Here is a 144,179-nt window from a genome sequence, read left to right as displayed (position 1 = left end):
GATCTATTCCCCATATCCTAATGTCAGTTCAGTTCAGTTAGTGTGAAAAGGTACATGAATAAATAGGTGAATAACCCGACCACAACGTACAATAATTAGGAAAAATACAATTTTGTCCAAAGCTGGGAATTAGAGTAGAAAATAAGGTGCAAAATATTATGTTTAAATTACAATAGCTTCGGAACAAAAAAGGGGTTATGTCAATGAATCATACATCAAACGAAAGCTTATATTCTGTAGAATAGAATAGGGACAAAAATAAATGTTAGTGTTTTACAAGCTTTGCATAAAATGAAATAACGTCCCGAAAAATAGCTTTCGTAATTTGTCAAGGCTTCTTGTTTCCCTGTTCACAACACCTGTAATATACAAAAATAGAATTTAACACTCCATACTTTCAGTACTATCGATTTCACTGGATGATGACTGTTATAATCTAGTAAAGATTAAGTTATAGGTAACCTCTGAGACCTAATAATGGACTAATATTATCTATATATCCTTATGGTATAACTATTCAGTAATTACCTTATGCATATCTATATTCCTCTCATTATAAGCTTCATTTTGACCTATAGATTATTGTTGTAATCTTCACAACCTACATATTGATAATCCCCATTTACAAATTTATAACATAGATTAATCCAATGTTGGAAGATAATAACAGGTAGTGTCCATTGGTTAGATTGTATTAGGTTCCTATGTGATCAGATTGTATGCACAGGTAAACAGTCGTATAATTTCTTACTCTTTCTAGTCTGATTATCAATTAAGATAACTTATATGGTTAGTAGGAGCAGTGACCACGTATATATCAATCGATGCCCTGGTACGGCCGAGAGTGAGGAGAGTCCGCTCTCCCTCTCGAAATGCTCCCACACGGCCACGCGTATTCAGACTCTGTCAGGGAAGTCCTACTCACTGCCTCCTCGTGACATTAGTGTTGTTTACGAAATTGAGAGGACGAAAAGCGAATGTTCGGCGCTTTAACCGGGTTGGTGAACACAGAGAGTCCACGTAGCGGAGTTGGAAAACCCTCATTCCAAACCAATTGTGCACATGGGCTCCAGTATCCCGAAGGAAAAGATGGCGTATGAACCAATCGTTGGTCACTGGCCATCGTGGGACCGCATCTGTTTACGATGCTCCACTGCCTTGTGGGTCAGACCTTTAGGTCAAAGTCTCCGGGTTTGGCACCCTAAGAAAACCACCTGCTTCGGTTTGGGCACCCGGGCAGTATCACAGTCCTCGCACAAATCAAATAAGATCTGTGTGGCGCATATGTATTTGGTGCCCCCTTGTATCAATATCTATGTGCTAAAATAAATAAAATAAAAATAACAAACGAAACGTTAACACTGATTGATTGTCAATCTTTTTCTAAACTAGTGATTAGTTAGAAGATCAAAGCAAATGGCAGATTAGTTCTCTATTGAACTCAATTCAATCATAACTCAAAACTCATGCAAAAATATACTCTTATAGCAACTATCCTACAATTCATTTTGATTATGGTTAGTATTGGTTAAACTATTTTATTTAACTTACTTAATAGACAATTCGCATATCTCTTTTTACCGTTATGAACAGTAGAGAACATGACAAACTCTAGCTAAAATGTTGATCCTTGAAATACTGCTCGTTGATTCATTCTCTTCTCCATGTATATATTTACGCGAACTCTATTATTAACCTTTCGTTTGCCTTGCTGTACCCTTATGTGATTTGAATATAAATTTGCCTATGTAATTGCTGGTATGTACTTGTTCGTCACTCCGCTTCAAATTCGCTTGATGTGCTTATAGCTTCGTAATCTGCGCTATCCGCTAATAAAACTGTAGTTGTCCATTCTCATTGCCTTCTGATTTTAAACACTGTTGAGGTAAAAAGAAGATCGAACAGAATGACAACAGAGAATGATTGGTGTGTAAACAAAAGAACAATGAAGTCTTAGACGATTGATTGACATTTTGCAAATAGTCCTCAGATTTTACTAAGTGGTTATGTAATGTTGCATTCAAATACATTCGATTGTCTCCACTTGTGTGCTCACATTCACTACAGTTTAAGTTAATTTCTCTGAATTTAATGATTTACTTGTATGACTGTAAACTGTAAGATGATCAATGTATATCCATTATGAATACTGTCTGTATACTACCAATTATATTGTATTAAGATATTTATGACGCGGTATATGCCCCTTCACGAGGAGTAACAGGCGTAAGTAAGTAAGTAAGATATTTAGGACAATGTTTCAAACTGAAGTGTCGGTTACTATATTAAGCTCATATAACTTATTCTAGGTTCTGAACAGACCTTGTTAATTATTCACTTATCAATCTTGATTGAGGATACATTTTGTTCGCGAGTGCTATTCAGCATGAACCTAGGACTTCCTAGTGAATAACTTCAGCCGCAAGAATCAAGGGGAAACTATATCAAAATCGTCAGTGAATTCTATTCCGGTGATATAGATAGCAATGATGTGGAAAAGTTCATACTTTAAAATGTGGAGTGGAGAATGGAAAGCAGAATTGATAGTAAATTCTAGTAATGTAGACGTTCTGCTATAGGGTCACATTACATAAGTATACATATTATTTGTCTGTTAAGTAACTAATTACTATATCTATAAATCTATATGAAGTATAAACATTGATGTAATCAGTTGGCTAGCTAACTTTTGTCGATATAAACGCGAAAATGATAGGAACACAAAACCCACCCGGATTGTGTATATTCTTGCATAACAGCAGCTATTCCGATAGCCAATTGTTCCGGAGATATAGGTTCACCATACGCCAGCTGATATGCCTGGGACGACTTTCTGGCCTGTCTAACCAATACACGATAATCTGGCGATAGACCACTGTAAACCATCCCTATCCCATCTGTCACTTGTTCAATTTTTGTCACTGTTGACTCGTCCATAAGTTTTGAAGTGAACTTTTTTACTGCAGCAAGCACAAAAGAAACGCGTTCTATTTAAAAGGACAGTGGTATTCTTTCTCGTTGAGTTAATTAACTGTTTTGATCGTAAATTACGCATCAAAACTACTGTTTACACTTTAATTGCATCTACCCCAGTTAAAGTAATATTGTATTGAGTTTTTCGATTTTGCTTCTGTGTATTTATTGCATCGAAGCATACTTGGTCGACTTTACTTGATTTATTTAGTTAAGGTTTGAAAATCCTTCTACATATCCTGTTTTTGTCACCGTTTTAGTTGATTTTCAAGATGGCTAGGTCTACTCATCCTTCATCCCGTGGATGAAGGGATGCAATGTGATGAGTGTAATAAGTGGTTCCATAAGATGTGCACCCGATTAAGCCCCACTGCATATAGAAGGTGTTCAAAGCCCAACTCTCATTGGCTTTGTAGTTTTTGTTGCTCGAGCTAAACATTGCTTATCCAGGAAGCAATTAGTCTCCTGGTGTTGGCTAATAAGAAGGTTGATGAGGGCTGTACTGATAACATTGGTACTGATGGCGAAGATTGCGTTAGTGTCGTAAGTGCTATCACGGCGCAAGCCAGAGATCTACCTGTGCAACCCGCTATTAAACCGTCTGCCCCGAAACAATCAATGAGTGACACCTCATTAGATATTGGTGGCCATGTTGCTACAGCAGCAACCGGTGACCCAGATAAAACAATTACTGCCCCGAGTGGTTCTAATGTGGATGCTACGACTGATGGAATATGGATGACAGGGAAACGCAGAAGATTAGGAAAGATAGCTAAAACTAATGACCGTTTACTTGATAAGTCCTTGGTGGACTCTTAGACCACTCCGCCAAAGTCCCATAGTAAAGCTTCGTCTAACATTGTTGTGAGTCACTCGCCCGACTCCCAGGACTCTGTTAAAATAAAAACTAATCTTAAGATACCAGTAGTTAAAATACAGGATCTGACGTCACGGTCGAAAGCTGTGAACACAGTTTCAAAAGAAGCTAAACCCCTCTCTAGTTTAATTATTTGGAATCTAGAGGAGTCGAAAGACAACGACCCTGCTAGAAGACATGCACATGACCTGCAGTTAGTGGAGTCTGTGGTAAGGAATGTACTACCTGAAGAGGTTTCAGGGGTACATATTACAAAAGTAATACGACTTGGTAAATGGGTTGGAGGCGAGACCCAACCAAGAAGAATCCTGAAGCTGGTTCTCGGGAGTTTTGAAGAAAGAGACATATTATTGAAAAGCGCACTAAAAACTCGTGCCTCAAATATCCGTATTCGACCAGATTGGCCGCTTGAGGATCGAATCAAGTGGAAGAATGCTCTTACGGAGTTGAGGACTCGCAAATTAAATGGCGAAAATAACCTTATCATTAAGGGTTTTCGGGTAGTCAGGTCTTGGAAGCCAATGCTTCCGAGGCCTGTATGGGTAGAACGATTGATTTCCAAAACACCTTAAGTGTGTGCTACACGAACGCTCGTAGTCTTATAAATAAAACGTCCGAGCTAAGTCTGATGGTGCAAGAATTATGTCCCGATATAATCGTTGTTACAGAAACTTGGTTCACCGTTGATACAGACTGTCCTAATTTCATTGCTGGTTATATCTGTATCAGAAGTGATAGAGTTTCAAGTCGCAAAGGGGGAGGTATAATATTATACGTTAGGAATTTTATATCCCATATATGTTAGACCACATTCAGAGTACTGTATACAAGCAGCTAGCCCGTGTCTGGTAAAGGATACTAACTCCCTTGAGCGTGTCCAGCGTGTGGGAACGAAATTAGTGAAGGGTCTTTCTAGACTCCCTTACGATGAGCGTTTAAAACGCCTAAATCTTTTCCCCTTGTCGTAACGTAGGACACCAGGTGACCTTATACTGGCATTTCGTATCTCTAATTATGGTTTGGGTGTTAATATGTCTTATCTTTTTGCTCCCTCCAGCACTAATAATCTCCGAGGTCATAGCAAGAAGGTTCATAAACCACGATCTAATAAACTTAAAGTGGGATCCCGTTTTTCTCATCGAGTAGTCAATCATTGGAACGCCTTACCCGAAAAAGTGGTATCATCCCCATCAGTGAATACTTTCAGGGAAAAGCTGGACCTTCACTGGAAAGCAATGTGTCAGGATTAACACAGGTTCATCAACCTACTATCCTTATTACTGAAGACTGATTCGCAGCACATATACCAACAGACGGAGCTCCAGTTTCAACTGCTTTCAATGCATATTCAATCTCAACAAGCTTTCCGGATGGACTAAAGTTATTGATAAAGTCTAAAAATATGGGCTCACCTGAATGTAGTTAAGGAGAAGCTGTATCTTTCGCTCATGATGAAGCAAACTGAAGGTCACGGAATTTCAAATTGTTCTAAGGTCGTTCCATATTTCCAATAACTTTAAAACGGGTGTATATAGAAAGATTTGTTTCATTGCTCTTGCTTGTTGTTGGAACGATACGGTTATGAGTATTCTTGCCACTACAACGGTTTATGGCCATCGAGGTTAGGGGTGGTTGTGCACGCGTAATACTTCATAAAATATACTAAAGCAACGGAATACAGAGATAGTATAAAACAATTATCTTTTAGTAGAAGTTGAGTATATGCACACATGAACGCGAGCAGCTTCACGGACTCGTAGAGGACTGAGGCATTGTTATTCTTTATGAATCAAGCTTAAACGAATCACATGTGTTCATTGAACATATCAATGCGTATTTACCTGATAACTGGAAGAATGGTCTTGTGTATTCTAACGTGGGAAGCAAAAGCAATATGTATCATATTTTTTTTATGTAGGTCGAAGTCACATGATGACGTGAAATCGTTCATGACATTGCTGCATAAGTACCCTACGTTATTTCGTGGGGAGGATAGTGTTGGAAAATCTCTTATTCAAATATAGTTATCGTTGATTTCAGCACGCAGTTGACATAGCAATTGCATAAAATTCAAAGACTTAAGTGAGTCCGTTCTTGTTTCAGTTGTTGACTCTAATACTAATGAGTATATTCTATATAACAGATTCTACACCGAATACACAGTCGAACAGACACATTAAACACATGGAGAAGTGGTAGGATTGATTGCAGGAATTCGGAATCTCGTTTAAGTTATGGCGTGTTTGGTGCTCGTATGAACTAATGATTCTTTCACAATCGATGTCCGCCTGATTTCGAATTCCAGGTACACTGCATTCATTTGTGCTAACCTACTTCTCTCTGCACAGATTTCACTACTTCGGGAATTCCTAGATTGCACAACAATTCGGATACTTCTAATAATCACGATGAGTTACATCTTCAACCAACTTATACAGTCCATTTATTTAATGACTGAAGTTACATAGATCTAGGTCTCAATCTGTATGTTAACCAATAAGTGAGTAAACTGAGAAGCAATCTGTTTCAAATCACTAAACGTCCTTCAAAATGGAAAACATCCGTGAGTTGTAAGTATTCAATCACAGGCATCTTCCAACAACTGCTAGTGCATATTATACAACAATTGACCAGTAGTGTTAAGGTTAGATGGACAATACCATGTAGAATTGTCAAGTCGGTTGACGAGAGCACAAACCTTTCAGAGAGATGTTAAGCACACTGATTGTATCTAGCCTGGCAAAAGATGCTGACTGGCATGCAAGTTGAAAATGAACTAGGGGTGGTAGGTCTGTAGCGTGGTGTCGAGTCGAGACTAACTATGAACACCGCTACCAAGAAACACGTGCCAAATAAATCAGAAGGCGAAGGTTGAACGTAACCAAATAAATCCATAAAATTCCCGAGAAGCCAAATATCAGAAGACAGTTAATGGACTAAGTCGAGATATATTTGCTGGCGATCTCGTGGTATCAAAAGGATACCGAGATCGTGCCAGGATACAAGGTTGGTTACAGAACGTAACCGAATTCGCGGGCACGGTTTAAACGTTAGGTCCTTTCGAAATGTGCCCGCTTTTTCGTTTCAACGACCTTGAACGGCTTGACTAGAGGCGGTCATTCCGTATTTCAATTGCCGTGGGTTGGTTGGATTGCATGAGTATCAAGTCTTTTCATATATAAGTCATCTTATGCTACATAAAAAAGCACGAAATAAATACCAAAACCATTAATTTAGCGTTTTCTGTTTTGTAGTGTACACTTTGGCTCTGTTGGTGCTTTGTAATTTGATCTTTGATCCCCAAAACTGTAGTAAAGCTCAACGAAATGTCAAGTCACAGGTAAATCCTAAGTATTTGTAGTATTTCCTTGGGTTATTATTGTTGCAAGGAATAACTTTTTAATAATTAGTCATGTCTGTTTTTAGTGCTTCATGCTCAAGTGACATTTCAGTCGACCTAACCGATGCCTTTCGAAGTATGATACTGAACAAGCGTTTCTTGTTGTGGGACGATTTTGAAAGCGCCCTAAAAGATTTCCAAAAAGTATGGAATTATAATTTTATCGCTTCTCAGACTACTTATACTCGTTACATCCACACAGAAAGCAGATTGCCGAAGGATGTCAGGTTCAAATACCTGTTTGTAACGTTTAATTGTACGTTTGGTCATAAACGGAAATCGGAAGGTTTGGAAGTGAGGCAAAAATCGTAAGATCTTTAACTAATATCTTATGTTTAAGGTCTAAATTCCGTGTAAGACTAGAGGAGCAAGGATATGTCATCAAATCCTACAACATGCTCCACAATCATCCATGTAGTAGTTCATGGATGGTATGTGATCCATGGACAAGGAGATTATCGTCAGAAGAAAAAGAGAACTTGAAGCCCGTAATACTTCACTGTGAGTCAGCAGATGAAGTTATCGAAAGTATTAAGGAGAGAACTGGTAAGCAAGTAACTGCTGCCGATGTCAAAGGTATGAAAGCTACACTCTGCACTGGTAAGTGTATATAAATATATTTCAGGTTGTTTTACTCGGAAGCAGGTATTGGATATGCTGAGACAGAAAGGCGAAGTGAGGGAACATTTAGAAAATGGATATGCCACGAGAAGTTGAGAAAAAAGTGGACAATTACTACTTAAGAATTCTTAATACCAACTTGTAAACTTGATTTTCTGCTTTAGCAGCAATGATTATTCAATAAACTTTCATAATTTTAATTTTCATCTTATTCCTACTTTCATGGGAATGAATAGCAATGATGTTCATGTGTAACTGTCTGTAATAATTAAGAATGATTAAGAAACCCTACATCCACGTACAGTCTTGCAGATTAGGCACCCACATATCATATTCACCTTCGTCGGATTACGTCTATCATCAAAATCGTATCAGTAGCTAAGTAGATTTTAATTTCATGTGATTAGTTCCGCTTATGAATTAAAATGAAACCAGGAGAAATGTTGATTAACAGTGGTATGCATTCATTATAACTAAATGTGCATTAGGATTTAACAGTGATGTGGGAAACAGTTGACATACCTGAATATGAATAATTGAAATGACGTAGGTTATCAATAATGAATATATATATATGTGCAGTTTAAGGTCAAAGGTCATTTGTTTTTGCAGTCAATAACACATTAAGAATGGGTGGTGTAATAGTGGACTGGAGTTCACAGACAGATAAGTGGTGTGAAAATCTTATAGCTTATAAATGATCCGTGGATTTAAGAACTGAAAACTTGGGTTACGTAATAATTGATTACAATTTGAAGAGGTCACATAATTACAGGATTAAGTGAGCAGATATAAGTGACAGGGTGCTGGAATAAATGGGTAACTAAATTTTAAACGTGAAATGAATTATTACATAATCCATCTTATTACTTGTTCATTCCATGGATTATAAGGAGTTCATATTATTCTCTATCTATATTTGTTCTAGCGTCATATCGACTATTAATAAATACGGACACGGTTTATAAAGTAAGACACTGAGTGTAGTTGCTATATTTATATTTTACTAATTCATTAGTTGAATAAAAATGTTACTAGGCAATACGGAACACAGTTAACGTGAACTTGTAAACCGGATTTTAACATGGTCTTCCATTATCACAAATTCCATAAGTTGTAGACCGGCGTAAACATCATCACAAAGCTTTGAAGACTTTAATGGACTCATGCAATTCTGAAAAACAGTAAATCAGTCGTGAAATAAAGAATTAGACTTAGTTATCAGTATCACATTCAATAAGTCCATCAAATAGCAGGTTACAGAATGTACCTATAAGTCTCTTATTTGCAGACAGCGCTAATCATTAGAGATTTCTATTTCCTTTAATAAAAATTAATAGGTAATCTTTACAACACACATATCAGTGTTATTTACAAATTGCTGAAGTTAGTTTCGTCACAACATACAAGCGTAGTCTGACTTATGAAGAAAATGTAATTAATTAATGTGGCATAGAGGAGATACGAATACAAGGAACTTGTGATTCTGCTTCCATCGCTCATTCACTTTTCGTCACGTTATCTGCATGAATTACTTCGGAGGAGTCAGTCTGTAATGCAGTAGGAATTCATGAATTAACTCAATAATAGTTGTTTTTCATTCAAGTCCGTGTCGTAACAAGCACTGGGAATTTATTCAGTGTCTAACTCTTGTAGTATTTCGTCTATACATCTGGTATTAGCAAGAGAAATTGGTAAGCACCATTTAGATATTACTCGACAATATGCATCATAACTTTGTTCACATTTTCGTCTGCGATTGTGCATTTCGTTTACAGAAAATTATTCGTCAACCCTATAACAGACACATCATAAATCAGTATTAAGTACGACATGGTTTTGTCACCATGCTCAGAAGAGACACCCATCGTTTTACTTATGAAGATTTTGTGTCCTATTTAATGTGGTGTTATACACTGTTCCTGTATACGTTCAGAAAGCCGGTAAAAAAGACTGTCAACGTCAATTGTTACTCACATAATTTTTCTCTGATACGTTACACAATAATATGTCACTTCAGTACAAAACAATGCTACCTATAGTCCAAATAACCTTTTATGGCTAAATACAAACAATTTATATAACATTCATAGTTAGTTTAACGCTTACTTCTTTCTGATTACATTTTATAAACGACTACGAACATCTATGTTTGCCGTCACCATAATCAAGGAGGTGAACCATATATAATGCTTTTTACGGCTTATTTTCATGAAAACTCAATCCGTAATCTATTTTTGACTAGAAAAATGGTGATTTGACTTGTTTGACTTTGTATTGTTAAAAATAACCATATTACGACAACTACATATTTACTTAGGTGGTGAGCACGAAATACGTCAAACTGCTTATAAATTGAAATAAAAACTATCTTCCAATCACAAAGATTACGAGAAGTCAGGTATGATGGAAAAAAGGCTGTTAATAGCTGATAAATAACGACACATAAAATCCACGATAATATGTTACATGTGCGCGAAAACCCGTAAACTAACACGCATAGTGTGCCAATTCGCGCGAAGTCACAGTCAAAGTGTAAGTATATGAATGGAAGCACAATATAGCTGTCATTAGCACAGTCAAACAAAAGCACATTAAAACAAACACTGGTACAGTTGGTTATAATAATAATTGTTTTTATTAAACCAGTCGTGTTCTCGTGATAAATGTGAGTCATTACAGGTCTATACTGTAAGATCCTATTTGAATGTTTTGTGCGTTTGTGAAAATCCCTCCATGTATATACTTATACTTTATTCCTATTGATCCCCTTAATTGTACATTGTTGTCTTTTGATTACATTTGAATTGTCAATATTTGTATTTTTATTATAGTTTTTGTTTTTCTTACGCATTCACTCAGTTTGTGTTTCCTCCCGAACTGCATCTTTGTTGTTTTACTTGACACTTGATTTGCCCCACTTTTGTGTGTGTTCTGTCCAGTCAGGATAGAATAACGTTAATTTGTTGTGACTGATAATTTTCACTCATCTTTTATCAACTTTATTATTGTAATTTAGATTTGATTGATTGAAAAATTATTGGTTGAATAGCCGGGTGGTAATAGTTGTTTAGGTAACGATTTACATATAAATTTATGATGAATTATAGAACCGTTATTTGCCCGATTACTTGTTTTGATTTCGACGGGCATAGGCGCGTGTCTTATCCAATCGGCAGGCTATTCTCCAACATCCAAACCGTACCTTAGATTTTACATGTACATCTCGATTGTATATGTTGACGCACACTGATAATCTCAGACTCCGTAATATGAATAATAACAATAACAATAGATTTAGTGATTGTAATAAGATGATTAAAATGATTCAAATGTTTTTGTCATAATAATTAAAGGTCATAGAGGTGTACAAAAATAAACTGATATGATGAGCGTTCATGAATAAAACGATGAGAATATAAGACATAAGTAAAGGGGGAATGCAGTAATAATAATAATAATAATAACATTAACAGTAGGATAATCAAACTGATTAAGGCCAAGGTAACGATAACGATAAGACGTACTTCTTTTGTACGCATAGTTCTGGTTTAAGCTCCTGGATGGCAAGAGCTTCGACTATTTTTAAAAAAGTTGGATACCAAGAAATCTGGGTAGATTTGAACGAATCATATAAACAACCTTAAAGTCAATTTGTGGATCTGTTGAATGGTTATAGTCGATTAGGTGTTCAAGTATAGAACTCCTAACTGCTTTCCTTTCACCCTTATAGAACCAGGCTGGGATATGTTCTCGTATCTGAGTTGAAAGCGAGCGCTGGCTACGGCCAATGTACCTTGCTCTACAAAAGCAGGTGAACTGGTAGATGCACATGGAGGCGACCAGACGCGGAAGCTTATCTTTTATGGATACAGAAAATAAGTTTCTACTAGTGAAGGATATTCGAAAATACATAAGCCGGGTTTACCGTTACGACCTATTTTGGACATGTCAAGTTCTCCATACCACAGAATCGCCAAATGGTTAGCGGAAAAATTGGAACCGTTTAGAAGGCAAGTATGTAAACATTCTATTCATGATACTTTTCAATTTATTGATCGTATTAAGGACGTTAATACCTCCGAAAAACACATGTTTTCGCTTGACGTTGATTCTTTGTTCACTAGCGTACCTTTAACCGAAACAATATGTTATATATGTGAGTATATTGATTCTAATAATATAGATCTAGGTTTGCCAACCGAACACTTGAAAGACTTATTGTTACGCTGTACTTTTAATGTCCAGTTCAGTTTCAATAATGAAATATATAGACAAAGGGATGGGATCGCAATGGGTCTCAACTGGGTTCAATTTTAGCAGACTGTTTCATGGCAAAAGTAGAAAACAACCAACTCCGTTCAATGATCAATCGATTCCACCTATACGTGAGATACATTGACGACACGTTTGTTGTTTGTGACAATAATATTGATTTAGATGGTATTCTACACACCTTTAACTCGTGCCACCCTTCCATAGACTTCACGTTAGAAAGGGAACAAGACCAATCAATTCGTTTTCTCGATGTACGTCTAATGAGAAAGAGTAATGGTTCTTTAAAAAGATCCGTCTTTAGAAAACAAACATGTAATGGCCAGCTAACCAACTTTTATAGCTGGGTTCCGTTAAGTAGGAAGAGAAACCTTATCCATTCTTTATGCCATCGCATACATCACATATGCAGTACGGAATGCATCAACGAAAAACTCGCATTCCTGAAGAAGACTTTGACGGAAAATGGTCACCCAGAACGGTTCATAGAAAAGAATATGAATAAAAGTAGTCGCGAGAAGAATTCGGGTTGTTCCGTTCCAAAGAAAAACCTTTATATAAGTCTGGAATTTAAAAGTGATCGAACATCGGACGTAATAAAAACCGTCTAACAACAACTATTAGAAGAACATTTAACGCGGCAAAACTGCGAATATCCTTCACTAGTAGAAACTTATTTTCTGTATCCATAAAAGATAAGCTTCCGCGTCTGGTCGCCTCCATGTGCATCTACCAGTTCACCTGCTTTTGTAGAGCAAGGTACATTGGCCGTAGCCAGCGCTCGCTTTCAACTCAGATACGAGAACATATCCCAGCCTGGTTCTATAAGGGTGAAAGGAAAGCAGTTAGGAGTTCTATACTTGAACACCTAATCGACTATAACCATTCAACAGATCCACAAATTGACTTTAAGGTTGTTTATATGATTCGTTCAAATCTACCCAGATTTCTTGGTATCCAACTTTTTTAAAAATAGTCGAAGCTCTTGCCATCCAGGAGCTTAAACCAGAACTATGCGTACAAAAGAAGTACGTCTTATCGTTATCGTTACCTTGGCCTTAATCAGTTTGATTATCCTACTGTTAATGTTATTATTATTATTATTATTACTGCATTCCCCCTTTACTTATGTCTTATATTCTCATCGTTTTATTCATGAACGCTCATCATATCAGTTTATTTTTGTACACCTCTATGACCTTTAATTATTATGACAAAAACATTTGAATCATTTTAATCATCTTATTACAATCACTAAATCTATTGTTATTGTTATTATTCATATTACGTAATCTAGTATTATAACCTTTATATTAACTGTGTTCACATTTCGTCACGGAATTAGTAGTTTTACAAAATCAAAATTTTCATATATATACGATTGTACAGCTTGATAATAAATTCGTTGAAAAGAGATCTCTTCGCTGAAATTCGTGTTTTAATTTTAATGTTTAAATGGGGATTATCTGTCAATCTCAGACTCGTCATGACATGTGAAATTTCTGGTTGGTGGTTGAGCAACAGTCTTGATCTGAAGTTGGAAACGGTGTGGTGAAGAGCAGGTTCGTCGTGATACCCCAGTCACACTCATTATGTTCTCTGATGAAACCACAGATCACCATCACTCTTGACTTTCAGTCTCGTAACGTAACTTGTATTTTGACTGTATTTTCATGTGCACATTCCCATTGCAGCAGTTAATGATCTCCTTCCCACCTCAACCCTATCGCGTTCTCCTCCCTTAAAGTGACGTCAATTCTAGAACCTGAGCACTTAAGAAACCACCTGAACTATTCGGTATACCTTCTTGCTTGAAGAACAGTCTAGAACGTTGGTAATGCTTACACGTGAAATTTTCTAATCATTAAGATTAAGACAAAATAAATTTATTATTTTTCGGTTTTTCCCATCTAAACTGGAACACTGATGTGCGATCACATATAAACAACGACTTATATTATTTGAAAGATAATGTCGAGGCTGTAGGGCATTTTATTATTATTTGGTGTCAGTTAGTACTGAAAAAGACAGTGCCAGAAGCATCAAATTCCAGAAATTATCTCATCACGCTGTAAAATTACATTAGTTACATGCAAACACAGATGACTGTGAAACAGAAAATATGGAGGGTAGTTTGTGAAAAGTACAAACCTCGATGTGATCCCACTTGCTGTAGTTGAGACGCGACATCCTCAGAAACAAAATGCAAGGAAAAGCTTGGAAGCCTGCGACAATTACAGTTAATGACTGAGGGAAGCCAAGGTTTCAATAATAGCCTCAACGTACAAGAGTTCTCTAGTTGATCCGACCTCAATTTTGGATGTACAGCTATTATTTGGTGAGGCTATGTCAATCCAATATCTTTATCACGAGCTTGTATTAACAGACTGATTTCTTTGTTCTCGCCTCTCGTTGTTTCGGTACGGTTCGAGGTATTCGTTAAGGTACTATGGATGCTAGTCTATCCACTCGACTGCATCAATTCTGGTCATTTTGGTGGTTATTTGTGGATATGTCTATCGTGTGATTTGAGTGAGTGAGGCATGGCTCGGTGTTGCAGGCGTGGTCCCTGTTGAATGTTATCGTATATCTTTTATTCATATTAAATATATTATTCTATCTCTAGCCCAAGCTTGTTCTCCATCATGTGTTGGTAGTTGTTACGATGGTGTGACTTCCACGTAAGAGGTTATGGATTAGGGAGTTATATAATGAAAAATCTACCATTTCAGGATTAGGTCTATTACTAGAACAGTATTAATATCATGGTAGACTATAAATCCAACAATACTACCAATACTATTGCTCACGTTACTAGTACCAATAAATAACTATTAATAATACTACTGCTGCTCACACCATTTCCCACAATAGTCCTACAATTTGTAATAATACAGCATTAAATATTTCCAATCACACTGGATCTACGACCCGTATCAGTCAAAATGCCGCACGCATTACAACCACTACGACTGATACTGCTCAATTTATTCCTATTAAAACTATTATTAATGTTCACAGTTCAGCTACTACTACTACGACTGATACAATTACTACTCGCATTATTACTACTACAAATGATAAAAATACTACTCACATTAATGATACCATTACTAATTCTCACAACACTACCCATTCTATTACTATTGCTTCTGTTACCACTCAAACGACTTCTGCAACTAATATACTACTAATCGACTACTACTAATACTGTTTTTACTCCCACTATTACTATAACTAATGACATTTTCATAATTCTACTCACACTACTGCTACTACAACAATACTACTACACACACTAATATTACCATACTGCTATTACAGCTGATACTATTACCAATGCATCTAATAATACCCACACTGCCACTACTACTACACTAAACTACACTAATTTTCACACTACCACCACCAGTGCCTATATTACTAGTACTGACTGCATAACCCACACTACTGCTGATACTGATTACACTGCTTCTCGTAGAACTTTCACTACTACTAATAATAATGCCACTAGCGTTACTACTGGCACTCACACTACTCCACACACAACTACCAATACTGCTACAACGACCACTATTCAAATCACTACTCACTCCATCAACACTACTACTCATATTAACAGTATTACCACCAGTCACACTACCACATGCACTGTGAAGGCTACTACTATTGCCACTCACACTACCAACGTTTCAGTTATTATATTATTTGTGTGAATAGTAGTAGCAGTGTTGTGAGCGAGAACACCAGTGAAGACAACCTAATGTATTTGAATACAAAGTTACAGAATTGAGAACTATCCAGTAAATGATTCATTTGCAAAATGTCAATCAATTGACTCAAACGTGATTGTTCCTTTGCTTCGGCGTCAATCGTTATCTGTCTTCATTCGATTTTCTTCAAGCATCTCACCATTCTGCCAGAAGATATCTCCCTTTTGATTAATGATAAATACTACTTATAATTGTCGATGTCAGTAGCACACATCATAGCAGTAGTAATACACTGTAGCTTAAATATTATACAACTGTTTGAAACATCAACATACATTTATGATCTGGTCTTATAATCATCTACTGAAAACGTTCCGTTTCAACATTACACTTTATGAGAAAATCAGATTGTGAAAGGAATTTCATAGTTCTCATTTTTGAAATGTCACGCACTGAAATCGTGCTTCATTTTGATGTTTATATGACCTAATATTTACACTTCACTATTCACAACAATAATAACGACAACAAAAATAAAAATAAAATTCAGACTAATTAAACTTCAAACAGACCAAGATTCATAACCGAAAATAGGCCACATTTAAAACATTCTACAATACGTTAGGTGAATATAATGAGCTATCTTGTTTTTCAGTTGATTTATGAAATACTCTTGTGCGATACTTTTTTCAATGAAAAAAAACAGACGGGAATGGCTGTTACATTGTTGACAAAATTCTATGATGATCGACATCGAATATGAACTGGTAATTATACAAATCAACATATATAACGGATATAACCACAGTTGAGTTATCAATATCCACAATCAATACTGAGTTTTTATGGAAAGAAAAGAGAACATCTGTCTTGGTTAAAGTCAAACAAAAGTGTCAAGTTAAAAAATAGTTGATAATAGTAAAATTCCGCCTTCAGGAAGTGAATTTATTGTGCAAATGATTAAAAGTAAGGCTGCAGAAGCAAATGAGCAGAAACCAGTCGTCTTACACAGATCAAATGAGGGAAAAACATCTCACATTCATTTGGTTTGCAATGTTCTCGTCTCGGATTTGTTAGGTCCGTCACATAGGAATGCCTAGACTCATGCCACAACCGAATTAGATATTAGATACCTTACCTCTTCTCACCAAAATAGATAGAGATATCTTGGACTAAATAGAGACAAGCAACAAGTTAGAAGATAGGACCTAAGAGACATGACGAGAACACACACATTCATTTCTTACTCTATATTGCTCGAAACACGTTCTTCCTTATCACTGATAGTCCACAAATGAAACTGTCAGTTTTAATCTGTTTTCGTACCTAATCCTTATACCATGTGGCTTATCCAGACGCACGTGGATTCTAGTTGATAGCTGGTGTCTGTTGGCACCAAGTGCCTCGTGACAGCCTCCATCATTAATGTAGGGTAGAAGGATAACTTCGGTAGTTGGGGTCTAGAATCCCGGAACGTTTTGGCTAGTTGAACCACTTGCTGGACCAATATGTCCGTAGAATTCAAGGACTGCTTTAGGAACGTCATCTTTTCGGATATTGTAGGCTGCATAATCAGGGTTCAGAAAAAGTCGTGCCAGATTTTCTTGGAGTGTTCCTGATGAGTGTGAGATTCGGATATAGTTTTTACATCGTCTTTCCTTTGCTCATCAATGTCCCAATTTCGTAGTTTTTCATTTTCCGACAAACTAATCTGCTCTTCACTTATATGATAACTGTTGCTTCCAGCAGCTCGACTACCCAGGAATAAAAACATTAGTGTTCAAAAAATATTAATCCGGAATATACCATCAAACTGAATAGACTTAATACAGCTAGATGGCTAGGATAATAACAGTGGAAAGTACCGAAGACCGGGAGTGATACCGTGATGTCAAGAATCCAGCCTGAAAAACCATTCCTTTCATACTAGCTTGTCATAAGGATATAAAATATTCTCAGGGAGCTGGTGAACACGCATTAGACAGCAGTTTTGCCTAAATCCTAGAAGACAGGGGCTGCTGTAGAGGAACACCCGGTGATGAAACAAATCATCAGATACTTTTGTAGCAACGTTAGATGACTAAACGGTGAACTATGGAAATTTAGAAACGTGTGCTTTCAGCTGGATCGGGAAATCATATTCCTCACAAGAACATGGCTATCGCCCGACATTATGTATGAAGAAGAGAGCTTTCAAAGTACGATAAAGCACACAAAAAGAGGCAGAGTGGCAATATACATTAACAGCCATTTCAAAGCCGCAACATCACACTCTACCGCATTAACCGAAATGTTAGAATCATTGAAATAATATGCTTAGCCCTTGAAGATTGTAACACATAGTAAAGTATGAAATAAAACAAATGATACTCAAGTTAACGTTTGACCGAAAATTATTAGCTGTAAATTTTAACATTTCATCCCTGAATCTTAGTAAACTGGATTCAAAACTTACAAGATAATTTCATCATCCACAATAGTAATAGATGTAGCACACATTACCAATCATTCTTTTGTCGTCAAGGTCTATTCAAATCATCTAAATTCAAACATCTTGAACTATTATTTCATGTATAACTTTCAGTGCTGATCATTATAGAATTTTGTCAACAATGTAACATTCATTGTTTGTTTGTCCTTCATTGACAAAAGTATCGCTCAAGCGTATTTCATAAATTTGCATTGACAAATCAACTGAAAAACAGACTACTTCATTATATTTACTTAATCTATTGTAGATTGTGTTAAATGTGCCCCAATTTCATTAATGAGTCTAGGTCTGTTTGAAGTTTGATTATTCTGAATTCTCTTTTATGTTGTTGTTATCATTGTGAATAATGAAGTGTGAATATTAGGTCATATAAATTATGTGATGTGTAAACATCGAAATGAAGCATAATTTCAGTGCATGACATTTCAAAAATGAAAAATGTTAAAATTCTTTTCGCAATACAATTTTATCATAAAGTATGATGTTGAAACAAGTAGTTTATACTGTACGATTAGAAAACTACTATTGCTTCCACGATCACTGCTATTACTACATCTACGACTGATACTACTACTACTACCACTCACACGACTACTACTTCTACTACTGCTGCAAAAAAGATACATAGTCAACGAATACGTCACCCATAACCACAACAACAAAATAAACAGCAACTGCTGCTACACCTACGACTGCTAATACTGTTACTTCCACACATACTACCACTACTACTGCTATTAAAACAACAACAGCTATTACTATTACTACTAAATCAACACCAAAAGCGGCGTCTACTACTACTACTACTTCACCTCAGACGACTGCAACTACCACTAGTATTTGCATGGTTTCAGTGCGGGACATTCCAAAAATGAAAAAAATATCAAATTCCTCTCATAATCCTATTTCATTATAATTTCCACTGTTGAAACATATATATCCTAGTGAATGGTTATAACAACAGATCACAAATTCATTTTGATGTTTAAATTAGTTGTATGTTATATATTTTACAATGTAAGATTAATGAACTTTATGACAGGTTATAGTTTCTCTAATACGTATAGTTACAAGTGGTGAGATTTTAATGAATCATTATTCCTGTTTAGCATATCAACTGACCATATGTTGGGGAGGGGGAAACGTTTTAAGTTGTGATGATGTGGATGTAAGAAAATCAAAGATATTGATGAAATGGAAGCATAGTAGACCATGAAAACAATAATGCTAAACGTCGATGATGTTATAGGTCAAATAACATGTATTACATTCTAATTGTATGTAACAACATGTAATCTACATTAATCTCTTGCATAATTAACGTGCATATAACTTCAAACAGATATCATACTCTAGTATTTGAATTCATGAGTCAAATAGAGCTGCACTACTATGACGCAACTCCGTGAATTAGTTGAAGTCAGATATTAACACCAATGGATGACAGTTTCTTGGTCTAGAGGTGAAGCGTTCGTGCGCAATATCGATAGGTCCTGGATTCGAATCCCATGGGGTGGGATCGTTGTCATTCAAATCAATACTTCAGTGATATCCTTCATTTAAGTACTCCTAAATTGGAGTAATTTTTGGTTATTTTTTGGGTGTCCTCTTGATCTGTTTTTAACGCTTCAGAAAACGTTGAATGAACGATTAATGAGTTTCACAGGACTTTACATAGTTTACCATTGACTATGTCCAGCTATGTTGAGCTGAAGGTCTTTTATGAGACTGGAGGTTTGCCAGTGGCATTGTGGATGGTTGGACAATAATTTGGCAAGCTTTGCTCAAATTTGGTTTGCTGGTTAACCGATTTCATTCATACTGGCAGTTGCTTTTCAGTGTTCTCAAGTGACTTTGTAAGACATGTCGCCATTACTAACATTAATGAGTTTTACTGTCATGTAAGCAGAATAGGTCAACTCCCGGTTGTTCATGCTGTGCATAATTGATTCACGTGATATGAATGTGTATATGAATGATGCGAATGGTCCACCAGGGTGCTTGGTACATGTATGGTTGCGTCACAGGATTGAGCTGTACTATTCAGATTGTAGCGTTAAAACCTATACGGTGTCTGGGTCTCCGGTCAAGCGGGATTAAGCTGTATTTCTCGGATTATGAAGTTTAAGACTGAACAGTGTCTGGTTCTCCTGGAAACTGGGTTGAACCGTACTGTTTGGGCTACCATTTTTAAGCGTGAGTGGTTTATGGCTCTCCGGCGAAATATTATTGGCCTGCACTGCTCGGGTTAAGTCTGGGCGGTGTCTGGCTCTCATGTTGAACGGGATTGAGCTATACTGTTTGGGTTGTCATGTGAAAGTCTGGATGGTTTCCGGTTCTCCCGAAAACCAATGTATATTACATAACTATAACTATGTCAATAATGGAAGTTGTCTTCTATGAAACCACTAGTAGATTGTCCATTCCTACAAATTCCGTCATGTTATTTTCATGTTATTTAATAATAATATTTCATTCTCAAATACCAGTTTGTTACATGAGGCATAGATGATTTACGAAGGCATTCATCATCGATATCTAACATCATCTCTTGATTGGTTTGCTATAACAGTCATTAGTTTGATTCCTCAGTCATTTTTACAACTACTGCTAACAATTACTTGACGTTTTTAAATGACCGAATCTTATATATAATTTGAAATATAACGGCGATTCGGTCCAAAGTGTTTAAATAACACTTAAGTATTAGGGCAACCCGTACAGGATGTAGATATGTCAACAAGGGACTGATCAATTGCAGTCCTAAACATCAATCGGAAGATTGAAGTAAACAATACCAAGTGAATTTAAACTTCACCCCATTGCACAAAAAATTGGCTATCAGGACTCATTAACTAAGTGGATAACGCGATGGATTTTGAAGCAGCCGGTATTGGGTTCGAGTCCCTGGGTGTAAATCAACTGTGAGGTGCAAGTGCAACCAGCTGATGAGTTCCAAAAAGGATGTAACATGGGTCTTCTATTCCATCATCATCCATTTTTGCTTACAAAACTTTTGACTTAAAGCAACACAAAGGCAATCCACAGATGATACACATATGTTAATCAGAGGCCGATCAATTGCAGTCCTAAACAACAATGGGAAGATATAGGCAAACAACACCAAGTAAAATAAACATTTTACTAATTTGTGTTTTTAAGTTCATTTATTTCTGGGAGATCATTTCATTTCCACGTTTTCTGTAAATCTCAGCTTTAGTGAAGAACAAAATCTTGGTAATGTTGTGGACTAGAAAACCTATGACGGTGTAATGTTTGTATGAATTAATGATTACTCTATACTTGAAGACTGCTTGATTTGGAATTACAGATACAATACGTTCTTCCGTGCTCATCTAACATTTCCTGGTTAAATTGCGTTATTTCTAGAATTCTTAGTTTCTACTAGAATTCAAATACTCCTAATTATAAGACAGAGGGACAACCGAATATATTTTGATACAAAATTACATATGACTTTCTAAAATCTGAGAACGATATAGTAAACACTTCATTTGCAAAATATCCATCAATCGTCTCGTACTTGATTGTTCCTTCGATTTTATACCAATTTATCTCTCTTCTCGTTCTTTTTTCTTCAACTTTCTCAACCTCTGCCACTAAGAAATTCACTTTCGGTTGGTGATACATACTACGTAAATCTGTCGACATCAGTAGTACACACTACAGTATGAATAGGGATCTGCACAGATATGGGCACATAACTATAATAAAAGCATAAATACAAATATTCCTATTCATATTCCTTCTACTCCTCATTCTACTACTACTACTACCACCACCACCACTACTACTACTACTACTACTACTACTAATACCACTACTGCTACTACTACTACTACTACCGATACGCTTAATAAATATGGTAAAGAATAGAATAGATTCATATGGATCCAATTTCTGGATGATTTATGTAGTTTGTAAATGATATACAATACATTCCGAATAATCCAAAAATATATTGTCTAGATTCATATAATCACACCATGTATACAGTAGTGTACTAGTGAGGTCACTTTTGAAACTTGCCGACATATTCGTAATTTAGATTAATTAGTTTGTTTAATTATTTATTTATAATGAGACTTAGTCCAATTAGAAATAGGATATATTGATAGTAAGTATTTATGTTTACTAACCATCATTCTGAAATGATATAAAAGGAGAAGAAGACGAAGAATAAACGAAGTTACAATATTGAATATGATCCATTCATTTGTACTACTTCTTAATGTACTTCTATTATTTCTATATGAGTCTACAGGAAATGGTAAATATTGTTTATTTGAATCTTTTCATTGATGTTAACGAGTGCAATTGATCAATCTCTTGTTGGTATATATGTATATCCTACGCGAAATACCTTGATAGTGCATTCAGTCACAAGTATTATAAGTAGAGATGAATGACAGCCAGCAGTGAAATATGGAATGAATGCTTCGTTGTACTTGAGACTTGTCAATTATATATATATATCACAGAGTTGATATTAACTTTGAAACTTCAACCTAGTACCATTCCCTTTACACGCTACCATGTTATTCACCTAGTATCAAGCCCTGAAATGAACACTAATACCAGAATAAAGGTATATGTAGCTGATAAGTCCAAAAAAGAACGAAATTCTCATTCTCAATTCCATTGTTAGCTATCAATCATCTTTACGTCTACTATCTATTTATGTTGATTGATTACTAATGTCAATTGTTTATAAAAACAAATATCTGTAAGACATTATCCTTTGTTTTTGATTGAAATAATGAGTCAGTTGAAGCTAGACCACCATGGAAAATCTGGAAGAACTGGACACCCGTTTCGTCCTAGTGTGGGACTCCCCCGCGGCAGTGCGCATCCATGATCCCGCCTCCGGCGAGATTCGAACGCAGGACCTATCGGTTTCGCGCCAGGCACCTAACCAACTAGACCACTGAGCCTGCACTCAATGATGTTAATATCTAATCTCTAGCTTCAAGTGACTCATGATTTCAATCAAAAACGTAACAATCACCACAACCCATAAACGGATTATTATCCTTTGTAGTTTATACATTGATATAAGATTTAATGCGTTCTGATAAATACATATTCTTATTACCATGAAGAACTTGAATCATTTCAATGTCGTTTGTTTTTTATAGACTTACATATGAGGTAGTATTAGTAATAGTAGTAGTAGTAGTCGTAGGTGTAGTGTAGTAGTAGGTGTAGCAGTATTTGTCGTAGTATTGGTAGTAGTAGTATTATTAGTAATAGTGTTAGTAGTGGAATTGGTTGTGGTTGTTTTTATAGTAGTTATATTAGTTATAATGACATTAGTAGTAGTAATGTTGTAGTGAACGATCGCGCAGATGCTGACAATCTAATATTCTGCATTAAGGTACTACAGAATATCTTGGTCAACTGTGAGGACTGATTCTCCTCTTGTTATTCTGAACGATCTCATCAGTACAAACTTCAAACAGAAATGAAGTTTTTATTGATGATTTTGTTCAGAATTTATCCTTATACAAAAATAATATAAACATTCATCAATATCGATATGAATGACAAATAATCGAATATCAACATATTGATAACTACTCTATTTTTAATAGTTCAGATCATGAATTAATTGAAGCTTGATCGTTATGACAAACCTGATTACATTGAATTTTACTCACTGTTAAAGAGTCCTCTAAGTAGGACAATACAACCGCCCAGTACTTCCAGGTCTTTCACATTGATCTAACTTCAAGTGACTCATGATTTCAACTATTGAAAATTACCCTCATATCTACAAAACCCCTTCTCTGTTAATTAAATACTCTTAATGACTAATTTACAGAATCTATTCAACAACGTATAGAATTATTAAGACATTGTAGACGCCGTATTCAATCAATATTTGGTAAGTTAATGTTTAGTTCATGAAATGTTTTTTTCATTTTATCATACATAAAAGTAAATCAATATTTATCAGAAGGGGTTTGTGGAGATTTTAGAAATTTCACTGGTTGAAATCATGAGTCAATTGAACCTAGCCGTTCAGTGCTTCCAGATTTTCCATAGTGGTTTAGCTCCAATTGACTCATGATTTCAACCAGTGAAATTTCTAAATATCTCCACAAAACCCCTTCTGATAATAATCATCTGCTCACTAGTGACTGACTTCAAGAGATATATGTTGGAGTTCTAGTGAGAAGCCGATACCTGTGGAGTTCAACCAGGTCTGTTGTGAGATATCGACTCACTAAAGACAATGGTGTACGGTGGCGCGACTTGGTGGATTGGTTGAAGTTAGACATTAACGCCTTTGGATGCCGGCTCAGTGGTCTAGTGGTTAAGTGCTCGCGTGCGAAACTGTTAGGTCTTGATTTAGAATCTCGTGGGAGGTGAGGTCGTGGATGCGCATTGCCACTGAGGAGTCCCATACTAGGACGAAACGGTCGTCCAGTGCATCCAGGTTTTCCATGGTGGTCTAGCTACAATTGACTTATGATCTCAACCAGTGAAATCAATATTTGGTCAAATTAATCTTTATGGATTATGTGACACGGCAACACTAATAATTTATGAACGAATTAATCAGATTTACGATGATAAGTCTTAGATTTTGGTATGAAATTCATTCTTCTATTTGGTTAAATAGAGTTTTTGGTATGATAATTGGTGTCAGTTCGTGATGTAAACTCTAAATCTAATTCTTAATCCTAATCATCAACTACAAATCATAATTTTAATTCTTCATACATGTTCATAACGCTCATTTATTCCCGGGTATTAAGGGAACACTCTCAAAGTCACTTTACTGTTAGGGATGTTAGATCCCCAGTACTCACTTGGAAAAGGACCTAATTTTGCCATTTCATTTAGAAAATTTGAATTTCTTTATTTTCGCACCAAAAGCGCTCTTGTCACCTTCATGTCGTGTTTCACACTTGGGAAATATCTTAAGTGTTATTAGTCCGTTTCATCTTTTAGTATGCTATTTGGTAACTCTTCCCAAGGACGGACTTGTACTGTATGTATTCGTTTTGAATTGTGTTTGTTGTTATCACTCGTTTCTGGCTGTTTGCACAATATACTTTCCCATTACAAGCTTGAACTTCTTCCTCTGGTTAGCCTGGCTGGGAGGCATCGATAGCCGGCTTTCTGGTCTTGGTCACAGAGTCTTTGTTTTCGTTCGCACATCAAGTGAACTCGTGTTACCTTCAAACCTAAATTTACTATCGCTCAAAGATCGTCCATCAATTATAGTCTCATCTGTTATATCATATAAACATAGTAATGTAGCGTACACTGAATCCTAATTTCCTGATGATTGTATAACAAATTCCTGATCAAAACTCTTTTCAATCATTCATAAACTCAGTAATATGCCTTAAATTGCTATGAACAATATGAACTAATTTATGGAGTGTCTATCATTGAAAATTTGGAAGTATTGGATGGTCGTTTTTTTCTAGTATAGGACTCCTCAGCACGACCTATCTATGATCCGGCACATAAGATTGGAACCCAATACCTATCGGTCTTACGCGCAAACACTTATCTTCTAGACCATTGAGCCGGTTGGCATCCAACGGTGTTCATGTGTAACTTTTTTCAATCCTCAGTATTTCACGATTGTCTTCAGTGAGTAACTATCTCACAACTAGGATGAAACGGCCTTCTAGTTCTTACATGTTTTCAATGATGGTCTAGCTTAAATCAATTCATCAATTTAACTACTAATGTAGTGAACAAGAACACGGGTGGGGACAATCGAATGTATTCAACACAAGATTACAGAACTTGTTAATAAAATCTAACAATCAAATAGTAAATATGTAATTTGCAAAGTGTCCATCGATTGACTCAAAATGACTAGGACTTCATTGTTCTTGCATTTTCATACAAATTGAATCCTGTTTCGATTGTTTGCTATTCGATCATCTTGTCTCTTTGCTGCCCGACCTTTTGTTCACGACCAACGTCATCTATTAATTATGTCAATATAAGTAGCACACACTACCCTCATCCTGATAATGAAAACTTGTTGAATAAGTTTTTGATAAATTCTAAAATAATTCACAGTTTTCTAAGTTCATTTTATTAGTCTCTAAATTTTACAAGAGAATAGTTCAGATCAGATCAGACTGGATCAGATCAGATCACTTAATTTATCAAATAGATCAACATATAAAAAGATTTTCCTGAATGAATACTTGATAAACTGGAATCAGTAAATATGATCATATAAAAATTCATGGATGAGCATTGCTGAGGAGTCCCTCAACAGGATGAAACTGCTCTCCAGTGCTTCCAAATTTTCCATGGTGGTCTAACTTCAATTGACTCATGATCTCAACTGTAATATCTATAAAATAAGCCCTTCTGAAATTCATTTCTATTACATATTAAATTTTAAATGATTTGTATGTTTTTTTAGATGAGAACATCCAATCACGTCGTGATAACCCAAATTCATTGGATCAATGTACGTCTAATTAAACACAAATATTGATGGGCTTTTCTTCAAATAATATTGTTTATTATAGATATACACTGTATAAGCAAACGTTTAGGGATTAAATATCGTGCTGATATTATGACAGGTTTGTACTACAAAGAAAAAAACAGTATCATTTTGTTTTTGGCATGAGATTGCATTATATAATAACCAATCTGATTGTTTTTTCCCATTATTGATTAGATTGTATATTCGATGGTGTGTTCCTTAATCTTTTCCTGTTCTCTTTTCTTTTTGGGATTCCAAGTTTAGAATCACCTTATAATGAATGCAGTTTGATTATTTCCATCATGTATGTCCTAACCACCTCCAGCGTTTTTATATAGTTTTCTCTTTAGCTAGAAGCCAGGAGATTCTCTACCATAATAAATTATTACAAATAATATCCGGTCAACCGACACTGAGTAACATCGTAGATACTATTTTGATGGCTATTGTGGTAATTCTTCAGGTTTCCTCTTTCAACAATTACATCTACTACACACATTTTCAATCATTTGTTATGATGGAGAAGATTTGTAGCTCAAGTGGATGATTTTGATGACGTTTTGTTCTTTGAGCTGAATGGTTTGGTCGTGGAGTTTTCATTGTTCTTCTGAACAACATCATCACTACAAACTTCAAGTAGAAGTGAAGTGTTCGAATTTCTTCACATGTGATACACAGCTTGTCCTGTAGATCTTGATGTTGATTGGTTCTTGTTGATCTCAAACTTGTCGTTGTTTTCTTCTTTATTTTGGTTGTATCTCTCATTGGTTTGATGTTTGCTCTTGTGATTGTCCATAATTTTCTTGATTGGTTGATTAATTGGATCGATTTCAATGTGCTTGATGATTGCTGATTGACTTCAGTGCCAAGTTTCTGAAAATTCTCTGGTGTTTTTGGAATCGCCTCCAACTAAAATCTCCAAATTTTTCCAGTCGAATGTGTGTCGGCAGTTGTCCATGTGCATTGATATATGTGGGGGCATTTCATGGCATTTGACCACTAATTGATGCTCGTGAAGGTGAAGATGATGAAGGGGGAGTCAGCTTTGTACGATGTAGTGTTTATCGCAGTCGGCACAGTTTATTTTATTGTTGATGTTTGGCTTTTCTTCGTTTGTTGTTTCGTCTTGTGGTTTGCATAGGATTGATTGCAGCTCAGAGAGCAAAACTCTATCTAAATCAATGGTTGAGATCATGAGTCGATTGAAGCTAGACCACCGTGGAAGACCTGGAAGCACTGGACGGCCGTTTCGTCCTGGTGTGTGACTCTTCAGTGAAGAAACAAACAAACAAACAAGGAAGCAAACCGTCTAATGATGCTTCTATGAATTGAAGTCCTCATATTGTTTTATTAAGATGTAGTATATCACAGAATCCAATACATTTTAATTTAATTGATGTATGTTATCTATTTCATTTGTAAATATCTTAGACTTTGAAAACGTCGTGAATTCTATAGAAAAAAAGTATGGTAAGTGCTTGTAATGAATGAATATTTCATATTAGAATGAGGAGGAAGGGGTTTGTGGAGATTTTTAGTAATTTATTAGTTGAATTCATGAGTCAATTGAAGCTAGACCATCATGGAGAACCTGAAAGCATTGGATGGTGTCCGTTTCGTCCTAGTATGGGACTTATAAGTAATGTGCATCCAGGATTGCGCTGACAAGATTCGAACCCAGGAACTCCAGCCTCTCGAATAGCCTATAGATCACTGAGCCGGTAAGCCCACAACTGCTCAGGTACGGCCCAGATTGCGGAGGGTCAGCCCTCCCTCTTGAAATACTCTCACAAGGCCATGTGCCCACAAGCACTTCCAGAGAAGTCCTACACACTGCATTCTCGTGGCATTATTGTTGTTTACAAGTCTGAGAGAACGAAATGCGAATGTCCGGCGCTTTAACCGGGTTGATGGATACGGAGGATTCACTTAGGAATGTTGGGAATTCCTGATTCCAAGCCAATGGTGCACATGATCTCCAGCATCGTGGAGGAACAGATGGCATGTGGACCAATCGTCGGTCACCGGCTACCATGGGACTGCATCTCCTGAAGTCAAGGTCTCCGGGTGTGGCTCCCTGAGAAAACCACCTATTCGATTTGAGCACCCGCGCAGTATCCTAGCCCTCACACAAATCGAATGATTTATGTGGCACATATCTATTTGGTGCCTGCTTGTACCAATGTTTATGTGTTTAAATAATAATAATAATAATAATAATACTTAGTCGACATCCAACTGTATCTAAATTCAACCAATTCATGAAATTGTGCCATCGTTCACCATTGTCGTCAGTGAGTCGCCATTTCACAACTGACCCGGTTGAACTCCACTAGTCATTGATTCTCACTAGAACTCCATGAAATAGCTCTCGGAGACAGTCATTAGTAAGCAATGGTGGACGGTGGTTGAAGTTAAACAGTAACACTATTGAATATCAACTCAATGGTCAATAGGTTAAGTATTCGCGTACATGACTCACAGGTCCTTGGTTCTGTTTCAGTTCTACATGTTGACTGCTAAGGAATTCCATAGTCTAGGATGAACACAACTATCCAATGCTTTCAGGTTTTCAATGACGATCTAGCTTCAATTAACACATTATGAAATGAAGCTTATCTTCATATTATGTAAATGTAATGCTTTAATTTTATTCAAATAGTTGTTGATTATTTCTATTTATAAACTATGTAGATATAAATCATCCGAAATCCCTTCAAATAAAAGAATGTTTTGACAATGAAAGAAAAATTTATGAAAGTTAGTTTAAACATTCTGTTGTGTTTTATAGAAAATATTCAATTATCATGATGCTTTGATGTTAGTTGAAATGAAAGTGAACTGAGAGAGAGAGAGAGAGAGCATTTTGAGAGGGAGAGCGGACACTCCTAACTCTCCGCCGTACCAGGGCATTTTGAACAGAAATATTATTCATAAAACATCTATGTGTATATTAACAAAAGTAAGGTGTTCATTTTTGTAGTCGAAAATGGTCAGCGATGTGTACTTCTTTGAAGGATTCAAATTTATGGCATCTAGTTTCATGGTGTAAGAAGTTGTCATACTCTAAATATGTCACTGGTATTATTTCAAACCATGAGTTTGAGTCACACAATTTCAAATCTCAAAGGGAATATTGGTTCCTTCAATGCCTTACAAATGCATTGTTTCCCCTAAAGAATAGGTCCATAGTTTACTGATGATAACTTCAGTGAAACACTTAACATATCAATAAATAGAAAACTCATTCTTAACAATTAAAATTATGTACCAGGTCCATAGGGAATTAATAAAAGATATGAGATCGATTATTTTGTTGATTGAGATCATGAACCGATTGATGTTAGACCACCATTGAAAACCTGGAAGCACTGGTCGGCCGTTTTGTCCTATTGTGGAACTCTTCAAAGTATGTGTCGGATTTGGGATTCGAACTCACACCCACATCATGGAACAGAGCACTCTTGAGTCTGGAGTTTTAGACTGCTTGTCCATTCTGGAGTCTCACAATATGACAAAGCGGCCGTCCAGTGCTACGAGGTTTTCAATAGTGGTCTAACATCAATCGGTTCATGATCTCAACCAAAAACTTAATCATCTCCACAATTCAATACTGATCTATTATTTTCGTCATTATTTCTGTTATAATATACAGTTAGGTTTCAGGATAGAAACTCGTAAAACTTACCATTCATTTTTGTATTTAAACAGATGTGAGAACTGAATACAACCAAGAAATATGTGGTGAACTTAAACAACTCAATCAACGAGGTATATATTTTGCTGCTAAGCTGCGTTCACTTTTTTTGAAATCATCATCCCATCTGATACTCGTCAACCGGATGTAACGGCATGCCATGTTGATCTTTATTCCGGGACTCGAACATAGTACTATTTGCTGCAAAGACCATCATGATATCCACTTAGCTATTGAGTCTTGATAGTCACTTGTTTGTGTATTGGGCTGAAGTTTAAATTCACTTAGTGTTGTTTTACTTACATCTGCCCATTGATGTTAGGGACTGTAGTTGATCAGTTTCTTGTTGGCAAATTCTCTGGTGTTTTTGAAATTTCCTCTGTCCAAGATTTCCACATTTTTTCAATCAAATCAGTGTCCGTAGTTGTCCACGTGTATTGATATAAGTGAGGAAATATTATGGCGTTTGACCGCTAATTGATGTCCGTGTAGGCGAAGATGAAGTGGACGTCCGCTTTGTCCGATGTAGTGTTTTTTGCAGTTGGCACAATTTATTTATTTATTCATCTACAAAAAGCTGTGAAACACATAGGGAAAAATTCGAACACTTCACTTCTATCTGAAGTTTGTGCTGCTGCTGATGTCGTTCAGAAGAAAGATGAAAGCTCCACGACCAAACCATCCAGCTCAGAGAACAAAACTCCATCAAAATCATCCACCTGAGCTACAAATCTTCTCCACCATCTGAATTGCCTTAAGTCACAAGCATTATAAACAAAGATGGATAGTGGCTAGTAGTGAAAATGTTTTATGATAACAATTGTTATCATATTTTATGACAGAATTAAGATAACTAGACACTAATCATGTTTAATTTTCATGAATACAGTACAGAAATGGATGGTTTGGTCATGAAGCTTTCATCGTTCTTTTGAACGATAAGAACTATTCAACATTGAGGTCTACAGGACAAGCTATGAATCATATGTGAAGAAGTCCGAACATATCACTTCTATTTGAAGTTTGTGCTGATGATGGCATTCAGAAGATTGATGGAAGCTCCACGACTAAACCATCCTGTTCATGAGTATCATTTGATGTAATGTTGTAGGAGTGATTAAGGAGTTTCACTGGTATTTGCCCATTTTCTAACATGAACTACATGTTTACTTATTCAGATACTGATGAACTATTGAGCTGGTTGACTATTCTAAATCTACACATCAGTTATTTAAATCTTGATTTATGTAAGTTAATCTAGTTTTATATTCAATAAGTTTGGTAACCATCTCCAACACCGGTCATCATTGCACGTTGTGGTAATCGGTGTTCAAGCATACGTGACACGTGGCCCAACCATATCAGTCAACGAAGATTCACAACCTCATCAACTGATTTGCTATCATTCTCTAATACCCTGCGTCTAACCTCACTATTACTTACCCGGTGATCCCAGTTGTTGTGTTAATGAGGTATGGCAACTTGGACCAATGCATATATGTGCCTGGTCCTACGTTGTAGCTGACTGACTGACTGAAGTTTGTTAAGACTATAATTTATGAGCAAACCAAACAGATTTATTATGAAAGGTCTTGGATATTGGCGCGAAATTCACTCATCCATTTGGTTAAATAGAGTTTTGGCATTTTAACTAATATCAGTTCGTGATGAAAAACCCTTAAATCTAATTCCTAACCTCTAAGCATCAATTGTAAATTATAATTCTATTCCCTCATACAGGTTTATCAATCTCATTTAGCTCTGGTCAGTAGGTGGATATTCTTGAGACCACTTCAGCGTTGCCCAAAGGTCGTCCATAAATTATAGTCTTACCATCAGTTCTATTCTACAAGTAATTAATCATTGAGTATTGACTATTGTTATTTGCATGAAGTTCATCTCAAACTTGGTCAAGTTCTATCGAACAAGTAACAATTTGAGTACTAGTTTAATGACTCGATAGCATGCTCACTATATTCATATATGAGGTGGTTAGCTGTAGTCAATTGGAAACTCTGATCCAAGACCGTGTTAGCTGTTACTCTCCACACTGGTTTATAACCGTCATTTAGTACTAGTTAGTAGGCGGATATTCAGAAAGTCACTTTAACGTTGCTCAAAGGTTGTTCATAAATTATAGTCTCGTCGCAATCGTAGATCTTCATGTAACACGTAAACATGAGATTTTCAGTTGATTTGATGTTATATTTTAAAATAACAAAACATTCACTTTAGTGTTTGTATTTTCATAGTGTCAGTCACGAACTGATCATTACCTAGACCCTTATTGAAAGTCTGAAAGTGACAAATAGCGATTTCATTCCAGTATAGGACGCTTTACGAAATCGTATCCACTATCATGTCAGAAGGAGTCGAACATAAGAAGTTCGATCTTTTCGTCCGAACACTTCACATGTACACCATTGAACCGTCAGCCATTGGTATTGATAGTTTTTCAACTTTATCACAATTTATATAGTCAGATTTTGTTTAATATTTTAGTTATATATCGGTTCCGATCAGAACTTGCTAGTGTCGGAACCAGTTAGAATGAAATATGTAAGTGGAAGCTTGAATAGATTTGGCTGATTGTGAACAATTCATGTTATATTCATTTCATAAGATAAAATTTTATAGAAAACATGGAGTGAGCTGAGGAAGAAATAATCAGACTCTATCTAACAATCTATCTATCTATCTATCTATCTATCTATCTATCTATCTATCTATCTATCTATCTATCTATCTATCTATCGCACATGCAACAACATGTGTAGAACATTATCAGAGTAGCAGCAACCTCTGTAATATTAGATATCATCATACATCTCCCGGTGATCGGCTGGATCATCGAGTTGTCAACATCTGTGGAGAAGCACGGGATACAGTGGACATCTAGGATGCAGTTGGACGATCTCGACTTCGCAGATGATCTGGCCCTTCTATAGCAAACGCAGCAACAAATACAGACGATTACCTGTGTAGCAGCAGCCTCTGTAATATTATATATCATCATACACAAAATGAAAAGCAAGATTCTCCGATACAACACAACAGGCACCAATCGAATCAAACTTGACAGAGAAGCTTTGGAGGATGCAAAAACCTTTAAATATCTGGCCAGCATCAATAATGATTACAGAGGATCTGATGCAAGAGCAGCATATCTACAATTGAAGAACATCTGGAACTCAAAGCAAATGTCTGTCAACCAACACCAAATATAGAACTCTCAATACAAATGTCAAGACAATTCTACTGTATGAGGTGGAAACTTGGAGAACTACGAAAGCAATCATTCAGAAAATACAGGTGTTTATTAACAGTTGTCTACACAAAATACTTCGGTTCCGTTGACCAGACACAATTAGCAACAACCTACTGTGGGAGAGAACAAACCAGATTACAGTGGAGGAAGAAATCAGTAAGAAGCGCTGGAAGTGGATAGGACACACATTGAGGAAAGCACTCAAATGCGTCATAAGCCAAGCCGTCACTAGGAGTCCTTCATGTCAAAGGAGAAGTGGAAGACCAAAGAACACACGACGCTGAAACAGATATGCGACGAATGAACAACAATTTGATACGACTAGAAAGGAGGGTTCAGGACAGTGTGGGTTGGAGAATGCTTGTCGGTGGCCTATGCTCCATTAGGAGGAAGAGGTTCTTCATAATACATAATAAACCATAATTGTTGAAACTTGACATTTTAGCTGATATCGATTTCTGATGGGAATTCAAAATGTTGTCCCAACCCCAAATCCTCAATTGTAAACGATAATCCACATCCTTCATACAAATTTCAAACTCTTATGTAACCCTAGTCAGTAGGTGAACATTCTGAAGGTCACTTTCACGTCACTCAAAGGTCGTTTATAAATTATAATCTCACCGAGTTTTGTAAATGTATACTGTAATACAATGATAATAATGATGAAATGAATGAGAACACAAATGGAGACTATTCGAACGTAGATGAACATAAATATTTATAGATGTTAGTCAAATCTGTGAATCATTCACTGAATACTTCATTTGCAAAATCACACTCAATTGTCTCAAACTCCATTATTCTTTCATTTTCATACCAATTGATTCCTGTTCCCATTCTTTTCTCCTTGATCTTCTTCTGATGCCAGACATTCTATTCCTAACCAAAGTTATATATACTACTTATATCGATATAAGTAGCACATATCACAATACTAACATCCCTGAATAAAAACAATTATTTATTTTCACAGATTGAAATCATGAGTCAGTTGAAGCTAGACCACCATTGAGAACCTGGAAGCACTGGACGGCCGTTTCGTCCTAGTATGGGACACATCAGCAGTGCGCATCCGCTATCCCGCACCACGCGGGGCTCGAACCCAGGACCTGCTGGCTTCGCGCGCGAGCACTTAACCATTAGACCACTGAGCCGGCATCTAACGGTGTTAATGTCTAACTTCAACCAATCCACGAAGTTGCGCCACCATATACCATTGTCTTCAGTGAGCTGATATCTCACAACAGACCTGGTTGTACTCCACTCGTGGATGCGCACTGCTGATGTGTCCCATACTAGGACGAAACGGCCGTCCAGTGCTTCCAGGTTTTCAATGGTGGTCTAGCTTCAACTGACTCATGATTTCAATCTGTGAAAATTTCTAAAAATCTCCACAAACCCCTTCTGATAATTATTTATTTACTTATTTATTTTAACACATAGATGTTGGTACAAGGAGGCACCAGATACATATGCGCCACAAAAATCTCATTTGATTTGTGCGAGGGCTGTGATATTGCCCGGGTGCCCAAACCGAAGCAAGTGATTTTCTTAGAGGGCCAAACCCGGATCGTTCGACCTAAAGGTCTGATCCACAAGGCAGTGGAGCATCGTAATTACATGCATTCCAATGGTAGCCGGTGACCAACATACATTTAAATTGACTAATTTATCTTTGAAACCGTATCATTCTATGATTCAATATGCACATATATCAGAAGGGGTTTTGTGGAGATTGTAGTAATTTCAACAGTTGAGATCATGAGACAATTGAAGCTAGACAACCACGGAAAATCTGGAAGTACTGGATGACCGTTTTGTCCTATTGTGGGACTTGCTTCAAGAGATATATCCTGGAGTTCTAGTGAGAAGCAGTGACCAGTGGAGTTCAACCGGGTCAGTTGTGAGATAGTAACTCACTGATGATAATGGTGGGTGTGTCACTCCATTTCGTGGATTGCTTGATGTTAGACATTAACACCATTGGATGCCGGACAGCTCAGTGGTCTAGTTGGTTTAGTGCCTGGCGCCAGTCCCGCGGGGCGCGTTTGGGGGGTCGCACTGCCGCTGAGGAGTCCCATAGTGGGACGAAACGGCTATCCAGTTCTTCCAAGTCCTCCATGATGGTCTAGCTTCAATTGACTTATGATCTTAACTGTTGTTCATATGATATATATGTTAATTATCCTACATTTACCCATTACAATTGTAGATTGAAGTTATGATGATGATGAGGATGATGGTGATAATGATGAACGAGTATTGTTTATATAATTATGATTAACTTGTAATGAATGATTTCTAATGTATTAACAAATAACCACTTGTAATTTGTTCTGGTTTCTTATGTAACCAATCAATTCAATCAATAATGATTATTCTGTTCTTTTGCTTTTCAATTTTAATAAACCATGAAATCTCAATGGGAGTGAATAGGTGGATGGTTGAGTGAGGAGTGTGTATGTGTGTGTGTGTGGGGGGGGAAATCAATATTTTACAATAGAATAAATAAGATTATTAGATAGAGATAATTTAGGACTTCCATCGATACTTTATAAACAAGGATGGATGATGACTAGTAGTGGAATTCAGGAAGAGTGTTCCACCCTACTTGCATCGCACAGTTAACGTTCCCTTCAGGATTCGAACCCAGTACCATTCGCTTCAGATGCAATCATTTTATCCACTCAGTTACTAAGTCATAATAGCCACCTGCTTGTATAATGGAGCGAAGTTATATTCAATTGATATTGTTTACTTGTATCTTCCCAGTGTTGTTTAGGACCGTAATCTGTTGTTGGTAAATGTGTATCCTGTTCAGATTGTCTCGATATTGTCTTCAGTTATAAGCTTTATCTCATTTAGACTGTTTCAGTATAAATTAATTGTATCTGTAATAATTTCAATGGTTAAGATCATGAGTCAGTTGAAGCTAGACTATCACGAGAAACCTGGAAGCAGTGGACGGCCGTTTCGTCCTATTGTGGGACTCCCCAGCAGTGCGCGAAACGTCGGAAGATATGAATATATAAAGGTTGGTATTCCTTAATGATGTATAATGTGACTGATCTATATTTTATAAATGTCATTCGAAATAGAAAGACCAAAACAACTACAGGACAAGGAATATTAGAAGTTCACGTCTTATTCGCGGAAAATATGATAAATCTATAATACTGATATATATATATATATATATATATATATATATATACAAGTAGTAGTAGCAGTAGTCGTAGTAGTCCATCGTCTTAGATTTCATTGTTCCTGCATTTTCATATCAATACATTCCGCGCCGGATCATCGTTGTATATTACTTATGTGGATATAAGTAGCTCACACCACAATTGCAGTATTTCCCGTTGTTTTCGCATTTTCAAATGTTATCTGGAAATGTTTCATTATAATGTATGAAAATAATACAAAAACTGGATCTCTGCGTCAGTTATTCATTTGAATATTCCAAACCTCGTAATAGACAATCGACCGAAAACTTATTGCTATTATCATATTATCAAAATCAAACTTATGTCTGATAAATTCGAAGTACGTTTGTACAAACTACTGATGATCCTATGGTGGTTAGAGATAGTCGACAGGAAACCCTGGACACAAGTTTCGTGCTACTTGGCATTCGTCAGCAAGGTGTACCTGTAATCTTAAGGGAACTGGTTCTCCCTGTCGGATTCGATCCGGTGTCACACAACTTCACAGTCAGAGACGTTACCACTGAGCTATCCGGTCACCTAGACTGGTGGCCACATTGCAACATGGTCGATAGCATTCGATCTGCACCAAATAAGGACTTGACACCTATGACATTTGATCACTACTCAGTGATCAGTCAATTGTGACTACTGATGATCCACTATTGTTTTTTTTATAATTTCTGAAGATCAAGATAAGGTTGCGAATTCTTGAGAGATCATACATCAAACTTGTTTTCTTAAATGGTAAAGGAAAGTAGAAAAAAGGTAAAAGAAGATATCCTCTGATTCAACTAGGGCAAATAATACCAATTTTGAACAAAGCATATCTTTTTTGAAACAAACTGTGAACTGTGCAATATGATCAATAACTTATGTTATAGTCAATCATATAGGAATAGATAGTTTAGGGAATCTTTTGTTGTTGTATGTCATCGTTATATCTGGAGCTTAGATTCTTTGATATATCAAGTACAACTTGACCACTCAAACGCTAGAATCTTCCAAGTCACAAATGAGAAGACGGAAGTGAAAAGAATGCTATACCAAAACAGTGTCAAATATCATACAAACTGTCAAGTATTTATAGTGTTTTTAGTATCAACGAAATCATCATCATTATAGTTATCCAATCTACACACAGGAGGTTCTTATCATTTGCCTAATAGAGAGGTTACACATATGGATTCTGGAATATTCTTCCAAAAGATGATTGGATGGAATATCTTTAATTCTTTTGGATCTTCTTAGAGATTTCTCAAGTTCACTCGTAATCTATCTTGACAATGATGTTTCATAGTGTACATATAAACATCTAACAATCATTCTATCCATTATTATAATTTTATTCTCTCATTATATTCAATAGTTCATCTTCATTATTTGTTTTATCAACTGAATATTTAATATTTCCATCAATTCTCATATTGAGTGTACATATTTCTTATCGACGGAGATATTGATTGTGTCTTTGTTTGTTCTATACCTAATACTATTGATTCTTTTAGAACTATTTCAACTGACCATTGTTCTTTGTTGCTACTTTGTTACATACAGATATTCTTAGCACTCATAGAACTAACATTCTGTGTTTGAGTTTTGTGTGAAGGATTGTCAATGTGCACTATCTCGGAACATATTCCTTCATGAAGAAATCTTTGTATAATCAATACAGAAAATGATTCAATAATCATCTACTTTTGAATATGTTAAAATAAGTTTCTAGACATCTGATAGCAAGAATTTCAGCAGGATGTTTTAAACAAAAATTCGAATCTCTTTCTGATGGATTGATTCATGAAATCTAATGCCAATAAATTAAAGTTTACTTCTAGTTCAAGGGACCTGAGTTATAATTTAGGGATAATGTCAATTTGTTAATGTTCATTACCCTATTGTTTTGTCCTTTGGTCTGTCTACCCAATTTTGCTGCTGAGGATACTTATCTAATCCAGATTAAGACCTTGGCGCGATGGGCTAACCGGCCTGACTTTGAGGCCAGTACGCGTGAGTTCGAAGTGGGGTAGGAAGAAGAAAACTATTCTATCACCTGATTGGCTGACAAGCACGCAAATGAGAGAAGACAAGACAACTGGAACACTACTCGATCTATTCCCCATATCCTAATGTCAGTTTAGTTCAGTTAGTGTGAAAAAAGTACATGAATAAATAGGTGAATAACCCGACCACAACGTACAATAATTAGGAAAAATACAATTATGTCTAAAGCTGGGAATTACAGTAGAAAATAAGGTGCAAAATATGATGCTTAAATTACAATAGCTACGGAACAAAAAAAGGGTTATGGCAATGAATCATACATCGAACGAAAGCTTACATTCAGTAGAATACATTAGGGACAAGAATAAATGTCAGTGTTTTACAAGCTTTGAATAAAATGAAAGAACGTCCCGAAAAATAGCTTTCGTAATTTGTCAAGGCTTCTTGTTTCCCTGTTCACAACATCTGTAATATACAAAAATAGAATTTAACACTTCATACTTTCAGTACTATCGATTTCACTGTATGATGACTGTTATAATCTAGTAAAGATTAAGTTACAGGTAACCTCTGAGACCTATCAATGGACTAATATTATCTATATATCCTTATGGTATAACTATTCAATAATTACATTATGCATATCTATATTTCTCTTATTATAAGCTTCATTTTGACCTATAGATTATTGTTGTAACCTTTGTTACATGCAGATATTCTTAGCATACATAGAACTAACTGTTGTAATTTGTGACTGCAGATTAGAGGACAGTGACTTATTCGTCGGACCAAAAACGCGTAAACACGTAAGAACGGCCTAGAGTTCTGATTGGCCCTGCTTCCTGTCTAACCCAGCCAGTTGAGTCCAGAATGCAAGTCTCAGCCTCTGAAATATGAATCGTTATATTTCAAGCATACTCTGTTTATATACCAATCAAGCAGACCACATCGCACCATCAAATAGAAAATAACATTTGACACGTGAAATAAGTATTGACCAACAGGGAAAATGATACCATCTCAAGTCCAATAATAGCATTAGACTTAATAGAATAATTTTCGGGATATTTTCCTGAATATCCCAACACCAACATTCTGTGTTTGAGTTTTGTGTGAAGGATTGTCAATGTGCACTATCTCGGAACATATTCATTCATGAAGAAATTTTTGTATAACCAATACAGAAAACGATTCAATAATCATCTACTTTTGAACACATTAATATAAGTTTTAAACGTCTGATAGTAAGAATCTCAGCAGGATGTTTTAAACAAACATTCGAATCTCTTTCGGATTAATTGATTCATGAAATCTAGTGACACTAAATTAAAGTTTATTTCTGGTTTTGATGGAGGTTTGTTCTCTGAGCTGGATGGCTTGATCGTGCAGATTTCATCGTTCTTCTGAACGACATCATTAGCAGCACAAACTTCAGATAGAAGTGAAGTGTTCGAATTTCTCCATACGCTTTTCACAGCTTGTTCTGTACAACTCGACGTTGATTGATTCTTATTGACCTTAAATTTGTCATTGTTTACTCCTTTGTTTTGGTTGTGTCTCCCATTGGTTTACTTCTGGTTTAAGAGATCTGAATTATAATTTAGGGATAGTGTCAATTTTGTAAATCTTCATTACCCTGTAATATGCAAAAAATAGAATTAAACACTTTATACTCTCAGTACTATCGGTTTTATTGTATGGTGACTGTTATATTCTAGTAAAGATTAAGTTACGGGTAACTTCTGACACCTATTAATGGACCAATATATTCCTCTTATTATAAGCTTCGTTTTGAGTTTTAGATTATGATTATACGATATACTGTTCCTACGTTATACTCAGTTTATTAATTACAGTCTCTCACGTTCACAGTCACTTTTTGGCTTAATCTTCTGTATATGTCATTTTCTACTTCATGGTGTGATAAGGTCTGTTTAGGCTAGTATATAAACCGAGTATGTTTGAAATAAATAATCTACATAACGGAAGCTGTTATTAGTATTCTGGACTCAACTGGACGGACAAGGCAAACAAAGGACTGTGGACACTAGGCTACTCAAACAAGTCGAACATCCATTGGCGAATAAATCACATAATAACTAGTCGGGATTAAAGTCACAACAGCGACAAAGACTGATCATTCTTATTCATTGCACATATTTTGACCAGTATAGAAAGATATTTTCATTATTCATTAAACAAGATCAATGAATTTCATTCAAAAGACTAGAAGTTAATTTCCCGATTCTGAAGATTCATTTCTACCGGTGGAGTTCAACCAGGTCGGTTGTGAGATATCACTTAAGACAATGGTGTACGATGGCGCAACTTCGTGGATTGGTTGAAGTTAGACATTAACACCGTTGGACGCCGGCCGGCTCAGTGGTCTAGTTGGTTAAGCGTCTGACGCGAGACTGATAGGCCCTGGGTTCGAATCTAGTGGGGCGCGGGAGTGCACTGCTGAGGAGTCCCTTACTAGGACGAGAAGGCCGTCCACTGCTTCCGGGTTTTACATGGTGGTCTAGCTTCAATTGACTTATGATTTCAACCTGTGAAATTTCTAAAATCTCCACAAAACCCATTCCGATCATTTCTATATATTCACATGAATTACTGAATATTAGTAAATAATATAGTATAATACACGGTTTGTCTTAAACTGATATTTTACATAAAACCATCAGTTAAACATTAAATTATGCATACTGACTTTATTATTATTATTATTATTATTATTATTATCAAGAATACAAGATGACAGTTCTTATTCTATTTACATCATAAATCAACCCAACCAGATGGATTGGCTCCAGAGGTCTTTAAGGATGATGGTCCAATTTTAGCGATTAGGTTGACTAATATTTTAGCTAAGATCTGGGAATTAGACGTTATCCCATCTAACTGGTCACAACCACTTATCGTCCCAATATATAAGAGAGGGTTAAAATCATCCTGTGACAACCACAGAGGGGTTAGTTTAACTAATATAGTATCTAAAATACTAGCCTCGATAATTATCAGACGCCTAACTAAGACTCGTGAACTGCAAACACGAGAGACTCAAGCTGGCTTCAGACCTGGTCGTGGCTGCATCGACCACATATTCACCATTCGTCAGATTCTAGAACACAGGCATACTTATCGGCGTCCGACAATGGTGGTCTTTCTCGACTTAAAAGCAGCATTTGACTCGGTAGACCGCGAGATTCTGTGAGTGTCTGTCATTGAAAGGCGTACCCCAGAAGTACATGAACCTTGTAAAGGCTCTTTACTCGAACACTACTAGTCGAGTCAGAGCTTATGGCGAACTGTCATCTACCTTTGCAACCTCAAGTGGTGTCCGTCAAGGCTGTCCACTTTCCCCATTTTTGTTTAACTTCATCATAGATCTACTGATGGAAATAACTTTCTCGTCGACTGAGTTCTCAGGTATTGATCTCCATCCAGGAGGTCCACTTATCGACTTAGAATACGCAGATGACATAGTCCTGTTTGGTGAAGACGCTGATAAAATGCAGTCTTTTGGTAGCACTAAGCAACAATGCCAGGATGTTTGGAATGAGCTTCTCTCCCTTGAAATGCAAGTTGTTGCTTCAGGACTGGTCTGCGTCAACACCTGAACTAAGGATAGGGAGTGAAGTGGTCGAACACATCGACAACTTCACTTATCTTGGAAGTCTGATCAGCCCTAATGGGTTGGTGTCTGACGAAATCTCAGCATGGATTCGAAAAGCTCGCTTGGCTTTTGCCAACTTACGTCACCTTTGGCGGAGGCGAGATATCCGTCTATCAATAAAAGGACGAGTATACTGCGCGGCAGTCCGTTCTGTTTTACTTTACGGCAGCGAAAGATGGCCATTAAGAGTAGAAGACACTCGTAAGCTACTAGTATTTGACCACAGACGCCTTAGAAATATTGCTCGCATCTGCTAGGATCACCGGGTAAGTAATAGTGAGGTTCGACGCAGGGTATTAGAGAATGATGGTAAATCAGTTGATGAGATTGTGAATCTTCATCGACTGAGATGGTTGGGCCACGTGTTACGTATGCCTGAACACCGATTACCACGACATGCAATGCTAACCGGTGTAGGGGATGGTTGGAAGAAAGTTAGGGGCAGCCAAACCAGAACGTGGTATCAGTGCTTGAAGTCACTAACTTCTAGTCTGAGCCATGTTGGTAAATGCGGACTACTTGGTTGGGGTCCGCATGACTATCGTAACCAATGGTTGGAGACTTTTGGTGAAATGGCTCAGAATCGATCACAATGGCGTCGGTGTATACACATTCTCTCTCTTCCCTTAAACTAAGAGATTAAAATCGCTTCATATCTTTCTTCCTACGAACTAATTCTTTCTTCTTGTACTATATCCTTATTGCAATCTTTCTTTTATATATTACCACCTCTAAATTAACTACTTTTATAAATCCGGTGTCCATCTTGTTGTGTTAATGACGTATGACAACTTGGACCGATGGATATATATGCCTGGTCCAACGCTGTAGCTAACTGACTGATAATGAATACTGTCTGTATACTACCAATTATATTTATTTAGAACGCGGCCGATGCTCCTTCACGAGGAGTAACAGTCGTAAGTAAGTAAGTAAGTAAGTGTTGAAGCAAGTAAGTGTTGAAGCAAGTAAGTGTTGAAGTAAGTAAGCGTTGAAGTAAGTAAGTGTTGAAGTAAGTAAGTGTTGAAGTAAGTAAGTGTTGAAGTAAGTAAGTGTTGAAGTAAGTAAGTGTTGAAGTAAGTAAGTGTTGAAGTAAGTAAGTGTTGAAGTAAGTAAGTGTTGAAGTAAGTAAGTGTTGAAGTAAGTAAGTGTTGAAGTAAGTAAGTGTTGAAGTAAGTAAGTGTTGAAGTAAGTAAGTGTTGAAGTAAGTAAGTGTTGAAGTAAGTAAGTGTTGAAAGTAAGTGTTGAAGTAAGTGTTGAAGTAAGTGTTGAAGTAAGTAAGTGTTGAAGTAAGTAAGTGTTGAAGTAAGTGTTGAAGTGTTGAAGTAAGTGTGTTGAAGTAAGTAAGTGTTGAAGTAAGTAGTAAGTAGAAGAAGTAAGTAGTGAAGCAAGTAGTAAGTGTAAGTGGTAAGTAAGTTAGTGAGGGTGAGGGAGTGAGTGCAAGTGAGGAGTGTAGTGCAAGTGCAAGTGCAAGGCAAGTGGCGTGCAAGGCAGGCAAGTGAGCGCGCGAGGCAGAGGGGGCAAGCAAGTGGGAAGTAGGGAAGTAAGTAAGAGTAAGTAAGTAAGTAAGTAAGTAAGTAAGATATTTAGGACAATGTTTCAAACTGAAGTGTCGGTTACTATATTAAGCTCATATAACTTATTCTAGGTTCTGAACAGACCTTGTTAATTATTCACTTATCAATCTTCATTACTTTCATGTGAGCGTATGTATGTGTGTGTACACTTCTTATCCTATTCATTACATGTCAGTAACTTATTTTTATCTAATTACAAATATTGATTAAAGGAAGTTGGCTCACCCGCCATCTTCACTGCGTATCTTTTCGTCCCACTTTGCTTTCTCTTCTCCATTTTATCTCTCTCATTTCCTGTCCATATCGATGAGTGTAATCAAAGATTCACTTAATTAAATTGATTTGACTCACTCGCAATCTCCACTGCGCATCTTTTCGTTCTGCTACGCTCTCTCTTCTCCGCTTCATCTCTCTCATTTCCTGTCCATATCGATGAGTGTAATCAAAGATTCACTTAATTAATTCCTTTGTTAACATAGCCCCAGCGATTTTTAAACCTGATTTACTGTTGGTTTTACGGCGAGGAACTTCAAGTCTGTAAAATTAAGAAAGACAATCACTAACACGACAAACTGTTGAGAATGATTGGTTTGCCTAGGCGCTATGACTAGTCTGAACTAAATGAACCAATAGTAAGCTATTTACTACCTTGACTACACCTCTTCTGAGACAGGGTTGGATAGTATTCACGGACACGGGAATGCAAGTCACTAAAACCTCAACTAATGTAACCTGCTCCACAGAGGCAGTTGAAATTTTTGACCAAACATTTACCCCGATCTATGACTACATTGTTTCTTTTGATCTATGTTATCTATTTTCACTCGACGTATGAATTTATTCGAGTTAGCATCAACATATTAGTCATTTCACGTGATTTATTTGCCTTGGACTATGAAATTATTTCGGACATATGACTAAAGAAAAGACAGGAGTTAATTAAATTGTGTTTAGTTACAAAAACCATTAATATGGACAGCGTGGAATATAGTAGTAGCCCAAACAGATCACTGGCAATTATGGATTTATATACTAGGTTGGCTTTACGATCTTAAGTTACTTTAAGATTGAAGGTACATTTTGTTCGCGAGTGCTATTCAGCATGGAGCATGAACCTAGGACTTCATAGTGAATAACTTCAGCCGCAAGAGTCAAGGGGAAACTAGATCAAAATCGTCAGTGAATTCTATTCCGGTGATATAGATAGCAATGATGTGGGAAATTTATAGATGTTCTGCTATAGGGTCACATTACATAAGTATACATAATATTTGTCTGTTGAGTGTAACTAATTACTATATCTATAATTCGATATGAAGCATAAACATTGATGTAACCAGTTGGTTCGCTAACTTTTGTCGATATAAATGCAAAACTGATAGGAACACAAAACCCACCTGGATTGTCTATATTCTTGCATAACAGCATCTGTTCGGATAACCAATTGTTCTGGAGATATAGGTTCACCATACAGTTTCAGTTTGGGAAGGACGGGAGGCTCGATGGCCTATGTTAGTCCTGACAATGGTGGTCTCTCAGTTGATCCAGCTTTCTTTTGAAAGAGTCGACGTATGGAGCCTCAACCACGTGCTGAGGTAGTGAATTCCACTTGTTGACGATTCGATGGGAAAGTCGATAGTCAGCTGACAAGTAATTTGTTCTCGGCTTATGAACTTTTTTGGAGTGTCCTCGTAAGTTTTCTGTTTTGGAAGACAAGGAAAGTGAGGGTATATCAGGTGCAAATTTATCACTACGCAGTTTGTAGACTGTAATCAATTCGCCTCTAGTTCTGCGATATGACAACGGGAAAAGGTTCAGTTTGGCCAGTCGAACTTCATACGGAAGCTTCGCTATTCCGGGAATCAGCTTAGTCGCCATTCTCTGAACGTTTTCCAGAAGCTCACTGTCTTTTTTTAAGCAGGGACTAGCCGCTTGTATGCAGCACTCAAGTTTAGGACGAACGAACACTGTATACAAAGTCAAAAACGTCTTAGCGTCGACATGACTAAAAGCTCTACGTATTGACCATAAGGTTCTAAAACCTTTGACGGCTATTGCACGGCAGTGTGCAGTAGTCTTTAAGTCTTGACTAACGATAACTCCTAAGTCATTATATGTCTGAACGACAGGTAGCTCAGTGTTATTCATCTTGTATGTATCTGTACTTTGATGACCGATATGCATCACAACACACTTGGAAGTATTTATCGGCAACTGCCAGGTTTGAGATCACTCAGATATTTTCTTCAGGTCATTTTGAAGTTCTAAGCTATCACTCTTACATCGTATCGTTCTCCATATCTTGACATCGTCAGCATATAGCAAGACCGATGATGATAGGAGACGAGGAAGGTCATTTACATACAAGAGGAATAGCACTGCCCCCAAAACTGTACCCTGGGGCACTCCACTAAGCACAGTTTCCCAGCTAGATAACTTTGAGTTCACCCTTACTCTTTGTTGACGCCCAATTAAGAAGTCTTTTATCCACATCAATAAATTGCCTCCAATCCCGACATTTCTTAACTTCTATATCAGCCGGTTGCGCGGAACTTTGTCAAAAGCTTTACTGAAATCAATGAAGGCGACGTCTACAGGTAGCTTTTGGTCCTTAAGAGCGCACCAGCTTTCACGAGCCACTAATAAATTAGTGAGACAAGAATAACCTATTCTGAAGCCGTGCTGCTTCTCCGAGAGGATCCGGTTTTTATCGAGATACTTAAACAGCTCCTTCCGAATAATCTTTTCTAAGATTTTAACAACCACACTAGTTAGGCTAACGGGGCGGTAATTCTCAGGTTTGTGTTTCGTACCTGTTTTGAAAACAGGACTTACTATGGCGTTTTTCCAGTCTTTTGGTAAACGACCCTGCGTAACGGATAGATTAAAGCATGTACTTAAAGGGCTTGCAACGAAGTTAGATAATTCGGCGAGACTCTAATTTAGCGACGAGCCAATCAGAAGCGTTTGAGCCATTTCAAGGTCACGGAGCCAAGTTCAACACGCAATGCTAACATACGGTCGGTTCACAGCGGATTTTAAAGAGGAGGTGCTTAGTGAGAGGTTAAAACAGATGGGACGGCGGAACTCTAATTTAGGGACGAGACAATGAGAAGCGTTTGAGCAATTTCAATTATTAGCCAATCAGAAGACAGTACAAAGTAAAAATATATTCTAGCAGAATAGCATGAATTCATTTTTTTTATTTCGTTGGTTCTCGTCAGCTGCTTACAACCTGTGATATTTAAAATCATAATTAATGGGTTTAAATTACTTACATAAAAGAGTTTGATTGGAAGTTATATTAAAGACATATTCATATAGTATAGCAAGGGTGTAAATAAATTCAATAGACTGAATATTGTAAATATATACCTTATGTGATGAAAGAACATTGTGACAACAGTTCAAACGGTTAGAAACAAATAAACCTTGATAGGAATAAAATGAGTAGAGTTCAGTTGATAAAATAAAATAAGATAGTTGGAATAAAACTCAATGGTGTAATAAATGCAATAAAGAGTTTAAGGGAAAAAAAAGAAAAAGAAAAAAAAATTAATAAGATATAACGAGGGAATATTAATCACCAAGGCAAGGAAAGATTAATAACCATCTCCTTTTGAACACATAAATCAGGCTTTTGGCGCCTGATAGCAACTGCTTCAGCAAACTTCAGAAGACTGGAGTTTGGCTGCTTACTAATCACCTTGAATGATTGTAGGGTATCGACCTGATGTCCTGTATCAAGAAGATGTTTAGTGATTGCACTATTTAGAGTCTTTCTTTCTCTTGTTCTGAGACTTTTTGGGACATGTTCAAAAAATCTGAGATATGCCCTCCTTTCTGTTCGGCCAATGTAGCTGCTTTGGCAGGTACACGTAAATTTATAAATACAATTGGCGGTAACATGAAAAGGATGCTTATCAACTTTTGATTGAGTTATTGAGCATGTTGTTTTATACAGAATTTGAAGTTTGGCCACCGGATAAGTTCTGGCTAGCGCAGTATTCAGTCTCCTGTTGATTGTGTTTGTAACCTCGTCACCTTTGAAATTAAGACTTATAGTTATTGGTTTTTATTGACAGTAATTACTTCAGTATTGTTTTGTTTACGCTTCTTATACTTGTCAATAAACTTTTGTGGGTAAAAGTTGTCTCGCAGGCATTTTTCCACTTTCATCAATTCTTCTTCGAGTTTGTCAGTGGTACATATCTTTTCTGCCCTATAAAATAGTGTTTTAACTAATGCCTTCTTGTAACTGAGTGGACAAAAGCTATTGAAATTCAGGTAAATGCCATTCCAAGTACTTTTCGATAAATCGAACGTTGAACTGTCCCGTCTCTCCTACGTTTTATAGCAACATCAAGAAAGTGGAACATGTCATTCTGTTCGTGTTCCATAGTAAATTGTATGTTAGGATGAGCGTTATTGAAGTGTTTTAGCATGTGGATTGCATGCTGTTTATTGTTACAGACAATAAACGTGTCATCAACATATCTGGAATATTCCGTCGTTTCGCTGATCGTCTGTTTAAGCACCATGTTTTCAAGATACCCCATAAAAATATCTGCCAGAATTGGACCTAGTGGGCTTCCCATTGCTACGCCGTCGATCTGACGGGTATCTTGAAAACATGGTGCTTAAACAGACGATCAGCGAAACGACGGAATATTCCAGATATGTTGATGACACGTTTATTGTCTGTAACAATAAACAGCATGCAATCCACATGCTAAAACACTTCAATAACGCTCATCCTAACATACAATTTACTATGGAACACGAACAGAATGACATGTTCCACTTTCTTGATGTTGCTATAAAACGTAGGAGAGACGGGACAGTTCAACGTTCGATTTATCGAAAAAGTACTTGGAATGGCATTTACCTGAATTTCAATAGCTTTTGTCCACTCAGTTACAAGAAGGCATTAGTTAAAACACTATTTTATAGGGCAGAAAAGATATGTACCACTGACAAACTCGAAGAAGAATTGATGAAAGTGGAAAAATGCCTGCGAGACAACTTTTACCCACAAAAGTTTATTGACAAGTATAAGAAGCGTAAACAAAACAATACTGAAGTAATTACTGTCAATAAAAACCAATAACTATAAGTCTTAATTTCAAAGGTGACGAGGTTACAAACACAATCAACAGGAGACTGAATACTGCGCTAGCCAGAACTTATCCGGTGGCCAAACTTCAAATTCTGTATAAAACAACATGCTCAATAACTCAATCAAAAGTTGATAAGCATCCTTTCATGTTACCGCCAATTGTATTTATAAATTTACGTGTACCTGCCAAAGCAGCTACATTGGCCGAACAGAAAGGAGGGCATATCTCAGATTTTTTGAACATGTCCCAAAAAGTCTCAGAACAAGAGAAAGAAAGACTCTAAATAGTGCAATCACTAAACATCTTCTTGATACAGGACATCAGGTCGATACCCTACAATCATTCAAGGTGATTAGTAAGCAGCCAAACTCCAGTCTTCTGAAGTTTGCTGAAGCAGTTGCTATCAGGCGCCAAAAGCCTGATTTATGTGTTCAAAAGGAGATGGTTATTAATCTTTCCTTGCCTTGGTGATTAATATTCCCTCGTTATATCTTATTAATTTTTTTTTCTTTTTCTTTTTTTTCCCTTAAACTCTTTATTGCATTTATTACACCATTGAGTTTTATTCCAACTATCTTATTTTATTTTATCAACTGAACTCTACTCATTTTATTCCTATCAAGGTTTATTTGTTTCTAACCGTTTGAACTGTTGTCACAATGTTCTTTCATCACATAAGGTATATATTTACAATATTCAGTCTATTGAATTTATTTACACCCTTGCTATACTATATGAATATGTCTTTAATATAACTTCCAATCAAACTCTTTTATGTAAGTAATTTAAACCCATTAATTATGATTTTAAATATCACAGGTTGTAAGCAGCTGACGAGAACCAACGAAATAAAAAAATGAATTCATGCTATTCTGCTAGAATGTTTGTTCTTGCTCTTTTCAAAATGATAAAGGGAACTATGTGTATGTAAAAATATATTACAAGAAAGTAATGAATTACAGTGGATATTCTTCTTTTACATGATTTAAAAACTTGTTGAGGTTTGATAAATGCTCAGAAGTTCTGAATTCATAATGCATATTGTATAGAAACTCGTCCATAGGGTTAGGGTTTGGGGTTAAGGTTAGGGTTAATGTTAGGGTTAGACTAGGGTTCAGGGTTAGGTTAAGGTTAGGGTTTAGGGTTAGATTAGGGTTTGGGGTTAGGTTAAGGTTAGGGTTAGATTAGGGTTAAGGGTTAGGTTAGAGTTAGGGTGCTAACATGCGACCGGTTTACATCGCATTTTAGAGAAGAGGTGTTTTTTGACAGGCCTCAATCCCACCGTGACCCTAACCATAACCCCTAACCCTAACCTCTAAAATCCGTTGTAAACTGATCGGATGTTAGCACCCTAACCCTAGGCTACAGCCCCAACCACTAAACCTATGAACGAGTTTCTATACAATATGCAATATCAATTCAGTGCCTCTGAACCTTTATCAAACCTTAACAAGTTTTTAAATCATGTAAAAGAAGAATATCCACTGTAATTCATTACTTACTTACAATATATTCTCACTTTATTCTAGCTGTCTTCTGATTGACTAATAATTGTCAAGGTCATTTAAGATTCGTTCAAAGGTCGTCGCTAAATTAGAGTCTCGCCGATAATTCCTTCAGTAGCCTAGGATGTAATTCATCGGGCCCCGTGGATTTACCTATGTCAAGCTTATTTAGCAGACCAAAGACATCGAGTTCTTTAATGGTCACGCTATCCAGTGTATGTATGGGGGGATCTGTATACGCTGACGGGAAGGGCGCTTCTATGGTATATACGTTGCTAAAGTAGTTCGAGAACACTTGAGCCTTACCAAAGTCGTCCTCCACTAATGATGAAGCAGTACTGTCTCCCCATAGAGCAGGAATATTTCCTTTTCTCCTTGTCCTTTGGTTTATATAGGAATACAAGCGTTTAGGACATTCTATGGATTCCTTAACAAGTTTTTCTTCGTACAATTTTCTAGACGTCTGGTATGTTTGCTTTCCGGACGTTGGGTCTGGACTGGACTGATGCGTGCCCGTGACTGGCAGTTATATGGAAGTCGAAAGTTAAAACTGCGTGATCACTTTTACCTAGGGGTGGCATATGATGGAGGTTCGCAACATCATCCTCATAGTGAGTCAGTATAAGATCTAATAAGGATGATTCAGTGTCCGGATCGTACCTTGTCGCTTCTTTCACATGTGCTCTAGTGCAACATGTGATAACCCCATCAACTAGTTCCTGCTCGAAAGAATTCTCCGACGATTTAGTTCGCAGATTTTCCCAGTCTACCATAGGTGCATTAAAGTCCCCTAGGATTAGACATCGACCACTTTGGGACCAAGTATTGAGACTGCTTAACAGGATCTCATTTGCCTCACAGCTTGGACTGCGATAGACCAAACCAATCAGCAGCTCTTGTCCCTTGCATTTCAAGCGGCAACTAACTAATTCACACGTCCCACTCTCATGGGATACACTATCGATAATGGCAAATGGGATAGCATTCCTAATGAATAGAGCTACTCCCCCTCCTTTGCGCTTTTGTGTTCTGTCGGCCCTTACTACCGTAAAACCCTCGAAATCAAGTTCCATACTATATATAGCCTGTGTCAGCCAGGTTTCTGTGACTGCGATTATGTCTGGCTTTGTAGAGTCAATCTGTACACCTAGTTCCGATCGCTTATTAAGTAAGCTTCGTGCATTGGTGTAACAGATCCGAAGCCTGTTTAGGTGCCTTCGTGCTTCACCCAGAGTGGCTTCGGCATCATTCTCTGTCGAAGTCTTACAACCCGAAAATTTACAATTTTCAAGTCCTTTTCGCCAGCGTCTAACCTAAGTTGTAGTTCTTTATCGGCTTCCGTCTTTTAACACGGTCTGCCAACGGTAGGTCCCTTCGGATAAACACTCCTGAGCCCTTTAATTTGTGTCCATTTTGTAAAATTAGGTCACGTTCGTTCGAGGAGTTGAATACTACTTTAAACAGTCTGGAATGATTTGGTTTCAAGTCCGCTAGACTCTCTAGTCTGTACACCTTTAGCAAGGTGACCCCGGTCATATTTTGAGGCATGAGTTGATTAAGCAGCTGCTTAATCAGTACAATGTCATGCTCAAAACGAGCCTTAGGTTCAGAGCTCTCGCTCTCCTTGATTCTATGAAAAATAGCTGATCTGTCGCTATGATCAGCTTTCGATTTTTCAACTACTTTTACGGGGGCAGGGTTCTTTTTTATATCCCTACTTTTCTTCCTTACAACCTGTACCCATTCGTCAACGGTGCTGGTAGAAGCAATAACAGTTGCATCAAACCTAGTGTTGGATTTTGGGGGGTTGTCAACGACCTGAGAGGTCGGGTTATGTTTACCGCTTGAGACCGATCGAGCCTTGCGAGTGCGGCTTCTAGGTGTTTCCTGTTGGATCCCATCCGGGAGACGGGGAACAGAAGACCCTACTTTTCTTGAGCTTTTGTTTAAGACAGGCCCCTTTGAAGACTGCTTTTCCTTCTTTGACGGGCGTGTCATCTATCATAGAACTAACCTTAGTTTCCTTCACGTTGATTTGCGTGTCGACAGATCGAGTGCTGTTTGACGCGTTCCGACTACGCTTGCTGAAACACTTTTTTGCAGCATCAACCGGTGAGATGGCTTCGGTTAACAAGCTGTTTGCATCCGAGCAGCACTGTTAACAAAGCCATACACAACCCTTCTTACTGAACCGTTTGAAAGCAGCAGGCGTTAAGTTCGTGCAAACTTCGTGGTACCAGCCTTTGCACTCGTCGCACTGCATGCCGCTTTCAACAGGATAACGACAACCCGGACGTTGGCAACTGCTTTTTTACACTGTCCGGTCATTTAGAAGGGGTTCTTTTTCAAGATGCGATGATACTCAGAAACAAAAAAAAATAATCAATGACCAAAAATTGAAGAGCTGTAGATTGCTAGGACCAAAAGTACTAACAGATACAGTTGAAAAAGAGGTACTCAACAGTACCAACGACAAAACTAATTGAGAGAACAGTAAAAACGATACTCTAGTCGAATGCTTTAACTGAAATTCAATTAAAGTGAAAACAGTAGTCTTGATACGTAATAAACGATCAAAACGAAGAAATTTACTCAGCGAGGAAAAATACCAGTGTTTTTTAAATAGGTTACGAGGTAATGATTTCAATATTTCCTTACACCGATTTATCACTCATAATACTAATGAGTAATAAAACTTACACATTTCTAAGGTGCAGAGAAATTCGTGGCGAGACTCTAATTTAAGGACGACCTTCGAACGAATCCTAAGTGACCTTGACAATCATTAGCCAATCAGAAGAAAGCTAGTATAAAGTGAAAATATATGAAAGTAATGAATTACAGTGGATATTCTCCTCTTACATGATTTAAAAACTTGTTAAGGTTTGATTAAAGTTCAGAGGTTCTGAATTCACAATGCATATGGAGTAGAAACCCGTCTATTGGGTTAGAGTTTAGGGTTAGTTGAGTGTTAAGGTTTAGGGTTAGGTGAGGGTTTAGGGTTAAGGTTTAAAGTTACGTGAGGGTTTAGTGTTAGGGTTTGGGGTTAAGGTTAGGGCTTAGGGTTGAGGTTAGGGTTAGGATGCTAACATACGAGTTTTTAAATCATGTAAAAGAAGAATATCCACTGTAATTTATTACTTTCTTTTAATATATTTTTACTTTATGTTGTCTTCTGATTGACTAATAATTGAAATTGCTCAAACGCTTCTGATTGGCTCGTCCCTAAATTAGAGTCTCGCCAAATTCGTTACTTGGATGAATTGACGAAATATTGATTCGATATATCATGCATACCTAAATCAAACCAGAAAAGAGTATTTGACGCAACTGTACTTGATCCTCATACTCTACACATTTCTTCCCTCCTTAACCGTATATTCTTGTCCAATTTGTGGAGTACTCTTATGTACCCTTGGTTACGTACCTGGTTATAAAAGGCGGTAAAAACGATACTCTAGTCGAATGCTTTAACTGAAATTCAATTAAAGTGAAAACAGTAGTCTTGATACGTAATAAACGGTCAAAACGAAGAAATTTACTCAGCGAGAAAAAACACCACTGTCCTTTTTAAATAGCGCGCCAGCCGATATGCCTGGGACGACTTTCTGGCCTGTTTAATCAATACACGATAATCTGGTGACAGACCACTGTAAACCATCCCTATCCCATCTGTTACTTATTCAATTTTTGTCACTGTCGACTCGTCCATAAGTTTTGAAGTGAACTTTTTTACTGCAGCAAGTACAACCCCATTCGCGGCACGTATACCAACAGACGGAGCTCCAGCTTCAACTGCTTTCAATGCATATTCGATCTGAACAAGCTTTCCGGATGGACTAAAGTTTTTGATAAAGTCTAAAAATATGGGCTCACCTGAATGTAGTTAAGGAGAAGCTGTATCTTTCGCTCATGATGAAGCAAACTGAAGGTCATGGAATTTCAAATTGTTCTAGGGTCAGTCTTCAGTAACAAGGATAGTAGGTTGGTGAACCTGTATTAATCCTGACACACTGCTTTGCAGTGAAGGTCCAGCTTCTCCTTGAAAGTATTCACTGATGGGGCTGATACCACTTGTTTGGGTAAGGCGTTCCAATGATTGACTACTCGATGAGAAAAACGGGACCCCACTTTAAGTTTATTAGATCATGGTTTATGAACCTTCTTGCTATGACCTTGGAAATTACTAGTGCTGAGGGGAGCAAAACGATAAGACATGTTAACACCCAAATCATAATTAAAGATACGAAATGCCAGTATAAGGTCACCTCGTGTCCTACGATACGACAAGGGGAAAAGATTTAGGTGTTTTAAACGCTCATCGTAAGGGAGTGTAGAAAGATTTTTCACTAATTTCGTTCTCACACGCTGGACACGCTCAAGGGAGTCAGTATCCTTTACCAGACACGGGCTAGCTGCTTGGATACAGTACTGTAAGTGTGGTCTTACATAGGTTGGATATTAAATTCGAAACGTTTCCTCGTCAAAAGATTTGAACGCTCGGCGAAGTAACCATAACGCACGAAAACCTTTGACAGCGGCTGCTTTCCAATGCATGGTTGTTTTTAAGTCATGACTTATTACTACTCCTAAGTCTTTATGCTCTTGAACGCATGGAAGAGGTTTACCCTCAATAGTGTAACGGTAACTATTACCGTGGCCGATGTGCGCTACGCGCTCTTCCTAGCATTCATTTCCAAGCCCCACTCTCGAGCCCATCTAACTAAATCGTCTAAGTCAGCTTGAAGATCCACATGATCAGCCGCACTTTTTATTGTTCTCCAGATTTTTACGTCATCCGCAAACAATAATGTCGACGACCTAAGTAACAGCGGTAACTCATTAACGTAGAGAAGGAAGAGCAGAGGGCTTAAGATGGTGCCTTGGGGTACACCACTTTTGACCAGCTTCCAATCGGATAGCGTTCCGTTGACCCTAACTCTCTGTCTGCGGTCACATAAGAAGTTTCCTATCCACTCATGTACAGTACCTATTATTCCGAAGCTCGTGAGCTTCTGCATAAGACCTACGTGTGAAACCTTGTCAAATGCTTTGCTAAAATCTATGAATATCACATCGACAGACAGACCGTTATCTAGGGCTTTTGTCCAATCCTCCCTCTCAATAAGCAAGTTAGTCAAGCATGAACGCTTGTTACAAAATCCGTGTTGACCAGGAGCTAACAGATTGTGTAAATCTACGTGGCTTAGCAACCTAACCCGAGTTATCTTTTCAAGTAGTTAGATGCTATTTGTCGCTGACCGTCTTTAAATATAGGACTAACTATAGCGTCCTTCCAATCTCTAAGGAGTTGAGCGAGTGAAAGGGACATATTGAAGAGTGTCGCGAGCGATTTTGAAATAATTTCCGCAAGAGATGACAGCAACCGTGGATGTAACCCATCAGGGCCCGGTATCTTACCAGGTTTGAGGTTAGTTATCAACGGAAGGACAGTTTTCTCAGTCACCTGTGCAGATTCAATAGTTGGTATCTCGGTGTGAGTGGGACAAGTATCTGTTACAATAACCGTAGAGAAGACTTCGCCCAAATAGTCTGAAAAAGTCTCAGCATTTGCTCGATGTGATTCAGCTAGTAAATCTGAATTTTCGTGTAACAGTAATGGGGGAATACCATCACTACGTTTCGTCCGCCGTTTAACATACGAAAACAATCGTTTCGGGCAAGTACGGCCATCATATACTAACTGTCGTTCGTAAGTGGTACGGGATTTGGCTATGGTTTTCTTACAAATAATACAGAATTTTTTGTACTCATGCTTAAATTGTGCATGACCTGCGGACAAGAATAAGTCCCAAAAATGTTTCCTACGCTTTAACAGCTTCCGGGTTTTCTTATTAATCCGTGGAGGGCAATGTGATAGCTTACGTGCTGACCATGGGATAAACGGCGACGTTACGGACTCGAATGTAGCCTTAAACTTATTCCATTCATCTTCGATTAATCCATCCGCGTCGACCGACCAATAAGTCGACATAGCACAGTTTCTGATTCCCGGAATATTGGCTCGCCAGATATTGGGACGGGGTGGAGCAGATACGAATTGTATACCATGTGTCCTAAACTTAAAGTGAATTACAACGTGATCACTGTTAACTAGTGGGGGAAGGTGCTGAATATCAAAGACATCCTCACAGTGGTGGGTGAGGGCGAGGTCCAGCAGTGACGGATCATGATTGAAATCAATATGCGTCGGTTTTGTGATACATTGTACAAGTGCACACTGAATAACGGTAGATAAAAGGTCGCTATCGAAACCATTACCTGGAGCTGTAAGCTCTATCCAGTTGATATGAGGTGCGTTGAAGTCTCCCCATCGATGAGACAACATTCTGCCATACTCCAAGAACAGATGTGTCTTAGGATAAAGTCGTCAGCAAGACAAAACGGATTACAGTATATTCCACCTATAGTCACTAACCCATTTATAGATTTAATCTTACAACATGCAACCTCACATGTGCCACTGATATGAGCCTCCGATATGGTTGATTGTATACGAAAGTGATAACTAACGTATAATATTATACCTTCCCCTTTGCGACTTGAAACTCTATCACTTCTAATATAGATATAGCCTGCAATGAAAGGAGAACAGTTTATATCTACGGTGAACCAAGTTTCTATAACAACGATTATATCGGGACATAATTCTTCCACCATCAGACTTAGCTCGGACGTTTTATTTCTAAGACTACGAGCGTTCGTGTATCACATACTTAAAGTGTTTTGGCAATCAATCATTTTACCCATACAGGGCTCGGAAGCATTGGCTTCCAAGACCTGACTACTCGGAAACTCCTAATGTTAAGGTTGATTGTGGTGGGAGAGTAGCGTAGTGGCATTGGACAATAACCACACAATCCTAAAAGCTGAACACGAAACTACCCAGAAAACAGATATTCAATATTTAACGCAGAGAACTACCTAACGATGGAGAAGGCGCGAATAAGGAATTGAATGAGTTGGAGTTGATCGAATGGCATGGCTCGGCAATGCAGGCGTGGTCCCTGTTATCTTATATCTTTTAACCATATTAAATATATTGTCCTATCTCTAGCCTAAGCTTGTTCTCCATCATGTATTGGTAATTGTTGTGATGCAATGACTTGGTGTAGACGATGATGTGACTTCCACGTAAGATCTTATAGATCAGACAGTTATATCATGACAAGTCTATAATTTTAGGATTAGGTCTATTATTAGAGCAGTACTAATATCATAGTAGACCATAGTTCTACAAACTCTTAATGGTAAGGTTATTTTCGCCATTTAATTTGCGAGTCCTCAACTCCGTAAGAGCATTCTTCAACTTGATTAGATCCTCAAGCGGCCAATCTGGTCGAATACGGATATTTGAGTCACGAGTTTTTAGTGCGCTCTTCAATAATATGTCTCTTTCATCAAAACTCCCGAGAACCAGGTCCAGGATTTTTCTTGGTTGGGTCTCGCCTCCAACCCATTTACTAAGTCGTATTACTTTTGTAATATGTACCCCTGAAACCTCTTCAGGTAGTACATTCCTTACCACAGACTCCACTAACTGCAGGTCATATGCATGTCTTCTAGCATGGTCGTTGTTTTTCGACTCCTCTACATTTCAAATAATTAAACTAGGGAGGGGTTTAGTTTCTTTTGAAACCGTGTTCACAGCTTTCGACCGTGACGTTAGATCCTGTATTTTAACTACTGGTATCTTACGATTAGTTTTTATTGTAACAGAGTCTTGGGAGTCGAGCGAGTGACTCACAACAATGTTAGACGAAGCTTTACTATGGGACATTGGCGGAGTGGTCTGAGAGTCCACCAGGGACTTATCAAGTAAACGGTCATTAGTTTTAACTGTCTTTCATACTCTTCTGCGTTTCCATGTCATCGATATTCCATCAGTCGTAGCATCCACATTAGAACCACTCGGGACAGTAATTGTTTTATCTGGGTCACCGGTTGCTGCTGTAGCAACATGGCCACCAATATCTAATGAGGTGTCACCCATTGATTGTTTCGGGGTAGACTGTTTAATGGCGAGTTGCACAGTTAGTATCTGGCTTGCGCCGTGACAGCACTCACGACACTAACGCAATCTTCGCCATCCGTACCAATGTTGCCTGTACAGCCCACATCAACCCTCTTATTAGTTAACACCAGGAGACTAATTGCTTCCTGGATAAGCAATGTTTTGCTCGAGCAACAAAAACTACAAAGCCAATAAGAGTTGGGCTTTGAGCACCTTCCTTATTCGCGCCTTCTCCATCGTTAGGTAGTTCTCTGCGTTAAATATTGAATATCTGTTTTCTGGGTAGTTTCGTGTTCAGCTTTGAGGATTGTGTGGTTATTGTCCAATGCCACTACACTACTCTCCACCAGAATCAACGTGGTGTTGGTTCGATACCAAATTGGATGGGATTGTCGCACGCCGGAGGTTATCAATAATAGTAAGAATCCTCCGGGTATTAATAAGCTGAAAGATAAGTCAAAAAGAAAGCGGCAGCATCTGGTCGGGAAATACATGTCATAATTCTAAAATATCTGCCTTCATGCTTAACACACTAAAAATGAAAATTTGGGTGAAGATTATTTGGGCTATAAAAATGGGATTAATCATAATAATAATAAAATGATGCTTGTTCATGGCCGTTGGTTAATAAATTAACGTATAGGTAGTAAGTATTTTGTGTTTAGAAATATTAAAGTAATGAATATCGTAGAAATGTTAATATTGGTATTAGTTTTGGTTTAAATTATGAAATCAAATAACGATTATGCCGGTAAGTTATCCATATGGGTTGATTTCCAATTGCATCTGTATTAGTAGGCTAACTGAAGGAACATAAGTATTACCGTGGAGAAGAATTCCAACTAGTATTCCAGTTAGTTTGATACGGTTTATTTAGTTACGGAGAGACTTTCTCAACCTCATTTTTACCTGACCGTGATAGAATTTAGTATACTACCAATACACATGAATGGTGATCAAAACAAAATTTAAATACGTTAGTGATAATTGCAAGAATTTTGGACAGATAGCTATGAACGAATCGTTAAACATGAGTGTATTCGTAAGAGACATGCTCTAGACTCAATGTTCTGAGTTGCCAAAGTCTATTTATACATATTTATACCTGACGGCTCATGATGCATACAAGTTAGTTGCAAGTATGCAGTTTATCATAAGGCGGAATACGATTTAATTGAGATATAGTGGTTATAAGTTATTGAAATCAGCTTATGTGTCACATTACTAGGTGATGTGGTGCTGCAAGATGTATTTGGCCAAATAAGTTTTTACAAGATGATTAATAGTGTGTGATGCTCATGTGATTATCAGGGAGTACATAAGTTGTAACCAAGGGGAGTACACTCCCAACTCATGTCTATGATAATGGCTTGAACCTTAGTCAGTGTTGGGGTAAATTCGACATTGATGTTTTCAGTTTGCAGGAGATTTGCTCGACTGCTTATACTGATTATTTGCATGCATGATTGTGTCGCTAAACCATCAATTAGACTGACAAGGTTTTGAGATATTTACTGAGTGAGCATCTGATAGAGAAACATACTGTAATCATCTGTAGTGAATGAAGATGAAAGAAAAATAACACTAGTGATAATTATAAGTCAATTTGCTGACCGATTTTGTTAATAGTTTCATTAATTTTATCAATCATATTACGTGATTGTCAAGTCATGACAATGCTTTATGACGATATCCTGAAACTATTACGTTTAACTAGTTATAGTGTTGCTTGAGGATTAGTCATTGGAAAAATAGGTATTGTTGCTTTGCTTTGGGTGATTCGAAGTTATCAGAAATTTATAACGTTAAAGAATGAAAGACGCGTAATTTAATTATAAATTTCAATTCATAAATATTCGTTTAGTGTTAATTCTAGTAGGCTACGGAGTTTTGATTTTAAGCGTTTGTTTAGCCAACAGCTACCTGAGGATTTAGTTATTTTACTAGTGCAGTTGATAGTACCTAAATTTTTAATCTTATTATCTAAACTATGTTCGCATTTTAGGCTGCTAATATGATAAACCAATTCATCCGCCTGTAGCTCTTGTAGGGTTACCGCCGGTCCCAAGACCGCACTTCTCAAGCCCAATAAACGATTTCCATGACTGCTTACACACACAAGTATTTATTGTCATAATTATAAACTGCTAAACTAAAAAGAATGTGCAGGTAAAAACAATTAACGCTTTTAATGGACTAGCAAAATAACCCTATTGAAAACTAATGTTTTATTAACGAAACCGTTTATAAAGAGAAAGTAAACAACTATTTTGTATTAAGAATTACTATTTACAAAATAACCCAACCATGAATATTAATTGCCTCTTTCTGAGAAATTATTAACTCCGCCTGTAGCTCTTCCAGAGTTACTGCCGGTCGCAAACCCGGGTAAAGGAGAAGGGTTGGGGATGGGGTTAGCGTCCCCATCCCGTAGAAAACTAACTCGCTAGAAGAACGCTTACCAGGAAAAATAATCCAAACCATTTTAACTCTGCCCTGGGAGTTAGAAGGTCTCCACTTAGAAGAATTATAACGCCTCATGGTGAAAGCCGAGTTCCTTCGGAAGCCACGAGGCCGATGCCCCTTCTAACAACCAGAGCACCAAATAGATCATATTTGCATCAATAAAAAATTCCGAAGGACAATGGAAGATGTGAGAACCAGGAGAGGTGCTGACTTAGCTTCAGATCACCACCTAGTTGTGACCAATTTAAAACTGAAGCTAAAAAAGAACTGGACAAGTGGACAAACAGCACTACAAAGGTTCAATACAGCCTTCCTTCGAGATACTGACAAACTCAATGAATTCAAGATAGCTCTCAACAACAGGTTCCAAGCATTACAAGATCTACTGAAAGAAGAAGAAACTAGTATGGAGGACAACTGGAAAGGCATCAAGGAAGCATTAACTTCAACGTGTCAAGAGGTTCTGGGTTTAAAGAAATACCATCATAAGGAATGGATCTCTATAGAAACACTGGACAAGATCAAAGAAAGGAAGAACAAGAAGGCAGCAATTAACAACAGCCGAACGCGAACAGAGAAAGTCCAAGCACAAGCTGAGTACATAGAAGCAAACAAACAAGTGAAGAGGAGCATTAGAGCTGACAAGAAGAAATACGTGGAAGAACTAGCAACGACGGCAGAAAAAGCTGCTAGAGAAGGAAATATGAAACAGCTTCACGATACAACGAAGAAACTAGCAGGGAAATACAGTAAACCAGAGAGGCCGGTCAAAGACAAAGAAGGCAAGCCAATCACCGAAATTCAACAACAGCGTAACTGATGGGTAGAATACTTCGAGGAACTTTTGAATAGGCCGGCTCCAATGAATCCATTGGACATCGAAGCAGCTCACATAGATCTTCCTATAGATGTCAACCCACCAACGACGGAAGAAATTAGAATGGCCGTCAGACAAATCAAGAACGGGGAAGCAGCAGGACCCGACGACATACCAGCTGAAGCACTGAAATCAGACATCGAAGCAACCACAAGCATGCTTTACCTTCTATTCAAAAAGATTTGGGAGAAGGAACAAGTGCCGATGGACTGGAAAGAAGGACACTTCGTCAAGGTTCCAAAGAAAGGAGATCTGAGCAAATGTGAAAACTACAGAGGCAATACACTACTGTCAATACCAGGGAAAGTCTTCAACAGAGTGTTGCTGAACCGGATGAAGGATGCGGTAGACGCCCAACTTCGAGATCAACAAGCTGGATTCCGTAAGGATCAGTCGTGCACAGACCAAATTGCAACACTACGGATCATCGTCGAACAATCAGTTGAGTGGAACTCATCACTATACATCAACTTCATTGATTATGAAAAGGCATTCGACAGTGTAGATAGGAGGACATTATGGAAACTTCTTTGACACTACGGAGTTCCTGAGAAGATTGTCAATATTATCCGGAACTTATACGACGGACTACAGTGCAAAGTAGTGCATGGAGGACAGCTGACAGATGCATTCCAAGTAAGGACCGGAGTAAGACAAGGCTGTTTACTCTCTCCCTTCCTTTTTCTTCTGGTGGTCGACTGGATTAGGAAGACCTCGACATCTGAAGGAAAACACGGAATACAATGGACAGCTCAGAATCAATTAGACGATTTGGACTTCGCAGATGACCTAGCCGTCCTATCACGTACACACGAACAGATGCAGATGAAGACAGCCAGTGTAGCAACAGTCTCTGCATCAGTAAGCCTGAACATACGCAAAGGAAAACCAAGGTCCTCAAATTCAAAGCGGAAAACAGCAATCCAATCACTCTTTATGGCGAAACTCTGGAAGATGTAGAGTCCATCAACAAACCTAGGAAGCATCATCGATGAACAAGGAGGTTCAGATGCAGACGTAAAGGCGAGGATCGGCAAAGCAAGGGTCGCATTCCTACAATTGAAGAACATATGGAACTCAAAACAACTTTCAACCAATATCGAAGTGAGAATCTTCAATACGAACGTCAAGGCAGTTCTACTGTATGGAGCTGAAACTTGGAGAACTACAACAACCACAATCAAGAAAGTACAAGTATTTATAAATAGCTGTCTACGCAAGATACTCAACAACCATTGGCCGGATACCATCAGCAATAACGTTCTGTGGGAGAGAACAAACCAACTTTCAGCTGAAGAAGAAATTAGGAAAAGACGATGGAAATGGATAGGACATACATTACGCAAATCGCCAAACTGCATCACGAGGCAAGCCCTAACTTGGAATCCTGAATGGAAGCGAAAAAGAGGAAGACCAAAGAACACATTGCGTCGGATAATAGAAGCAGATTTGAAAACGATGACTTACAACTGGACGGAGCTAGAAAGGATTGCCCATGACAGGGTTGGATGGAGAATGTTGGTGAGCGGCCTATGCTCCTTCACGAGGAGTAACAGGCGTAAGTAAGTAAGACGAACAGTTTTTATCGATTGAGCTAGTATGTCATGAGAACTAATCAATATAACATTACGATAATACATGTGAGCATTAATCAGGGGACTATTAGAATACTGGGTTAACATAAATATAAAATCGATCGAGGAAGTTAAAAGTTAAAATAAGGATTAATAATAAGAGGTTGCGTTTCTTTAGTCGGGATTACCAATGTAAAATTATGGTCTGCTATGATATTAGTACTGCTCTAATAATAGACCTAATCCTAAAATTATAGACTTGTCATGATATAACTGTCTGATCTATAAGATCTTACGTGGAAGTCACATCATCGTCTACACCAAGTCATTGCATCACAACAATTACCAATACATGATGGAGAACAAGCTTAGGCTAGAGATAGGACAATATATTTAATATGGTTAAAAGATATAAGATAACAGGGACCACGCCTGCATTGCCGAGCCATGCCATTCGATCAACTCCAACTCATTCAATTCCTTATTCGCGCCTTCTCCATCGTTAGGTAGTTCTCTGCGTTAAATATTGAATATCTATTTTCCGAGTAATTTCGTATTCAGCTTTGAGGATTGTGTAATTATGGCCCAATGCCACTACACTTATTACACTCATCACATTGCATCCCTTCCTCCGCGGGAAATAAGCAATATGTTAGTCCACAATTATGAGCTGATCCAGACATCTTGAAAATCAACTAGAAGGGTGACAAAAACAGGATATTTAAAAAGGATTCTCAAACCTTAACTAAATAAATCAAGTAAAAGTCAACCACGTATGCTTCGATGCAATAAATACACAAAAGCAAAATCGAAACACTGAATACAATATCACCTTAACTGGGGTAGATGAAATTAAAGTGTAAACAGTTAATTAACTCAACGAGAAACAATACGTATCATTAGCGTTTACCTGCAGGCAGGAGCGATCTGAAACACAACACGACAGTCAGGACTGGCAGATGTCACTCAAATGAGAACACGGCGTTGCGAGCACAACAGAGATATATTAGAAATTGAATTACGCGGTTTAGGTACAAAAAGGGAAGTCTATTACAAAATAGTTTTACTCATCATCCAGCAGGTTTAGTTTGCGCAAGCTTTGTTCTTCTTCTAGTACGTTCATTTTCTGTTGTCCTGCAATAAGAAAAACAAACTTGCATTAGTAAAATCACACGTAATGATTTTTGATATTGTTACACTTCCCCCTCTCTTCATGAGGCACTGTCCTCAGTGCCTGGTGCTGGACATGGGTATGCTACCTCTCCTTCTGGTGGCATTTTATAATGGCTGACGGCAGTCAGGGGGTTGACAAACGGGGTATCTAAGTGCACCGTTGTCCTGTCTGGCTTTAATTGATTGTAGTGTGCTGTTATAACATCGTCTTGGGGTCGTAGGTGGTTACGTAAGACGAATGTAGTGGGAGACCGCGTAAACACAACTTCGTAAGGTCCTTGCCAAGGGTGATGGAACTTGCTCCATGTCCCTGGTGGGGCCAAAGGGCGGTGCAGCCACACACGATCTCCAGGTTTATACACAGGTCCGTTCGCCTTGCGATCGTACACGTCCTTTTGGTGCTTGCTGGCATTTTGTAGGTTGATCTTCACTTAGCGACAAGCGTCAGCTAGGCGGCTGCGAAGGTCACGGATGTATACTACATGACCTTGGGCCTCGCATGGTAACAGCGGTATTTGCAGCTCAACGGGTAGGCGCAATTCATGCCCAAAAAGTAGGGTCGCAGGTGAAAATCCTGTAAATCCGTGCACTGATGAGCGGTAAGCTAACAGACACTGGGTTATCACGTCATCCCAACTTTCCGTCGACGACTTATTGATAAACGATTGTAGGAGAGCTTTGATAGTCCTGTTGGTTCTTTCCACTAAGCCGTTACCTTCTGGATGATATGAGGTAGTGTGTGTTTTTCGGATTCCCAATAATCGACATACCTGGGCGACGAGATGACTTTCAAAAGCTGAACCTTGGTCAGAATGGAGTGAAAGGGGAGCGTCGTACCGGGACACCCAATGATCAATGAAAGCCCGAGTGACTGTGAGGGCATCTTGTTGTGGTATAGGAACAGCTTCACACCATTTGCTGAAATAGTCTGCCATAACCAGTATATAACGGTTTCCATTCTTTGATGTTGTGAGTGGCCTCATAATATCGATGCCAACTCGCCGATGCGGGCCTTCTGTCGTCGTTGGAACTAAGGGTGCGCGGAGTATTTGTCGGGGTGACTTGATAGCATAGCACGTGCTACAATTTTTGCAAAATTCTGCAACGTCTTCATGGATGGATGGCCACCAAAACCTCCGGCAGATAGCATGTTCAGTCTTCCGTTTTCCTGAGTGCCCCAGTTCTTGATGTAGCTGCTCCATAACATTATGAACTTGTACACATGGTACTACCAATAGTGGTTGTTTTGATTCATTGACTATAAATAGCGTGTCTTCATACAATCTTAGACTGCCCCACTTGGCACAAAGACGGCGCGTCGCCAAGGAATGATCCTTTAACTCTGTCATAGATGGTTTATTATCGCCATTTAGTTGCCTCTGATAAATAAACCGTAGATCTGGGTCTGCCGCTTGAAGAGACGGCCAGTCGATCTCGGGGGCTGCGCTTAGGACGGCACTAATGGTATCAGGAGAATAAGGTATACGAGATAGAGAATCGGCGTTTGTAAGTCGGCTTCCGGGTCGGTATTCACAAGTAAAATCAAACTCCTGCAACCTCTCCTGCCGGGGCGCTACCTGACCTTCTGGTTCACGGAACGAACGAAGCCACTGTAGTGCACGGTGGTCTGTGCGCACACGAAAGGGTCGTCCTAGGAGATAGTGACGAAAATGTTGCAAAAATTTTATCAAAGCCAGCATCTCTCGGCGCGTCGTAGAATACCTTGTCTCAAGACACGACTTCAAAGTGTTAAATGCTTGTTGACATTCTGTGGTCCACAAAAATGTTCATCCTTTGTGCATTAAGCGATGAAGAGGTGCTGTCAGCGATGCGAAATCACGTACGAAACGTCTATATTAAGAAGCGAGTCCCAGGAAGCTGCGAACATCCTCGGCAGATTTCGGTTGTGGCCAGTTAATAACGGCGCTCCTTTTTCCCTGGTCTGTTGCTACTCCCTCTTCCGTAATGCGACGCCCTAAAAAGAGCACTTCTTTTTGCAATAGTCGACAATTAGACGGCTTAACTTTTAGGTTATGCTGCTTAATTCGTTGCAGGACTGCCTTGAAATTGGCATTATGCTGTTCCGGCGTTCTGCCATACACAGTAACATCGTCAAGGTAAATCAAACACTTTTGCGGTACGAGACCGTGTAGAACTGTCTGCATTAATCGTTAGAAGGTGGCTCGGGCATTAGTTAGCCCAAACGGCATCACTTGAAATCCATATACACCATTGAGTACTGTGAATGCAGTCTTTTTTCTATCTTGAGGTCGGACTTCCACTTGCCAATATCCTGATGCTAAGTCTAAAGTCATTAACCAACGGGCGCCTTTCATGACATCTAAGGTAGCGTCTATACGTGGAGGTGGAAAAGAATTACGTTTAGTTATAGCATTGAGGTGTCGGTAATCTACACACAGTCGTAGGGAGGAATCCTTCTTTTTTACTAAAACAGTAGGCGATGCCCAGGGTGACGAAGATGGTACAATAATCTTTTTCTCTAGCGTATCTTTTATCATTGATTCTAAGTGAGGCTGATAATGCACTGGTACTCTGCGAGGTGGTTGGCGTAATGGCATGTGGTCACCGGTAACATTGGAATGTTGCACAATGGTTGTGCGATTTCCAGAGATATTCTCCGAGAAAACAGAGCTAAATCGTTGGAGTACGTCGATGGTCGCTCAAAGGTCTTTTTCGCTTATTACTTGGTTATCTTGTACCTAACGTACAATCTCTGCAATTCCCACCTGGGCTACGGTTTCGGTTGGCGTTTCCTGGCGTTGTAGTTGCACGACAACCCCGCCAATTTTAGCTTTCGACTTATTCATGTCTATAGAGACCTGGTCTTTGAACATGAAGTCGACCCCGAGAATCATGTCCAAAGTCAGTGTGGGGCAAACCAGGAATTCATGTCGAAAAGAATTCTTGTTTATTGTTAGCTCTAACCCGATCTTAGAACACGCAATCAAGGGGACTCCGCTCGCTGTGAATAATGTAGAGGAGCATTGTTTACGCTGAGTGCTGTGGTTAAGTCTCTGAAAGAAGTCTTCCTTAATGAGGGTTACTGAAGCTCTTGTGTCTAGAAGTATGTCTAGTTCGATGTCTCGTACTCTACCTTTAAACGCAGTTTGATTGACATGATTAACATAGGAAGATTAATAACCAAAACGCCGCTTGCCTGGTTTACGGGGGCGGTTGTGACCGCATCTTCTAGCGTTCCTGCCAAACCTTTTGCAATATATACATTCGGCTTGACGCCCATTGTAGTTGCCCCATGCTGGTTGTTTATTCCACCTCAAATTTGACTGTCCGCAGATAGCACCTCGGCCGGAAAGGTCGGTCACAGCCATTGCAGTCTGGCAGCTGTACAGGCCACTAGATTTTGTAGCTCGTTCCACAGTCGTTACTGATGATGAATGTGCATTGGATAAATTCATCAGTTTGTCAACGGCCAGGAAGCGTAATGTTGTTATTTTTACGTCAGACGTATCAGTTGGTGGATTTTGAAGAAAGTATTTTTTATGTGGTCCGGGCAACAGGCCTTCGACAAAACGTGAGCGTATTAATTCCTCTCGTCCCATCATAACTAAACGAGGGAATGCTTATACTGCGACTTGCTGCAGGGAATGAAGATAGTCTATTGGACTCTCGCTTGCTTTCCGGTGGCGTGATAAAAACTGAATTGTCACCTGCTGGGTGTCTACGGGCATGGAAAAACATTCGTCTAGAATTCTCCAGTTTTGTGAGAGCGTGTTACTGGCCGCAAAAGCATTCTCTATAGCCCTGCGCACTGCTTCATCGCTCATATAAAAAACGAGATAGTTGAAATGTTTGGTCAATGGAACTGTCTGAAGGTACGCTGTGACTTTAAATTTTCAAACGGAGTAATCTGACGACATTTCGAGCAGTGGCGGCTGGCGTGGGGTTGAACCGAGAGCAGCCCTGATTGAAATCAGAGGGAATTCGTCTAGATTCTCATCGCGTTTTCCGTCGGCACCTCCATCACCAGTTGTAACACGTGTAATCAGCAGTCACTGGAAGGCAGGAAGACCTAAAGCCACAACACACACAGTGTTAACTGAACACTTCACACCACAGAGAGAACACAGAATGGAGACCATCAGTCGTTTTTTTAAAAATTAATATTCGCGGGATATGTACAGAAAAGGGAGCTATTTTACAAAACGATCTTATGAGTCGTCCTGTAAGTTTAGTGCATGCAGTGCTTGCTCTTCTTCTTCTAAAGCATTTATTCTTGCTTGCCCTGCAATAGAAAGAAAACAAAATCTATTAACAACATCATACATGATGATTTTAATCCGGTTACTATATTAGAAATTGAATTACGCGGTTTAAGTACAAAAAGGGAAGTCTATTACAAAATAGTTTTACTCATCATCCAGCAGGTTTAGTTTGCGCAAGCTTTGTTCTTCTTCTAGTACGTTCATTTTCTGTTGTCCTGCAATAAGAAAAACAAACTTGCATTAGTAAAATCACACGTAATGATTTTTGATACTGTTACACACTGTTCTTTTTAAATAGAGCGCGGGATTTTTGTTTCCAATAACTTTGAAGCGGGTGTGTATGAATAGATTAATTTCATTGCTCTCGCTTTTTGTTGACCCGATACGGTTATGAGTATCCTTGCCACTACAACGGTGATTGGTCATCGAGAGTGCCTCCCGAAATGGTTTCTTCACAACACTTATGTACCCATAAGATGTTTGTGAATAACAATAATAATAACAGTCTTGAGCTGAAGTTGGAAACGGTGTGGTAAAGAGCGAGATTCGTCATGATACCCCAGTTGCACTCATTATGTTCTCTGAATCCACAGATCACCACCACTCTTGACTTTCAGTCTCGTAACCCAACTTGTATTTTGACTGTGTTTTCATGTGCATATTCCCTACTGAGTTCTCTTTCTTTAAGGTGACGTCAATTCTAGAACCTGAGCACTCAAGAAACTGCCTGAACTATTCCTCCTACCTTCTTGCTTGAAGAAGAGTTTAGCATAGTAGTAATGCTTACACGTGAAACTTTCTGATCATTAAGATAAAGACAAAATGAATTTATTATTTTCCGGTTTTTCCCATCTAAACTGGAACACCGATGTGCGATCACATATAAACAAAGACTTATATTATTTGATAGATAATGTTGAGGCTGTAGGGCATTTTATTATTATTTGGTGGAAGTTAGTACTGACAAAGGCAGTGCCAGAAGCATCAAATTCCAGAAATTATCTCATCACGCTGTAAAATTACATTAGTTACATCCAAACACAGATGACTGTGAAACAGAAAATATGAAGACTAGATTGGGAAAAATAGAAACCTCGATGTGATCTCACTTGCTGTAGTTGATACGCAATATCCTCACAAACAAAATGATAGGAAAAGCTTAGAAGCTTTTTGAAAATCCGCCGAACTTACAAACATCAACAAACAAAATAGGCTGCAACAGTTAAAGTTAATGATTGAGGGAAGCCAACTTTTCATTACTAGCCTCAGTGTACAAGAGTTCTCTAGTTAATCCGATCTCAATTTTGGATGTACAGCTATTATTTGGTGAGGCTATGTAAATCCAATATCTTTATCACGAGCTTGTATTAACAGATTGATTTGTCTACACTCACTTCTCATTGTTTCGGCACGGTTCGGGGTATTCGTTAAGGTACTGTGGATGCTAGTCTATCCACTCGACTGCATCAATTCTGGTCATTTCGGTGGTTAATTGTGGATATGTTTATCGTGTGCTTTGAGTGAGTGAGGCGTACTTCGGTCTTGCAGGCATGGTCCCTGTTAAATGTTACTTTATATCTTTTATTCAAATTAAATATATTGTTCTATCTCTAGCCTAAGCTTGTTGTCCATCATGTATTGGTAATTGTTACGATGCAATTAGTTGGTGTAGACGATGATGTAACTTCCACGTAAGATGTTATAGATTAGGCAGTTATATAATGAAAAATCTACCATTTCAGGATTAGGTCTGTTATTAGAACAGTATTAATATCATGGTACACTGTAAATCCAACAATACTACCAATACTATTGCTCACGTTACTAGTACCAATAAATAACTATTAATAATACTACTGCTGCTCACACCATTTCCCACAATACTCCTACAATTTGTAATAATACAGCATTAAATGTTTCCAATCAAACTGGATCTACGACCCGTATCATTCAAAATGCCGCACTCATTACAACCACTACGACTAATAATGCTCAATTTAGTCCTATTAAAACTATTACTAATATTCACAGTTCAACTATTACTACTACTACGACTGATGCAATTACTACTCGCATTATTACTAATATAAATGATAAAAATACTACTAACATTAATGAGACCATTACTAATTCTCACAACACTACCCACTCTATTACTATTGCTTCTGTTACCACTCATACCACTTCTGCAACTAATATACTACTAATCGACTACTATTAACACTGTTTTTACTCCCACTATTACTATAGCTAATGACATTTTCATACTTCTACTCACACTACTGCTACTGCAAACAATACCACTACACACACTAATATTACGATACTGCCATTACAGCTGATACTATTACCAATGCATCTGATAATACCCACTCTGCGACTGCTACTACACTAAACTACACTAATTTTCACACTACCACCACCAGTGCCTATATTACTAGTACTGACTGCATAACCCACACTACTACTGATACTGATTTCACTGCTTCTCGTAGAACTTTCACTACTACTAATAATAATGCCACTGGCGTTACAACTGGCACTCACACTACTCCACACACAACTACCAATACTGCTACAACGACCACTATTCAAATCACTACTCACTCCATCAACACTACTACTCATATTAGTAGTATTACCACCAGTCACACTACCACATGCACTGCGAAGGCTACTACTAATGCCACTCACACTACCAACGTTTCAGTGATTACATTATTTGTGTGAGTAGTAGTAGCAGTGTTGTGAGCGAGAACACCATTGAAGACAACCGAATGTATTTGAGTACAAAGTTACAGAATTGATCAGTAAAATCTGAGAACCATCCAGTAAATAATTCATTTGCAAAATGTCAATCAATTGACTCAAACAGGATTGTTCCTTTGCTTCGGTGTCAATCATAATCTGTCTTCATTCGATTTTCTTCAAGCATCTCACCATTCTGCCACAAGATATCTTTCTTTTTATTTGTGATAAATACTACTTATAATTGTCGATGTCAGTAGCGCACATCAAAGTAGTAGTAATATACTGTAAATTAAATATCATACAACTATTTGAAACATCAACATACATTTATGATGTGCTCTTATAATAATCTGCTGAAAACGTTCTGTTTCAACATTACACTTTATGAGAAAATCAGATTGTGAAAGGAATTTCATAGTTCTCATTTTTGAAATGTCACGCGCTGAAATCGTGCTTCATTTTTATGTTTATATGACCTAATATTTACACTTCACTATTCACAACAATAATAACGACAACAAAAATAAAAATAGAAATCAGACTTATTAAACTTCAAACAGACCAAGATTCATAACCAAAAAAAAGCCACATTCTACAATATATTAAGTGAATATAATGAGGTATTTTGTTTTTCAGTTGATTTATGAAATACTCTTGTGCGATACTCTTTTCAATGAAAAAACCCAGACGGGAATGGCTGTTACATGGTTGACAAAATTCTATGATGATCGACATCGAAAGTGAACTGGTAATTATACAAATCAACATATATAACAGATATAACCACAGTTGAGTTATCAATATCCACAATCAATAGTGAATTTTTATGGGAAGAAAAGAGAACATCTGTCTTGGTTAAAGTCAAACAAATGAGTGTCCAGTTAAATAAGTAGTTGATAGTAGTAAAGTTTCGCCGTCAGGACGTGAATTTATTGTGCAAACGATTAAAAGTAAGGCTGGAGAAGCGAACGAGCTGAAACCAATCGTCTTACAGAGATCAAATGAGAAAAACATCTCACGTTCATTTGGTTTGCAATGTTCTCGTCTCGGATTTGTGAGGTCCGTCACATAGGAGTGCCTAGACTCATGCCACAACCGAATTAGATATTAGATACCTTACCTCTTCTCACCAAAATAGATAGAGATATCTTGGACTAGATAGAAACAAGCAACAAGTTAGAAGATAGGACCTAAGAGACATGACGAGAACACACACATTCATGTCTTACTCTATATTGCTCGAAACACGTTCTTCCTTATTGCTGATACTCCACAAATGAAACTGTCAGTTTTAATCTGTTTTCGTACCTAATCCTTATACCATGTGGCTTATCCAGATGCAGGTGGATTCTAGTTGATAACTGGTGTCTGTTGGCACCAAAAGCCTCGTGACAGCCTCCATCACTAATGTAGGGTAGAAGAATACCTACGGTAGTTAGGGTCTAGAATCCCAGAACGTTTTAGCATGTTGAACCACTTTCTGGACCAATATGTCCGTAGAATTCAAGAATTGCTTTAGAAAATTCCCCTTTTTCGATATTGTGGGCTGCATAATCAGGGTCCATGTTCCTTGGGAAACTTGGCACAATCTTGTTCCTCCCACCGGAAGAAGTCTTGCCAGATTTTCTCGGAGCGTCCTTGATGAGTGTGAGATTCGGATATAGTTTTTGCATCGTCTTTTCTTTACTCATCAATATCTCAATTTCGTAGTTTTTATTTTCCGAGAAACGAAACTGATCTTCATTAATATGATAACTGTTGCTTCCAGCAGCTCGACTACCCAGGAATAAAAACACTAGTGTTCAATAAGTATTAATCCGGAATATACCATTGAACTGAATAGGCTTAATACAGCTAGATGGCTAGGATAATAATAGTGGAAAGTATGGAAGACCGAGAGTGATACTGTGACGTCAAGCATCCAGCTTGAAAAACCATTCCTTTCATACTAGCTTGTCATAGGGATATAAGATATTCTCAGGGAGCTGGTAAACGCACATTAGTCAGAAATTTTGCTTAAAGCCTAGAAGACAAAGGCTGCTGTAGAGGAACACCCAGTGATGATGGGCAGAACACTGTAGGGATCAGTTCAACTGGCCTTCAGCTACACTTCGGTTTTTCACGATCTCTAGTCAACCTGAATGGCAAGTTAATTTAGGTTCTCCGACTCTTTATGAAGTTGAAAAAGCTATAGGAAATCTGAAGCGATGAAGAGCAGCAGGCGATGACAGGTTTACACCTGAGATTTTTAAGGATGGTGGTCCAGTATTAGCAATGAGATTAACCGAGGTCTTAGGTAGAATTTGGGAACTGGACGTAATCCAATCTGACTGGTCTCAATCACTGATTGTGCCAGTCTATAAGAAAGGACAAAAGTCCTCTTGTGACAATCACAGAGGAATCAGTTTGACAAATATAGTGTCTTAAATATTAGCTTCAATAATACTTCGACGCCTAACCGAAGCTCTTGAAGAACAGACTAGAGAAAATCAGGCTGATTTTCGACCTGGACGTGATTGTATAGATCAGATATTCACACTACGTCAGGTTCTGGAACACAGACACATATTTAGGCTCCCCACAATTGTAGTATGTCTCGATCTTAAGGCGGAATTCGACTCTGTTGGTTGTGAGGTTCTATGGCAGTGTTTGTCATTGAAAGGAGTACCAAAGAAGTACATTAACCTTGTAAAGGCTCTCTACTCGAACACAACTGGTTGAGTCAGAGCTTATGGCGAACTGTCATCAGAATTGATTACCTCAAGCTACACTAATAAAATAATAATAATAATAATATATTTCTGCATGTGCAGGTACACACCGTTTTTACAGGCATGATCTATTAATTACAACATTTGTTGGTTCGCAAAATGCTTCCCAACTTATCAAGTTTATAGTTGTTATAAAGTGAAATCGTAGAGCGCTTGCTGTAAACTGTGACCTTGAGAGGACGCGTACGTCAAGTTTGCTCCAAACGTCAGAAGCTTCATAGCTGTGCCCTCAGAGCAAGATTCTGAAGGAGAAAAAAAGAGAAACAGAAGAGCAGCTAGGCACTTGGATATGAACGCCAAAGGTTGCTTAACATTGTGTAGTAGAACGGACAGAGGTATAATAAATTAGAATAAATTCATATAATGTCTTGTTAGAGTGAAGTGAAGTCAGAGGCTCCATATTAGAGGATGTACTAATAAAGAACAACGAGTTGTGATGTTTAACAAGTTAGAGTAAGCTCACATGAAGGAAGGGAAGTCAAACTTGGTACAAGGGAGGCGGTTTATTAGAAGGGTGTGTATATAGAGGGTGAAGTGTTAAGAATACTAGTGACTATATCTTTTATTGTCTTTTTTCTTTTCTTTTCTTTTTTTTGTCCATCCGATGTCAGCCACGCAATCCTAGCGTAAAAGTCCGAGTTAGCATGTTATAGGTTGTCTTAGTAGAACAGCTAATCCAGCATATTATTGGAAACATGAATCTGAGTGGTGAGCGTAGGAAGACAATCTATATCTTAGATTGACTGTCTTATTCTCAATTATAAAGAGCCTGATACATACAAAATGTTCTGTCCCCACAAACACGGGTGGATTGAAGTTATCGCCCTCACCATCAATGCTTGCTGGTCAGTAACTCCACCCCCTCCTTTTGTGATGTTAGGCTCACTTAGGTTTATTTTTGTATATACGTCATACCTCACACAATCCTCTGTTTCACAACTTGTTGGAAAGCACTATTTCTATAAGTACCATTTTACAAGCTTATCAGGCAGTTACAAGCTATGGACTGTGGGTAAAGCATCGATGCAGTGCCTCTGTTGACTATAGTATAAAGTATAGTTTGCCAAACAGAGTATATGCGTTAAGAAGGGTATAATGTAGGATAGTTGTTTATTTAAGCAGGCGGAAAAAGTATAGAAGTATATGAGTTGTGGATAAGGGAAAGAGTGGAGAAATAATATTAATTGCTGGTCAACATAGTGTACAGAAGAGTAAACAGTTAATACAGGATAAACAGGAAGGAACTCACAGTAACTTGGTGCTGATGTTATTTTCTGTTGTCTTAACCAGTTGATTGGTAACAGGTTCCATAGATGCAAGACCACTGGTAGTAAGCAGCCGATTGTGCGGTCCTCTTGACTTTTTAGAGTGGTAGTGAGTGTGCCTTATCGACCGAGTTTAGTTTAACAGTAATGATAGGTCCAGTGAGTTACCTGTCTACTTCAAGTGAAGAAATGGGGTGGAAAAAGTAATTAATTCAACTGCAAAGTAGGAAAAATAAGGCAAACTGAACTTCAAGTCCATTTTGGTCTAGACATGGAGAGAGCCTATGATGTCTGAGTGGGGTGCAGATGTGTTCGTACGTGCAAGATCAGTGCGAGTGAGGGCTTGATCAAGCAGTTTCACAAACGTATGGAGTTCATCTACCATGACACAACTCCGTGAATTAGTTGAAGTCAGATATTGACATCAATGGATGACAGTTTCTTGGTCTACAGGTGAAGCGTTCGTGCGCGAAACCGATAGGTCCTGGTTTGGGATCCCATGGGGCGGGATCGTTGTCATTCAAATCAATATTTCAGTGATATCCTTCATTTAACTACTCCTAAATTGGAGTAATTTTTGGTTATTTTTGGGTGTTCTCTTGATCTGTTGTTGATGCTTCAGAAAATGTTGAATGAACGATTAATGAGTTTCACAGGGCTTTACTTAATTTACCATTGACTTTGTTCAGCTATGTTCAGTTGAAGTTCTTTTATGAGACTAGAGGTTTGCTATTGGCACTGTGGATGGTTGGACAATAATTTGGCAAGCTTTGCTCAAATTTGGTTTGTTGGTTAACCGATTTCATTCATACTGGTAGTTGCTTTTCAGTGTTCTCAAGTGACTTTGTAAGACATGTCGCCATTACTAACATTATTGAGTTTGACTGTCATGTAAGCAGAATAGGTCAACTCCCGGTTGTTCATGCTGTGCATAATTGATTCACGTGATCATTGACCGGAATAATTATGCATGTGATATGAATGTGTATATGAATAATGCGAATGGTCCACAAGGGTTCTTGGTACATGTGTGGTTGCGTCACAGGATTGAGCTGTACTATTCAGATTGTAGCGTTATAACCAATACGGTGTCTGGTTCTCCGGTCAAGCGGGATTAAGCTGTATTTCTCGGATTATGAAGTTTAAGACTGGACAGTGTCTGGTTCTCGTGGAAACTGGATTGAACCGTACTATTTGGGCTACCATTTTTAAGCGTGAGTGGTGTATGGCTCTCCGGCGAAATAGGATTGGCCTGCACCGCTTGGGTTAAGTCTGGGCGGTGTCTGGCTCTAATGTTAAACGGGATTGAGCTATACTGTTCGGGTTGTCATGTGAAAGTCTGGATGGTTTCCGGTTCTCCCGAAAACCAATGTATATTATATAACTATAAGTATGTCAATAATGGAAGTTGTCTTCTATGAAACCACTAGTAGATTGTCAATTCATACAAATTCCGTCATGTTATTTTCATGTGATTTAATAATAATAATATTTCATTCTCAAATAACAGTTTGTTACATGAGGCATAGATGATTTACGAAGGCATTCTTCATGGATATCTAACATCATCTCTTGATTGGTTTGCTATAACAATCATTAGTTTGATTCCTCAGTCATTTTTACAACTACTGCTGACAATTACTTGACGTTTTTAAATGGCCGAAACCAATATATAATTTGAAATATAACGGTGATTCGGTCCATACAGGGTGTAGATATGTGAACAAAAGGCCGATCAACTGCAGTCCAAAACATGAATCGGAAGATTCAAGTACACAATACCAATTTCACAAAGACTTGTCTATCAGGACTCAATAACTAAGTGAATAACGCGATGCAGTTTGAAGCAAACGGTACTGGGTTCGAGTCCCTGAGTGTACATCAACTGTGAGATGCAAGTACAACCAGCTGACGAGTCCCAAAAGGATGATACTTGCGTCTTCTATTCCACTGCTAGCCATCATTTTCCATCTTTTCTTACAAAACTAGTGACTTAAAGCAATATCAAGGCAATCCACAGATGATGCACATATGTCAATCAGAGGCCGATCAATTGCAGTCCTAGCCAACAATGGGAAGATATAGGCAAACAACACCAAGTGAAATTAACATTTTACTAATTTGTGTTTTTAACTTCATTTATTTCTGGGAGATCAATTCATTTCCATGTTTTCTGTAAATCTCATCTTTAATGAAGAACAAAATTTTGGTAATATTGCGGACGAGGACACCTGTGACGGTGTAATGTTTGTATGAACTAATGATTCTTTTATACTTGATGACCGCTGGATTTGAAATGACAGATACAATACGTTCTTACATGCTCAGCTAACATTTCCCGGTTAGATTGCGTTATTTCTAGAATTCTTAGTTTCTACTAGAATTCAAGTACTCCTAATTATAAGACAGAGGGACAACCGAATACAATTTGATACAAAATTACACTATATCTTTTGAAAATCTGAGAACCACATAGTGAATACTTCATTTGCAAAATATCCATCAATCGTCTTGTAGTTGATTGTTCCTTCGATTCTATACCAATTTATCTCTCTTCTCGCTCTTTTTTCTTCAACTTTCTCAACATCTGCCACTAAGAAATTCACTTTCGGTTGGTGAGATATACTACGTAAATCTGTCGACATCAGTAGTACACACTACAGTATGAATAGGGATCTGCACAGGTGTGGGCACATAACCATAATAAAATCACAAATACAAATATTCATATTCATATTCCTCTCCTTCTCATTCTAATACTACTACTACTACTACTACTACTACTACAACTACTACCACTACTACTACTAGTACTACACCTACGACAAAAACATCAAAAACTACTACTACTACGACTACGACCTCTAAAACTACTACTACTAATACCACTACTGCTACTGCTACTACTACTACTACCGATACGCTTGATAAATATGGTACAGAATAGAACAGATTCATATGGATCCAATTTCTTTATGATTTATGTAGTTTGCAAATGATATACAACACATTCCGAATAATCCAAAAATATATTGTCTAGATTCATATAATCGCACCATCTATACAGTAGTGTACTATTGAGGTCACTTTTGAAACTTACCAACATATTCGTAATTTCGATTAATTAGTTTGTCTAATTATTTATGTATAATGAAACTTATTCCAATCAGAAATAGGATATATTGATAGTAAGTAATTATCTCTACTAACCATCATTTTGAAATGATATAAAAGAAGAAGAAGAATAATAAATGAAACTACAATATTGAATATGATCCATTCATTTGTACTACTTCTTAATGTACTTCTATTATTTCTATATGAGTCTACAGGACATGGTAAATATCGTTTATTTGAGTCTTTTCATTGATGTTAAAGCGTGCAATTGATCAATCTCTTGTTGGTATATATGTACATCCTATGCGAATTACCTTGATATTACATTCAGTCACAAGTATTATAAGTAGAGGCGGATGACAGCTAGCAGTGACATATGGAATGAGTGCTTCGTTCTATTTGAGACTTGTCAAATATATATATATATATATATATATATATATATATATACATCTCACAGTTGATATTCACTTTGAAACTTCAACCTAGTACCATTCGCTTTACACGTCATCATATTATTCACTTAGTATCAAGCCCTGAAATGAACATTAACACTGGGATATAGGTATATCTAGCTGATAATTCCAAAAAGAACGAAATTCTCATTCCCAATTCCACTATTAGCTATCAATCATCTTTATATCTACTATCTATTTATGTTGATTGATTACTAATGTCAATTGTTTATAAAAACAAATATCTGTAAGACATTATCCTTCGTTTTCGAATAAAATCATGAATCAGTTGAAGCTAGACCACCATGGAAAATCTGGAAGAACTGGACACCCGTTTCGTCCTAGTGTGAGACTCCTCACAGTGCGCATCCACGATCCCACACCCGGCGAGATTCGAACCCAGGACCTTTCGGCTTCACGCCAGTCGCTTAACCAACTAGACCACTGAGCCGGCATTCAGTTGTGGTAATGTCTAACTTCTAGCTTGAAGTGACTTATGATTTCAATCAAAAACTTTACAATCTCAAAAACCCCTTAAACTGATTATTATTTTTTGTAGTTTATATATTACTAAGTTCGATTATATAAGATTTAATGCATTTTGACAAATACATATTTTTATTACCATAAAGAACTTTAATCATTTCAATGTCATTCGCTTTTTTGATAGACTTACATATGAAAAGAGATATGATATTCGATGAAATAAAAGATGTAAAAGGTAAATATTCGTTGATGACGTTGTTTAACTATTAAACTTTTAAACAGATTTACATATGATTAGTAATATCAACATATATTTGTAAACTGATTTTAGAAACATCCACTGGATATTATATATTTCAACATTAGACTTTAAAATCAAATAAGATTATGAAGTGAATTTCGAATTTTTCATTTCTGAAATATTGTGCACTGAAATCGTACAAACAATAGTAGTTGTAGCAGTAGTAGTGATTATTGTAGTAGAAGCCGCAGTAGTCGTAGGTGTAGTAGTAGTATTGTTGGTAGTAGTAATGGTAGTGTTGATAGTATTGGTAGTAGGAGTAGTGTTGGTAGTGGTAGTAGTAGTAGAATTAGTATTGTTAGTAGTAGTAGCCGTATTGATAGTAGTATCGGTAATATTAGTAGTAGTTGTTGTTGTGCTATTATTATCAGTAGTAGTAGGAGTAGTAGCAGTGGTAATAGTAGCAATATTAGCTATAATGACATCAGTAGTAGTAATGTTTTAGTGAACGATAGCACAGATGGTGACAATCTAATATTCTGCATTAAGGTACTACTAGAATATCTTGATCAGTTGTGAGAACTAATTCTTTCATTGTTATTCTGAACGATCTCATCAGTACAAATTCCAGATAGAAATGAAGTTTGAATTGATGATTTTATTCAGAAATTATCCTTATACGAAAATAATCTAACCATTCATCAATATCGATATGAATGACAAATAACCGAATATCAACACATTGATAACTATTCTAAACAATAATAGTTCAGATCATCACTTAATTGAAGCTAGATCGTTATGAAAAACCTGATAACATTGAATTTTACTCACTGTTGAAGAGTCCTTTAAGTAGGACAATACAACTGTCCAGTACTTCCAGGTCTTTCACATTGATCAAACTTCAAGTGACTCATGATTTCAACTATTGAAAATTACTATCATATCTGCAAAACCCCTCTCTGTTGAATAAATATTCTTAACAACTAATTTACAGAATCTATTCAACAACGTATAGAATTATTAAGACATTGTAGACGCCGTATCCAATCAATATTTGGTAAGTTATTGTTTAGTTCATGAAATGTTTTTTCATTTTATCATACGTAAAAGTAAATCAGTATTTATCAGGTGTTTTGTCGAGATTATAGAAATTTCTTTGGTTGAAATCATGAGTCAATTGAACCTAGCCATCAAGTGATTCCAGAAGGGGTTTTGTGGAGATTATAGAAATTTCTTTGGTTGAAATCATGAGTCAATTGAACCTAGCCATTCAGTGCTTCCAGGTTTTCCGTGGTAGTCTAGCTTCAATTGACTCATAATTTAAACCAGTGAAATTTCTAAAATCTCCACAAAACCCCTCCTGGTAATAATAATCTGCTCACTAATGACTGAATTCGAGAGATATATTCCGGAGTTCTAGTGAAAACTCGATACCCGTGGAGTTCAACCAGGTCTGTTGTGAGATATCAACTCACTAAAGACAGAGGTGTACGGTGGCGCGACTTGGTGGATTGGTTGAAGTTAGACATTAACGCCTTTGGATGCCGGCTCAGTGGTCTAGTGAGTAAGTGCTCGCGTGCGAAACCGTTAGGTCTTGATTTCGAACCCAGCGAAAGGTGAGGTCGTGGATGCGCATTGCCACTGAGTAGTCCCATACTAGGACGAAACGGTCGTCCAGTGCATCCAGGTTTTCCATGGTGATCTAGCTACAATTGACTTACGATTTCAACCAGTGAAATCAATATTTGGTAAAATTAATCTTTATGGATTATGTGACATGGCAACACTAATAATTTATGAACGAATTAGTCAGATTTACGATGATAAGTCTTAGATTTTTGTATGAAATTCATTCATCTATTTGGTTAAATGGAGTTTTTGGTATGATAATTGGTGTCAGTTCGTGATGAAAACTCTAAATCTAATTGTTAATCCTAATCATCAACTACAAATCATAATTTTAACTCTTCATACATGTTTATAACCCTAATTTATTCCTGGGTATTAGGAGGACACTCTCAAGGCCACTCAACTGTTGGGGATGTTAGATCCCCAGAACCCACTTGGAAGAAGACCAACTTTTGTAATTTCATTTAGAAAATTTGAATTTCTTTATTTTCGCACCAAAAGCGCTCTTGTCATCTTCATGTCGTATTTCACACTTGGAAAATATCTTAAGTGTTATTAGTCCGTTGCGTCTTTTAGTATGTTATTTGGCAACTCTTCCCAAGGACGGACTGCATGTATACGTTTTGAATTGTGTTTGTTGTTATTGCTCGTTTCTGGCTGTTTGCGGAATATACTTCATACTTCAAGATTGGGCTTCTTCCTCTGGTTAGCGAGGCTAGGACGCATCAATAGCTGGCCCAATGGCCTTGGTTACTGAGTCTTTGTTCTCGTTCACACATCAAGTGAACTCGTGTTACCTTCAAACCTAACATTTACTATCGCTCAAAGATCGTCCATCATTTATAGTCTCATCTGTTATATCATATGAACATAGTAATGTAGCGTACACTGAATCTTAATTTCCTGATGATTGTATAACAAATTTCTGATCGAAACTCTTTTCAATCATTCATAAAATCAGTAATGTGCTTAAAATTGCTATGAACAATATGAATCAATTTATGGAGTGTCTATCATTGAAAATTTGGAAGTATTGGATGGTCGTTTTGTTCTAGTATAGGACTCCTCAGCACGACCTATCTATGATCCGCAACATAAGATTGGATCCCAATGCCTATCGGTCTTACGCGCAGACCATTGAGCCAGTTGGCATCCAACGGTGTTCACGTGTAACTTTATTCAATCCTCAGTATTTCACGATTGTCTTCAGTGAGAAACTATCTCACAACTAGGATGAAACGGCATTCTAGTGCTTACATGTTTTCAATGATGGTCTAGCTTAAATCAATTCATCAATTTAACTACTAGTGTAGTGAACAAAAACACGGGTGGGGACAATGGAATGTATTTTACACAAAATTACAGGACTTGTTAATAAAATCTAACAATTAAATAGTAAATACGTAATTTGCAAAATGTCCATCGATTGACTCAAAATGACTCAGACTTCATTGTTCTTGCATTTTCATACAAATTGCATCTTGTTTCCATTCTTTACTATTCGCTAATCTTGTCTCTCTGTTGGCCGACCTTTTGTTCGCGACTAACATCATGTCAAAATGACAGAGTTACTTGATTAAATATAAACACCATACTCCAATACTTCATTTTGTAAAATGTTCATTAATTGTCTAAGGTTTCATTGTTCTTGCATTTCCATACCAATTACTTTCCGTTCCCTTTCTTTCCTTCTCGGTTTTCGAAACTATCTGGTGTCAGATATTCTATTCCTGACTAGCGTTATATAGTACTTATGTCAATATAAGTAGCACACACCACGCTCATTCCGATAATGAAAACATGTTGATAAATTGTAAAATAATTCACAGTTCCCTAAGTTTATTTTATTAGTCTCTCAATTTTACAAGAGAATAGTTCAGACCAGACCAGACTAGATCAGATCAGATCACTTAATTTATCAAATAGATCAACATATAAAAAGATTTTCCTGAATGAATTCTTGATAAACTGGAATCAGTAAATATGATCATATAAAAATTCATGGATGAGCATTGCTGAGGAGTCCCTCAACAGGATGAAACTGCTGTCCAGTGCTTCCAAATTTTCCATGATGATCTAGCTTCAAATGACTTCTGATCTCAACTGTAATATCTATAAAATAACCCCTTCTGAAATTTATTTTTATTGCATATTAAATTTCAAATGATTTGTATGTTTTTTTAGATGAGAACATCCAATCAAGTCGTGTAAACCCACATTCATTGGATCAATGTACGTCTAATTAAACACAAATATTGATGGGCTTTTCTTCAAATAATATTGTTTATTATAGATATACACTGTATAAGCAAACGTTTAGGGATTAAATATCGTGTTGAAATTATGCCAGGTTTGTACTACAAAGAAAAAACAGTGTCATTTTGTTTTTGGCAAAAATTGCATTATATAATAACCAATCTGATTGTTTTTTCCCATTATTGATTAGATTGTATATTCGACAGTGTGTTCCTTGATATCCCTCTGGTCTCTTTTCCTTTTGGGATTCCCAGTTTAGAATCACCTTATAATGAATGCAGTTTGATCATTTCTATCATGTATGTCCTAACCACCTCCAGCGTTTTTATATAATTTTCTCTTTAGCTAGAAGCCAGGATATTCTCTACCATAATAAATTATTACAGATACTATCCGGTCAACAGACATTGAGTAACATCGTAGATACTATTTTGATGACTGTTGTGATAATTCTTCAGGTTTCATGTTTTAACAATTACATCTACTACACACATTTTCAATCATTTGTTATGATGGAGAAGATTTGTAGCTCGAGTGGATGATTTTGATGACGTTTTGTTCTTTGAGCTGAATGGTTTGGTTGTGGAGTTTTCATTGTTCTTCTGAACAACATCATCACTACAAACTTCAAGTAGAAGTGAAGTGTTTGAATTTCTTCACATGTGATACACAGCTTGTCCTGTAGATCTTGATGTTGATTGGTTCTTGTTGATCTCAAACTTGTCATTGTTTTCTTCTTTATTTTGGTTGTATCTCTCATTGGTTTGATGTTTGATCTTGTGATTGTCCATAATTTTCTTGATTGGTTGATTAATTGAATCGATTTCAATGTGCTTGCTGATTGCTGATTGACTTCAGTGCCAAGTTTCTGAAAATTCTCTGGTGTTTTTGGAATCGCCTCCAACTAAAATCTCCAAATTTTTCCAGTCGAATGTGTGTCGGCAGTTGTCCATGTGCATTGATATATGTGGGGGCATTTCATGGCATTTGACCACTAATTGATGCTCGTGAAGCTGAAGATGATGAAGGGGAGTCAGCTTTGTACGATGTAGTGTTTATCGCAGTCGGCACAGTTTATTTTATTGTTGATGTTTGGCTTTTCCTCGTTTGTCGTTTCGTCTTTCGGTTTGCATAGGATTGATTGCAGCTCAGAGAGCAAAACTCTATCTAAGTCAATGGTTGAGATCATGAGTCGATTGAAGCTAGACCACCGTGGAAGACCTGGAAGCACTGGACGGCCGTTCCGTCCTAGTGTGTGACTCTTCAGTGGCAGTGCGCATCCACGATTCTGTCTCTTGAGATTTCAACACATGATCTATTGTTCTCGTGCGCGAACGCTTAACCACTAGACCACTGAGCCGTGTGAATGTCTAACATCAACTAATCCATGAAATTGAGCGATGCATCCATCGTTGTCTTTAATGAGTTACTATTTCACAACGGACCCAGTTGAACTCCACTGGTCATTGATTCTCATTAGAACTCTAAGAAATAGCTCTTGGAGACAGTCACTAGTGAGCATATGTTGATTCATGTCAGAAGGCGTTTTGTGGATATTATATCCATATAATTATACATCTTTAAAATGACATTTGAATTATTCATATTCCAACTATACTCCAAAGAATACTGGTCAGTAAGAAAGGAAAAAGAGGATGAAGAAACAAACAAACAAGCAGACAAACAAGAAAGCAAACCATCTAATGATGCTTCTATGAATTGAAGTCCTCATATTGTTTTATTAAGATGTAGTGTATCACAGAATCCAATACACTTTAATTTAATTGATGTATGTTATCTATTTCATTTGTAAATATCTTAGACTTTGTAAATGTCATGATTTCTATGGAAAAAACGTATGGTGAGTGCTTGTAATGAATGAATATTTCATATTAGAATGAGAAGGAAGGGGTTTGTGGAGATTTTTAGTAATTTCATTAGTTGAATTCATGAGTCGATTGAAGCTAGACCATCATGGAAAACCTGAAAGCATTGGATGGTGGATATGGAGGATTCACTTAGGAATGTTGGGAATCCCTGATTCCAAGCCAATGGTGCACATGATCTCCAGCATCGTGAAGTAACAGATGGCATGTGGTGAAATCGTTGGTCACCGGCTACCATGGGAATACATTTCCTGAAGTCAAAGGCTCCGGGTGTGGCTCCTGAGAAAACCACCTGTTCGATTTGAGCACCCACGCAGTATCCTAGCCCTCACACAAATCGAATGATTTGTGTGGCACATATCTATTTGGTGCCTCCTTGTACCAATGTTTATGTGTCTAAATAATAATAATAATACTCAGCCGGCACCCAACTGTATCTAAATTCAACCAATTCTTGAAATTGTGCCATCATTCACCATTGTCGTCAGTGAGTCGCTATTTCACAACTGACCCGGTTGAACTCCACTAGTCATTGATTCTCACTAGAACTCCATGAAATAGCTCTCGGAGACAGTCATTAGTAAGCAATGATGGACGGTGGTTCAATTCCATGAACTGATTGAAGTTAAACAGTAACACTATTGAATATCAACTCAATGGTCAATAGGTTAAGTATTCGCGTACATGATCAATAGGTCCTTAATTCTGTTCCAGTTCTACATTCGTGATCATGGATGTTGACTGCTAAGGAATTCCATAGTCTAGGATGAACACAACTATCCAATGCTTTCAGGTTTTCAATGACGATCTAACTTCAATTGACACATTATGAAATGAAGCTTATCTTCATATTATGTAAATGTAATGCTTTAATTTTATTCAAATAGTTGTTGATTATTTCTATTTATAAACTATGTAGATATAAATCATCCGAAATCCCTTCAAATAAAAGAATGTTATAACAATGAAAGAATAATTTATGAAAGTTAGTTTAAACATTCTGTTGTGTTTTATAGGAAATATTCAATTATCATGATGGTTTGATGTTAGCTGAAATGAAAGTGAACTGATTTATATCAGAAGGGAGGTTGTGTGGATATTATTCATAATTTCAATCTTACTTACTTACTTACACCTGTTACGAACAATCGAGCATAGGCCACCGACAAGCATTCTCCAACCTACACTGTCCTGAATCCAATTGTTGTTCATTCTTCGCATATCTGTCTTAGCGACGTGTGTTATTTGGTCTTCCTCTTCTCCTTTGGCCTTGAGGATTTCATGTGAGGGCTTGGCTTCTGATGCATTTGGGTACTTTTCTCAATGTGTGACCTATCCACTTCCAGCGCTTCTTACTGATTTCTTCATCCACTGCAATCTGGTTTGTTCTCTCCCACAGTAGGTTGTTGCTAATTGTGTCTGGTCAACGGAACTGAAGTATTTTGTGTAGACAACTGTTAATAAACACCTGTATCTTCTGAATGATTGCTTTCGTAGTTCTCCATGTTTCCACCCCATACAGTAGAATTATCTTGACATTTGTATTGAGAGTTCTATATTTGGTGTTGGTTGACAGACATTTGCTTTGAGTTCCAGATGTTCTTCAATTGTAGATATGCTGCTCTTGCATCAGATCCTCTGTAATCATTAATGATGCTGGCCAGATATTTAAAGGTTTTTGCATCCTCCAAAGCTTCTCTGTCAAGTGTGATTCTATTGGTGCACGTTGCGTTGAATCGGAGAATCTTGCTTTTCATTTTGTGTATGATGATACCTAATATTACAGAAGTGGCTGCTACACAGGTAACCGTCTGTATTTGTTGTTGCGTTTGCTATAGAAGGGCCAGATCATCTGCGAAGTCTAGATCGTCCAACTGCATCCTAGATGTCCACTATATCTCGTGCTTCTCCACAGATGTTGACAACTCCATGATCCAGCCGATCACCGGGAGAAAGAGAAAGGGTGAGAGTGAGCAACCTTGTCTGACACCGGTCTTTACCTCGAACGAGTTTGTCAACTGTCCTCCATGCATTATTTTGCAGTTTAATCCATCATATGGGTTCTGAATGATATTGACTATCTTCTGAGTCACGCCGTAGTGCCGAAGAAGTTTCCATAGTGTTGTTCTGTCCACGCTATCAAATGCATTTTCGTAGTCAATGAAGTTGATGTAGAGTGGTGAATTCTATTCTGTGTGATTCAGTTGAAGTTCGACCATCATGGAAAACCTAGAAACATTGGATGGCCGTCCATTTCGTCATATTGTGGGATTTATGAGCAGTGCCCATGTACGATCTTTCGTCGCGAGAAGTTAACGCAGGATCTATTAGTCTTCCGAGCAAATGCTTAACCTCTAGACCATTGAGCTGTTCAGCATCCAACAGTATGAATGTCTAACTTCATCTAAACCATGAAAATTCAGTGACACATCCACCAACTGATTTCCCTTCGTTTTCTCTTCTGTTCACTATTAGATACATTTTATTTCATATATGATTTGTTCATCCCGTTACATCAAAGATGATTGTTTTGCATCATGTAGACATTTTATTTATTTATTTGAATACATAAATATTGACACAAAAGCGGGCACCGAATACATATGCGTCACACAGTCACTTGATTTGTGTGTGGATTGTGATAGTGCCCGGGTTCTCAAACCGAAGCAGGTGCTTTTCTTAAGAGGTTAATACCTGGTCACCAACCATAGGTCCATACACTTTCTGTTTCCTCAGGATACTGGAGTCCATTTGCACACTTGGTTTGGAATCAGGGTTTTCCATTTTCCACAACGGACCCTCCATATCCACCAACCAAGTTAAAGCGCCGGACATTCGCATTTCGTTCTCTCAATTTCGTAAACTACATTAATGCCGCGAGAAGGCAGTGAACAGGAATATCCTGCCAGTGTCTGTTTACGCGTGACCATGTGAGAGCATTTTGAGAGGGAGAGCGGACACCCCTAACCCTCCGCCGTACCAGGGTATTTGGAACAGAAATATTATTCATAAAACATCTACGTGTATATTAACAAAAGTAAGATGTTTATTTTTGTAGTCGACAATGGTCAGCGATTGGTACTTCTTTGAGGGATTCAAATTTATGGCATCTAGTTTCATGATATGAGAAGTTGTCATTCTCTAAATATTTCACTGGTATCATTTCAACACGTGAGTTTGAGTAACACAATTTCAAATCTCAAAGGGAATATTGGTTCCTTCAATGCCTTACAGATGCATTGTTTCCCTAAATAATAGGTCCATAGTTTACTGATGATAACTTCAGTGAAACACTTAACATATCAATAAATAGAAAACTCATTCTTAACAATTAAAATTATGTACCAGATCCATAGGGAATTAATAAAAGATATGAGATAGATTATTTTGTAGATTGAGATCATGAACCGATTGATGTTAGACCACCATTGAAAACCTGGAAGCACTGGTCGGCCGTTTTGTCCTATTGTGGGACTCTTCAAGGTATGTGTCGGATTTGGGATTCGAACTCACACCCACGTCGTGGATCAGAGCACTCTTGAGTCTGGAGTTTTAGACCGCTTGTCCATTCTGGAGTCTCACAATATGACAAAGCGGCCGTCCAGTGCTACCAGGTTTTCAATAGTGGTCTAACATCAATCGGTTCATGATCTCAATCAAAATCTTAATCATCTCCACGGCCCAACACTGATCTATCATTTTCGTCATTATTTCTATTATAATATACAGTTAGGTTTCAAGATAGAAACTTGTAAATCTTACCATTCAATTTTGTATTTAAACAGATGTGAGAACTGAATACAACCAAGAAATATGTGGTGAACTTAAACAACTCAATCAACGAGGTATATATTTTGCTGCTAAGCTGCGTTCACTTTTTTGAAATCATCATCCCATCTGATACTCGTCAACCGGATGTAACGGCATCCCATGTTGATCTTCATTCCGGGACTCGAACATAGTACTATTTGCTGCAAAGACCATCACGATATCCACTTAGCTATTGAGTCTTGATAGTCACTTGTTTGTGTATTGGGCTGAAGCTTAAATTCACTTGGTGTTTTTTACTTACATCTGCCCATTGATGTTAGGGACTGTAATTGATCAGTTTCTTGTTGGCATACATGCATCCTGTTCAGATTGCTCGATATTGCCTTAAGTTTTTGATGGAGTTTTGTTCTCTGAGCTGGATGGTTTGGTCGTGGAGCTTTCATCGTTCTTCTGAACGACATCATCAGCAGCACAAACTTCAAATAGAAGTGAAGTGTTCGAATTTCTCCATATGTGTTTCACAGCTTGTTCTGTGCATCTCGATGTTGATTGGTTCTTATGGACCTTAAATTTATCATTGTTTACTTCTTTGTTTTGATTGCGTCTCCCATTGGTTTGACGTTTGTTCCTATATTTGTGCATGATTTTCCTGATTGGCTGATAAACTGGATTGATTTCAATATGCTTGTTGATTGCTGATTGATCTGAGTGCCAGGCTTCTAAAAATTCTCTGATGTTTTTGGAGTTTCCTTTGTTTAAGATTTCCACATTTTTCCAATGAAATTAGTGTTCGTAGTTGTCCACGTGTATTGATATAAGTGGTGAAATATCATGGCGTTTGACCGCTAATTGATGTCTGTGTAGGCGTCCGCTTTGTCCGATGTAGTGTTTTTCGCAGTCGGCACAATTTATTTATTTATTCATCTACAAAAAGCTGTGAAACACATATGGAGAAATTCGAACACTTCACTTCTATCTGAAGTTTGTGCTGCTGATGATGTCGTTCAGAAGAAAGATGAAAGCTCCACGACCAAACCATCCAGCTCAGAGAACAAAACTCCATCAAAATCATCCACCTGAGATACAAATCTTCTCCACCATCTGTATTGCCTTAAGTCACAAACATTATAAACAAAGATGGATAGTGGCTACTAGTGAAAATGTTTTATGATAACAATTGTTATCATATTTTATGACAGAATTAAGATAACTAGACACTAATCATGTTTAATTTTCATGAATACAGTACAGAAATGGATGGTTTGGTCGTGAAGCTTTCATCGTTCTTTAGAACTATAAGAACTATTCAACATTGAGGTCTACAGGATAAGCTATGAATCATATGGGAAGAAGTCCGAACATATCACTTCTATCTGAAGTTTGTGCTGATGATGGCATTCAGAAGATTGATGAAAGCTCCACGACTAAACCATCCTGTTCATTAGTATCATTTGATGTAATGTTGTAGGAGTGATTAAAGAGTTTCACTGGTATTTGCTCATTTTCTAACATGAACTACATGTTTACTTATTCAGATACTGATGAACTATTGAGCTGGTTGACTATTCTAAATCTACACATCAGTTATTTAAATTTTGATTTATGTAAGTTAATCTAGTTTTATATTGAATAAGTTTGGTAACCATCTCCAACACCGGTCATCATTGCACGTTGTGGTAATCGGTGTTCAGACATACGTAACACGTGTCCCAACCATCTCAGTCGATGAAGATTCACAACCTCATCAACTGATTTACCATGATTCTCCAATACCCTAAGTCTAACCTCACTATTACTTACCCGGTGATCCCAGTTGTTGTGTTAATGAGGTATGGCAACTTGGACCAATGCATATATGTGCCTGGTCCTACGTTGTAGTTGGGTGACTGACTGAAGTTTGTTAAGACTACAATTTATGAGCAAACCAGTCAGATTTACGATGAAAGGTCTTGGATATTGGCGCGAAATTCACTCATCCATTTGGTTAAATAGAGTTTTGGCATTTTAACTAATATCAGTTCATGATGAAAAACCCTTAAATCTAATTCCTAACCTCTAAGCATCAATTGTAAACTACAATTCTATTTCCTCATACAGGTTTATCAATCTCATTTAGCTCTGGTCAGTAGGTGGATATTCTTGAGACCACTTCAGCGTTTCCCAAAGGTCGTCCATAAATTATAGTCTTACCATCAGTTCTACTCCACAAGTAATTAATCATTGAGTATTGACTATTGTTATTTGCATGAAGTTCGTCTCAAACTTGGTCAAGTTCTATCGAACAAGTAACAATTTGAGTACTAGTTTAATGACTCGATAGCATGTTCACTATATTCATATATGAGACGGTTAGCGGTAGTCAATTGGAAACTCTGATGCAAGACCATGTTAGCTGTTAATCTCCACACTGGTTTATAACCGTCATTTAGTTCTAGTTAGTAGGCGGATATTCAGAAAGTCACTTTAACGTTGCTCAAAGGTTGTCCATAAATTATAGTCTCGTCGCAATCGTAGATCTTCATGTAACACGTAAACATGAGATTTTCAGTTGATTTGATGTTATATTTTAAAATAACAAAACATTCACTTTAGTGTTTGTATTTTCATAGTGTCAGTCACGAACTGATCATTACCTAGACCCTTATTCAAAGTCTGAAAGTGACAAATAGCGATTTCATTCCAGTATAGGACGCTTTATGAAATCGTATCCACTATCACGTCAGAAGGAGTCGAACATAAGAAGTTCGATCTTTTCGTCCGAACACTTAACATGTACACCATTGAACCGTCAGCCATTGATATTGATATTTATTCAACTTTATTACAATTTATATAGTCAGATTTTGTATGTTATTTTAGTTATATATCGGTTCCGATCAGAACTTGCTAGTGTCGTAACCGATTAGAATGAAATATGTAAGTGGAAGCTTGAATAGATTTGGCTGAATGTGAACAATTCATGTTATATTAATTTGATATCATAAAATTTTATAGAAAAGATTGACTGAGCTGAGGAAGAAATAATCAGACTCTATCTATCTATCTATCTATCTATCTATCTATCTATCTATCTATCTATCTATCTATCTATCTATCTATCTATCTATCTATCTATCTATCTATCTATCTATCTATCTATCTATCTATCTATCTATCTATCTATCTATCTATCTATCTATCTATCTATCTATCTATCTATCTATCTATCTATCTATCTATCTATCTATCTATCTATCTATCTATCTATCTATCTATCTATCTATCTATCTATCTATCTATCTATCTATCTATCTATCTATCTATCTATCTATCTATCTATCTATCTATCTATCTATCTATCTATCTATCTATCTATCTATCTATCTATCTATCTATCTATCTATCTATCTATCTATCTATCTATCTATCTATCTATCTATCTATCTATCTATCTATCTATCTATCTATCTATCTATCTATCTATCTATCTATCTATCTATCTATCTATCTATCTATCTATCTATCTATCTATCTATCTATCTATCTATCTATCTATCTATCTATCTATCTATCTATCTATCTATCTATCTATCTATCTATCTATCTATCTATCTATCTATCTATCTATCTATCTATCTATCTATCTATCTATCTATCTATCTATCTATCTATCTATCTATCTATCTATCTATCTATCTATCTATCTATCTATCTATCTATCTATCTATCTATCTATCTATCTATCTATCTATCTATCTATCTATCTATCTATCTATCTATCTATCTATCTATCTATCTATCTATCTATCTATCTATCTATCTATCTATCTATCTATCTATCTATCTATCTATCTATCTATCTATCTATCTATCTATCTATCTATCTATCTATCTATCTATCTATCTATCTATCTATCTATCTATCTATCTATCTATCTATCTATCTATCTATCTATCTATCTATCTATCTATCTATCTATCTATCTATCTATCTATCTATCTATCTATCTATCTATCTATCTATCTATCTATCTATCTATCTATCTATCTATCTATCTATCTATCTATCTATCTATCTATCTATCTATCTATCTATCTATCTATCTATCTATCTATCTATCTATCTATCTATCTATCTATCTATCTATCTATCTATCTATCTATCTATCGCACATGCTACACATGTAATCCGCCATGTCAAAGGAGAAGATGAAGACCAAAGAACACACGACGCTGAGACACATATGCGAAGAATGAACAACAACTGGATAGAACTAGAAAGGATAGTGACCTATGCTCCACTAGGAGTAAGATGTTCTTCATAATACATAATAAACCATAATTGTTGAAACTTGACATTTTAGCTGATGTCAATTTCTGATGACAATTCAAAATGTTGTCCCAACCCCAAATCCTCAATTGTAAACGATAATCCACATCCTTTATACGAATTTCAAACTCTTATGTAACCCTAGTCAGTAGGTGAACATTCTGAAGGTCACTTTCACGTCACTCAAAGGTCGTTTATAAATTATAATCTCATCGAGTTTTGTAAATCTATACTGTAATACAATGATAATAATGATGAAATGAATGAGAACACAAATGGAGACTATTCGAACGTAGTTGAACATAAATAATTATAGAAGATGTTAGTCAAATCTGTGAATCATTCACTGAATACTTCATTTGCAAAATCACACTCAATTGTCTCAAACTCTATTATTCTTCCATTTTCATACCAACTGATTCCTGTTCCCATTCTTTTCTCCTTGATCTTCTTCTGATGCCAGATATTCTATTCCTAACTAGTGTTCTATACTACTTATATCGATATAAGTAGCACATATCACAATATTAACATCCCTGAAAAAACAATTATTTATTTTAACACATAGATGTTGGTACAAGGAGGCACGAGATACATATGCGCCACACAAATCTCATTTGATTTCTGAGAGGGCTGTGATATTGCCGGGCTGCCCGAACCGAAGCAAGTGTTTTTCTCAGAGGGCCAAACCCGGATCCTTCGACCTGAAGGTCTGATCCACAAGGCAGTGGAGCATCGTAATTAGATGCATTCCCATGGTAGCCGGTGACCAACGATCGGTTCATACGTTTCTATTGACTAATTTATAGTTAAGATCGTATCATTCTATGATTCAATATGCACATATATCAGAAGGGGTTTTGTGGAGATTGTAGTAATTACGACAGTTGAGATCATGAGACAATTGAAGCTAGACAACCACGGAAAATCTGGAAGTACTGGATGACCGTTTTGTCCTATTGTGGGACTTGCTTCAAGAGATATATCCTGTAGTTCTAGTGAGAAGCAGTGACCAGTGGAGTTCAACCGGGTCAGTTGTGAGATAGTAACTCACTGATGATAATGGTGGATGTGTCGCTCCATTTCGTGGGTTGCTTGATGTTAGACATTAACACCATTGGATGCCGGACAGCTCAGTGGTCTAGTTGGTTAAGCGCCTGGCGCGAGTCCCGCGGGGCGCGATCGGGGGTTCGCACTGCCACTGAGGAATCCCATAGTGGGAAGGAACGCCCATCCCGTTCTTCCAAGTTCTCCATGATGGTCTAGCTTCAATTGACTTATGATCTTAACTGTTGTTCATATGATATATATGTTAATTATCCTACATTTACCCATTACAATTGTAGATTGAAGTTATGATGATGATGAGGATGATGGTGATAATGATGAACGAGTATTGTTTATATAATTATGATTAACTTGTAATGAATGATTTCTAATGTATTAACAAATAACCAATTGTAATTTGTTCTGGTTTCTTATGTAACCAATCAATTCAATCAATAATGATTATTCTGTTCTTTTTCTTTTCAATTTTAATAAACCATGGAATCTCAATGGGAGTGAATAGGTGGATGGTTGAGTGAGGAGTGTGTATGTGTGTGTGTGTGTCGGGGGAAATCAATATTTTACAATAGAATAAATGAGATTATTAGATAGAGATAATTTAGGACTTCCATCGATACTTTATAAACAAGGATGGATGATGACTAGTAGTGGAATTTAGAAAGAGTGTTTCATCCTATTTAGGACTTGTCAAATCGATGAACTTGCATTGCACAGTTAATGTTCCCTTTAGGATTCGAACCCAGTACTATTCGCTTCAGATGCAATCATATTATCCACTCAGTTACTAAGTACTAATAACCACCTGGCGATCTCGTGGTATCGAAAGGATACCGAGATCGTGCCAGGATACAAGCTTGGTTACAGAACGTAACCGAATTCGCGCGAAGTCATAATCAAAGTGTAAGTATATGAATGGAAGCACAATATGGCTGTCATTAGCACAGTCAAACAAAAGCACATTAAAACAAAAACTGGTACAGTTGGTTATAATAATAATTGTTTTTATTAAACCAGTCGTGTTCTCGTGATAAATGTGAGTCACTACAGGAGCTTCCCGCTAGAAAGGGTTTACACTTTCGATAAATAGTGGTTTAAATCGTGGGACTGATCGGTTGACGAGCGATTGTAGGACGGAAGGATTGGCGAACAGGAAAGCGATCATTGATCGTCGAGTTTCCAACGAAGGTACTTTTCGGAGAACGGTACCAGGAGCGATGTGCTGTATTTGTTGCTTGAGTTGGCATGCTACACCAGAGTGGTTTGTATCCAGAATCTGAAGATTGCGTTCGTAGGGAATGCGGAACAAAAACGCTGCAGACGTAGGACGAAACCGCGTTGAGCCAAAAGACCAGAAGCGACCGTAACGACCAAGTTCGAGACCAAGCGTATGCCTAGCATTCGAAACCAAAATATCGACTGAGTGCGTTGACAAGAGCATGGGTGGCCAGTCCAGCTTTCGCCAAAGTTGACTGAAGCCGACGGAACCAAACGGAGATGGTCGAGGGCGTGGGATCAGGGAAAAATCAAAAAGAGAAGAGTGTAGCATGGATGTAGCATAAGAATAACCCTACACCGTATCGTTTGTTAACTGTGCGGCTAGTCGCGGAAGCGTACGGGCAACCGTACTCGGTGACCGGAACGTGAGACGGCAGTCTCGTTCGTATCTCGTGAGCCTGCAATCTCATCCGAGGTCAGAGGCGGCGTGGTCTGCTGATCTGGACGTGAGACTGTCGTCTCGTCCGTAGACGGTGCAGATGACGCGTGCTGTTGACCGGGACGTGAGAATGAGGACTCAGATGTATCTAGCGTGGAGTCTGAAGATTTAAGGATCCCGCTAGCAGGTTTGATAGGTCTAGCATTGAGTCTCAGAGTATCCGATAGAACAATGTCATCGACATGTGCTGGTTTGAGACGATCAATACTGACGATCTCGACGCGGCCATGTCGATCAACCTTGAAAATCTTTTCGTGACGAGCGATCACGTGAAAAGAGCCTTCGTAAGGTTGTTGCCAAGGTTTGCGTACCGAATCTACTCGTATGAAAACATGTGAACAGGTAGACAACTCTCGACGGAGAGCGACCTGTCGATGTCGTATTCGAGTTGACACCGGAGACAGCGTTCGCATAAATGCAGACAGTCGATGGACGTAGTCTGATTTACCGAAATCAGGTCTGCTCCGTGGTGTGAAGAGTTCTCCGGGCAGACGCAATGTCGTGCCGTATACCAGTTCAGCGGCGGAACATTGTATATCTGCCTTCAAGCTCGTTCGAATACCTAAGAGGACGAGCGATAAGGTTTCGTACCAGTTGTCGTTCTCGTGTGCTCGTAGAGCACTTTCAAGTTGACAATGAAACCGTTCAACTTAACCATTTGATGCTGGGAGGTAGACGTTAATGCTTATGCGAATGCATTCCGTACCAAACAGCCGGGTCAGCGAGGAGAATAGTTAATAGGGTAACATTTCTCGAATAAAGCGTGAAATTCATCGTCACGCGAATAAAAAGTGACAAGGATTCGGTACACATAAATGAGAGTCTATTATATTAATACTATTCTTATCGTTATCCGTCATCTCGAGTATATTATATATTAAAAAATATGAAAAGATACGACAGACGTGGATAGATAAATAATAGACTCACCGAATTGGATTCTTTGGAAGATTCGACCAGAGGTTGAGGCGTGTTCCAAAATACGGCTCACCAGGTGTAGCGTGGAGTCGAGTAGAGACTAACTATGAACACCGCTACCAAGAAACACGTGCCAAATAAATCAGAAGGCGAGGGTTGAACGTAACCAGATTAATTCATAAAATCCCCGAGAAGATAAATATCAGAAGACAGTTAATGGACCAAGTCGAGATATATTTGCTGGCGATCTCGTGGTATCGAAAGGATACCGAGATCGTGCCAGGATACAAGCTTGGTTACAGAACGTAACCGAATTCGCGCGAAGTCATAATCAAAGTGTAAGTATATGAATGGAAGCACAATATGGCTGTCATTAGCACAGTCAAACAAAAGCACATTAAAACAAACACTGGTACAGTTGGTTATAATAATAATTGTTTTTATTAAACCAGTCGTGTTCTCGTGATAAATGTGTGTCACTTCAAGTCTATACTGTAAGATCCTTTTTGAATGTTTTGTGCGTTTGTAAATATCCCTCCGTGTATATACTTGTACTTTATTCCTATTGATCCCCTTAGTTGTTCATTTTTGTCTTTTGATTACATTTGAATTGTTAGTATTTGTATTTTTATTATAGTTTTTGTTTTTCTTACGCTTTCACTAAGTTTGTGTTTCCTCCCGGACTGCATCTTTGTTGTTTTACTTGACACTTGATTTGCACCTCCTTTTGTGTGTGTTCTGTTCAGTCAGGATAGAATAACGTTAATTTGTTGCGACTGATAATTTTAAATAATCTTTTACCAACTTTATTATTGCAATTTAGATTTGATTGACCGAACAATTATTGGTTGAATAGCCGGGTGGTAATAGTTGTTTAGGTAACGATTTACATATAAATTTATGATGAATTATAGAACCGCTATTTCCCCGATTACTTGTTTTGATTTCAACAAGCATAGGCGCGTGTCTTATCCAGTCGGCAGGCTATTCTCCAACATCCAAACCGTAGTTTAGATTTTACATGTACATCTCGATTGTATATGTTGACGCACACTGTTAATCTCAGACTCGTCATGACATGTGAAATTTCTGGTTGGTGGTTGAGCAACAGGCTTGACCTGAAGTTGGAAACGGTGTGGTGAAGAGCGGGATTCGTCGTGATACCCCAGTCACACTCATTATGTTCTCTGATGAGTCCACAGATTACCATCACTCTTGACTTTCAGTCTCGTAACCTAACTTGTATTTCGACTGTATTTTCATGTGCACATCCCCATTGGAGCAGTTTATGATTTCCTTTCCACCTCAACCCTATCGCGTTCTCCTCCCTTAAAGTGACGTCAATTCTAGAACCTGAGCACTCAAGAAACCATCTGAACTATTCGTTATACCTTCTTGCTTGAAGAACATTCTAGAACGTTGGCAATGCTCACACGTGAAATTTTCTAATCATTAAGATAAAGACAAAATAAATTGTTGTAGTCGAGACGTCACATCCTCAGAAACAAAATGCAAGGAAAAGGTTAGAAGCCTGCAACAATTACAGTTTATGATTGAGGGAAGCCAAGGTTTCATTAATAGCCTCAATGTACAAGAGTTCTCTAGTTAATCCGATCTCAATTTTGGATGTACAGCTATTATTTGGTGAGGCTATGTAAATCCAATATCTTTATCGCGAGCTTGTATTAACAGATTGATTTGTCTACACTCACTTCTCGTTGTTTCGGTACGGTTCGGGGTATTCGTTAAGGTACTATGGATGCTAGTCTATCCACTCGACTGCATCACTTCTGGTCATTTCGGTGGTTAATTGTGGATATGTCTATCGTGTGATTTGAGTGAGTGAGTCTTGACTCGGTGTTGCAGGCGTGGTCCCTGTTGAATGTTATCTTATATCTTTTATTCATATTAAATATATTATTCTATCTCTAGCCTGAGCTTGTTCTCCATCATGTGTTGGTAGTTGTAACGATGCAATCAGTTGGTGTAGACGATGATGTGACTTCCACGTAAGATGTTATAGATTAGGCAGTTATATAATGAAAAATCTACCATTTCAGGATTGGGTCTGTTATTAGAACAGTATTAATATCATGGTACACCGTAAATCCAACAATACTACCAATACTATTGCTCACGTTACTAGTACCAATAAATAACTATTAATAATACTACTGCTGCTCACACCATTTCCCACAATACTCCTACAATGTGTAATAATACAGCATTAAATATTATCAATCACACTGGATCTACGACCCGTATCAGTCAAAATGCCGCAATCATTACAACCACTACGACTAATACTGCTCAATTTATTCCTATTAAAACTATTACTAATATTCACAGTTCAACTATTACTACTACTACGACTGATGCAATTACTACTCGCATTATTACTAATATAAATGATAAAAATACTACTAACATTAATGAGACCATTACTAATTCTCACAACACTACCCACTCTATTACTATTGCTTCTGTTACCACTCATACCACTTCTGCAACTAATATACTACTAATCGACTACTATTAACACTGTTTTTACTCCCACTATTACTATAGCTAATGACATTTTCATACTTCTACTCACACTACTGCTACTGCAAACAATACTACTACACGCACTAATATTACGATACTGCTATTACAGCTGATACTATTATCAATGCATCTAATAATACCCACACTGCGACTGCTACTACACTAAACTACACTAATTTTCACACTACCACCACCAGTGCCTATATTACTAGTACTGACTGCATAACCCACACTACTACTGATACTGATTACACTGCTTCTCGTAGAACTTTCACTACTACTAATAATATTGCCACTAGCGTTACAACTGGCACTCACACTACTCCACACACAACTACCAATACTGCTACAACGACCACTATTCAGATCACTACTTACTCCATCAACACTACTACTCATATTAGCAGTATTACCACCAGTCACACTACCACATGCACTGCGAAGGCTACTACTAATGCCACTCACACTACCAACGTTTCAGTGATTACATTATTTGTGTGAGTAGTAGTAGCAGTGTTGTGAGCGAGAACACCATTGAAGACAACCGAATGTATTTGAGTACAAAGTTACAGAATTGATCAGTAAAATCTGAGAACCATCCAGTAAATAATTCATTTGCAAAATGTCAATCAATTGACTCAAACAGGATTGTTCTTTTGCTTCGGTGTCAATCATAATCTGTCTTCATTCGATTTTCTTCAAGCATCTCACCATTCTGCCACAAGATATCTTTCTTTTTATTTGTGATAAATACTACTTATAATTGTCGATGTCAGTAGCGCACATCAAAGTAGTAGTAATATACTGTAAATTAAATATCATACAACTATTTGAAACATCAACATACATTTATGATGTGCTCTTATAATAATCTGCTGAAAACGTTCTGTTTCAACATTACACTTTATGAGAAAATCAGATTGTGAAAGGAATTTCATAGTTCTCATTTTTGAAATGTCACGCGCTGAAATCGTGCTTCATTTTTATGTTTATATGACCTAATATTTACACTTCACTATTCACAACAATAATAACGACAACAAAAATAAAAATAGAAATCAGACTTATTAAACTTCAAACAGACCAAGATTCATAACCAAAAAAAGGCCACATTCTACAATATATTAAGTGAATATAATGAGGTATTTTGTTTTTCAGTTGATTTATGAAATACTCTTGTGCGATACTCTTTTCAATGAAAAAACCCAGACGGGAATGGCTGTTACATGGTTGACAAAATTCTATGATGATCGACATCGAAAGTGAACTGGTAATTATACAAATCAACATATATAACAGATATAACCACAGTTGAGTTATCAATATCCACAATCAATAGTGAATTTTTATGGGAAGAAAAGAGAACATCTGTCTTGGTTAAAGTCAAACAAATGAGTGTCCAGTTAAATAAGTAGTTGATAGTAGTAAAGTTTCGCCGTCAGGACGTGAATTTATTGTGCAAACGATTAAAAGTAAGGCTGGAGAAGCGAACGAGCTGAAACCAATCGTCTTACAGAGATCAAATGAGAAAAACATCTCACGTTCATTTGGTTTGCAATGTTCTCGTCTCGGATTTGTGAGGTCCGTCACATAGGAGTGCCTAGACTCATGCCACAACCGAATTAGATATTAGATACCTTACCTCTTCTCACCAAAATAGATAGAGATATCTTGGACTAAATTGAGACAAGCAACAAGTTAGAAGATAGGACCTAAGAGACACGACAAGAACACACACATTCATGTCTTACTCTATATTGCTCGAAACACGTTCTTTCTTATTGCTGATACTCCACAAATGAAACTGTCAGTTTTAATCTGTTTTCGTACCTAATCCTTATACCATGTGGCTTATCCAGATGCAGGTGGATTCTAGTTGATAACTGGTGTCTGTTGGCACCAAAAGCCTCGTGACAGCCTCCATCACTAATGTAGGGTAGAAGAATACCTACGGTAGTTAGGGTCTAGAATCCCAGAACGTTTTAGCATGTTGAACCACTTTCTGGACCAATATGTCCGTAGAATTCAAGAATTGCTTTAGAAAATTCCCTTTTTCGATATTGTGGGCTGCATAATCAGGGTCCATGTTCCTTGGGAAACTTGGCACAATCTTGTTCCTCCCACCGGAAGAAGTCTTGCCAGATTTTCTCGGAGCGTCCTTGATGAGTGTGAGATTCGGATATAGTTTTTGCATCGTCTTTTCTTTACTCATCAATATCTCAATTTCGTAGTTTTTATTTTCCGAGAAACGAAACTGATCTTCATTAATATGATAACTGTTGCTTCCAGCAGCTCGACTACCCAGGAATAAAAACACTAGTGTTCAATAAGTATTAATCCGGAATATACCATTGAACTGAATAGGCTTAATACAGCTAGATGGCTAGGATAATAATAGTGGAAAGTATGGAAGACCGAGAGTGATACTGTGACGTCAAGCATCCAGCTTGAAAAACCATTCCTTTCATACTAGCTTGTCATAGGGATATAAGATATTCTCAGGGAGCTGGTAAACGCACATTAGTCAGAAATTTTGCTTAAAGCCTAGAAGACAAAGGCTGCTGTAGAGGAACACCCAGTGATGATGGGCAGAACACTGTAGGGATCAGTTCAACTGGCCTTCAGCTACACTTCGGTTTTTCACGATCTCTAGTCAACCTGAATGGCAAGTTAATTTAGGTTCTCCGACTCTTTATGAAGTTGAAAAAGCTATAGGAAATCTGAAGCGATGAAGAGCAGCAGGCGATGACAGGTTTACACCTGAGATTTTTAAGGATGGTGGTCCAGTATTAGCAATGAGATTAACCGAGGTCTTAGGTAGAATTTGGGAACTGGACGTAATCCAATCTGACTGGTCTCAATCACTGATTGTGCCAGTCTATAAGAAAGGACAAAAGTCCTCTTGTGACAATCACAGAGGAATCAGTTTGACAAATATAGTGTCTAAAATATTAGCTTCAATAATACTTCGACGCCTAACCGAAGCTCTTGAAGAACAGACTAGAGAAAATCAGGCTGATTTTCGACCTGGACGTGATTGTATAGATCAGATATTCACACTACGTCAGGTTCTGGAACACAGACACATATTTAGGCTCCCCACAATTGTAGTATGTCTCGATCTTAAGGCGGAATTCGACTCTGTTGGTTGTGAGGTTCTATGGCAGTGTTTGTCATTGAAAGGAGTACCAAAGAAGTACATTAACCTTGTAAAGGCTCTCTACTCGAACACAACTGGTTGAGTCAGAGCTTATGGCGAACTGTCATCAGAATTGATTACCTCAAGCTACACTAATAAAATAATAATAATAATAATATATTTCTGCATGTGCAGGTACACACCGTTTTTACAGGCATGATCTATTAATTACAACATTTGTTGGTTCGCAAAATGCTTCCCAACTTATCAAGTTTATAGTTGTTATAAAGTGAAATCGTAGAGCGCTTGCTGTAAACTGTGACCTTGAGAGGACGCGTACGTCAAGTTTGCTCCAAACGTCAGAAGCTTCATAGCTGTGCCCTCAGAGCAAGATTCTGAAGGAGAAAAAAAAGAGAAACAGAAGAGCAGCTAGGCACTTGGATATGAACGCCAAAGGTTGCTTAACATTGTGTAGTAGAACGGACAGAGGTATAATAAATTAGAATAAATTCATATAATGTCTTGTTAGAGTGAAGTGAAGTCAGAGGCTCCATATTAGAGGATGTACTAATAAAGAACAACGAGTTGTGATGTTTAACAAGTTAGAGTAAGCTCACATGAAGGAAGGGAAGTCAAACTTGGTACAAGGGAGGCGGTTTATTAGAAGGGTGTGTATATAGAGGGTGAAGTGTTAAGAATACTAGTGACTATATCTTTTATTGTCTTTTTTCTTTTCTTTTCTTTTTTTTGTCCATCCGATGTCAGCCACGCAATCCTAGCGTAAAAGTCCGAGTTAGCATGTTATAGGTTGTCTTAGTAGAACAGCTAATCCAGCATATTATTGGAAACATGAATCTGAGTGGTGAGCGTAGGAAGACAATCTATATCTTAGATTGACTGTCTTATTCTCAATTATAAAGAGCCTGATACATACAAAATGTTCTGTCCCCACAAACACGGGTGGATTGAAGTTATCGCCCTCACCATCAATGCTTGCTGGTCAGTAACTCCACCCCCTCCTTTTGTGATGTTAGGCTCACTTAGGTTTATTTTTGTATATACGTCATACCTCACACAATCCTCTGTTTCACAACTTGTTGGAAAGCACTATTTCTATAAGTACCATTTTACAAGCTTATCAGGCAGTTACAAGCTATGGACTGTGGGTAAAGCATCGATGCAGTGCCTCTGTTGACTATAGTATAAAGTATAGTTTGCCAAACAGAGTATATGCGTTAAGAAGGGTATAATGTAGGATAGTTGTTTATTTAAGCAGGCGGAAAAAGTATAGAAGTATATGAGTTGTGGATAAGGGAAAGAGTGGAGAAATAATATTAATTGCTGGTCAACATAGTGTACAGAAGAGTAAACAGTTAATACAGGATAAACAGGAAGGAACTCACAGTAACTTGGTGCTGATGTTATTTTCTGTTGTCTTAACCAGTTGATTGGTAACAGGTTCCATAGATGCAAGACCACTGGTAGTAAGCAGCCGATTGTGCGGTCCTCTTGACTTTTTAGAGTGGTAGTGAGTGTGCCTTATCGACCGAGTTTAGTTTAACAGTAATGATAGGTCCAGTGAGTTACCTGTCTACTTCAAGTGAAGAAATGGGGTGGAAAAAGTAATTAATTCAACTGCAAAGTAGGAAAAATAAGGCAAACTGAACTTCAAGTCCATTTTGGTCTAGACATGGAGAGAGCCTATGATGTCTGAGTGGGGTGCAGATGTGTTCGTACGTGCAAGATCAGTGCGAGTGAGGGCTTGATCAAGCAGTTTCACAAACGTATGGAGTTCATCTACCATGACACAACTCCGTGAATTAGTTGAAGTCAGATATTGACATCAATGGATGACAGTTTCTTGGTCTACAGGTGAAGCGTTCGTGCGCGAAACCGATAGGTCCTGGTTTGGGATCCCATGGGGCGGGATCGTTGTCATTCAAATCAATATTTCAGTGATATCCTTCATTTAACTACTCCTAAATTGGAGTAATTTTTGGTTATTTTTGGGTGTTCTCTTGATCTGTTGTTGATGCTTCAGAAAATGTTGAATGAACGATTAATGAGTTTCACAGGGCTTTACTTAATTTACCATTGACTTTGTTCAGCTATGTTCAGTTGAAGTTCTTTTATGAGACTAGAGGTTTGCTATTGGCACTGTGGATGGTTGGACAATAATTTGGCAAGCTTTGCTCAAATTTGGTTTGTTGGTTAACCGATTTCATTCATACTGGTAGTTGCTTTTCAGTGTTCTCAAGTGACTTTGTAAGACATGTCGCCATTACTAACATTATTGAGTTTGACTGTCATGTAAGCAGAATAGGTCAACTCCCGGTTGTTCATGCTGTGCATAATTGATTCACGTGATCATTGACCGGAATAATTATGCATGTGATATGAATGTGTATATGAATAATGCGAATGGTCCACAAGGGTTCTTGGTACATGTGTGGTTGCGTCACAGGATTGAGCTGTACTATTCAGATTGTAGCGTTATAACCAATACGGTGTCTGGTTCTCCGGTCAAGCGGGATTAAGCTGTATTTCTCGGATTATGAAGTTTAAGACTGGACAGTGTCTGGTTCTCGTGGAAACTGGATTGAACCGTACTATTTGGGCTACCATTTTTAAGCGTGAGTGGTGTATGGCTCTCCGGCGAAATAGGATTGGCCTGCACCGCTTGGGTTAAGTCTGGGCGGTGTCTGGCTCTAATGTTAAACGGGATTGAGCTATACTGTTCGGGTTGTCATGTGAAAGTCTGGATGGTTTCCGGTTCTCCCGAAAACCAATGTATATTATATAACTATAAGTATGTCAATAATGGAAGTTGTCTTCTATGAAACCACTAGTAGATTGTCAATTCATACAAATTCCGTCATGTTATTTTCATGTGATTTAATAATAATAATATTTCATTCTCAAATAACAGTTTGTTACATGAGGCATAGATGATTTACGAAGGCATTCTTCATGGATATCTAACATCATCTCTTGATTGGTTTGCTATAACAATCATTAGTTTGATTCCTCAGTCATTTTTACAACTACTGCTGACAATTACTTGACGTTTTTAAATGGCCGAAACCAATATATAATTTGAAATATAACGGTGATTCGGTCCATACAGGGTGTAGATATGTGAACAAAAGGCCGATCAACTGCAGTCCAAAACATGAATCGGAAGATTCAAGTACACAATACCAATTTCACAAAGACTTGTCTATCAGGACTCAATAACTAAGTGAATAACGCGATGCAGTTTGAAGCAAACGGTACTGGGTTCGAGTCCCTGAGTGTACATCAACTGTGAGATGCAAGTACAACCAGCTGACGAGTCCCAAAAGGATGATACTTGCGTCTTCTATTCCACTGCTAGCCATCATTTTCCATCTTTTCTTACAAAACTAGTGACTTAAAGCAATATCAAGGCAATCCACAGATGATGCACATATGTCAATCAGAGGCCGATCAATTGCAGTCCTAGCCAACAATGGGAAGATATAGGCAAACAACACCAAGTGAAATTAACATTTTACTAATTTGTGTTTTTAACTTCATTTATTTCTGGGAGATCAATTCATTTCCATGTTTTCTGTAAATCTCATCTTTAATGAAGAACAAAATTTTGGTAATATTGCGGACGAGGACACCTGTGACGGTGTAATGTTTGTATGAACTAATGATTCTTTTATACTTGATGACCGCTGGATTTGAAATGACAGATACAATACGTTCTTACATGCTCAGCTAACATTTCCCGGTTAGATTGCGTTATTTCTAGAATTCTTAGTTTCTACTAGAATTCAAGTACTCCTAATTATAAGACAGAGGGACAACCGAATACAATTTGATACAAAATTACACTATATCTTTTGAAAATCTGAGAACCACATAGTGAATACTTCATTTGCAAAATATCCATCAATCGTCTTGTAGTTGATTGTTCCTTCGATTCTATACCAATTTATCTCTCTTCTCGCTCTTTTTCTTCAACTTTCTCAACATCTGCCACTAAGAAATTCACTTTCGGTTGGTGAGATATACTACGTAAATCTGTCGACATCAGTAGTACACACTACAGTATGAATAGGGATCTGCACAGGTGTGGGCACATAACCATAATAAAATCACAAATACAAATATTCATATTCATATTCCTCTCCTTCTCATTCTAATACTACTACTACTACTACTACTACTACTACTACAACTACTACCACTACTACTACTAGTACTACACCTACGACAAAAACATCAAAAACTACTACTACTACGACTACGACCTCTAAAACTACTACTACTAATACCACTACTGCTACTGCTACTACTACTACTACCGATACGCTTGATAAATATGGTACAGAATAGAACAGATTCATATGGATCCAATTTCTTTATGATTTATGTAGTTTGCAAATGATATTCAACACATTCCGAATAATCCAAAAATATATTGTCTAGATTCATATAATCGCACCATCTATACAGTAGTGTACTATTGAGGTCACTTTTGAAACTTACCAACATATTCGTAATTTCGATTAATTAGTTTGTCTAATTATTTATGTATAATGAAACTTATTCCAATCAGAAATAGGATATATTGATAGTAAGTAATTATCTCTACTAACCATCATTTTGAAATGATATAAAAGAAGAAGAAGAATAATAAATGAAACTACAATATTGAATATGATCCATTCATTTGTACTACTTCTTAATGTACTTCTATTATTTCTATATGAGTCTACAGGACATGGTAAATATCGTTTATTTGAGTCTTTTCATTGATGTTAAAGCGTGCAATTGATCAATCTCTTGTTGGTATATATGTACATCCTATGCGAATTACCTTGATATTACATTCAGTCACAAGTATTATAAGTAGAGGCGGATGACAGCTAGCAGTGACATATGGAATGAGTGCTTCGTTCTATTTGAGACTTGTCAAATATATATATATATATATATATATATATATATACATCTCACAGTTGATATTCACTTTGAAACTTCAACCTAGTACCATTCGCTTTACACGTCATCATATTATTCACTTAGTATCAAGCCCTGAAATGAACATTAACACTGGGATATAGGTATATCTAGCTGATAATTCCAAAAAGAACGAAATTCTCATTCCCAATTCCACTATTAGCTATCAATCATCTTTATATCTACTATCTATTTATGTTGATTGATTACTAATGTCAATTGTTTATAAAAACAAATATCTGTAAGACATTATCCTTCGTTTTCGAATAAAATCATGAATCAGTTGAAGCTAGACCACCATGGAAAATCTGGAAGAACTGGACACCCGTTTCGTCCTAGTGTGAGACTCCTCACAGTGCGCATCCACGATCCCACACCCGGCGAGATTCGAACCCAGGACCTTTCGGCTTCACGCCAGTCGCTTAACCAACTAGACCACTGAGCCGGCATTCAGTTGTGGTAATGTCTAACTTCTAGCTTGAAGTGACTTATGATTTCAATCAAAAACTTTACAATCTCAAAAACCCCTTAAACTGATTATTATTTTTTGTAGTTTATATATTACTAAGTTCGATTATATAAGATTTAATGCATTTTGACAAATACATATTTTTATTACCATAAAGAACTTTAATCATTTCAATGTCATTCGCTTTTTTGATAGACTTACATATGAAAAGAGATATGATATTCGATGAAATAAAAGATGTAAAAGGTAAATATTCGTTGATGACGTTGTTTAACTATTAAACTTTTAAACAGATTTACATATGATTAGTAATATCAACATATATTTGTAAACTGATTTTAGAAACATCCACTGGATATTATATATTTCAACATTAGACTTTAAAATCAAATAAGATTATGAAGTGAATTTCGAATTTTTCATTTCTGAAATATTGTGCACTGAAATCGTACAAACAATAGTAGTTGTAGCAGTAGTAGTGATTATTGTAGTAGAAGCCGCAGTAGTCGTAGGTGTAGTAGTAGTATTGTTGGTAGTAGTAATGGTAGTGTTGATAGTATTGGTAGTAGGAGTAGTGTTGGTAGTGGTAGTAGTAGTAGAATTAGTATTGTTAGTAGTAGTAGCCGTATTGATAGTAGTATCGGTAATATTAGTAGTAGTTGTTGTTGTGCTATTATTATCAGTAGTAGTAGGAGTAGTAGCAGTGGTAATAGTAGCAATATTAGCTATAATGACATCAGTAGTAGTAATGTTTTAGTGAACGATCGCACAGATGGTGACAATCTAATATTCTGCATTAAGGTACTACTAGAATATCTTGATCAGTTGTGAGAACTAATTCTTTCATTGTTATTCTGAACGATCTCATCAGTACAAATTCCAGATAGAAATGAAGTTTGAATTGATGATTTTATTCAGAAATTATCCTTATACGAAAATAATCTAACCATTCATCAATATCGATATGAATGACAAATAACCGAATATCAACACATTGATAACTATTCTAAACAATAATAGTTCAGATCATCACTTAATTGAAGCTAGATCGTTATGAAAAACCTGATAACATTGAATTTTACTCACTGTTGAAGAGTCCTTTAAGTAGGACAATACAACTGTCCAGTACTTCCAGGTCTTTCACATTGATCAAACTTCAAGTGACTCATGATTTCAACTATTGAAAATTACTATCATATCTGCAAAACCCCCTCTCTGTTGAATAAATATTCTTAACAACTAATTTACAGAATCTATTCAACAACGTATAGAATTATTAAGACATTGTAGACGCCGTATCCAATCAATATTTGGTAAGTTATTGTTTAGTTCATGAAATGTTTTTTCATTTTATCATACGTAAAAGTAAATCAGTATTTATCAGGTGTTTTGTCGAGATTATAGAAATTTCTTTGGTTGAAATCATGAGTCAATTGAACCTAGCCATCAAGTGATTCCAGAAGGGGTTTTGTGGAGATTATAGAAATTTCTTTGGTTGAAATCATGAGTCAATTGAACCTAGCCATTCAGTGCTTCCAGGTTTTCCGTGGTAGTCTAGCTTCAATTGACTCATAATTTAAACCAGTGAAATTTCTAAAATCTCCACAAAACCCCTCCTGGTAATAATAATCTGCTCACTAATGACTGAATTCGAGAGATATATTCCGGAGTTCTAGTGAAAACTCGATACCCGTGGAGTTCAACCAGGTCTGTTGTGAGATATCAACTCACTAAAGACAGAGGTGTACGGTGGCGCGACTTGGTGGATTGGTTGAAGTTAGACATTAACGCCTTTGGATGCCGGCTCAGTGGTCTAGTGAGTAAGTGCTCGCGTGCGAAACCGTTAGGTCTTGATTTCGAACCCCGCGAAAGGTGAGGTCGTGGATGCGCATTGCCACTGAGTAGTCCCATACTAGGACGAAACGGTCGTCCAGTGCATCCAGGTTTTCCATGGTGATCTAGCTACAATTGACTTACGATTTCAACCAGTGAAATCAATATTTGGTAAAATTAATCTTTATGGATTATGTGACATGGCAACACTAATAATTTATGAACGAATTAGTCAGATTTACGATGATAAGTCTTAGATTTTTGTATGAAATTCATTCATCTATTTGGTTAAATGGAGTTTTTGGTATGATAATTGGTGTCAGTTCGTGATGAAAACTCTAAATTTAATTCTTAATCATATTCATCAACTACAAGTCATAATTTTAATTCTTCATACATGTTTATAACCCTAATTTATTCCTGGGTATTAGGAGGACACTCTCAAGGCCACTCAACTGTTGGGGATGTTAGATCCCCAGAACCCACTTGGAAGAAGACCAACTTTTGTAATTTCATTTAGAAAATTTGAATTTCTTTATTTTCGCACCAAAAGCGCTCTTGTCATCTTCATGTCGTATTTCACACTTGGAAAATATCTTAAGTGTTATTAGTCCGTTGCGTCTTTTAGTATGTTATTTGGCAACTCTTCCCAAGGACGGACTGCATGTATACGTTTTGAATTGTGTTTGTTGTTATTGCTCGTTTCTGGCTGTTTGCGGAATATACTTCATACTTCAAGATTGGGCTTCTTCCTCTGGTTAGCGAGGCTAGGACGCATCAATAGCTGGCCCAATGGCCTTGGTTACTGAGTCTTTGTTCTCGTTCACACATCAAGTGAACTCGTGTTACCTTCAAACCTAACATTTACTATCGCTCAAAGATCGTCCATCATTTATAGTCTCATCTGTTATATCATATGAACATAGTAATGTAGCGTACACTGAATCTTAATTTCCTGATGATTGTATAACAAATTTCTGATCGAAACTCTTTTCAATCATTCATAAAATCAGTAATGTGCTTAAAATTGCTATGAACAATATGAATCAATTTATGGAGTGTCTATCATTGAAAATTTGGAAGTATTGGATGGTCGTTTTGTTCTAGTATAGGACTCCTCAGCACGACCTATCTATGATCCGCAACATAAGATTGGATCCCAATGCCTATCGGTCTTACGCGCAGACCATTGAGCCAGTTGGCATCCAACGGTGTTCACGTGTAACTTTATTCAATCCTCAGTATTTCACGATTGTCTTCAGTGAGAAACTATCTCACAACTAGGATGAAACGGCATTCTAGTGCTTACATGTTTTCAATGATGGTCTAGCTTAAATCAATTCATCAATTTAACTACTAGTGTAGTGAACAAAAACACGGGTGGGGACAATGGAATGTATTTTACACAAAATTACAGGACTTGTTAATAAAATCTAACAATTAAATAGTAAATACGTAATTTGCAAAATGTCCATCGATTGACTCAAAATGACTCAGACTTCATTGTTCTTGCATTTTCATACAAATTGCATCTTGTTTCCATTCTTTACTATTCGCTAATCTTGTCTCTCTGTTGGCCGACCTTTTGTTCGCGACTAACATCATGTCAAAATGACAGAGTTACTTGATTAAATATAAACACCATACTCCAATACTTCATTTTGTAAAATGTTCATTAATTGTCTAAGGTTTCATTGTTCTTGCATTTCCATACCAATTACTTTCCGTTCCCTTTCTTTCCTTCTCGGTTTTCGAAACTATCTGGTGTCAGATATTCTATTCCTGACTAGCGTTATATAGTACTTATGTCAATATAAGTAGCACACACCACGCTCATTCCGATAATGAAAACATGTTGATAAATTGTAAAATAATTCACAGTTCCCTAAGTTTATTTTATTAGTCTCTCAATTTTACAAGAGAATAGTTCAGACCAGACCAGACTAGATCAGATCAGATCACTTAATTTATCAAATAGATCAACATATAAAAAGATTTTCCTGAATGAATTCTTGATAAACTGGAATCAGTAAATATGATCATATAAAAATTCATGGATGAGCATTGCTGAGGAGTCCCTCAACAGGATGAAACTGCTGTCCAGTGCTTCCAAATTTTCCATGATGATCTAGCTTCAAATGACTTCTGATCTCAACTGTAATATCTATAAAATAACCCCTTCTGAAATTTATTTTTATTGCATATTAAATTTCAAATGATTTGTATGTTTTTTTAGATGAGAACATCCAATCAAGTCGTGTAAACCCACATTCATTGGATCAATGTACGTCTAATTAAACACAAATATTGATGGGCTTTTCTTCAAATAATATTGTTTATTATAGATATACACTGTATAAGCAAACGTTTAGGGATTAAATATCGTGTTGAAATTATGCCAGGTTTGTACTACAAAGAAAAAACAGTGTCATTTTGTTTTTGGCAAAAAATTGCATTATATAATAACCAATCTGATTGTTTTTTCCCATTATTGATTAGATTGTATATTCGACAGTGTGTTCCTTGATATCCCTCTGGTCTCTTTTCCTTTTGGGATTCCCAGTTTAGAATCACCTTATAATGAATGCAGTTTGATCATTTCCATCATGTATGTCCTAACCACCTCCAGCGTTTTTATATAATTTTCTCTTTAGCTAGAAGCCAGGATATTCTCTACCATAATAAATTATTACAGATACTATCCGGTCAACAGACATTGAGTAACATCGTAGATACTATTTTGATGACTGTTGTGATAATTCTTCAGGTTTCATGTTTTAACAATTACATCTACTACACACATTTTCAATCATTTGTTATGATGGAGAAGATTTGTAGCTCGAGTGGATGATTTTGATGACGTTTTGTTCTTTGAGCTGAATGGTTTGGTTGTGGAGTTTTCATTGTTCTTCTGAACAACATCATCACTACAAACTTCAAGTAGAAGTGAAGTGTTTGAATTTCTTCACATGTGATACACAGCTTGTCCTGTAGATCTTGATGTTGATTGGTTCTTGTTGATCTCAAACTTGTCATTGTTTTCTTCTTTATTTTGGTTGTATCTCTCATTGGTTTGATGTTTGATCTTGTGATTGTCCATAATTTTCTTGATTGGTTGATTAATTGAATCGATTTCAATGTGCTTGCTGATTGCTGATTGACTTCAGTGCCAAGTTTCTGAAAATTCTCTGGTGTTTTTGGAATCGCCTCCAACTAAAATCTCCAAATTTTTCCAGTCGAATGTGTGTCGGCAGTTGTCCATGTGCATTGATATATGTGGGGGCATTTCATGGCATTTGACCACTAATTGATGCTCGTGAAGCTGAAGATGATGAAGGGGAGTCAGCTTTGTACGATGTAGTGTTTATCGCAGTCGGCACAGTTTATTTTATTGTTGATGTTTGGCTTTTCCTCGTTTGTCGTTTCGTCTTTCGGTTTGCATAGGATTGATTGCAGCTCAGAGAGCAAAACTCTATCTAAGTCAATGGTTGAGATCATGAGTCGATTGAAGCTAGACCACCGTGGAAGACCTGGAAGCACTGGACGGCCGTTCCGTCCTAGTGTGTGACTCTTCAGTGGCAGTGCGCATCCACGATTCTGTCTCTTGAGATTTCAACACATGATCTATTGTTCTCGTGCGCGAACGCTTAACCACTAGACCACTGAGCCGTGTGAATGTCTAACATCAACTAATCCATGAAATTGAGCGATGCATCCATCGTTGTCTTTAATGAGTTACTATTTCACAACGGACCCAGTTGAACTCCACTGGTCATTGATTCTCATTAGAACTCTAAGAAATAGCTCTTGGAGACAGTCACTAGTGAGCATATGTTGATTCATGTCAGAAGGCGTTTTGTGGATATTATATCCATATAATTATACATCTTTAAAATGACATTTGAATTATTCATATTCCAACTATACTCCAAAGAATACTGGTCAGTAAGAAAGGAAAAAGAGGATGAAGAAACAAACAAACAAGCAGACAAACAAGAAAGCAAACCATCTAATGATGCTTCTATGAATTGAAGTCCTCATATTGTTTTATTAAGATGTAGTGTATCACAGAATCCAATACACTTTAATTTAATTGATGTATGTTATCTATTTCATTTGTAAATATCTTAGACTTTGTAAATGTCATGATTTCTATGGAAAAAACGTATGGTGAGTGCTTGTAATGAATGAATATTTCATATTAGAATGAGAAGGAAGGGGTTTGTGGAGATTTTTAGTAATTTCATTAGTTGAATTCATGAGTCGATTGAAGCTAGACCATCATGGAAAACCTGAAAGCATTGGATGGTGGATATGGAGGATTCACTTAGGAATGTTGGGAATCCCTGATTCCAAGCCAATGGTGCACATGATCTCCAGCATCGTGAAGTAACAGATGGCATGTGGTGAAATCGTTGGTCACCGGCTACCATGGGAATACATTTCCTGAAGTCAAAGGCTCCGGGTGTGGCTCCTGAGAAAACCACCTGTTCGATTTGAGCACCCACGCAGTATCCTAGCCCTCACACAAATCGAATGATTTGTGTGGCACATATCTATTTGGTGCCTCCTTGTACCAATGTTTATGTGTCTAAATAATAATAATAATACTCAGCCGGCATCCAACTGTATCTAAATTCAACCAATTCTTGAAATTGTGCCATCATTCACCATTGTCGTCAGTGAGTCGCTATTTCACAACTGACCCGGTTGAACTCCACTAGTCATTGATTCTCACTAGAACTCCATGAAATAGCTCTCGGAGACAGTCATTAGTAAGCAATGATGGACGGTGGTTCAATTCCATGAACTGATTGAAGTTAAACAGTAACACTATTGAATATCAACTCAATGGTCAATAGGTTAAGTATTCGCGTACATGATCAATAGGTCCTTAATTCTGTTCCAGTTCTACATTCGTGATCATGGATGTTGACTGCTAAGGAATTCCATAGTCTAGGATGAACACAACTATCCAATGCTTTCAGGTTTTCAATGACGATCTAACTTCAATTGACACATTATGAAATGAAGCTTATCTTCATATTATGTAAATGTAATGCTTTAATTTTATTCAAATAGTTGTTGATTATTTCTATTTATAAACTATGTAGATATAAATCATCCGAAATCCCTTCAAATAAAAGAATGTTATAACAATGAAAGAATAATTTATGAAAGTTAGTTTAAACATTCTGTTGTGTTTTATAGGAAATATTCAATTATCATGATGGTTTGATGTTAGCTGAAATGAAAGTGAACTGATTTATATCAGAAGGGAGGTTGTGTGGATATTATTCATAATTTCAATCTTACTTACTTACTTACACCTGTTACGAACAATCGAGCATAGGCCACCGACAAGCATTCTCCAACCTACACTGTCCTGAATCCAATTGTTGTTCATTCTTCGCATATCTGTCTTAGCGACGTGTGTTATTTGGTCTTCCTCTTCTCCTTTGGCCTTGAGGATTTCATGTGAGGGCTTGGCTTCTGATGCATTTGGGTACTTTTCTCAATGTGTGACCTATCCACTTCCAGCGCTTCTTACTGATTTCTTCATCCACTGCAATCTGGTTTGTTCTCTCCCACAGTAGGTTGTTGCTAATTGTGTCTGGTCAACGGAACTGAAGTATTTTGTGTAGACAACTGTTAATAAACACCTGTATCTTCTGAATGATTGCTTTCGTAGTTCTCCATGTTTCCACCCCATACAGTAGAATTATCTTGACATTTGTATTGAGAGTTCTATATTTGGTGTTGGTTGACAGACATTTGCTTTGAGTTCCAGATGTTCTTCAATTGTAGATATGCTGCTCTTGCATCAGATCCTCTGTAATCATTAATGATGCTGGCCAGATATTTAAAGGTTTTTGCATCCTCCAAAGCTTCTCTGTCAAGTGTGATTCTATTGGTGCACGTTGCGTTGAATCGGAGAATCTTGCTTTTCATTTTGTGTATGATGATACCTAATATTACAGAAGTGGCTGCTACACAGGTAACCGTCTGTATTTGTTGTTGCGTTTGCTATAGAAGGGCCAGATCATCTGCGAAGTCTAGATCGTCCAACTGCATCCTAGATGTCCACTATATCTCGTGCTTCTCCACAGATGTTGACAACTCCATGATCCAGCCGATCACCGGGAGAAAGAGAAAGGGTGAGAGTGAGCAACCTTGTCTGACACCGGTCTTTACCTCGAACGAGTTTGTCAACTGTCCTCCATGCATTATTTTGCAGTTTAATCCATCATATGGGTTCTGAATGATATTGACTATCTTCTGAGTCACGCCGTAGTGCCGAAGAAGTTTCCATAGTGTTGTTCTGTCCACGCTATCAAATGCATTTTCGTAGTCAATGAAGTTGATGTAGAGTGGTGAATTCTATTCTGTGTGATTCAGTTGAAGTTCGACCATCATGGAAAACCTAGAAACATTGGATGGCCGTCCATTTCGTCATATTGTGGGATTTATGAGCAGTGCCCATGTACGATCTTTCGTCGCGAGAAGTTAACGCAGGATCTATTAGTCTTCCGAGCAAATGCTTAACCTCTAGACCATTGAGCTGTTCAGCATCCAACAGTATGAATGTCTAACTTCATCTAAACCATGAAAATTCAGTGACACATCCACCAACTGATTTCCCTTCGTTTTCTCTTCTGTTCACTATTAGATACATTTTATTTCATATATGATTTGTTCATCCCGTTACATCAAAGATGATTGTTTTGCATCATGTAGACATTTTATTTATTTATTTGAATACATAAATATTGACACAAAAGCGGGCACCGAATACATATGCGTCACACAGTCACTTGATTTGTGTGTGGATTGTGATAGTGCCCGGGTTCTCAAACCGAAGCAGGTGCTTTTCTTAAGAGGTTAATACCTGGTCACCAACCATAGGTCCATACACTTTCTGTTTCCTCAGGATACTGGAGTCCATTTGCACACTTGGTTTGGAATCAGGGTTTTCCATTTTCCACAACGGACCCTCCATATCCACCAACCAAGTTAAAGCGCCGGACATTCGCATTTCGTTCTCTCAATTTCGTAAACTACATTAATGCCGCGAGAAGGCAGTGAACAGGAATATCCTGCCAGTGTCTGTTTACGCGTGACCATGTGAGAGCATTTTGAGAGGGAGAGCGGACACCCCTAACCCTCCGCCGTACCAGGGTATTTGGAACAGAAATATTATTCATAAAACATCTACGTGTATATTAACAAAAGTAAGATGTTTATTTTTGTAGTCGACAATGGTCAGCGATTGGTACTTCTTTGAGGGATTCAAATTTATGGCATCTAGTTTCATGATATGAGAAGTTGTCATTCTCTAAATATTTCACTGGTATCATTTCAACACGTGAGTTTGAGTAACACAATTTCAAATCTCAAAGGGAATATTGGTTCCTTCAATGCCTTACAGATGCATTGTTTCCCTAAATAATAGGTCCATAGTTTACTGATGATAACTTCAGTGAAACACTTAACATATCAATAAATAGAAAACTCATTCTTAACAATTAAAATTATGTACCAGATCCATAGGGAATTAATAAAAGATATGAGATAGATTATTTTGTAGATTGAGATCATGAACCGATTGATGTTAGACCACCATTGAAAACCTGGAAGCACTGGTCGGCCGTTTTGTCCTATTGTGGGACTCTTCAAGGTATGTGTCGGATTTGGGATTCGAACTCACACCCACGTCGTGGATCAGAGCACTCTTGAGTCTGGAGTTTTAGACCGCTTGTCCATTCTGGAGTCTCACAATATGACAAAGCGGCCGTCCAGTGCTACCAGGTTTTCAATAGTGGTCTAACATCAATCGGTTCATGATCTCAATCAAAATCTTAATCATCTCCACGGCCCAACACTGATCTATCATTTTCGTCATTATTTCTATTATAATATACAGTTAGGTTTCAAGATAGAAACTTGTAAATCTTACCATTCAATTTTGTATTTAAACAGATGTGAGAACTGAATACAACCAAGAAATATGTGGTGAACTTAAACAACTCAATCAACGAGGTATATATTTTGCTGCTAAGCTGCGTTCACTTTTTTGAAATCATCATCCCATCTGATACTCGTCAACCGGATGTAACGGCATCCCATGTTGATCTTCATTCCGGGACTCGAACATAGTACTATTTGCTGCAAAGACCATCACGATATCCACTTAGCTATTGAGTCTTGATAGTCACTTGTTTGTGTATTGGGCTGAAGCTTAAATTCACTTGGTGTTTTTTACTTACATCTGCCCATTGATGTTAGGGACTGTAATTGATCAGTTTCTTGTTGGCATACATGCATCCTGTTCAGATTGCTCGATATTGCCTTAAGTTTTTGATGGAGTTTTGTTCTCTGAGCTGGATGGTTTGGTCGTGGAGCTTTCATCGTTCTTCTGAACGACATCATCAGCAGCACAAACTTCAAATAGAAGTGAAGTGTTCGAATTTCTCCATATGTGTTTCACAGCTTGTTCTGTGCATCTCGATGTTGATTGGTTCTTATGGACCTTAAATTTATCATTGTTTACTTCTTTGTTTTGATTGCGTCTCCCATTGGTTTGACGTTTGTTCCTATATTTGTGCATGATTTTCCTGATTGGCTGATAAACTGGATTGATTTCAATATGCTTGTTGATTGCTGATTGATCTGAGTGCCAGGCTTCTAAAAATTCTCTGATGTTTTTGGAGTTTCCTTTGTTTAAGATTTCCACATTTTTCCAATGAAATTAGTGTCCGTAGTTGTCCACGTGTATTGATATAAGTGGTGAAATATCATGGCGTTTGACCGCTAATTGATGTCTGTGTAGGCGTCCGCTTTGTCCGATGTAGTGTTTTTCGCAGTCGGCACAATTTATTTATTTATTCATCTACAAAAAGCTGTGAAACACATATGGAGAAATTCGAACACTTCACTTCTATCTGAAGTTTGTGCTGCTGATGATGTCGTTCAGAAGAAAGATGAAAGCTCCACGACCAAACCATCCAGCTCAGAGAACAAAACTCCATCAAAATCATCCACCTGAGATACAAATCTTCTCCACCATCTGTATTGCCTTAAGTCACAAACATTATAAACAAAGATGGATAGTGGCTACTAGTGAAAATGTTTTATGATAACAATTGTTATCATATTTTATGACAGAATTAAGATAACTAGACACTAATCATGTTTAATTTTCATGAATACAGTACAGAAATGGATGGTTTGGTCGTGAAGCTTTCATCGTTCTTTAGAACTATAAGAACTATTCAACATTGAGGTCTACAGGATAAGCTATGAATCATATGGGAAGAAGTCCGAACATATCACTTCTATCTGAAGTTTGTGCTGATGATGGCATTCAGAAGATTGATGAAAGCTCCACGACTAAACCATCCTGTTCATTAGTATCATTTGATGTAATGTTGTAGGAGTGATTAAAGAGTTTCACTGGTATTTGCTCATTTTCTAACATGAACTACATGTTTACTTATTCAGATACTGATGAACTATTGAGCTGGTTGACTATTCTAAATCTACACATCAGTTATTTAAATTTTGATTTATGTAAGTTAATCTAGTTTTATATTGAATAAGTTTGGTAACCATCTCCAACACCGGTCATCATTGCACGTTGTGGTAATCGGTGTTCAGACATACGTAACACGTGTCCCAACCATCTCAGTCGATGAAGATTCACAACCTCATCAACTGATTTACCATGATTCTCCAATACCCTAAGTCTAACCTCACTATTACTTACCCGGTGATCCCAGTTGTTGTGTTAATGAGGTATGGCAACTTGGACCAATGCATATATGTGCCTGGTCCTACGTTGTAGTTGGGTGACTGACTGAAGTTTGTTAAGACTACAATTTATGAGCAAACCAGTCAGATTTACGATGAAAGGTCTTGGATATTGGCGCGAAATTCACTCATCCATTTGGTTAAATAGAGTTTTGGCATTTTAACTAATATCAGTTCATGATGAAAAACCCTTAAATCTAATTCCTAACCTCTAAGCATCAATTGTAAACTACAATTCTATTTCCTCATACAGGTTTATCAATCTCATTTAGCTCTGGTCAGTAGGTGGATATTCTTGAGACCACTTCAGCGTTTCCCAAAGGTCGTCCATAAATTATAGTCTTACCATCAGTTCTACTCCACAAGTAATTAATCATTGAGTATTGACTATTGTTATTTGCATGAAGTTCGTCTCAAACTTGGTCAAGTTCTATCGAACAAGTAACAATTTGAGTACTAGTTTAATGACTCGATAGCATGTTCACTATATTCATATATGAGACGGTTAGCGGTAGTCAATTGGAAACTCTGATGCAAGACCATGTTAGCTGTTAATCTCCACACTGGTTTATAACCGTCATTTAGTTCTAGTTAGTAGGCGGATATTCAGAAAGTCACTTTAACGTTGCTCAAAGGTTGTCCATAAATTATAGTCTCGTCGCAATCGTAGATCTTCATGTAACACGTAAACATGAGATTTTCAGTTGATTTGATGTTATATTTTAAAATAACAAAACATTCACTTTAGTGTTTGTATTTTCATAGTGTCAGTCACGAACTGATCATTACCTAGACCCTTATTCAAAGTCTGAAAGTGACAAATAGCGATTTCATTCCAGTATAGGACGCTTTATGAAATCGTATCCACTATCACGTCAGAAGGAGTCGAACATAAGAAGTTCGATCTTTTCGTCCGAACACTTAACATGTACACCATTGAACCGTCAGCCATTGATATTGATATTTATTCAACTTTATTACAATTTATATAGTCAGATTTTGTATGTTATTTTAGTTATATATCGGTTCCGATCAGAACTTGCTAGTGTCGTAACCGATTAGAATGAAATATGTAAGTGGAAGCTTGAATAGATTTGGCTGAATGTGAACAATTCATGTTATATTAATTTGATATCATAAAATTTTATAGAAAAGATTGACTGAGCTGAGGAAGAAATAATCAGACTCTATCTATCTATCTATCTATCTATCTATCTATCTATCTATCTATCTATCTATCTATCTATCTATCTATCTATCTATCTATCTATCTATCTATCTATCTATCTATCTATCTATCTATCTATCTATCTATCTATCTATCTATCTATCTATCTATCTATCTATCTATCTATCTATCTATCTATCTATCTATCTATCTATCTATCTATCTATCTATCTATCTATCTATCTATCTATCTATCTATCTATCTATCTATCTATCTATCTATCTATCTATCTATCTATCTATCTATCTATCTATCTATCTATCTATCTATCTATCTATCTATCTATCTATCTATCTATCTATCTATCTATCTATCTATCTATCTATCTATCTATCTATCTATCTATCTATCTATCTATCTATCTATCTATCTATCTATCTATCTATCTATCTATCTATCTATCTATCTATCTATCTATCTATCTATCTATCTATCTATCTATCTATCTATCTATCTATCTATCTATCTATCTATCTATCTATCTATCTATCTATCTATCTATCTATCTATCTATCTATCTATCTATCTATCTATCTATCTATCTATCTATCTATCTATCTATCTATCTATCTATCTATCTATCTATCTATCTATCTATCTATCTATCTATCTATCTATCTATCTATCTATCTATCTATCTATCTATCTATCTATCTATCTATCTATCTATCTATCTATCTATCGCACATGCTACACATGTAATCCGCCATGTCAAAGGAGAAGATGAAGACCAAAGAACACACGACGCTGAGACACATATGCGAAGAATGAACAACAACTGGATAGAACTAGAAAGGATAGTGACCTATGCTCCACTAGGAGTAAGATGTTCTTCATAATACATAATAAACCATAATTGTTGAAACTTGACATTTTAGCTGATGTCAATTTCTGATGACAATTCAAAATGTTGTCCCAACCCCAAATCCTCAATTGTAAACGATAATCCACATCCTTTATACGAATTTCAAACTCTTATGTAACCCTAGTCAGTAGGTGAACATTCTGAAGGTCACTTTCACGTCACTCAAAGGTCGTTTATAAATTATAATCTCATCGAGTTTTGTAAATCTATACTGTAATACAATGATAATAATGATGAAATGAATGAGAACACAAATGGAGACTATTCGAACGTAGTTGAACATAAATAATTATAGAAGATGTTAGTCAAATCTGTGAATCATTCACTGAATACTTCATTTGCAAAATCACACTCAATTGTCTCAAACTCTATTATTCTTCCATTTTCATACCAACTGATTCCTGTTCCCATTCTTTTCTCCTTGATCTTCTTCTGATGCCAGATATTCTATTCCTAACTAGTGTTCTATACTACTTATATCGATATAAGTAGCACATATCACAATATTAACATCCCTGAAAAAAACAATTATTTATTTTAACACATAGATGTTGGTACAAGGAGGCACGAGATACATATGCGCCACACAAATCTCATTTGATTTCTGAGAGGGCTGTGATATTGCCGGGCTGCCCGAACCGAAGCAAGTGTTTTTCTCAGAGGGCCAAACCCGGATCCTTCGACCTGAAGGTCTGATCCACAAGGCAGTGGAGCATCGTAATTAGATGCATTCCCATGGTAGCCGGTGACCAACGATCGGTTCATACGTTTCTATTGACTAATTTATAGTTAAGATCGTATCATTCTATGATTCAATATGCACATATATCAGAAGGGGTTTTGTGGAGATTGTAGTAATTACGACAGTTGAGATCATGAGACAATTGAAGCTAGACAACCACGGAAAATCTGGAAGTACTGGATGACCGTTTTGTCCTATTGTGGGACTTGCTTCAAGAGATATATCCTGTAGTTCTAGTGAGAAGCAGTGACCAGTGGAGTTCAACCGGGTCAGTTGTGAGATAGTAACTCACTGATGATAATGGTGGATGTGTCGCTCCATTTCGTGGGTTGCTTGATGTTAGACATTAACACCATTGGATGCCGGACAGCTCAGTGGTCTAGTTGGTTAAGCGCCTGGCGCGAGTCCGCGGGGCGCGATCGGGGTTCGCACTGCCACTGAGGAATCCCATAGTGGGAAGGAACGCCCATCCCGTTCTTCCAAGTTCTCCATGATGGTCTAGCTTCAATTGACTTATGATCTTAACTGTTGTTCATATGATATATATGTTAATTATCCTACATTTACCCATTACAATTGTAGATTGAAGTTATGATGATGATGAGGATGATGGTGATAATGATGAACGAGTATTGTTTATATAATTATGATTAACTTGTAATGAATGATTTCTAATGTATTAACAAATAACCAATTGTAATTTGTTCTGGTTTCTTATGTAACCAATCAATTCAATCAATAATGATTATTCTGTTCTTTTTCTTTTCAATTTTAATAAACCATGGAATCTCAATGGGAGTGAATAGGTGGATGGTTGAGTGAGGAGTGTGTATGTGTGTGTGTGTGTCGGGGGAAATCAATATTTTACAATAGAATAAATGAGATTATTAGATAGAGATAATTTAGGACTTCCATCGATACTTTATAAACAAGGATGGATGATGACTAGTAGTGGAATTTAGAAAGAGTGTTTCATCCTATTTAGGACTTGTCAAATCGATGAACTTGCATTGCACAGTTAATGTTCCCTTTAGGATTCGAACCCAGTACTATTCGCTTCAGATGCAATCATATTATCCACTCAGTTACTAAGTACTAATAACCACCTGGCGATCTCGTGGTATCGAAAGGATACCGAGATCGTGCCAGGATACAAGCTTGGTTACAGAACGTAACCGAATTCGCGCGAAGTCATAATCAAAGTGTAAGTATATGAATGGAAGCACAATATGGCTGTCATTAGCACAGTCAAACAAAAGCACATTAAAACAAAAACTGGTACAGTTGGTTATAATAATAATTGTTTTTATTAAACCAGTCGTGTTCTCGTGATAAATGTGAGTCACTACAGGAGCTTCCCGCTAGAAAGGGTTTACACTTTCGATAAATAGTGGTTTAAATCGTGGGACTGATCGGTTGACGAGCGATTGTAGGACGGAAGGATTGGCGAACAGGAAAGCGATCATTGATCGTCGAGTTTCCAACGAAGGTACTTTTCGGAGAACGGTACCAGGAGCGATGTGCTGTATTTGTTGCTTGAGTTGGCATGCTACACCAGAGTGGTTTGTATCCAGAATCTGAAGATTGCGTTCGTAGGGAATGCGGAACAAAAACGCTGCAGACGTAGGACGAAACCGCGTTGAGCCAAAAGACCAGAAGCGACCGTAACGACCAAGTTCGAGACCAAGCGTATGCCTAGCATTCGAAACCAAAATATCGACTGAGTGCGTTGACAAGAGCATGGGTGGCCAGTCCAGCTTTCGCCAAAGTTGACTGAAGCCGACGGAACCAAACGGAGATGGTCGAGGGCGTGGGATCAGGGAAAAAATCAAAAAGAGAAGAGTGTAGCATGGATGTAGCATAAGAATAACCCTACACCGTATCGTTTGTTAACTGTGCGGCTAGTCGCGGAAGCGTACGGGCAACCGTACTCGGTGACCGGAACGTGAGACGGCAGTCTCGTTCGTATCTCGTGAGCCTGCAATCTCATCCGAGGTCAGAGGCGGCGTGGTCTGCTGATCTGGACGTGAGACTGTCGTCTCGTCCGTAGACGGTGCAGATGACGCGTGCTGTTGACCGGGACGTGAGAATGAGGACTCAGATGTATCTAGCGTGGAGTCTGAAGATTTAAGGATCCCGCTAGCAGGTTTGATAGGTCTAGCATTGAGTCTCAGAGTATCCGATAGAACAATGTCATCGACATGTGCTGGTTTGAGACGATCAATACTGACGATCTCGACGCGGCCATGTCGATCAACCTTGAAAATCTTTTCGTGACGAGCGATCACGTGAAAAGAGCCTTCGTAAGGTTGTTGCCAAGGTTTGCGTACCGAATCTACTCGTATGAAAACATGTGAACAGGTAGACAACTCTCGACGGAGAGCGACCTGTCGATGTCGTATTCGAGTTGACACCGGAGACAGCGTTCGCATAAATGCAGACAGTCGATGGACGTAGTCTGATTTACCGAAATCAGGTCTGCTCCGTGGTGTGAAGAGTTCTCCGGGCAGACGCAATGTCGTGCCGTATACCAGTTCAGCGGCGGAACATTGTATATCTGCCTTCAAGCTCGTTCGAATACCTAAGAGGACGAGCGATAAGGTTTCGTACCAGTTGTCGTTCTCGTGTGCTCGTAGAGCACTTTTAAGTTGACAATGAAACCGTTCAACTTAACCATTTGATGCTGGGAGGTAGACGTTAATGCTTATGCGAATGCATTCCGTACCAAACAGCCGGGTCAGCGAGGAGAATAGTTAATAGGGTAACATTTCTCGAATAAAGCGTGAAATTCATCGTCACGCGAATAAAAAGTGACAAGGATTCGGTACACATAAATGAGAGTCTATTATATTAATACTATTCTTATCGTTATCCGTCATCTCGAGTATATTATATATTAAAAAATATGAAAAGATACGACAGACGTGGATAGATAAATAATAGACTCACCGAATTGGATTCTTTGGAAGATTCGACCAGAGGTTGAGGCGTGTTCCAAAATACGGCTCACCAGGTGTAGCGTGGAGTCGAGTAGAGACTAACTATGAACACCGCTACCAAGAAACACGTGCCAAATAAATCAGAAGGCGAGGGTTGAACGTAACCAGATTAATTCATAAAATCCACGAGAAGATAAATATCAGAAGACAGTTAATGGACCAAGTCGAGATATATTTGCTGGCGATCTCGTGGTATCGAAAGGATACCGAGATCGTGCCAGGATACAAGCTTGGTTACAGAACGTAACCGAATTCGCGCGAAGTCATAATCAAAGTGTAAGTATATGAATGGAAGCACAATATGGCTGTCATTAGCACAGTCAAACAAAAGCACATTAAAACAAACACTGGTACAGTTGGTTATAATAATAATTGTTTTTATTAAACCAGTCGTGTTCTCGTGATAAATGTGTGTCACTTCAAGTCTATACTGTAAGATCCTTTTTGAATGTTTTGTGCGTTTGTAAATATCCCTCCGTGTATATACTTGTACTTTATTCCTATTGATCCCCTTAGTTGTTCATTTTTGTCTTTTGATTACATTTGAATTGTTAGTATTTGTATTTTTATTATAGTTTTTGTTTTTCTTACGCTTTCACTAAGTTTGTGTTTCCTCCCGGACTGCATCTTTGTTGTTTTACTTGACACTTGATTTGCACCTCCTTTTGTGTGTGTTCTGTTCAGTCAGGATAGAATAACGTTAATTTGTTGCGACTGATAATTTTAAATAATCTTTTACCAACTTTATTATTGCAATTTAGATTTGATTGACCGAACAATTATTGGTTGAATAGCCGGGTGGTAATAGTTGTTTAGGTAACGATTTACATATAAATTTATGATGAATTATAGAACCGCTATTTCCCCGATTACTTGTTTTGATTTCAACAAGCATAGGCGCGTGTCTTATCCAGTCGGCAGGCTATTCTCCAACATCCAAACCGTAGTTTAGATTTTACATGTACATCTCGATTGTATATGTTGACGCACACTGTTAATCTCAGACTCGTCATGACATGTGAAATTTCTGGTTGGTGGTTGAGCAACAGGCTTGACCTGAAGTTGGAAACGGTGTGGTGAAGAGCGGGATTCGTCGTGATACCCCAGTCACACTCATTATGTTCTCTGATGAGTCCACAGATTACCATCACTCTTGACTTTCAGTCTCGTAACCTAACTTGTATTTCGACTGTATTTTCATGTGCACATCCCCATTGGAGCAGTTTATGATTTCCTTTCCACCTCAACCCTATCGCGTTCTCCTCCCTTAAAGTGACGTCAATTCTAGAACCTGAGCACTCAAGAAACCATCTGAACTATTCGTTATACCTTCTTGCTTGAAGAACATTCTAGAACGTTGGCAATGCTCACACGTGAAATTTTCTAATCATTAAGATAAAGACAAAATAAATTGTTGTAGTCGAGACGTCACATCCTCAGAAACAAAATGCAAGGAAAAGGTTAGAAGCCTGCAACAATTACAGTTTATGATTGAGGGAAGCCAAGGTTTCATTAATAGCCTCAATGTACAAGAGTTCTCTAGTTAATCCGATCTCAATTTTGGATGTACAGCTATTATTTGGTGAGGCTATGTAAATCCAATATCTTTATCGCGAGCTTGTATTAACAGATTGATTTGTCTACACTCACTTCTCGTTGTTTCGGTACGGTTCGGGGTATTCGTTAAGGTACTATGGATGCTAGTCTATCCACTCGACTGCATCACTTCTGGTCATTTCGGTGGTTAATTGTGGATATGTCTATCGTGTGATTTGAGTGAGTGAGTCTTGACTCGGTGTTGCAGGCGTGGTCCCTGTTGAATGTTATCTTATATCTTTTATTCATATTAAATATATTATTCTATCTCTAGCCTGAGCTTGTTCTCCATCATGTGTTGGTAGTTGTAACGATGCAATCAGTTGGTGTAGACGATGATGTGACTTCCACGTAAGATGTTATAGATTAGGCAGTTATATAATGAAAAATCTACCATTTCAGGATTGGGTCTGTTATTAGAACAGTATTAATATCATGGTACACCGTAAATCCAACAATACTACCAATACTATTGCTCACGTTACTAGTACCAATAAATAACTATTAATAATACTACTGCTGCTCACACCATTTCCCACAATACTCCTACAATGTGTAATAATACAGCATTAAATATTATCAATCACACTGGATCTACGACCCGTATCTGTCAAAATGCCGCAATCATTACAACCACTACGACTAATACTGCTCAATTTATTCCTATTAAAACTATTACTAATATTCACAGTTCAACTATTACTACTACTACGACTGATGCAATTACTACTCGCATTATTACTAATATAAATGATAAAAATACTACTAACATTAATGAGACCATTACTAATTCTCACAACACTACCCACTCTATTACTATTGCTTCTGTTACCACTCATACCACTTCTGCAACTAATATACTACTAATCGACTACTATTAACACTGTTTTTACTCCCACTATTACTATAGCTAATGACATTTTCATACTTCTACTCACACTACTGCTACTGCAAACAATACTACTACACGCACTAATATTACGATACTGCTATTACAGCTGATACTATTATCAATGCATCTAATAATACCCACACTGCGACTGCTACTACACTAAACTACACTAATTTTCACACTACCACCACCAGTGCCTATATTACTAGTACTGACTGCATAACCCACACTACTACTGATACTGATTACACTGCTTCTCGTAGAACTTTCACTACTACTAATAATATTGCCACTAGCGTTACAACTGGCACTCACACTACTCCACACACAACTACCAATACTGCTACAACGACCACTATTCAGATCACTACTTACTCCATCAACACTACTACTCATATTAGCAGTATTACCACCAGTCACACTACCACATGCACTGCGAAGGCTACTACTAATGCCACTCACACTACCAACGTTTCAGTGATTACATTATTTGTGTGAGTAGTAGTAGCAGTGTTGTGAGCGAGAACACCATTGAAGACAACCGAATGTATTTGAGTACAAAGTTACAGAATTGATCAGTAAAATCTGAGAACCATCCAGTAAATAATTCATTTGCAAAATGTCAATCAATTGACTCAAACAGGATTGTTCCTTTGCTTCGGTGTCAATCATAATCTGTCTTCATTCGATTTTCTTCAAGCATCTCACCATTCTGCCACAAGATATCTTTCTTTTTATTTGTGATAAATACTACTTATAATTGTCGATGTCAGTAGCGCACATCAAAGTAGTAGTAATATACTGTAAATTAAATATCATACAACTATTTGAAACATCAACATACATTTATGATGTGCTCTTATAATAATCTGCTGAAAACGTTCTGTTTCAACATTACACTTTATGAGAAAATCAGATTGTGAAAGGAATTTCATAGTTCTCATTTTTGAAATGTCACGCGCTGAAATCGTGCTTCATTTTTATGTTTATATGACCTAATATTTACACTTCACTATTCACAACAATAATAACGACAACAAAAATAAAAATAGAAATCAGACTTATTAAACTTCAAACAGACCAAGATTCATAACCAAAAAAAGGCCACATTCTACAATATATTAAGTGAATATAATGAGGTATTTTGTTTTTCAGTTGATTTATGAAATACTCTTGTGCGATACTCTTTTCAATGAAAAAACCCAGACGGGAATGGCTGTTACATGGTTGACAAAATTCTATGATGATCGACATCGAAAGTGAACTGGTAATTATACAAATCAACATATATAACAGATATAACCACAGTTGAGTTATCAATATCCACAATCAATAGTGAATTTTTATGGGAAGAAAAGAGAACATCTGTCTTGGTTAAAGTCAAACAAATGAGTGTCCAGTTAAATAAGTAGTTGATAGTAGTAAAGTTTCGCCGTCAGGACGTGAATTTATTGTGCAAACGATTAAAAGTAAGGCTGGAGAAGCGAACGAGCTGAAACCAATCGTCTTACAGAGATCAAATGAGAAAAAAACATCTCACGTTCATTTGGTTTGCAATGTTCTCGTCTCGGATTTGTGAGGTCCGTCACATAGGAGTGCCTAGACTCATGCCACAACCGAATTAGATATTAGATACCTTACCTCTTCTCACCAAAATAGATAGAGATATCTTGGACTAGATAGAAACAAGCAACAAGTTAGAAGATAGGACCTAAGAGACATGACGAGAACACACACATTCATGTCTTACTCTATATTGCTCGAAACACGTTCTTCCTTATTGCTGATACTCCACAAATGAAACTGTCAGTTTTAATCTGTTTTCGTACCTAATCCTTATACCATGTGGCTTATCCAGATGCAGGTGGATTCTAGTTGATAACTGGTGTCTGTTGGCACCAAAAGCCTCGTGACAGCCTCCATCACTAATGTAGGGTAGAAGAATACCTACGGTAGTTAGGGTCTAGAATCCCAGAACGTTTTAGCATGTTGAACCACTTTCTGGACCAATATGTCCGTAGAATTCAAGAATTGCTTTAGAAAATTCCCCTTTTTCGATATTGTGGGCTGCATAATCAGGGTCCATGTTCCTTGGGAAACTTGGCACAATCTTGTTCCTCCCACCGGAAGAAGTCTTGCCAGATTTTCTCGGAGCGTCCTTGATGAGTGTGAGATTCGGATATAGTTTTTGCATCGTCTTTTCTTTACTCATCAATATCTCAATTTCGTAGTTTTTTATTTTCCGAGAAACGAAACTGATCTTCATTAATATGATAACTGTTGCTTCCAGCAGCTCGACTACCCAGGAATAAAAACACTAGTGTTCAATAAGTATTAATCCGGAATATACCATTGAACTGAATAGGCTTAATACAGCTAGATGGCTAGGATAATAATAGTGGAAAGTATGGAAGACCGAGAGTGATACTGTGACGTCAAGCATCCAGCTTGAAAAACCATTCCTTTCATACTAGCTTGTCATAGGGATATAAGATATTCTCAGGGAGCTGGTAAACGCACATTAGTCAGAAATTTTGCTTAAAGCCTAGAAGACAAAGGCTGCTGTAGAGGAACACCCAGTGATGATGGGCAGAACACTGTAGGGATCAGTTCAACTGGCCTTCAGCTACACTTCGGTTTTTCACGATCTCTAGTCAACCTGAATGGCAAGTTAATTTAGGTTCTCCGACTCTTTATGAAGTTGAAAAAGCTATAGGAAATCTGAAGCGATGAAGAGCAGCAGGCGATGACAGGTTTACACCTGAGATTTTTAAGGATGGTGGTCCAGTATTAGCAATGAGATTAACCGAGGTCTTAGGTAGAATTTGGGAACTGGACGTAATCCAATCTGACTGGTCTCAATCACTGATTGTGCCAGTCTATAAGAAAGGACAAAAGTCCTCTTGTGACAATCACAGAGGAATCAGTTTGACAAATATAGTGTCTAAAATATTAGCTTCAATAATACTTCGACGCCTAACCGAAGCTCTTGAAGAACAGACTAGAGAAAATCAGGCTGATTTTCGACCTGGACGTGATTGTATAGATCAGATATTCACACTACGTCAGGTTCTGGAACACAGACACATATTTAGGCTCCCCACAATTGTAGTATGTCTCGATCTTAAGGCGGAATTCGACTCTGTTGGTTGTGAGGTTCTGTGGCAGTGTTTGTCATTGAAAGGAGTACCACAGAAGTACATTAACCTTGTAAAGGCTCTCTACTCGAACACAACTGGTTGAGTCAGAGCTTATGGCGAACTGTCATCAGAATTGATTACCTCAAGTGGTGTTCGTCAGAGCTGTCCAGTCTCTCCATTCTTGTTTAACTTTGTCATTGACGTACTTTTAGAGATAACACTTTCCTCGTCTAGATTTAAAGGGGTTGAACTTCTACCGGGAGGTTTTACTTGTTGACTTAGAATATGCTGATGACTATTTTATTCGGTGAAGACGCTGACAATATGCAGAGTCTTCTGACCACTCTAAGCAACAATGCAAGCATGTTCGGGATGCGATTCTCGCCCTCGAAATGCAAAATGTTGCTTCAGGATTGGGTTACATCGACACCCGAACTAATGTAAGGGAGTGAAGTAATTGAGCGTGTCGACCACTTCACTTATCTTGGAAGTCTCATCAGCCCTTGTGGTCTGGTGTGTGACGAAATCTCAGCACGAATACCGAAGGCTCGACTAGCTTTTGCCAACTTGCGTCATTAATGGCGTAGGCGAGATATCCGTTTATCAACCAAAGGACGTGTTTACTGCGCAGCAGTTCATTCCGTCCTACTTTATGGCAGTGGAACATGGCCGGTAAGAGTAGGGGATATTCGTAGAATACTAGTGTTCGATCATAGGTGTCTTCGAAACATTGCTCGTATATCATGGGACCACCGAGTAAGTAACGCAGTTGTTAGGAAACGGGTACTAGGTAAGGATGGCAAATCCATTGATGAAGTAGTGAGACTTCATCAGTTGAGATGGCTGGGACACGTGTTACGTATGCCCAACCACCAACTGCACCGACGTGCGATGTTTTGTAATGTAGGAGTAGGACGGACGAAAGCTAGGGCGGTCAGAACAAAACATGGCACAAACCCATGAAGTCACTGACATGTGGGCTGAGCCATGTTGGTAGGTGTAGACTACCTGGTTGGGGACCGCGAGATGATAGCAACCGACGGTTAGAGACCTTGAATGACATGGCTCAAAATCGTTTGCAATGACGCATGTGCATCCAATCTTTGTGTTCACCAAATTCTAATCTTCTGAAATCTTCATTTTCCTTATTTTTCTCCTTGCAAATTTACTTCACTGGATTATACTCGTTGAATAATATCTTCAAACCCTAATCTTTCCGATTACTGCTTATACTCTTACCGCCTCTACCACTACGGGATTTGAGTCGACAACTGCATCTCTGTGCTAATGTGGTGTGACAACTCGTCCACTCTGTATGTTCTCCCAAAGTCTAATCTTCTGAAATCTTCATGTTCCTAATTTTTCTCTTTGCAAACTTATTTCACTGCATCATACTCCTTGACTAACACCTTCAAACCCTAATTTTTCTGATTACAGCTTATAATTTTACTATATGTAGCACTACGGGATTTGAGTCGACCACTGCGTTGTTACTGACTGACTGACTTCTCCTTCATTGACAAGAGTATCGCGCAAGAGTATTTCATAAATTTGCACTGACAAACCGACTTCCCTAATTTTATTAATGAGTCTAGGTCTGTTTGAAGTTTGATTATTCTGAATTCTCTTTTATGTTATTGTTGTCATTGTGAATAATGAAGTGTAAATATTAGGTCATATAAATTACGTAATGCGCAAACATTGAAATGAAGCACAATTCCAGTGCATGACATTTCGAAAATAAAAAATGTTAAAATTCTTTTCGCAATACAATTTTATCATAAAGTGTGATGTTGAAACAAAAAGTTTATACTGTACGATTAGAAAACTACTACTACTACTACCACTCACACTACTACATCTTCTACTACTGCTGCAAAAAAGCTACATAGTCAACTAATACGTCGCCCATAACCACAACAACAAAATAACCAGCAACTGCTGCTACACCTATGACTGCTAATACTGTTACTACCACACATACTACTACTACTACTGCTATTAATACAACAACAACAACTACTACTACTACTACTACATCTTTAACAACAACAAAAGCAGCGTCTACTAATACTACTACTACTACTACTACTACTACTACTACTACTACACCTCAGACGACTACAACTACCACTAGTATTTGCATGGTTTCAGTGCGGGACATTCCAAAAATGAAAAATATCAAATTCCTCTCATAATCCTATTTAATTATAATTTTCAATGTTGAGGCATATATATCCTAGTGAATGGTTGTAACAACAGATCACAAATGCATGTTGATGTTTTAAATAGTTGCATACTATATATTTTGCAATGTAATATTGATGAACTTTATGACAGATTATAGTTTCCCTAACAAGTATAGTTACAAGTGGTAAGATTTTAATGAATCATTATTCCTGTTTAGCATATCAACTGACCATATGTTGGGGAGGGGGGAAACGTTTCAAGTTGTGATGATGTGGATGTAAGAAAATCAAGGATATTGATGAAATGGAAGCATAATAAACCATGAAAACAATAATGCTAAACGTCGATGATGTGATAGGTCAAATAACATGTATTTCATTCTAATTGTATGTAACAACATGTAATCTACATTAACCTCTTGTATAATTAACGTGCATATAACTTCAAACAGATATCATACTCTAGTAGTTGAATTCATGAGTCAAATGGAGCTACACTACCATGACGCAACTCCGTGAATTAGTTGAAGTCAGATATTAACACCAATGGATGACAGTTTCTTGGTCTAGAGGCGAAGCGTTTGTGCGCAAAACCGATAGGTCCTGGATTCGAATCCCATGGGGCGGGATCGTTGTCATTCAAATCTATATTTCAGTGATATCCTTCATTTAACTACTCCTAAATTGGAGTAAATTTTGGTTATTTTTGAGTGTTCTCTTGATCTGTTGTTACTGCTTCAGAAAACGTTGAATGAACGATTAATGAGTTTCAAAGGGCTTTACTTAATTTACCATTGACTTTGTTCAGCTATGTTCAGTTGAAGTTCTTTTATGAGACTAGAGGTTTGCTATTGGCACTGTGGATGGTTGGACAATAATTTGGCAAGCTTTGCTCAAATTTGGTTTGTTGGTTAACCGATTTCATTCATACTGGTAGTTGCTTTTCAGTGTTCTCAAGTGACTTTGTAAGACATGTCGCCATTACTAACATTATTGAGTTTGACTGTCATGTAAGCAGAATAGGTCAACTCCCGGTTGTTCATGCTGTGCATAATTGATTCACGTGATCATTGACCGGAATAATTATGCATGTGATATGAATGTGTATATGAATAATGCGAATGGTCCACAAGGGTTCTTGGTACATGTGTGGTTGCGTCACAGGATTGAGCTGTACTATTCGGATTGTAGCGTTATAACCAATACGGTGTCTGGTTCTCCGGTCAAGCGGGATTAAGCTGTATTTCTCGGATTATGAAGTTTAAGACTGGACAGTGTCTGGTTCTCGTGGAAACTGGATTGAACCGTACTATTTGGGCTACCATTTTTAAGCGTGAGTGGTGTATGGCTCTCCGGCGAAATAGGATTGGCCTGCACCGCTTGGGTTAAGTCTGGGCGGTGTCTGGCTCTGATGTTAAACGGGATTGAGCTATACTGTTCGGGTTGTCATGTGAAAGTCTGGATGGTTTCCGGTTCTCCCGAAAACCAATGTATATTATATAACTATAAGTATGTCAATAATGGAAGTTGTCTTCTATGAAACCACTAGTAGATTGTCAATTCTTACAAATTTCGTCATGTTATTTTCATGTGTTTTACAGTTCATAGTTGATTTACAAAGACATTCATCACTGATATCAAACATCATTTCTTGATTGGTTTGCTACAACAGTCATTAGTTTGATACCTCACTCATTTTTACAACTACTGCTGACAATTACTTGACGTTTTTAAATGACCGAAACCAATATATAATTTGAAATATAACGGCGATTCGATCTAAGTATCAAGGCGACCCATACAGGGTGTAGATATGTGAACAAAAGGCCGATCAACTGCAGTCCAAAACATGAATCGGAAGATTCAAGTACACAATGCCAATTGCACAAAGAGTTGTCTATCAGGATTCAATAACTAAGTGAGTAACGCGATGCAGTTTGAAGCAAACGGTACTGGGTTCGAGTCCATGAGTGCACATCAACTGTGAGCTGCAAGTACAACCAGCTGACGAGTCCCAAAAAGGATGATACGTGCGTCTTCTATTCCACTGCAAACCATCATCATCCAATCATGCTTACAAAACTTGTGACTCGAAGCAATATCAAGGCTATCCACACATGATGCACATATGCCAATAAGAGGCCGATCAATTGCAGTCCTAAACAACAATAGGAAGATATAGGCAAACAGCACCAAGTGAAATTAACATTTTACTAATTTGTGTTTTTAGCTTTATTTAATTCAGGTAGATCTTTTCATTTCCACGTTTTTTGTAAATCTCATTTTTAATGAAGAACAAAATGTTGGTAATGTTGTGAACGAGAACGCCTGTGACGGTGTAATGTTTGAATGAATTAATGATTACTCTATACTTGAAGACTGCTTGATTTGGAATTACAGATACAATACGTTCTTTCGTGCTCAGCTAACACTTCGTGGTTGAATTGAGTTATTTCTAGAATTCTTAGATTGTACCATAATCGAAATGCTCCAAATTATAACACAGGGGAACAACCGAATATAATTTAATACAGTATGTCTTTCTAAAATCTGAGAACGGTATAGCAAATACTTCATTTGCAAAATAACTATTAATTATCTCGTACTTGATTGTTCCTTCGTTTCTACACCAATCTATCTCTCTTCTCGCTCTTTTTTCTTAAACTTTCTTAACCTCTGCCACCAAGAATTTCACTTTCGGTTGGTAATACATACTACGTAAATCTGTCGACATCAGTAGTACACATTACATTATGAATAAACATCTTCACATATATGGGCACATGGCTATAATACAATCATAAATCCAAACATTACTTTTCATATTCCTCTCCTCCTCATTCTACTACTACTACTACTACTACACATAGGTCTACTACTACTGCTACTACTGCTTCTACTAAAACATCAACAACTACTACTACTGATAATAATATGAACAATAGAAGGGATTCATATTGACTCAATTTCTGCATGATTTATGAAGTTTGTAAATGATATGCAACATATTCCAAATAATCCAAAAATATATTGTCTAGATTCATAAAATCACACCATGTATACCATAGTGTACTAATGAGGTCACTTTTGAAACTTGCCGACATATTCGTAATTTAGATTAATTGGTTTGTTTAATTATTTATGTATAATGAGACGTATTTCAATTAGAAATAGGATATATTGATATTAAGTATTTATGTTTACTAACCATCATTTTGAAATAATATAAAAGAAGAAGAAGAAGAATAATAATAAATGAAACTACAATATCGAATATGATCCATTCATTTGTACTACTTCTTAATGTACTTCTATTATTTCTATATGGGTCCACAGGAAATGGTAAATATTGTTTATTTGAATCTTTTCATTGATGTTAACGAGTGCAATTGATCAATCTCTTGTTGGTATATATGTACATCCTATGCGAATTACCTTGATATTACATTCAGTCACAAGTATTATAAGTAGAGGCGGATGACAGCTAGCAGTGACATATGGAATGAGTGCTTCGTTCTATTTGAGACTTGTCAAATATATATATATATATATATATATATATATATATATATATGTATACATCTCACAGTTGATATTCACTTTGAAACTTCAACCTAGTACCATTTGTTTTACACGTCATCATATTATTCAATTAGTTTCAAGCCCTGAAATGAACATTAACACTAGGATATAGGTATATCTAGCTGATAATTCCAAAAAAGAACGAAATTCTCATTCCCAATTCCACTATTAGCTATCAATCATCTTTATATCTACTATCTATTTATGTTGATTGATTACTAATGTCAATTGTTTATAAAAACAAATATCTGTAAGACATTATCCTTTGTTTTTGATTAAAATCATGAGTCAGTTGAAGCTAGATCACCATATGAAATCTAAAAGCACTAGACATCCGTTTCGTCCTAGTGTGGGACTCTTCCGTGGCAGTGCTCATCCATGATTCCGCACCCGGCGAGATTCAAATTCAGGACCTAACTGTTTAGCGCCAGGCGCTTAACCAACTAGACCACTGAGCTGGCATCCAATGATGTTGATATCTAATCTCTAGCTTCAATTGACTCATGATTTCAATCAAAAACGTAACAATCACCACAACCCATAATCGAAAAATTATCCTTTGTAGTTTATACAGTGATATAAGATTTAATGCGTTCGGATAAATACATATTCTTATTACCATGAAGAACTTGGATCTTTTCAATGTCATTTGTTTTTTTATAGACTTACATATGAAGTAGTATTAGTAATAGTAGTAATAGTAGTCGTATGTGTAGTAGTATTAGGTGTATCAGTATTTGTCGTATTATTGGTAGTAGTATTATTAGTAATAGTGTTAATAGTGAAATTGGTTGTGGTAATTTTCATAGTAGTTATATTAATTATAATGACATTAGTAATAGTAATGTTGTAGAGAACGATCGCACAGATGGTGACAATCTAATATTCTGCATTAAGGTACTACAGAATATCTTGATCAGTTGTGAGAACTAATTCTTTCATTGTTATTCTGACCGATCTCATCAGTACAAATTCTAGATAGAAATGAAGTTTGAATTGATGATTTTATTCAGAAATTATCCTTATACGAAAATAATCTAACCATTCATCAATATCGATATGAATGACAAATAACCGAATATCAACACATTGATAACTATTCTAAACAATAATAGTTCAGATCATCACTTAATTGAAGCTAGATCGTTATGAAAAACCTGATAACACTGAATTTTACTCACTGTTGAAGAGTCCTTTAAGTAGGACAATACAACTGTCCAGTACTTCCAGGTCTTTCACATTGATCAAACTTCAAGTGACTCATGATTTCAACTATTGAAAATTACTATCATATCTGCAAAACCCCCTCTCTGTTGAATAAATATTCTTAACAACTAATTTACAGAATCTATTCAACAACGTATAGAATTATTAAGACATTGTAGACGCCGTATCCAATCAATATTTGGTAAGTTATTGTTTAGTTCATGAAATGTTTTTTTCATTTTATCATACGTAAAAGTAAATCAGTATTTATCAGGTGTTTTGTCGAGATTATAGAAATTTCTTTGGTTGAAATCATGAGTCAATTGAACCTAGCCATCAAGTGATTCCAGAAGGGGTTTTGTGGAGATTATAGAAATTTCTTTGGTTGAAATCATGAGTCAATTGAACCTAGCCATTCAGTGCTTCCAGGTTTTCCGTGGTAGTCTAGCTTCAATTGACTCATAATTTAAACCAGTGAAATTTCTAAAATCTCCACAAAACCCCTCCTGGTAATAATAATCTGCTCACTAATGACTGAATTCGAGAGATATATTCCGGAGTTCTAGTGAAAACTCGATACCCGTGGAGTTCAACCAGGTCTGTTGTGAGATATCAACTCACTAAAGACAGAGGTGTACGGTGGCGCGACTTGGTGGATTGGTTGAAGTTAGACATTAACGCCTTTGGATGCCGGCTCAGTGGTCTAGTGGGTAAGTGCTCGCGTGCGAAACCGTTAGGTCTTGATTTCGAACCTCGCGAAAGGTGAGGTCGTGGATGCGCATTGCCACTGAGTAGTCCCATACTAGGACGAAACGGTCGTCCAGTGCATCCAGGTTTTCCATGGTGATCTAGCTACAATTGACTTACGATTTCAACCAGTGAAATCAATATTTGGTAAAATTAATCTTTATGGATTATGTGACATGGCAACACTAATAATTTATGAACGAATTAGTCAGATTTACGATGATAAGTCTTAGATTTTTGTATGAAATTCATTCATCTATTTGGTTAAATGGAGTTTTTGGTATGATAATTGGTGTCAGTTCGTGATGAAAACTCTAAATCTAATTGTTAATCCTAATCATCAACTACAAATCATAATTTTAACTCTTCATACATGTTTATAACCCTAATTTATTCCTGGGTATTAAGGGGACACTCAAGGTCACTCAACTGTTGGGGATGTTAGATCCCCAGTACTCACTTGGAAAAGGACCAATTTTTGTAATTTTATTTAGAAAATTTGAATTTCTTTATTTTCGCACCAAGAGCGCTCTCGTCACCTTCATGTCGTGTTTCACACTTGGGAAATATCTTAAGTGTTATTAGCCCGTTGCGTCTTTTAGTATGCTATTTGGTAACTCTTCCCAAGGACGGACTGCATGTATACGTTTTGAATTGTGTTTGTTGTTATCGCTCGTTTCTGGCTGTTTGCACAATATACTTTCATACTCCAATTTTGGGCTTCTTCCTCTGGTAAGCGGGGCTGGGACGCATTAATAGCCGGCTTTCTGGTCTTGGTCACTGAGTCTTTGTTCTCGTTCACACATCAAGTGAACTCGTGTTACCTTCAAACCTAACATTTACTATCGCTCAAAGATCGTCCATCATTTATAGTCTCATCTGTTATATCATATGAACATAGTAATGTAGCGTACACTGAATCTTAATTTCCTGATGATTGTATAACAAATTTCTGATCGAAACTCTTTTCAATCATTCATAAAATCAGTAATGTGCTTTAAATTGCTATGAACAATACGAACCAATTTATGGTATGTCTATCATTGAAAATTTGAAAGTATTGGATGGTCGTTTTGTTCTAGTATAGGACTACTCAGCACGACCTATCTATGATCCGCAACATAAGACTGGATCCCAATGCCTATCGGTCTTACGCGCAGACCATTGAGCCAGTTGGCATCCAACGGTGTTCATGTGTAACTTTATTCAATCCTCAGTATTTCACGATTGTCTTCAGTGAGAAACTATCTCACAACTAGGATGAAACGGCATTCTAGTGCTTACATGTTTTCAATGATGGTCTAGCTTAAATCAATTCATCAATTTAACTACTAGTGTAGTGAACAAAAACACGGGTGGGGACAATGGAATGTATTTTACACAAAATTACAGGACTTGTTAATAAAATCTAACAATCAAATAGTAAATACGTAATTTGCAAAGTGTCCATCGATTGACTCAAAATGACCCAGACTTCATTGTTCTTGCATTTTCATACAAATTGCATCTTGTTTCCATTCTTTACTATTCGCTAATCTTGTCTCTCTGTTGGCCGACCTTTTGTTCGCGACTAACATCATCTACTACTTATGTCAATATAAGTAGCACACACCACACTGACACTAATACAATTGTAGTGAAAGAGAGCACAAGTAAGGACAACCGATTACATTTCGTAGAAAATGACAGAGTTACTTGATAAATATAAACACCATACTACAATACTTCATTTTGTAAAATGTTCATTAATTGTTTAAGTTTTCATTGTTCTTGCATTTCCATACCAATTACTTTCCGTTCCCTTTCTTTCCTTCTCGATTTTTGAAACTAACTGGTGCCAGATATTCTATTCCTGACTAGCGTTATATACCACTTATTTCAATATAAGTAGCACACACTAGCCTCATTCTGATAATGAAAACTTGTTGATAAATTGTAAAATAATTCACAGTTTTCTAAGTTTATTTTATTAGTCTCTCAATTTTACAAGAGAATTGTTCAGATCAGATCAGACTAGATCAGATCAGATCGCTTAATTTATCAAATAGATCAACATATAAAAAGATTTTCCTGAATGAACACTTGATAAACTGAAATCAGTAAATACGATCATATAAAAATTCATGGATGAGCATTGCTGAACAGTCTTTCAATAGGATGAAACTGCTGTCCAGTGCTTCCAAATTTTCCATGATGATCTAGCTTCAAATGACTTCTGATCTCAACTGTAATATCTATAAAATAACCCCTTCTGAAATTTATTTCTATTGCATAATAAATTTCAAATGATTTTTATGTTTGTTTAGATGAGAACATCCAATCAGGTCGTGTTAACCCAAATTCATTGGATCAAGGTACGTTTTATTAAACACAATTATTGATGGGCTTTTCTTCAAATAATATTGTTTATTATAGATATACACTGTATAAGCAAACGTTTAGGGATTAAATATCGTGTTGAAATTATGCCAGGTTTGTACTACAAAGAAAAAACAGTATTATTTTGTTTTTGGCATGAAATTGCATTATATGATAACCAATCTGATTGTTTTTTCCCATTATTGATTAGATTGTATATTCGACAGTGTTTTCCTTAATCTTCTCCTGTTCTCTTTTCCTTTTGGGATTCCCAGTTTAGAATCACCTTATAATGAATGCAGTTTGATCATTTCCATCATGTATGTCCTAACCACCCACAGCGTTTTTATATAATTTTCTCTTTAGCTAGAAGCCAGGATATTCTCTACCATAATAAATTATTACAGATAATATCCGGTCAACCAGCATTGAGTAACATTGTAGATACTATTTTGATGACTATTGTGGTAATTCTTCAAGTTTCATGTTTTAACAATTACATCTACCACACACATTTTCAATCATTTGTTATGATGGAGAAGATTTGTAGCTCAAGTGGATGATTTTGATGACGTTTTGTTCTTTGAGCTAAATGGTTTGGTCGTGGAGTTTTCATTGTTCTTCTGAACAACATCATCACCGCAAACTTCAAGTAGAAGTGAAGTGTTCGAATTTCTTCACTTGTGATACACAGTCGCTGAAGCGTCTGCAGCTACGATGATCGGCATGGCTGGATCGTAATTTGTCAACAGCAATTCCGAACTAATAATGGACTTCACTTTACAAAAGGCAGCGTCACACTGTTTAGTCCATTTCCAAGAGCTTTTCTTCTGCAGTAAGCTATTGAGTGGGGCGCGAATATCATGCATCGATGGAACGAACGCTGAGTAATAGCTGACAAGTCCCAGGAAGGAACGTAGTGATGAGACATTAGTAGGAGTTGGCATCAGTTTGATAGCTCGGATATTTTCAGGATCCGGCCTGCGGCCGTCGGCATCGAAAATGAACCCCAAGTACTTTACCGACTGCAAACAAAAATGACATTTCCCTGGGCGTAACCGGAAACCGTTGTCACTGATGCGCTGCAGTACCAATGTCGTGCGTTCTCGTAGCTGTTCTAATGTCGTCGCTACAATTAAAATGTCGTCCAGATAAGCCGCGACTCCCGAGATACCTGATAAGATGGTATCCATTAGTTGCTGGAAAATAGATGGTGCAATTTTGACTCCGAAAGGTAGACGGTTATACTGGAACAAACCACGATGGGTATTGATAGTCAACAGCTCTCTTGATGTTTCATCTACTTCCACTTGCAAATAAGCATCAGCTAGATCCAGCTTAGCGAAAAATCTTCCCCCATTCAGCAAGGTAAATAGGTCTGCGGGAACAGGCAGGGGAAAATGGTGTTGTTCCAGAGCTGCATTGAGACCTGTTGAAAAGTCAGCACATATACGTATCGTGCCGTTGGCTTTCTTAATAACCACGATAGGTGCTGCCCATGCAGAGTAGGAAACGGGAGTGATAACTCCTTGTTGTTGAAGGCGGTTCAATTCTTCATTTACTGTTTGCAATGTTGCATAAGGGACAGGTCTCTTTGGGCGAAAAACGGGCTTAGCCCCAGTTTTCAATCGAAGTGTTGCTTTCATGGCAGAGCAGCGACCCAATCCAGGTTGGAAAATAGTTGAAAACTGCGTCATTAGGTTCCTCGTATATGCTTTCAAGTCATGTGGTTGTTTTCGTAGTTGGGGTTGTGATACCAGGTTGCATATGGTATTCAACGGTACATCAGCTAAATTTAAGTGATCGAACCAATCTAAACCGAGCAAATTTAGATCAGCTGGCGTTATGTAGCATACCCCAACAAATGCCAAATCACGGAAAGTGACTGTACATTCCATTTGTCCTAGCAGGTGAAGGTAATTACCACAC

General features: G+C 37.4%; 2 protein-coding genes across 3 annotated transcripts; one reads left to right on the top strand and one right to left on the bottom strand.

Annotated features, from left to right (window-relative positions):
- The first annotated feature begins 28,177 nt into the window (after nucleotides 1–28,177).
- On the top strand, nucleotides 28,178–124,301 carry MS3_00000737 (uncharacterized protein). Of its 2 annotated transcripts, XM_051208390.1 has the most exons (11): nucleotides 108,312–108,357; nucleotides 109,258–109,308; nucleotides 110,313–110,375; nucleotides 113,132–113,179; nucleotides 113,241–113,297; nucleotides 115,027–115,065; nucleotides 116,010–116,075; nucleotides 118,876–118,935; nucleotides 120,397–120,465; nucleotides 121,721–121,777; nucleotides 124,124–124,301. In XM_051208390.1, exons 2-10 carry the CDS (start codon nucleotides 109,266–109,268, stop codon nucleotides 121,765–121,767), a joined length of 492 nt encoding a protein of 163 aa, XP_051065138.1. In that variant the 5' UTR covers nucleotides 108,312–108,357; nucleotides 109,258–109,265; the 3' UTR covers nucleotides 121,768–121,777; nucleotides 124,124–124,301. The 2 variants fall into 2 exon arrangements, with proteins under 2 accessions (XP_051065139.1, XP_051065138.1); XM_051208391.1 differs by lacking the exons at nucleotides 108,312–108,357; nucleotides 109,258–109,308; nucleotides 110,313–110,375; ... (5 more) ...; nucleotides 120,397–120,465; nucleotides 121,721–121,777 and adding exons at nucleotides 28,178–28,320; nucleotides 29,545–29,610; nucleotides 30,562–30,621; nucleotides 31,726–31,794; nucleotides 92,763–92,819.
- Nucleotides 38,917–54,494, bottom strand: MS3_00000738 (uncharacterized protein). Its single transcript, XM_051208392.1, has 2 exons — nucleotides 44,504–54,494; nucleotides 38,917–40,661 (listed from the first exon to the last, which is right to left on the bottom strand). Exon 1 carries the CDS (start codon nucleotides 52,899–52,901, stop codon nucleotides 52,212–52,214), a length of 690 nt encoding a protein of 229 aa, XP_051065140.1. The 5' UTR covers nucleotides 52,902–54,494; the 3' UTR covers nucleotides 38,917–40,661; nucleotides 44,504–52,211.
- Nucleotides 124,302–144,179: the final 19,878 nt, after the last annotated feature.

The sequence above is a fragment of the Schistosoma haematobium genome, chromosome 5 (genome assembly GCF_000699445.3).
Source record: "Schistosoma haematobium chromosome 5, whole genome shotgun sequence".
In the NCBI taxonomy this organism is placed as follows: Eukaryota; Metazoa; Platyhelminthes; class Trematoda; order Strigeidida; family Schistosomatidae; genus Schistosoma; species Schistosoma haematobium.
The sequence above is the reverse complement of the archived record's forward strand: the minus strand, read 5'-3'. Positions and strand labels throughout refer to the sequence as shown.

What these genes read in the sequence shown, in the direction of transcription:
- MS3_00000738 (XM_051208392.1), bottom strand. Translation starts at nt 52,901, where the DNA reads ATGACACGCCCGTCAAAGAAGGAAAAGCAGTCTTCAAAGGGGCCTGTC.
- MS3_00000737 (XM_051208390.1), top strand. Translation starts at nt 109,266, where the DNA reads ATGAAAAGAGATATGATATTCGATGAAATAAAAGATGTAAAAG. An exon ending in CCCACATTCATTGGATCAAT is followed by an intron (nt 113,180 to 113,240) that starts GTACGTCTAATT and finishes TGTTTATTATAG; the next exon opens with ATATACACTGTATAAGCAAA. An exon ending in TAAACAACTCAATCAACGAG is followed by an intron (nt 118,936 to 120,396) that starts GTATATATTTTG and finishes TTACTTATTCAG; the next exon opens with ATACTGATGAACTATTGAGC.